The following is a 106,588-nucleotide window of genomic DNA, read 5'->3' as shown; positions in this document are numbered from 1 at the left end:
AGAGCCCACAACCTCCTGAGGGAGTCTATTCCTCTCAAAACAGCTTACTGTCAGAAACACCCAGAATTTGCTTGCTCAGTTTATAGCTCCCTTTTATTATTGCTTAAAACTACTTTCCTTGTTTGCTGTAGCCCCAGCTATCTCCCCTGACTAGGCAAAGTAGCTGCTGCCAGAGCACACTTAATTGTAAAAGAGGACTGATGGCATGGGGGATTTCTCTTCTTTTAAAAAAGAAAAAAGAAACCTAAAGCTATACAATGTAAAAGGAGCATAGTGAGTTGATGTGAAGTAGCAACAGCAGCTCATTCTATCACTGAAGCTGGTGATGCAAAGCCTCTCCTACTACATTTGCAGTGCTGGTGGAATGGACCCCTGCCCCCCTGGACCAGGAGTAGTATAAAATGGGAGCTCTCCCCCAACCATGCTTATTAACTAAAAGTTTCTAAGTTATGTTTCCAGTCTATGGTAACAAATGAAAGCATACTGATACAAAGGGGTTTCATGTTAGAAATTGTTTTTACTCCCAACTTACAATGAAGGCCACTACACAACACACTCGAGCCAGAGGCAAAGCACCTGTTAATCTTCCCCGAGATGAAGGGAGGCATTCTCTAGCCTCCGCCACTGGCCTCGGGGCCCTGGGAGGCTGTCCATGGCAGCTGTGCAGTTCTTTGCAGCACAGCTGTAGGATACAGCCATACAACAGCTGCATCTAGAATGAATGCACTCTTCAGCAATTCCGTATCATTTGGTATCCTGCAAGTGGAGCAGATCCAGGTATTGTAACTTAAAACATACATTTTCAATGTTCTTTAAACATTAGATTCTGGAACTGCTGCTAAATTCACATTGATTGCACCTGATAATGCAGTGAGGTACCCCAGGCAGAATGCTGTATTGTAGCTGGGCAATCAGACCTGTTCTAAAGCAGAGTGAGGCAAGAAGACAATAGTACCTAACTAGTTAAGGCAGTGGGATCAAATAACATTCTGCCATTTTGAATCATGAATTTTCCAATAATAAAACCAAAACTATTTGTCGCAAGTCTGTTAAGCCTGTTAAATTTGGATGAGAACAAGGGCAGAAAGATGGTGGAAAGTGAAGACTTAAATGAACAGAATAGTTGGCGAGGTAAGACATTTACTGCTTACATGGTATGGAACTTAAGTGCTATAGATGCCCACATACTTAAGTGAAACATCAGTACAAGATGCTACACAGGACAGATTGGATAGGTTTTGAGGATATAGAGTGCCCATATCAAGCCTTGAATGAGGCAGTGAGACTTCAAAGTGACAATAGGAGTTCTAGATACTCATCAATGCTGGTCAAAAATTTCCTTCCTGAAGCAGAGACTTATCCTTCCTGCTCCAGGTCCGACATCTGAAAAAGCTTTGCCACACTATTTATAGACAGCTGTTCTTGCAAACATCTATATTCCTGTCCCTCACCACTTGTGCTGTTGCATTATGGGACCAGCTATAGTTCTGGTACCAACCACACTAGTTACCAATGCCTAAGGGGCAGCCTTTCAACTGAATGCCATCCTATCAGTCCCAGCCAGCCCATGTGAGCTGGCTGGAGTTGAGAGTTCTAGTCCAAAACATCTGGATGAGACAGGCTGAGTGAGACCTATAGACAATATACACAATGTCTGCTAGGTAGTAAAGCTTGAGTTAGGAATCCAGATACATTTCCATTCAGAAAATGTGTCCACATAGCATGTGTTTCATACCCTACACTCGGTAGTATTAAGACTGTGAGCCAGGCATGGCCAAACTTTGGCCCTCCAGATGTTTTGGGACTACAATTCCCGTCATCCCTGACCACTGGTCCTGTTAGCTAGGGATGATGGGAGTTGTAGTCCCAAAACATCTGGAGGGCCAAGTTTGGCCATGCCTGCTGTAAGCATAGAGGATGCTAGGGACTGAGGCTGGCTTGGCCTAGGTACCAAGTCTAAGGGCTAGCTCAACAAAGAAAATTGATTTTGGAATGGTGTAGGTGAGGTTTCCAACGACGTCTGCAAATGATCCCACATCAGTTCTACACCCACATCAGAGCAGGAGCTACGGGACTTTTGGTTTCATGTGGCATTGTGAATACATACTCCTTGCCTATTACTTCATACTTGGTAAGTTAACACTGAAAGAGGCACCTGAATGAAAATCACTGGTATCAAAGTTACACTATGATAGCAGGCTGGAACCCACATGCTTGTGAGAAATTCAAGCAAGTACTTAATCCTTAATGACACAGGGAGGGGAGAAATCAGTTGTGTGTCAAGCAGAGGGAACTTCACAAATGCAGCAATGTTTTAAGGCACAAGAGCCTCATTTTTGTAAATAAGTAAAAGAATGAGGGATCAAAAGTGAGATAATATAAGTCTTTATGAAGGGATTCTGCCCCCCCAATCTAGACCGTGTTCTCTATCATGCTGTCTTGGCAGTAGTGGGAAAAGAGCTGGAGAGAACTCTGTTCCTGCCCTGGAGGCATCTAGGAGCAAGGGATGGTGCCTGCTTTTGCAAGGCCAGGATTCAACAGTTCCTTGCAAGGGGCCTGCCTCTGTCCAATAAGACTTTGGATTTTATTTCCCTACCACCACACACACAAGACCCTCATATACCAACCGCGATCCAGCTGCATCTAGAGTGAATGTGCCATCTTTTCAGTAATTCCACAATCATGCCTTATCCTCAAAGTGGGACAGACCTAGGGGTATTTCAGCTCGTATCTATTTGTGTCAATGTTGTAATTTGGGGGCTAGCAAGGAAAGCTCCACTGAAATTAACTTGCAGCTTGATGGTGCTCATTATCTTCAGCAGAAACCTTATTTTAACAAGATATAACCTACTATTAAAGGTATATCTTTAATAAAGCAAATAAGGTTATTTTTACTTACAGGAGCTTTAAAATTAAAATACAAAATGTACAATTCCAGTTCCAAAGCATTAGCTATTCACAGAAGTACTGCAATAAGGGTAAGTTAACTAAGCACCAAACCCCATGCACTTGGCAGTGTGAAACATCACATGGCAACATTTGGTTGCCAAGTGCAAAAAACTTGGGAAAATTACCAGTGTTCAGCATAATTGGAAGCAGAGGATGATGTAGCACCTACTAGACAGAAACTGACACACCTGTATTTCCACAATTCACTCCAATTTTAGAAACTGCCAGTGCTTGTATTTACCACTCATTTGCAACTGCAGTTTAGATGCTCTGTAGGGAACGTCAACGCAACAAACATCTGTACTTTGACCTGAAATCATTGTGGCATACAACTGCAATAGATTGTAGGGTCCAATGTAAGTTTTCAATGGTGTACTTCAGGAAACTAAAAAAAAAAAAAAAAAAAAAACCCCACTTGTTAAATTCACCAACATTTTTAGCAGAAGGTACAAAACATTAACAATTTACAGACAGAAGCCACACTGATTGTGCAAAGCACATGACTAAAGTTATGCACAGCAAACAACTCTGTAAACATGGTAAGGGTGGGTTTTGAGGAAACATGGTGACAATATCATAAATACAGGCAACATTGGCATCTTCAACCAGCACAAATAGTAACATTCTGGGCCTGCCAAGATGGCCCATCACCACACAAGCAGAAGGCGGGGGAGGGGTTCCTCAACTCTGCCCACCCCAACGTTTAGTGTTGTGTATTTTATTTATATATATTTATATATAATTTGGTATCTTTAATATACACATGTACTTCGTTTGTAGAAAATGGGAACTTAAATGTGCTTTTATCTTCATCAAAAAACTATATGCATTTATAACTAATAACCCATTTTACTTGTCAATGTATTAGAATGATATGACTTAAGAAAATATAAAAATAATATTAATACTGTCAAAAACCTTTATACCAGAAAATATTGTGGTTTATAATTACTCTTTCAAAGATGAAATATGAAAATTTAAATAGGTTTTTATAAAGACTTCTCTCACCTCAATTAATATACAATGGGATAACTATACATATTTACCTTTTTTTTCAATTTAAGCACCAGTCATTCCCCCAGATCCACTTTGGTTGGAAGGTTATTTCCTAATTCCACAGGTTCATTTATTTAATGGCACATATTGACTGAAAGTAGTTACTTTAATCGTTAGCACTACAAAAAAATAGTGTTTTTAAGTTCTCTCTCTTCTGAGCCAGCTCATGTTTTTACACACTAAGTCTAGCATTGAAATAAGACTTTAAATATTTGCAAGTAGTCTTAACTATTCTTTCATACATTTAAGGAGCACTGTATGGATAATGCCTTTGGCCAAATGTAAAAGTATCAAATTGTGTATTCTAATGTAGTGTCAGCCACAGATGAACAGAATCCACCCCAAACTACTTTATGGATCTTGAGCTCAGGTTACAGGTGGATTATGCCCATTAAGTTATGTCACAAGTTACCTGGGCTGGAGTGGTTCCAGCTATTTTTGCATGAAGCAAATAACTGGAAAAAGCTTTTTGCGGTTGTCTGTGCACCACTATTGTGACCAGGAGCTTGTGTGGCACGTTAACAACTGATGCATTAAAAAAGCTACAGCAGCCGATGTCACCGGAGTGAAGACTTTTTACCTTGTCAATTAGAAATCTAAAGAAAAGGAGTGTTGAGCAAAACTGCTAGATTTGCTTAAAAATGTACTCAAATTTGTTTTAGCAAGAAATGGTAACTATAAATCTATATGAAAAAATAGCTATAAAATACAGTGTTTTCTGTGGTAATAATGTAGCAGTTTGTTAGCAGGGTAGTCCATATACGCTTTGAAAGCATCACAGTTTAGGGCTGTTGTGTGTACATGTAACACCTTGGCACCATTTGCTCAGCACTCTACAGAGAGAGAGAGAATCACCACTAGAAGCTGTCACTCCACAGAACCACCAGAAGAGACAGCCACCACCGCACAACTGTAAAACAAAGCAAATGTTTGTCACATCAAAGACTTTGGTCCTCTGCGGCATTTCTTGCTAGAAAAAGCCGTCAGTACTGATGCATGTAAGATGGCCTGCGTTCGTGCTTGACTGGAAAAGGTTTAAAGCCCTTATTCATCGGTTTGTGCTGAGATGGCGGCGGCGGCGATTGCTGCTGCTGCTGCGCATAGGCAAAAGTGGAGGAAATCCCTGTTGATGGTGTGCAATCGTTGGCTGTGGACCAAACGGGTGACTGCAGGATCTGCATGGTGTCATTCCACTGGCTGGCAGGGCTACTCATCTGGTACAAAGACATGTTTTGACTGGGCAGTGTGTGCTGCCAAGGAGCTTTCGGAGGCCAGGTTTTGGTTTTGTTGTCCTGCAAGAGACCAATGACAACATCTGAGCTTCCTTCCTGCACATCCAGTGCCAGGAACCATTTCTGGCCCTGCTGCAAATGTTCCTTAGTATACCACTTTCTTCCAAACGAGTGAATGACAGTCACACAGAAACATTATCAGAGTGCAAGGTAACCTGTCCCACTGATGACTTGAACTCCTGGGGCATCTACAGAAATCTTGCCCACTGGAGCAGTTTAACTCTGTCCCATGTAAACCACTACGTCCTGGAGCAACAGCACACATAAGGGGCCCACTTGTAGCCCCACCTCCAGTGCCTTCCCTCGAGAGCACTAAAGCGACAGAATCCAGGAACAGGAAGAGCCAATATTCTTGTCTCTTACAGATGGGAGGGGAGCAATGAAGAAGAAACTCTCCCACAGTTCTTTCTCCGACGCTGGTTAGAACTTGGACTATTATTGCAGTTAGTGCCACCTCTTTGCCATTTCTGCAACACTCCAAAAGCACTCCCTTGGGAAGGAGGAAGAGCCACCCAGCCATGTTGCTTGGCAGCCTGTTGGAGTCAAAGCCCTCCTAGATCAATCACCACACAGAGCAATACCGTTCACCTGGGAAGTTCTCCCAGCAGCCCAATATATTATCTGGCTTTCAGAGAAGGGGAAGGGGAAGGGGAAGAAGAAGAAGAAGAAGAAGAAGAAGAAGAAGAAGAAGAAGAAGAAGAAGAAGAAGAAGAAGAAGAAGAAGAGTTTGGATTTGATATCCCGCCTTTCACTCCCTTTAAGGAGTCTCAAAGCGGCTAACATTCTCCTTTCCCTTCCTCCCCCACAACAAACACTCTGTGAGGTGAGTGGGGCTGAAATGCATCTCCAATGGATCTATACCCCCTAAGATCAAAGTAAAAGTGAAACATTTTGGAGTCTCCAATAAATTCCATGGAGCATATTCAGTTGTCTATAATAAAAAATGAAGCAGTGCAGTTTTGTTGGCCTGAAAATCTGGAAGTATAGTGAAATTGACTATTTAAAACTGGGCTGAATTCAGGGAGCATTTTTACTGAGGGATTTTTTAAAAAAGAAAAGCCACCTAGAATCCCATCAAAGAGGCCCCCTCCACCATTAGCCACCCAAAAAGAGGCACTATTCAGCCCGATACTTGCCTGACTATGATCATCCACTGTAGAAAGGAGTGGTGGGGAAGGAAGTGTGCTCGGGTCTTGCTCCCCACTGCTGTGTTTCCTGTGGAAATATTTATCCAATGAGAGAAAATGATCTGTTAGTGTCATGGCAGGGTCTTAAATGAGAAAATATTTTTCAGTTCTGATAACACTTTATGCTGTATTTCCGTGGTCAAAATAGAGGGCAACTGGAGTCTTATAACTGAAGTACACTTGTACTAAGGGCCTTTGCATCTAACCCGCTACTTTCATGGCAATTAAAGGTTTATGGATTAAAGTAAACTTTCAGACACCTAGCCAACAAGGCAGATAGAAGTCTGTGGCACAGCAGCAGCTAGGCCATACTGCAGCCAATAAAAACTGTGGACCAGTGCTTCTGATATTGCACCAAAGCAGGGTTTTGTACTTTTGCAATACTTAATATTTAATTGTCCAGTCCTGCTCAAATAGCTGTAGGATGGTCACAATCACTATTCATTAGGGACCACAGGGTTCTTGTCCCTAAGAATAGCTTGGTTTATGCCTTGGGGAAGCCTTCAAGCAGGACACCAAGGCTACAGACCTCCCTTGGCAGTAGCAGTTCTGCCTCAGCAGCATCTGGTTTTCAGAGGAATAGTATTTATGAACATGGACTCAGCACCAGGCATGCTGTTGTCAAAACTGTGTGACATTGGCCTTGTTGAGAGAAGTCTGCCTTCTCTATTCAACATCAGCTTTCTTGTTCTTCAATCAGCAGGACTGATTAACTGGACTTTCAATTGTGGATCCTCTTTTCTGTCACTGGGCACTTTTATTAGCTTCATGGTTATTTCACAGCCACAAATCTGGTGCTTGCTGCTGGGTGTGCTCAAGAGGGAGCCACAGCCAATCCACATTTGCATTTTCAAACACCTGTTTGCCACATGTCTATTATTATTCCTTTTAATAATAATAATAATAATAATAATAATAATAACAGAGCACGCCTGTCACTATAGCAGAGAATTAACACATGCAGTACGTCCATGTGGCTTTCCTAGCTTCCACCAATGCAGGCACGTACTAATGAGAAAGAATAAATCCCACAAGACAAATTAAGGGAAAAGTAGTCAGAACCACAACCAGAAATGGAAGATTATAGCATATTCCCCAAACCCTCTGGGCGCTGGTTTCCTTTTTTGCTTCTTTCAAAGGGCTGAGACAACTGCAAGCTCAGGCAACATTAAAGGAGAAACAAAACGTAGGTGGCAAGACAGCCAAGAGTAGTTCAGATTTCTTTCTTATTTCCAGACCTAACTTGGCCTTGTGACTCACACTTGGCACAGGAAAGTTTTGGAACAGCCTGACCCTTGCAAGTTAAGGTGGCAAAATCTTTATCCACTAACAAAACCAAAGATTCAGCCTACTGCTTTGACAAGAATTCAACTCACCTTCTTTGCTTGACTGCAGCAACAATATCTGGCCCTGAGAACATGGAAAACAGACTGTCTCCATTGGCAGAGGAAGTCTCATCACTGGAGCTGGCAGAGTCGCCCTGAGTACCTGACCAGCTGCTTGCCATCTCCCTGAGATGAGAGCAGGGAAGTAATCAAGAGAAAGAGACAAACAGTAGAGATATGAGTGGTGGCAGGGAGGCTCACCACCCTTGTTGCTCTTAAACATTACTGAACCTTCACAGGGCAAGAAGAAAAATCTCCATGAACGCTAACACTAAAATAAGACTAAACTGACAAATTCAGCATCATCTTACAGCATTTATCCCATGGCTTGTTCAGGCACTGCATATGGAATCCTTATCCCCTCTAAAGACCCAGTATATATTCACTTAACAACCCTTTAAAACTGGCATTACTGCAGCAGCAGCCAAAGTGGTGTCCTGCAGATGTTGTGGACTCCAGCTCCCATCAGCTCCAGCCTGCACAGTTAATGGCTAGGAATGATGGGACCTGGAGTCCAACCACATCAGAAAGGTGCTACCTTACATTACGGCCTCAGAACCAAAGCAGAAAATATCCACATGCTCCACAGAAATGCAATCCTGAACTTGGAAGAGCTGCAGTATAAATATTATAAACAGGCAACTCCCTGTTTGCACAGGGGTTCCGTTCTGGGTCACTGTGCGTATCAGAAGTCACACGTAAGCTCATTCTGCCCCCGCAACAACCCCTTCCGGGAACGAAAGCAGCACACGTGTTGGCAGCTGCATGTCAACTGGACTCACGCAAAGTGGTCATGCATACACACACTAAAATTTATACGCTACTTGATTGTAAAAAAAACCCCTCAAAGTGGTTTACAAAAAGTTAAAACAATAAAATTGAGAAAAAATCACAACTATACTTTAAAACATAGAAAAGTTTGAATACTAAAACAGATTAAAATTACCTCAACTTTCTAAGCATATGGGTAAACAAGATATATAACTGATGCAGCAAAAATCCCTAATTTTACAGCTGCTTGCAAAGCTGGATGCACACAAGGGTGCCACAGGTAGCTCCTTACCCTTCTGTGAAATACTCTGGGAAAGGCCAGGTTCTGTGCGGGTCGTCAGGATGAGGCCAGTTGCTACGTGTGTTGCTGGGGCGACGGAAGTGCTGTGCTTGCCTTTTTTGTTGCATGGCCTGACTGACCCCAGCCACATAACGAGCAAACTCTGGATCAGAACCAACTGGGAGTAAAAAAAAGAAACCTGACAGTCAACTATTGACACACTTGGCTATTTCCATTACAATGATCCGCCATCTACCCCTCAGACAGACAAACAGAATATGAGAATGTGTACACATGCATACAAACACAATGGAAGCTAGTCAGTGGTTGGGAATGCCTGTTGAAGTGCTGAAAATTAAGAACTTCACCAGGGAGCGATTTATGTGGGGGCAGGCAAAATATGCTACATAAATCCCCAACATTGTAGCCACCAGCAGATTTGAGAGGTGGTGGTGACATCATGCGCAGTGGAAGCCCAAGAAATGCTTTGTCTGTGTGCATGGCTATCTATCTATCTATCTATCTATCTATCTATAAGCTTTGATCCTATTTTAGAATGCACATCAATAGGAAGACAGATCAATACTACTGAAATCCATTCAGTACGCTTAAATCAAGAGGAGGATCAAACAAATGAAGAATACAAGTAAGGGAGACAACCCAAAGGAAGAGTCAGGCCCTACCTCTGCTACCCTGTCGGGTCAGTCATTGCCTCCAACAACATTGTCTCCAACAACATGGAGCCAAAAAGCTGCCCATGTATATTCACATGTAAGTCCATCATCTCCACATATCATACTGCTATGGAACTTGGCAGCCCATCAGACCTTTGGGGAAACTAATTTCAGAAAGCCATTGCTATTGCAATGCTTAGCATTGCTATTGCTAAGAGAGACTGATCTGCATCATAAAGATGGAACAGACTAAAGAATGTCTGAAGGAAGCAGATCCAAGAAATTAAGAGGCACAAAAATCCTGCTGTTAAGATGACTTTGTCCAAAGGAATGTTCCCCCTCTACCCAACATACTCTGAAAAACCTCAGCAAGGCAAATCTGTTCAACCCTATTAAGTTGAACAAAACTTGACTAGCAGGATGGCTAAATTGTGCTACCTTGGGAACAGGAATTGGTTGCCACAGACTTAAGTGAGCTAGAAAGCAGCAAGTGGCAGTGAGAGGAGGTGTAGGGAGCACACTTTCCCTTTTTACCCACCCCACAGAACACATCTGGGAGGTCAGGGTAGGATGCAGTAGGGAAATTCCTAGTGACTCGTCAACTGTTTGAAGATGTGGACATGGGTCCCACCCACTAAATTAAGATATTTGTGTATTTCATAAAATTTATACACCACTTGATTGTAGAAAACTTTCAAAAATAATAAAACAGTAAGATTATCAGTAAGATGACATTTTCAAAAATTACCGCCCTCAAAAACTACTTTCCTCACCCAATATTTGGCAGACTTTTTTTAAAGGTAACCCCTGCTGTTGTTTTTGCTCTTGTAATCCTATAATCTTTCCCATCACCTGCAGAAGACACAAATGGTTTGTGTCTACAGATGGGCAACATTCAATACGTTCAAACACATTACTCAATGAACATGTGGTAGTAGAAGGTTACTTAACATGCACACACCTGCAGGATCAAAAGGTAGAAATTCTCCCAACATCCCAAAGATTCCATCACTTTGGTCACGGTTTGGCCACGTGTTGTTTCTAGGTCCTTGCTGCTTCTGCCCCAGCATCTCCGACATCACATTGTCCATGTAACTGTTCACAAGACCCAAACTATACAGGTCAGAGCTCAGGTCAGGAAAGGCATGACTGCTCCACTGAGGCATATGAGACAACCCCGGACCAACAGTCTGGGCTGACGGCTGGCTGGAATTGGTTGGCCACTTGCCAGGTGGACGCTGCTGCTGCTGCTGGGACCCAATGGGCTGCAGCAGGTGCTGATAGTAATGCATTTGTTGCTGCTGCTGCTGCTGCTGCTGCTGCTGCGGCTTTTGTGGCTGCTGCTGTTGCTGTGGCAACCCTTGCTGGAGATGGTGCAAAGGTGTGTGAGACGAAGACTGGGACTGCTGTGGCACGGTGGCTGGCTTCTGCTCTGCTGCTGCCGAAGACGATGCAACCGAGTTTCTTCTTTTCACCAGCGGAGAGGTCTGCTGGGACTTGCCCATGTTGAAACCAGAGAGGAAATCTATGACCTCCTGCATTTCTTGGTCAGTTGGTAAATTCATGCCTTTGGCATCCTTGCTGTCATCTGCTTTGCTGCCATTACGCCTGTCAAGGAGGAACCCATTAACAACCTGATGGCTTCCACTCTGTGCCGTTGCCTGGGCCGACTCAACAGCCCTGGGGAAGTTACCAATGTTCAGAATACTTTGCAATCGGGCATCCATATTGTTGGGCATTTTTGCTTTATCCTCTGAGTTGTTAGCTATGAAAAGGTTTTTGGAAGGTGTACTAGGAATGGAGTAACTTCCACTGCTGCTTGAACTGGAACAGGATGTTTTCTTTGTAAATCGTGAAGTCAGCTTCGAGAAAGTCCTTTGCAATCCACCCGTTGATTTGCTTCCATTTCCAGATGGTAAGTCAATGTGACCCCCGAAGTCACAGATCTCACGTTGAAGCTGGATCTGAATACACGGCAAAGCCTGCTCTCTGTTTAACAAAAAGAACCCTCTATTTCAGGCAAAAAAAGCAACATTCACCAACTTCAAAACAACTTTACAGTAATTAGGACTAAGGCGTGCAATCTGGAGGGATTGAAAAGTATGATAATGTATAAAACAGGGGTGCCTAACTATTTTTGAGTTGGGAGTTGCACTGATCCACGGTTAACACTCCGAGGTCTGTTTATCAAAGTGGGAGTGAACAAAGGAGTCATTCTGTTTTTTGAAAAAGGTCACAAAACTTTTGATATTACAAAAACACAGCAGGGCTTACAAGAGTGGCCAGTAAGATGATTTTTAATATGACAAATTTTAGCAGGGGGACCCAACAAAACACCTTTTGACATCACAGTGGGGTACCTATGGAAGCAGTCATTAAACATTTTTTTTTAAAAAAAGCAGCAACAACATCATCATCAATAACTTTTTTTTTAAAAAAAATTGGCATAGAGGTAGTGGGGGTCTGTGAGTGCATCATTGGCTGGCATTCAAGTAAGTTGTACTCAGCTTAGACGTACTGAAAATAATGGACCTCATTAATTTCCATGGGTCTACTGTGAGTAAAACTTAGTTGAATACCACCCATTAAATCAAAGCAGGGGACCTATGGAAGTGGTAATGTAGGAAAAAATGTTTATTTTTTGAAATGGAAAAATTTGGGATCTTAGAAGATGCCACAACAAAGTTCTGGCATCATGGCATTACAGTAGGGGGACCCATAGCAGCAGTCATTTAAAAAAAAAAAAGACAAATCTGAGGGTAGGCTCAAAAAACTTTGTGAGCCAGATGTGGCAACCTCCAGTATAAAAGGTTAACCAAGCTAAGAAAAAATCAAAGCATTCACAAAACTGTGGATTAGACAGTCCAATATTTATTTCTTATTGATATGTGTGAGCTGCCCATAACTTAGTTTTTTCACAATTAAATGTAAGAGTGTTAAGTATTTATTGATCTTAATTATGTTTTTACTAACCTTACTGTACTCTTGTATCTTGTATCCTGCCTTGTTATACAAGTGTGGATTATAAATACTTGAATAAATAAATAAATGTTGCCTCAAGAAATGAACCACTATAAATCTGTCCGGGTAATATTAAGCTTCTGAATAGGGCTGGGCGATGTTGGGTTCTCAAAATCGCAGTATATCGCCAGCCAAACATCAAGGTTTGGTGATAAACCGTGATGTTGTAAAAAGCTGCGTTGGCCCCAGCCTGCGTGGTATTGGATGAAACTGCTGCAGCTCTCACCATGGGAGCTGAGATGCTTTCACCTTAGCGCCTTGCAGGCTGTGGCCAATACAGCTGGCCCCAGTCTGCTGCTGAGCCGGGGGGTGGGGTGGAAAGGCTCCTGCCCCCAGCTGAGCGAGCCCTGAGTCCCCACCGCTCACACATGACCACCAGGAAGCCCGGGGTTCCTTGGCCAGGCTCTGCTGGGGGTGGGAGGGCACCCGCCCCCAGCGGGGCCAGCCCCGGTGTCCCTGCCACTCCTGCTAGAGCAGCAAGGACCTTGGGGCTCCTTGGCCAGACTGTTTGGTGGCATGGGGCCAGGTGACCTACCTTGAATAGGGCACAAAGCCACCCTATTCATGCCCTGTGGAAAGGGGCTGCTGGAAAGCGCTGGGCCTGTCAGCAGCATCAAAGAGCCACTATGCCACCTGGCTGCCTTCTACCAGAAGGGCGGGCTTTGTTTTTCTGGGAGGAAAGGCACAGCACACCCTCCCAGACAAGGCAGTCAGACGGTAGCAGGAGCAGGGTCAAGGCTCTCTCAGCTAGAAAGGGCAGGCTTCCCAGCTGAGCAGCCCTAATCCCGCTTCTACTCACCAGTGCAGCTTGTTTCTCCCTCTGCCAGGGTAGAGTGCAATGGAAGTTTCACCAGTGGTATATCGCTGGTGAAACTGCCGCCTCTTGAGTCCCTCTGCCTCCAGCTCCCGGCTAGTTTGCTTCTTCCTCAGTGCACTGGGTGCTGCAGGCAGAGGGATGCAAAAACAGTGACTTTCACCAGCAATATACCGCTGAGTGAAGATGTCATTGCAATCTCCCCCCCCCCCCGCAATCTCTCCTCCCCCAATACCCGTCCTGGGCGATATATTGAACATGGACCTACCAATGAAAACAACACAACACAGCCAAGTAAACTGAGAAAATGTTTTGTTTAAACAATGCAGCATGCTCAGTGCTCAACTTCCATCCATGCCAGGAGGACACATCAGCCACCCAGCCTGCTGGGTCTATAGTCACGTGAGGTAAAGGAGGTGAGGCAACAGCAGGGAATACAGGCAGCTCCCCTATGCATAGGGGTGAGATTATTATGGTTTTGATTAGTTCCCAGCAAAGGTTGTTGCTTGGAGAGGGGAGTTCCCTCAGTTTTCTATTGGGAGAGGGTGTTGCTTGCTTGGATTCAACATTATGAGAGGTGATGGGCGATCAAGAATGGGGTGGCAAAGAGAAGCAAATGTTTAGTCAAAGCTGGCTTTGTGGGCAAGATGATAGTGAAGGAATTTAACAGAAGCAGAAGGGAGCAAGACAAGCAGTGCTTGCCCCATTATCCTGCTCCACTGTTTTAGACAATTGTGTTTTTTAAAAAATGACAAAACGTTTGCTGTTGTTGCTGAAGTTTGTAAAGTCTGGTGGTAAATAAAATGCTGTTTCCTCTTACATGGCCACCAGACTTTCCTGTTTTACTGATAACTGTCTGGATAAGGTATTCTTGGACATTGGTATTGAGCTATGCCTCAGCCTAGGACTGAAGGCTAGAGAGGTGGTAATCTAAAAAGGTGTGTCTGGTGAGAATGTTGCTATATGGTGTTGGAGATCAGTGTATTCTGCTAGAGTACTAGCAATCAGGTTATCCTGAAAATAGCAATATCTCCCAATTTTTCATTTTTTGTGTAACCTTCAGTATTTTATGTAAGTAATTAATGGTGTTTAACATTGCCTCTTTCCAGTTTATGACTGGATGCTGCCTTTCAAGCAAGTTGTGTACCTAGTCTCACCAATTATTTTACAGGCCACATTTCTCAAATACATAAAGAGCTTGCATCAAAGTCCACTGAACTCACTACATGCTGATGGTCAAGTCTTAAGATCTGAGCTTAAATGCATCTAGGTATGGACTGACCTCATTTTCCTCCAGGTGCTTATAATTTATTTGGCAATCTGATGGAACCTATTTCCAGCCACTGATCTGCCTAAATTTTCCAATTCCCCTGATCTGCCTTCCTTCCTTTGAAAAAGAGAAGGTCGGGGAATTATACTTTAAAAAGGAAAGAGAACTGCACTATGCTTACTCATCTTTGCCCTACTCAGTCTAATAACAAGGCAAATTTCTCAGGTTTGCTCTGGCCTTCTGCTCACATTATAGCTGCTTTTTGTGAGCACATACTAACAAGAAGCAGCATTTCACCATTACAAAGTTTTGCAGCAGCTTTGCTCTGTACCCACAAGTAAGGTGGGGTGCCATCCAGTTCCTGGTGCCATCTGAATCTCACAAGGCCTCCCCTTTGCAGCCTTATCAGTGGTGGCAATCTGCTTCTCTCTTTTTTTTTTTTTTTTGCTCCCACAGTGCTCAACAATATGTCACGCTGGGGAATTGTGTGAATGTCAAAATGGCAGCTTCCTATCTACCCACTGGGGCTGTGAGCTGCCCCAGCTCAGTCCTCTTGAGGCAGTGGGGCTTCAGCAGATGCCCAGCCATGCCCAGGTACTACTACCAGTACATTCCCACTAGTAAAGGTAAAGGGACCCCTGACCATTAGGTCCAGTCGTGGCCGACTCTGGGGTTGCGGCGCTCATCTTGCTTTATTGGCTGAGGGAGCCGGCTTACAGCTTCCAGGTCATGTGGCCAGCATGACTAAGCCGCTTCTGGCGAACCAGAGCAGTGCACAGAAACGCCGTTTACCTTCCCGCCAGATTGGTACCTATTTATCTACTTGCACTTTGACATGCATTCGAACTGCTAGGTTGGCAGGAGTAGGGACCGAGCAACGGGAGCTCACCCCGTCACGGGGATTCGAACCGCTGACCTTCTGATCGGCAAGTCGTAGGCTCTGTGGTTTAACCCACAGCGCCACCCGCGTCCCTTGTACATTCCCACTACTTAGCCTTCAACATTAAGACCTGGTAGCCTTGGCTGAAACTTGTTATTGCCATCTTCTCTTGTCACATGTGACCGAGTGTTCCTGAATGAGGCATCATCTGTGCATAACCCTTATGTGGTAAGAGTGCAGAACAAATCATACCTACCTTCCCTCCTTCCAACGATTTAAGTCAAACACTGCAGTATAAAGCACATCCACTAGTCCCAAAGTCTTCTCTGGATCCAGGCTTCTCTGCAGCAGAGACATTGTTGCAGGATCTTCTTTCAGGCACCTAAGGAAACAATTTTTAATAACAAATCTCCTGTCAACAACACTCACTTTCATTCCAAAAATTAATGTCCCTATTTATTTGTTTATTTAAAGCTTGCCCGAGTTTTCTGAAGTAGTAAGTCATAATTACCATGTTGATGGGACTTGAACCACAATTCTGGAACCTTCTAAACTGATTTGTGGTGCATATGCTTCTTTGTTTTCAATCTGTGCTGTATCCACAACGACCTATTCAAGAAGAAAAAAGCAGTAAGCGATAGAGTAAGATGTCACTCCCTAAAACTAGCGAAAGCACCACCCCACTGCTACAGGGGCTGGACATCAGTCTACTGCATTCAACCACTAGGCAAGCAAGAGGGGCACGTGTAGGGAATTTTAATTGGGGTGCGTGGGTGTAGAAGAATCGTTTCACATTTACTCTGATAAATCCTACAGTGTAACATCTGAAAAGGCCACTGTTAACCAAAAAGAGGAAGGCTTATCTAAAGATTTTTCAGCTGCACATGATCTGGGCCTTTCCTTTTGTCCTCCTTTTGGGAGGCTGCAACTACTTGATATCTAGCAAACCATTTTATAGTTCTACCCTCTCAATTTACTACCTATGATTATAAAACAAGTTTTCACAATAAGATTATCCTGCATTCTATCTGGACAGTTAAGGTGCTGCAAAATTTGGAATGTTATAAAAAGGAACAGCTTCCTTGCTATCAGCATAGGACAGGGAGACTGAGGTCTCATAAAGAACAATAGAGAAATGCCCAGTTCAGAAGTCCTATTCTATGATCTAGTGGAAACACTGCCTGCACAATGCCCATACATTTAAAGGCTCTCCTCCATACCCAATGAAGCCTTGAGATCTTAAAGTTCAATTGTGGGAGTGTATGTATCAGTGGTATTTATTTTCCATATTTTCAGGTAGTTATATACCACTCAATATTCAGGATTTCTAAGTGGCGTTGTGGTATATGCCAACAGCATTTCAACGGATGAGGAAGCACGTTACCAACTCCTTGTGTTTCATTTATCTAAACAAGCTAATCTCACAGTACAGCCATTTCTCACGCCCAGCCTGGGAAATGACTCCCGACTTCCATTGTTCTGGCTTTACAGATGTTTCCTCCATAATACCCACCTAGAGGACAATCTAAACAACGGAAGATAATGTCTCATCGGTACACCAAATTAGAAGCAATGCAAGTAGAACATAAACATGCAGATATCACTGCTTCTATCCAGCAAAAAAAGAGGAGTCTGTGGCAGTTTCTGTCCATCTAATTGAAGTCCCTGCTCTAGTCACATTATCACATGACTTGGGCCAACATCACATATTAAAAATGTGAATGAGAAGACTGATGGCAAGAGCAGATTTCTTAAGAGTCTGCACAGGCAGTGTTTTCAAAATGGGAAATTCCAGTTTAAAAGAAATCATAATTGTTGCACAGTACAAGACCACAAAATAGAAGCAGCAGCACTATTTGGGGGGCCAATTCCTCGACTTCCCATCAACATGGATTTCTTCTCAGAAAGACAGCAAAAGAACACACTGCAATGATTTCTGCAGGTGAAGCAGCTAACTTTCTTGGCTTGGTACCCCTGGAGGCAAACCACCCCTTACCCCCGCTACTACAACTAAGGCCCTATTGCACTTATTCCTTCTTTTCAACCAAGCACTGGTACTTCTCATTTTCTTCTACACAAAGGCAACAATTTCAAATCTCAAACACTTGTTTTATTGCTTATGTTATACCTTCCTCCAAGGAGCTCTGAGTGGCATTTCCCCCCTGAATCTAAACCTAACACTCCAGTTGCTACAACAACTCAGCTCTTGGTTACAGTGACCAGAGTTACTTTGAGACTGAGCAGACAAAGAAAAACTACCCAAAACTTGCAATGCCTCTTATTCATTGGAGTCAAGGATCTTGTGCAATAAGGTAGATGGAGATAGCGATTCGTGTGATTCCACACAGGCAAATATGCAAACAATGAACTTCAGGTTGGGAATATTTTACTCTGTGGAATATAAGTTCCCCAAAACAAAAGGGATAACGGAGAAGCTGGTCAATTAATAGCATCATCTTATATACAAATATTGAGTGTGGATCTGTATGGAGCCAAATCTGCACCATCCATGCACAAGAGGAAGGAATCAGCAGGCTGGGGCAAACCCCAAGGTTTGTAGAGGTACAAAAGCCTATTGGGGATGGGGATGAAAAACGCCCAACATGAGTTGGTTGTGCTCAGTGGCCATGGGATACTGACTGTTAGGAGGAAGAAAACAGATGGGGAAGGAGGAGGTATGGAATGGGGTATCCTGGAAAAGGACACAGGTGACTGACTGGCATACAAAACAAAGCACTCTACACTGCAACCATCAGCTACAGGTTCCAACATACAGATGATGACCCATACATTTTTCAGAACTAAATTATATTTGCCGCATGTCAGCTGTCCCCTTTTTACTCTTCTCACATAGCTGTTCAGCCTGACTCCCTTGCCTCAGAAGACCTTCTGCCTGGAAACTGCTAGCAAAGGAAGATGGTTTCCATCCATGAGCTGAGTATGCTCCAACTGCTCAGTACCATTACCTGGCTCTAGAGGTCCTCAATTGGAGCTGCCACCTTGCAACTACCTGCTGCCAGCAAAGGAGACATGCCCCCTCACCATAATGGGCTGAGTGAGCTCCAGGTGCTTGACCCGACTGCCTTGCCTCAGAGCACCAAAGCAGACTCACTACCTGGCAGCACCAGAGAAGACCAAGAATGAGGGCAGGAAAGGCTACCTGAACAATCTTGGCACCAAATCGATAAACACACTATTTTATTTCTTAAATTATGCTTGAAGGAGATTATATTGGGCAAATATTTTGGAAGCTGCCCTGAGATATCCTTGGAGCTGTAAAGAACGATTTAAGTATTCTAAAATCAACACTTGTGCACTCATGGCTACTTACCAGCCCAGCTTGGCCAAACAACAACTGTACAGCCGTCTTACATGCGCCCCGCCATGTAGAAGGGCAAACTTGGTTCAGCACTTCAGTCACAGGAGAGTCATCCCTTGGGGTCACTCCATTATGGCAGCCAGCTTCTTTAATTAGTTGTATCATCGTGTGCTGCAAAAACAAGAACACAAAACAAGATTGCTATGCAGGAAGCAAGCAAGTCATGATACCCTTTCCCCACTCCCCCACCATGCATGCAGGCACTTTGGTAATTAAGCCATATATAAACACCTTACATAAATACTGACGACTGCAGTTATTACTTAAATCAATGTTCAAATTATGATGGTTCTAGCCCAACACTTCCCCCCGTGCCTGCTGTTTCCAGTGGTCACCAGCACCCTCATTCCAATGGTGATATCTCTGTTTCATACTATATCTGTGTAGATTCCCTGAATTCAGGAGGAAACACACAGCAACCAGGGCTGGGTTCCAATGGCTTATTAGAAGTAGCATGAGATTATGTGGAATGATAATAAAGGGAAGGCTGCTGAAGATCTATTATTACAAAGAGTGCTGTGGCACTCTAAAACATTTTTTTTAAATTATAGAATAGGTTTTCATGGATTATTGTCCACTTCACTGGATGCATGGATTTTCTAAGATGCATGGTACGTGCCACATATTGGAGAATGGAGGCTTAGATGTTCACAGTGTTAAAATATGTATGTGTATTTTTAAAACTTCATATTAGAACCAAATAAAGTCTTAACCCAACTACCAGCTTGCTCAAGAATTTCAGATTTGAAGGCAACACACTCTGGCCACTGCCATTGGCCTAGGCCCTTGGGAGGTTGCTTCTCCGCAACTCCCAGAAAGGACATCATTATAAGGGGGAGTGTAGCCTGGTCTCATCCAGTGCGGAGAAAAAGTTTGTGTCTTCCTCCCTGCCAGACAGAATATTTGGGTCCCGCTGCCAATTGTCCTGGGACTGCAGAAGCAAATGGAAAGGACACTCTGGTCCCAACCATCGACCAAAGGAACAAGAGTCACCAACTGCTATTCAAGAGAAGAAGAACAAGGGAAGGTCATCCTGGCCCCAACTGGATTATAAATAGCTCACCCACTTCCTTCTGGCCTTAAAAGAACTGGCCTCCCTCCTACTCTATCTCTCCACTTCCCTTCCATTGAGTGTGCCTTTGTAAGCCCAATAAGACATCCCAGCTGTTTTTAAAACCAATATAAGTCATTTTGGAAGACAACTGTCTGAAAAGAGGGATAAAATGATAGTAAAAAAAAAATATTAAAAAAATTATCCAGACGTGATGCAAAAGATACAAAATTAGGACAATCCTATTTGAAGCTAACTTTTTATGAAACAATTCACCATGCTGAAGGTTCAAAACATATCTTTGCAGAAAACCTCTTGCACCAAATAGTGGCCCAAATCCTCTATCATGAATCATAGTTCCCTTTTTTCAAGCCACTGAGCTGTGGCCGATTTCTTTCCATACTAAACCAGGCCAATCCATTCCATACACTGCAAAAAATGTGGCTGACAAAGAACTAGATGCTCTGGAACAGGTAACTCCAGTGCAGCAAGACTGTGCCAACATCATCATCATAGTTACAGCAGCTTAGAACTTTGCAGGGAGAGACTTTGCTCTTGGTTGTGGCCATATGTGAGGATCTGTCTTCTGTCTCTCTTCACCTCTTCAGACAGAAGTGAGGAGGCACTTCATGTCAAGCAGAGTCAACATGTATACAGTCATACCTCATGTTATGTCCGCTTCAGGTTACGTTCTTTCAGGTTACATCCAGCAGCGACCCGGAAGTACCGGAAAGGGCTACTTCTGGGTTTCGCCGCTCATGCATGTGCAGAAGTGCAAAATGACATCCCACGCATGCACAGAAGCACTGCGGGTTGCACTCTTTTCATGTTGCGAACGGGCCTCCGGAATGGATCCCGTTCGCAACCAGAGGTACCACTGTACACAAAACAAGTCAGCACGTGGAGTGGAAGGAGGAGCATTTAAGAAAACCGCCTCTAACTTTTGGAGAATGCTACCAGTAAGCTTTAAGGAAACAAGACACAAAGCAGAAAAGATGCATCACCGGGCCTGTTAGTCCCTTCAACCAGAAGGGCTACAATTGGCCAGATGTGACCATTAGCTTTGGAACACAGTTTCGCTTACAATCCAGTATCTTTTAAATACCAAAACACTAAATATTTCCTGAATAAACTTGCTAAAGTGGGACAAGGTTTAAAATGCTTGCTTTGCATGTAATCTATCCACACGGAGCTTGCTACCAACAAAGAAAATATTATTGGGTTTGATACAGATTTGGGGTACTTACCGTTTTGAGCTTCAGGTTATCTGCCGCCGACTCATTAAAGGATATTCCTTTTAGGAAGTGGGCACCTATCTGAACAGGAACTGTGGGGAGCTCACACTGAATGGGTTGAGAAGGGGTCTGTCTCCGGCCAGTCTGCTGGGCTTCAGCATCACTGCAACACCCCTTTAGAGACAGAACACCAAAGCAATGTGTCAGGGAGAAATCCATACGCAAGCAATTCAGCTTTATCTACAGTAAACATATTTGCCAGGAAAAGATGGGGGGGGGGGTGTTTACCTGCAAACTGGCTTCAATAGATTTTGGGTTCAAGTGGAAGCCAGCCTTCATCGCATATTCACAGTGACCCAAACTTTCCAATGCAGCTTTATACGCCTGGTATTAAATAGATATATGTTTAATGCATCACATACCTGAATTTAAAACCACCACCACCCAATATCATCACAAAACCTTGCTAACCTAAAAGAGAAAATAACATATTCCCCATGGTCAATCACACCCTCCCTTAACTGAGGGGGCAGCTAAAGCTTCCAGAATGTCAGCAGTCTCTGCTGTTGGCACGGAAGCTCTCATTAAAAAGGACTTGCTCAGCAGCAACCCTGCTTAAGCCCTACATATTTTATTCCATACCCAAATGGTGATATAAAGATATAACTAACCTGCAAAGCGCTGTCTATTTTCAAGTTCAATTCTTTTAGCTGGTGCTCAGGAATTGCCACACTCTGGGAGCAGAAGAGTTGCTGGACCTCGATTCCAGCCAAACAGCCATCACAACCCCTTTCTCGTAGCCGTGATGTGGCCTTCAAAGAGAACACAAAAAATGGATAAGACTAAATAGCTGTGGCTCAAAAGTGGCAAAATAAACTTTTGAGCCCCACAGTTACTATGGTGAAAGCAAACAGGAAGGGAAGTGGATTATTTAATCTAGCTTCAGAATTTAGTTAAAGTTCTCAATTTAATCATCAGATTTATATGACTGATTTTTTATTGCGGGGGGAGACAGAGCAGGGGGACTGCAATCTTTTAAACAAACTCATTAACAAACCCTCATTATGGGATCCATTATGGGAGGGAGAACTGTCTGTGTGTGTGTGTGTGTGTGTGTGTGTGTGTGGATTACTTTAATTAACAAATAATTACAAATACTAACACATTAAAAATACATATAAATGTTAAGATGAGTGTAAGCTGGGAATTATGCATGAAGGTAAGAGAATGTACAAAATTCAACCAATATATGCACATTCCCTAATGCAGCTAGAAATACCACTTGACTTTACGGAGTACACTATACTCCCAACCTCATGGTGGCTTGCTGGAACCTATAGCTTATCATTCTGTGGCCAAAGGCCTAATTTTCTGTAGAATTCTTCAGTCTTTTAGTAGTTTTAGAAACCAAAAGATTACCAACGCACAAGATGCAAGTTACCACCACTATGAAAAGTAAAACCACTCTGCCAGAACTAAATGTATGTTACCACTTTCAAGCCCTTGAGGTTTTTTTAAAGCTGCTTTGATGTTTTTTCTTACAATCAAGCAGTATACATTTTTTATGAAATACAAATAAATAGGCTATGCTTGGGAGCTACCTAGCAGCACCTGGGTGGAGACAAAACACTGAATTTTGGACTGTTGATCAGATCCAGCAACACAACAATTACATCTTTACCTCAGCCGCTCCTCTCCATGACCGCACAGCTTCTTCTAGCTCAATTGTGGGACTTGCACTGGATGTCTCAGCCATATTAGAATTCTTTCTTTCCTGAGCTACAGCTTCCGTAAAACATGAATGAGCCACTGGTTGGACCTTCTGCAATGCTTGGGATAAAAACTGAAAATGAACCTGCATCACTGTCAAGAAACATCGTCCAAGTACCTATGAAAATGAAAAAACAAAAACAAAAGGATATTCTTCCATTCAGTTATTTGTAAGTGTATTCTGGTGTTTGAACTAAATTTTCCCACGTGAAAATATCTGATTGACATTCATACAAATACATTATTACCCTACATCTAATCTAAAAATTAATAAAAGCACAAAATGAAGCACTGGTTACTTACACTGAAGGCTCCATCCTGTGTGGCATATTGAGGGATCTAACTGAGTTGCCACTCCTCCCACACAATGACCTAAGTTAGTCATGTCCATTAATTTCAATGGGTCTACTCTGAGTAGAACTTAGTTGGCTACAACCCAGTATTTTGAGGATTCTGTGGTTAAATGCACTAGACACAATAACTGCAGTAAAGTACATTTGCTTGCCTCATTTTTGGAGTATGTAGCATGCACAAGCAGCCGTTCAGTCAGGCTATAAGAGAGGGAGACATGGGCCTCCACGGCCCCTTCCATCTAAAAGACCAGTAAATTACAGTTCTCTGTAACTAAGAGCTTGTTTCCCCACCCCTACCAATTCCTTTTCCTTTTGTGCCTTTTAGATTGTATAACCAAGGACAGAGACTGTATTATCACTGATAACTGTAACTTGCTCTGCAGCCTGTTTCAGCTGAAGAGGGGGATAAAAATGCTTTAAATAAATTTAAATAAGTATTTCAATAAGGCAAATAGATATACGACTTCTTTTTAGAATACGTTTCCCCTTTTAATAAATTCATTTATTGGCAGAGTTTGTCAAAATGCTAACAGCTAATTCTACTTAAGCAGAACTGCTGGTGGTAGTGGCTCCCCCTCCCTGCCCATTCCATCTAGTCTCCCTTCAACATTCCTTTATGATTCGATCATTTCCCCTCTTTGTACAAAGTTTAAACTGAACAGTTTAGGTATGCCGACTGGCCTCTCCAGTGCAGTTTCCTTATTTTAAGAAGTATTCAGCTAGCATACACACACACATACGTAAAAAAAATAAATTGCAATGGTTAAGCCTGTCAATACGATTCTTATGGAAAGAATGACACTCTGATTCTGGGTTCTTACAGAATTCAGTTTATTTAGGCCAAGGGCTACTTGTCTCAAATTATTAGTAAAGCTTATTTTAAAAGTTGAAACTGATGAGACTCCAGAGCACACTCCAACAGAAAAGCTCCTTTCTTCTGGGGGCCACTGGTTAAGGCAAACAGCAAGAACACATTTTGCAGTACTGCAGACTATTTTGCAAGATTGCAGAAAGTACAACTCTAAAAAGTGATACAAATACAAATCTACTGTGTTGGTTCCCTTTCTAAAACATTATAATTAAAGGGGGGTGGCAGCGGCGGTGTAGACTGGTATGGCTTAAGAGCCAGCCTCTGTGCTCACCATCCACACCTAACACAGGTGAAGGGAGTTGTTCTCACATTTGCACAAAAGCCTGGATAACATAATCAACAAATGGAAGAAATTGCTGCTGCTTCTCACCTCCACCAAACTGCAGCACAAGCAAGAACTCAGGGGCAGGGATGTAGGGCTAGGAGTCTCCCCTGTCTAAAATGTTGGGAAGCTGCTCTCAGTAGTAGAATACCGAGCTAAATGCAATGGTCTGACTCAGTACCAGGCAGATTTCTGTGTTCCTGTGCTGCTGAACAAAGCAGATTTGTGGACACCAGCTAAAGTGTCCATTGAGTGTTTTATAATGTAACAATATAGAACTAGGATGAAATTCTCTCTGCTTCTTTTCCATCTCAGGGCCAATTTTATTATCTGTTACACAATCTGAATTGTGACACATGTGTGTTCACATACATTTTTGGCTCCATATGTAAGCAATGGATGTATCCTGGGGCCTGGATTCCTGCAGCATACTGGTATAGTGCTTGCCTCAAACTTTGTGCTGTGCATTCTGGGAACAGGCAGTACTGATACTGTGTACCTGAAAATTTTATAACATGTCATGCAGCCCCAATTTAAAAAGACAACCCTGTAAGGGCTTTTGAATGTCATCATCTTGCTTACAACATGCTACCAAGAGAAAATAATAGGGAAGTAGGTGAACACTCTTGGGGGCAGCTTTAGACATCATGCAGGTCAGAAGTATGAATGACTTGCACTCGTGACTGTCATTCAAAGCTGCAAGATGCACGTCTCCCCGTATTTTGCAACACAACTTTCCCCCTCCAGGGGGTGGAGACAGACAGGGACGGAAAGAAAAACATACACATCTCCAGGCTTTGGACAAGTCATGGAAATGTTGTGATACAAGCGAGTACAAATGAGATACTTCTGCCTCATGCCACATTGAAATACACCCTAAGAAACAACAGAGGCGTACCAGGACAAAAACTGCTTTTAACAGTGTTTATCACTTCTCTCTAGTTGAGAAATGAGTGTGCCAATGTGGTGACTGGAGTGCTGAAGACCCATATTCAAAACCCCACTCAGACATGAAGCTGTTAGTGAACTCTACAATGTTCTCTAACAGCAAAAGCCCACCATCAGGTTGAAAAACTTGTATGTATATTTAGTTGAGCCAAAAGAATGTCCTGCATCTGACTACTTATGCATGTCCTGTACAGATGGCAAAGTAGCACATGTGACACAAGCAACTGCAGCTATGCAACCAAAATAAAGTGACACCTGTCTTTTTTACTTACTGCAGAAATACTTAAAGGCAAGACGATGTGACAGGAACACACACACAAAACCCCTCAAGATGTAGCTAACAATGGCAATCCTACTGGATAATTCAGCTAAGCTCACTTTCTTAAAAACACAAAATCCTTTTTCAAAACACATCAGCCAGAGCACAAGTCGGCTGATATGGGAGAAAGTGCTCTGAGATATCTAGGTTCAAACTGTTTGGGGCTTTAAAACGAAACACTAGCGCCCTAAATTTGGCTCAGAGGTGGACATGTAGCAAGTGATCCCCTTCTAAAACTTTGCAGATATGATTGGAATGATCTTCCCCAATTAAATTCCTAGCAGCTGTATTCTGAGCTGACTTTTGCTTCTAGGCAGTTTTCAAAGGCTGCCTCCAAAGGCATCCTGGCACCCTACTCTTCTAGAGGATTATGACTCTATCAGTAACAGGTTGAATCCACACACACCCCGCCCTGAACAAAAAAACCCCACATACCCAAAACATCTCTATCTTGTTGGGACTGAGCTGCAGCTTATTAACACTCAATTGCAAATTCTAGACAACAGCTCAGCACTTCCACTACCTCACCTGACTAGGAGAAACACAGCATACTGAAAGCACTCTATTCCAAATTCCCAGATGGCTTTCCCCAATGGCTTCATATAGATATCAAACAGCGTAGGAGACAAGATGGAATCCTGCAGGACAAAGCCAGCCATGCTAACTAGAAACTTCCCAAGGGCATTCAGGAATACATTGGATTGCGTAAGCCTCCAAAAGTGTGTCATGTTCCTGAATCTCCATCCTGAATCTCCATGTTCCTGAATCTCCATGCTTGTATTTTTAAACTCATTGCTCCTTTGAATGCCTAAGCTATCCATTAAGTGAATGGACTCTGCAGTACCATAGTTACATTTAGCTATACTCACCATGGTGCTTCAAAGATTAGATATTGGTTAAATGGGTTTTTACACCACTCTTCAATAAAGGCTTTCCAATCAGAACACAATAATCAATAGTGGTTTTTGAACGGTACCTGTGCTTATTTTATATACATTTAAGCTGCAATGTAATTCTCAAATACTTTATTTCCCTCTGAACTTACTGTTTACATTTTTCTTTACACCTATGTGTGTGTATACCTTGCCAACAAAAGATCACACTCCAGTCATCTGATGAAGTGGACTCTAGTCCACAGTTGTGTTTAAGATTCCACAAAACACTGTACATTTAAACGGCTGCTTCTCTTGTGTATATGAGGATTTTTTTCTCAGATTATTAGATAAGATATTACAATATGCCATATCAATTCAATTTTTTGTTTTAAAAATATACGGCTGTCACTGTCATTTTAAGACACCAGGCAGACAATATGTCAGGTGCAGATGTATAATTAATACTTTTTCTATCTTCACTAAAACAGCACAAAAATGGAATGGGCTCCTCCGGTTGGACATCTATAATACAGTTGAACCTCTGTTTACCTAACCCTCTGGTTACATAAACTTCGGGATGCATGCATGGCAAACCTGGAAGTATTTTACCGGGTTTCGCCACGTGTGCATGTGCAGAAGCAGTCCTCGGGTTGCAGAAACCTTGGGATCCGACCGGACTTCCGGAACGAATCCTATCCGCAACCAGAGGTACCACTGTACTTGTCCACTGGCTGTGCTCACTGAAGCTGACAGGAAGTGGAGTCCAACAGCATCTGGGAGGACCACATGTTCCCTATCCCTGGCTTAAACCTTCTCTGCAGGTCTTGCAGATACCAGGCAATTTAAGGAGATGGATAGAAAATCTGTGATATCAGTGTTAACTCACCTCAATGTCCTGTAGGCTGAATTCCTTTTGATCTTTAAAGTTCGCTGCTCCAGCACTCAATTCCATGAGCATTTTTGCTATTTCTGGTTTTATTGCTGCTGTGAGTCGACTTGCTGCTTCCATGACATGTTCCTGCACGTCTTTCAGTTGCATAGCTGCCTTAGAATAGTGCGAGTTCCGAAATACACTGCTGAAAAGATCTGTAAGGAACGCGCTTGCACGGCAAAATACATTGAGTGCATCCAGATATTTGGAGATTCCCTGCTGGATGTCTGCAATTGGAGTCGCATGGTTGCAGCCGCCAGCAGCAGCCGGAGAAATCAGAGGGGATGTTGTGGCTGGAGATGCTAAAGGTGCACTCAGAGTCTTGCCTAGTTCTGGCACTTGATACTGCTGGTGTTGCTGCACCTTTTGCTTGGACCCGCCAAGCAAAAAGCGCCGCTTGTAGTCCATTTTACTTTCTTGTGCACTGCAGCAATACATAAGGAAGTACTTGACCAAAGGTTCCTTGAATTAACAATCCCTCCTCTTGAATTGCTCCCTTAGAAATAGATCTATGTGTAGCAGTAGTAGAGTATGCACATAATTTTCATAGGAGGCATTTCAAAAACAAAAAAGATAGGTAATTTGTGTCAGCAGTGAGAAAGGCAGCAGGTTTACTGTCTTTGTATTATTCAGTGTTCAAATGCAGCACTGCTGCTATTACAAACTATAATTGTAAAAGCTAGCTATGATAGTTTTTTAAAAATACTTTATTTTCCACTTAGCATTCTATTGTGTGCACTCAAGATACAATTTCAAAGCAGGGGGCAAAACAAAACAAAAAAACCAAAACAATCTGTTGCAGCTTTCCTGCCAACACATATTTGACACCTGACGTTAACATTAATTTACACTGAAGGAACTTAATTTTTTCCAAAGTAATATAATAGTTAGAAACTGCTTCAAATAGTATTAGGAGGGGATGAGCAAAATCACTGTTCAACAGTGATTGTTAACAGAGACGTCTTTCTTTGAAGAACCACTGAGCCTTCACATCAGCAGATCTAACAGCTTCTTCGTTTGACAGAGCCCGTCAGTCAAATCCGTTTGAGTTTCCCATCTTAATACTGAAAAAAAATATGGAAATTTGTTTCCTGGAGACTTTGCAAGTACACATTATTCAGAAAAACTGTTTTGTTTTTATTGCAAGTCTTTCCACCTTTCCTTCCGTGTGCTGAGGTAGTTTCCTTTTAACATTAATGAGTAGTGCTTTCAGGGAGCTTCTCTCGATTGTAGAGCCCAAAGGATGCAGAAATGTATTTAAGGCCTCTAGGTCATTCCTAAGCAGGGGGAAAAACAGGAAAAGATTATAGGTAAGTGAGCTGTTTTATTTAAGTGCTAAGTCCCAACTCTCTGGGAATAATTCTTTGGAAGTAAACTATTAGGAACACATCTGAACATGTTTATTTTCTCTGTGCTTTCATGCAGTCCCTTTCACTTACAAACCAATCCATAGCTTATTTATTAAACCATTCATCTACTTGTAATATATTTAGTATATTTAAATGGGATGCTATAATAATGGATGTTAAAACAAAATACTGTACAGTTGTCTATTGTACTGTTAAGTACACAACCACTGCATAGTTTCAGTCCTTCTTGGATGGTCGCTCCCAGAGGGTAATACTTGGGGAGTGCTTTTCAACTCTGTGAAGCCTTCAGTGTGGAGTTTCTCAGGGCTCAATTTTATCCCCGATGCTATTTAACATTTACATGAAAATGCTGAGTGAGGTCATCCAGACCCCAGTGGGCTGTCAGCAATATGTTGATGACACACAATTCTATTACTCCTTACATCTGTGGGTAAAGCAGCGGATGTGCTGAACTGATGTCTTGCCTTGGTAAGGGACTGGATGAGAGCCAACAATTGAAGCTTAACCCAGATAAGATTGAAGTACTGTTGGTGGGTGGTTCCTCAGACCAGACGGCAGGGAGGTTGCCTGCTCTAGATGGGGTTACATTCCCTCTGAAGGAGCAGGTATATAGCTTGGGGGTACTCCTGGATCCTCTGCTGTCTCTTGAGGAACAGGTGGGCTCAGTGGTTCAGAGAGCCTTCCATCAGCTTCGGCTGGTGGCCCAGCTGCATCCCTATCTGGACCTGGATAGCCTAACTTCTGTTATCTATGCTCTGGTAACCTCTAGGTTGGATTACTGCAACACATTATAAGTAGGGCTGCCTCTGAAGATGGTTCAAAAGTTTCAGCTAGTTCACAATGCAGCAGCCAGGTTGCTCACAGTGACAAGACAATCTGAGCATATTGCACCGACTGCATTGGCTGCCAATTAGTTTCTGGGCCCGATTGAAAGTGCTGGTTTTGACCTATAAATCCTTAAATGGTTCAGGACCGCAATACCTTAAGTACCGTCTCTCCCCATAGAAACCGGTCCCAGACACGGCGTTCATCATTGGAGGCCCTTCTTTGTGCGCCTCCTCCATTTGAGGTCTGGAGGGGGGCAACACGAGAACAGGCCTTTTTTTGCAGTGGCTTCCCTTTGTGGAATGTTCTCCCCAGGGAGGTTCGCCTGGCACCTTCATTATATATTTTTAGGTGCCCAGTAAAAACAACCCTCTTCAAAAAGGCCTTTGGCTTATTAATATTCTACAGCATTTAAAATGTGTCTATGGGAGGGAAGTATTGTGTTGCTGTTTTGTTTTATTTATTTTCATGTTTTTATCCTGTATTTTATTCTGTGAACCGCCCTGGGATCTTATAAAAAAGGGTGGTATATCAATCAATCAATCAAACAAACAAACAAACAAACAAAACTAACTAACTAAATGAGTAGAATTAGATTAAGGATACAAGGAAGGGTGGAGGTGCTGGTGCAGGCCAATATTTGGCCACTCTGTGATCCAGCAGAATGCTTTATTTATTTACTGAATTTATATCTTGCCCTTCCTCCCAAAGGAGCCCAAGTTGACAAACAGATCCACAATTTAAAAACAAAAACAAAGCAAATACTGGTGGGTTTTTGTTGTTTTTTAAAATTACCCCTGCAGTTCAATTAAAGAAAGAGGAGGTGAAAGAAGGCTAAATTACTTCCAATAATGCAAAATATGTATTTCTCCCTCTTCAGCTGGGGTTTTGGTTTTAAAGAAGGGAACTCCAATAATGAATTTTATAGACAGCTAAATATTTGTGATAAAAAGCTGCTTCTTTTGCTGGCTTGCCATGCTCACAACAAATAGTCAAAGGCTTCTCTTTTATGAAGATTTTTCAACAGCACTACTGACATTAGTCTTTCGAAACCACTTTAACGGAAAGGTATGAACTCTTCCCTTTCCCATCTATAATATACACCACCCCAGCTTGAATTTAATTTAATGAATTTATACTCAGCTTTTTGAGAAAATTCTCAATAAAGTGGCTTACAATATTTTAAAATACAAATCCATTTCATGCAACCTTTTAACACAGTCAGTACAGTGGATGCTTGGGTTGCGAATGTGATCCATGCAGGATGCACGTTCACAACCCGCAGCGGGGCGTCTGCGCAGGTTGCGATTCGGTGCTTCTGCGCATGCGCGACCGCCAAAACCCAGAAGTAACCTGTTCTGGTACTTCTGGGTTTTGGCAGGTCCGTAACCTGAAAAAACGCAACCTGAAGCGTCTGTAACCCGAGGTATGACTGTAATAAATATTAAAATTATCAAAATCAGGATAAAATAAATTAGGCATACCCACCCTAATCAAAAGCTTTTGAAAAAATATAGGCTTTTAAAGCCTTCTTAAATACTGAGAGAAATGGTGCCTTCAGGCTCTTTGTATTTGTTCTCCATAACTTCAGAACCACCATCAGAAGGTCCAATCAACCCTCATCAGTCTAATTGCCTTTACTGGCAGGCACTAAAGCAAGGAAGCCCTTCTAGATCTTAAGGTATGGGTCAAACAATACAAGATGATGATGTCTCTCTGCAATACACACAGTGGAATATACACATAACTTGGAAACAAATTATTTAAGTAGTGTGCTTCCCAAAGTAATCACTATAAGAGAACCCCTATTGCAAACTGACAACATTTTGGAATAGCATCGCTTCATAACATCTTTCAACAAATAGCATGTTACTAAGCATCTCATTACATCACATCATCACAGCTGATCAGTCTAGGGGTTTCTACTATTGTTGATGCATTATCTTAAAAATGAACCAGTTATTTTTATTTCTTCATTTTCATGCAATTCTTCAGCCCACATATATTTCTGTTTCACATTTACAATTGTTAGCCTTTTATACCAAGCCAACTTCCTTTGATTGTGTTGATGCAAATGGGTTTTTCTAACACTTAGCTACTGTAATAAAATATATGTAACTTGGAATAATTTAGAAAAATCAAACAAAAACACAAATCACAAAAATCTAGAATGCATCACACAACTTTTGTAGTATTTTCTGCATGTACTTGCAAGGTTAGGAATGAAATAGCAGTAAGTAAATAAATAAAGTATGAATACGAGCATAGCAATGCTTAGTAGGTCTTATCTGCAACGACCACAAACAAAATGCTTAGAAACAACCATACAAAACAAATAGACAAAAAGTTGGGACAGGACTTATATGCATGTGGCTGTAATAGATAAACTTCATGACAAATATTAAAAGGTAGCTGCCAACATCAATCACATCATTACAAGTCAAAAAGGAAGGCATCGACATCAAGGTTTCCCAAATGTGATGAAGAATGCCCATCTATTTGTAAATCATCCTGGGATTTTGTTCAGACAGGATAGCAATCTCTACACAAGATCGCAATTGATCTTGCCTTCTAAATTATATAGCAGATTTGTCAGAGTATTCATTTCAGCTACATTGAAATCCCTCAATTGTTCTTACATATAAAGTGAACCTTTAGATTTTGCTGTTCAGCAATATTTTTTTTTGCTGCTAATAATAAATTATAAATAAGTGCTTTATGCTTCACCAAGATGGTTCATTTAGACTTCTACTAAGAACCATTTCCAGGTTTTACTAAATTCAGGCATGCCCTATCCACCATCCCTATTCCCTGTTTCTGGATATTATTATCCACCCAGACTGGCTGGGGCAACCCAGTCAGATTGTTGTTGTTACTGCTGCTGCTGCTGCAGCAGCAGCAGACTGCTCTTTCGTTATTACCGTATGTACAAGACTCCTCAATATGGAAGGTTATGCCTCAGGATATGGACTCTAAACATCTCAGGTCCAAGCCATGATTCAATTCCACAATGTGTTTGCTTGGTGAAAACTCGGTTTCTGTATAAGAAGTTCCAGTTTAAGAAATACACGTTACACACAACCTTAACTATTTCTTCTCTGCTAGGACAACAAAGGGTTCTCAAACACTACGACAAAGCAAAATCAACACTTGCTTATCCTCAGCCCTGAAGACAGCAGACACACATGCCTAGGGTAGGCTTTAAAATTGCCAAAGAAAAGTCTTCTGTGAAGCGAAGAGCCTAAAAAGTCAAGGTTGCTGGGCGCCAGCACTGCGTTCTATAACAAGTAGTCAACACAAGGCAAATAAAACCACTGCTTTAGATTTTAATCACAAAGATTTAAAACCAAACTTCTAATTTTCTAATTCATAGTTTTACTGATAAACTATGCATGGTAATTGGGTGCTGTAACAACAAAAACAGATACAATTTCAATCTGACTTTTATAACTGAAAGAATATTTGTGGGCAGGAGAATCTGCTTTGATTTAATGCCATGGACAGATCACTATATGCTTAGGTTGGGACTCGCAAAGTCAGAAACCTCTGCAGAAAACTCTCAAACCTCTGCAGAAGAGGGGGAACAATCAACATATTTTATCCCCAAAAGCTTATGGATCCTGGTGTATTCCAGATGTCTTATAGAGGATTTTCCATTGACATGTCCAGCAGTCCAGAACAGTAAAAAAGAAAAAAAAACATGCAGAAGAATATGCTCTACCAATTTCAAATCCTTCATAAGATTACGAATGATGAAGAATGCAAGGGAATACTGGCTGCATCTATTCTAAGAATCCAAGCTGCACCATTTTTTTTATAATGGGGAAAGGAGGAAACGAAAAAAAGAGGTGGAAAAGCACAATTTCCAAACCCACCCAGCCAAGTGTACTATGGTAAAAATGATTTTCTCTGTGTGTGAACCATTTGGAGCTGCTGAGACCTCCCCTGGGCACTGGTATCACCTGAACATGCCTAGGGAAGATGGGTGTAGGAGATGCTCTCAGGATGAACAGCTTCCCACACACGTGTTATGAAAAGCCACCTGCCAGTGCAGTTTGAACCCCTCCTTGATCAAGCTATACAAAGACATCCCTGCCTTGGGTCTGCAGACATGACAGAAAACAGCATGCAGAATGAATGCTCTGCAAACAAGACAAAGAGCCATTTTCTTTTCCTGTACATTCGCCAAAATAAATGGGAGCTGTACAAGCGTTGTGTTATGCACTCATAAAGTTCCTATGAGGCATTGGCTTGGGCTGGATCCCAACTTGTTTGAGCAGAACCCCCCACCTCCAGCCAACATTATCTGAGCCACATGAACTGGGTCTAAAATAAGATCTCGAAGTCAAAACACTTTGGATCCTACATCACCTGAACCAGGCACTTTATGGATTGGTTTCTCCAGTAACAGCTGGGCAGAGCAAGTCTCAACTCCTGCCATCCAATGTTCTGTGCTGCTAGCACAGGGTGGTCCGATGTGTGGCCCTCAAGGCTTTTTTGTGGCCCTCAGCAACATTTGATATACCCCCACTCCAAAGCAGGGTTGAGGACTCTGACAGGGTCCTAGGGTCTTCCATCCTCCTTACCAAAGCATAGTTAGTGCTTTCCCAGCTTTGGGAAGGAGGTCGGAGGGATCTAGGATCCTGCAAGAGCCTCATGCCTCCTTCCCCAAACTCAGCACCTCACTTAGCTGGCTTGGGAAGCCAGTGGGAAGACATGGGGGAGCACCAAATTTTGGCCTCGTTCTCTGCCCCCACACGACAAAGCAGTGTGTCAAAGTACTCTTGCAGCCCACTTGGTATGAAAAGTTGGACTGCCCTGTGCTAGCACAAAGGCTGAGGCAGTTAGGAAAGATGTAATTGCCCATTTAAGAGTTATTCTAGCCTGATATTCTGATCCATTTAGGTCTGGTAAGAAGCAGAGAATGAAATTACGTATTTGCATATATTTTTCTTTATTGAAAGTCGCTTGGAGACAGTTGGGTGACAAGTGACTAATAAGTTTAATAAACTAATTAATATAAAAATCAGTAGTTCCATGCAGGCTACCAAGTAAAAAAGCAAGTCATTGCTGGCATAAACTATTGCCAAAAGTCCAGTCCTCCAACCGCTCTGTCTTGATTTTCCAAGCAGCCACATCCCATTCCTATCTCCAAACAGACCACAACAGAAGATCCTACTCTGGTGCTGCTATAATATACTGCCCAGAAAAAAATGCTTTTAATTCTGTCTGAGGACTCATGACTCCAGCAGCCTCAATGCCTGGGCCTTATGAAAAACCCCAGAACTATCAGGATCAAGATCATTAGATGCAGCAACAACTATAGTCAATATCCCGCACACAAGCTTTCTGATACCCACTTCGTTAAGGGTACTAAAATACTCTTTTATGAATAATTAATGCTTGAATTAGCTCCCTCCTTGTACCCTCCCCAGCCATTGACTTTTGTATTGTGTCTGTTAGACTATAAACCCACTAGGACTTAAAAAAAAAAACAACTTTGTAGAGCATCTATAAAATTTTCGAACACATTCAAAACTCCAAATTTCTCCCTTTAGCAGAAGGCTCTCACAATACCCCATGTAGTGCTAACATCCTACCCTCATGTTATGGACAGCAAGAGCTTTGCTTTCAGGGTGGAGTAATATTCATGCTCTCTTGTTAACAAGCTGCACAGCACCCCTGGAGAAACAGAATACTCACTTTTGCTGCAGGAAAAAAGGGCAGCTTTATTGTTTGGAACTCTGAAAAATGCATAGCATGTATGAGCACTCTGGTAATTGAAAAGTGCAATGCAATGGCACTCAGCCTCTATACAGAGATTTTTTAAAAATCTGAACATAAAGATGCAAATAAAAATGGATGTCGACTCTGCACCATTAAGTTTCTTCTGAGTTCTTTCAACCATATTTTGTATATAAAACCATATACAGGGGACACAATGTTCAATTTTTCTGGAACTTCACAAAAAATTGAATGAGGAGAGAAAGGCTAGTAATAGACAAGCTTCCTTGTCTGACACCATGAATATATGTGTAAAAAATGACAAATTTCATTTGCAAAAAATGAAATTTTTGAGCAGCTTAGGTGAGGTGAACACATTAGCTTACTAGGACTTGCATTCCACTCATTTAGAAGGCTGAGTAACATTCTGAACAGAGCACAAGGCTCTCTCAAAGCACTCCATTATACTCTCAGTCGTGGGGAATGCCAGTCATAACTCATTTGGAGAAAATTTCAAGAGCCTGGCAACACAAGTTGAAGTTGGAAAATGTCTTGGAAGGCCTTGGTTTTTCATACTATTCTGACCTGTTTCTCCACCTAATAAAAGAATCCACACTCAAAACACACATCGGAAGAAAGCTTCCCATAAGAATCAGCATGGCTTAAAAAAGGGAACGTGAGAAAAGCTTCATATGCAAGGTCTAAAAATCACCAGCTTACTAAACTATAGCCAAAGAGTGACTTAGCTGATGTCCAAAAAATTCTTTAAGATTTCAGTAATATTCCAAATCTAGAAGAGAGCAAGCTTTTCTGCCAGTTTCAACAGTGTGGCATTATGAATGAGATTTAAAGGCAGGGAGAAAGAGTGGGAAGGCAAAATAATGCTACTTGTGCCTGTGTCCCTCAACAGATTGCAATCATAGTTGAATCAAACTTCAAGTAGTCAGCAGCCAGGACTCAAGAACATTCTGAACTCGTATCAAGAACACACATTCATCAAGCGCCACTTGACAGCCATCAGGCTTCCCCATTTATAGTCCCTGGTCCTAATCCCCCTAATCATACACCTTAACTGGTTTCTTCTGTGTGAACTGGAAACACAAGCAGAGGGCTTATGCACTGAAGCTGCTCATAACTAATCATGTTATATTAACTGTTTGACTGTAGTAGTGCAGAGCAGGAACTAAATATTGAACAAAAACTCCCTGCACACTCTTAACTAGCATGTGAGGGAAAAGGCAAGGGGACTAAATACTTCTGCCTGACATGTTAGTTTTGTATGTGTACTAGCTTTGAGGGGGCTTGTTTCATAGAATTGTAGAGTTGGAAGGGACCACAAGGTCATCTAGTCAACTCTCTGCAAAGCAGGATTTTTTTTGCCCAGCATGGGCTTTGAACCCATGACCCTATGAGCCTCATTTTTGTGCGTGTAATTTATTTATTTTTTAAATGTGGGGAAGCATTCAGTCCTGACCCTACAATCTGACATTGTATATAGCCCAGAAACTGATACATCACAAGGGGTTGCTGATCATGTGCTTTGCCACTCAAAGCAAAGCAGCTGAAGTGCATAAGAATGGAGGGTGGGGGGCAGCTCTGCCAAAAACTCTTCACTAGGCAGGGCATGGGAAAGAGATACCTGCCCATGTTTCAACAGTTGTATGCAGAATAAGGAGAAAACTCTGCCCAAGTCACACTCAGAGAGGGGGAAAAGGGTGTAGCATCCTTTGCCTGCATCTCTGACTGTGCAGCAAGTGTTAGTGTACAGAGACAATGTTGTCAACCCTTCAGCTGTTGTCCAATTCAAAAATACAGCTCCTTTCTAAAATTAGTTGCCAACCAAGTAAGACACTGAGCTTTGGGGTTTCAATTACACTGATGCACTTTAAACAAGGCTGCATCTATTCTGCATTTCCCCACTTTTCCAAATTCTGCACCAAAACAATCCAAATTTTACAATCATATTCAAATTAGTGTGCTCACATGATACAGACATTTATAATTTTTCCAACAACAAAAAAAATAATGGTACAGGCTAAGAGAAGGGTTAACGAAAAAGGTTTGATTAGGAGGGATAAGAGGGTCTCAAATTAGCAGCCATTACTGGACAAAGGAATGAAGTCCCATCCACTTTATGGCTATGAAACTCAGTTCATTCTGGCTTCTGGTTTTTCTTTTGCATCAGACTCTGCCAGGCCTCCTTAAGTCTCTCTGCAACCATAAAGGCTAGTCACCTGCTTTGTAAGTAGCAGATACCAAGATTTCACACTTGCTCAGCACTTCAAATTGTGGAAACCACAAGACACCATAACTCGTGACTTGAGTGAAAGGAAACAAGGAAAATTAGGAGCCATTGCTTGGATTATATACTTTGTACAGGCAGTGGACATTTTGTGCACATCCAATTGACATGCGACCACCAACATGTGTGGTGCTTTTGGCCCCGGAACAGGGCAGGGGCAGAACGGGCTTAAGCACAACCACTGACACACACAATGGCCCTGCATATGTTGCTGAACTGTAACTTTCATTGTCCATGGCCACTGATCATGCTTGCTAGAGTTGATGGGAGTTGTAGTTCAGCAACATCTGGAAAACCAATGATTCCCCAGCCCTGCTATTCCTGTGACTCAAGGGCAAACTTGATGATATGGAACAGCAAAATGTCTAACCCCCAAGTTGCCTTGTTTCCAATATGATCAAAGTTGCTCTCTAACTTTTGTGCAAGCAACTCTGCACAGGCTGTGAAACCCAAAACTGCTCAGGCAGTTAAACCATAACTAGTCAAGTTAGATTATTTTTTTTTGCAAATCTGATTTGTTGCCTTCCCCAAATAAATATACATATGCTTTGACATTTTATTTCATTGGTTAAAAAAATTGTCCAGAATCTCTCACTAAAATTGTTTGCTAGACAGCATGTCTGAGCTTTTTAAACTGATTGTGGAGGAGAAAAGCTATTCGCAGGGTACTACTACTACTACTACTACTAATCCGCTGCCACAAGAGGCACTGGTGGCCATCCAACTTGGAAGGCTTTAAAAGACAAATTCATAGAGGACAAGGCTATCAGCAGCTACTAGTAGGTTTCCCCACAGGAATCTGGTTTGTTGCTCTGAGAATAGGATGCTGGGCTAGATGGGCCATTGGCCTGATCCAGCAGCTCTTCTTTTGATTAAGACACTTGCTAAAATGCACTAGGGAATTCAAATGTATCAAATTCGCGTTTGACACTGGCTTGAAAGCATAATGACAAAGGATGTGGGAGATCCATTAATGGTTCTCCTATTGTGCTCCCACTCTGCAAGAATGAGAGCCCTTTCCTGGCCTGCTTTATATTCGAGCACCAGCATCAGGGTGTGTTCCTCCACCCCCATGTGTTTTCCCTTATCCCCCACCACAGTTTCTGTTTGCTCTACAGGAAGGAAAATATAGGTGACAGCTACTGTATTTCTCCTCACTATGATCAAACAAGAGTTTCAGAGTCGTTAGAATTAAATGCCCCCTTTCTCCAGTATCACTGCTCTAATCAAAATCAGAGATTAATTTGGCCCCTAGGACTCAACCTTTCTTGGTTTTTGCCCCCCTCCCCTCCTATTTTATTTACACACAACTGAAAAAATAGGCCAAAGTAGTCCTAATTAACAATAGTTACTTCTAAGTAGCTATACTTAGGGTCAGGTGGTTAATCTTTTAGGCATATCCCTAGAACACAATGTACTTTTAAAAGTACCTGTTGGTATTAAAATTCTGTATTTCAATTTGGCTTTGATATGTTATTGCACAACTGGCTTATTATTTTTTATCCTCTTTAAACTACAATATGCACATTGTTCCACAGTTCTACAGCTACGGTTGGAGTCTCAGTCTTGTTTACATGCTCCATTATCCTCAAATAGCCACCCCTTAATTTTTTATTGGGTTGGTCAATCAAATGTTGGAGACAGACACTAGTTTTTTGAGAAAGCTGAAAGAAATTCCAAAGAAGGATCACTGCATCTATGTCCCGCTTTCACCTTGGGTTAACAGACACTGTACTTTTCAATTGTTTCCAAAACTTGCCTAATAACATCTGAGTAGAGGCAGTGGTGGGATAAAATAAATGTGTACACACATCATGGGAATCAATGACCACATGTGCACAAGCCCTGGCTTAATAAACCATAGTGTGCATGTTAGTGCACACAGACTGATCACTCTCACTTTGCTCCACCCCTAGCATGAATGAGTTAACAAACCATGAAACAAATGAGTTAACAAACCATCACGTTGCATTTGAACCCTGGATTGTGGTTCACTCTGCCCCAACAAACCAGGAGTGGTAAGCCAACAGCAAATCATATGTTAAGGTGATCCGTAATCTCAGTTCAGATCCAACATTGAGCTATATCAATTCTGGTTTGTTTAGCCATTCACACAGGGAAGCAGCATTCAGGATGTGTGCATCAGCAGAGTTCATGCCTTACTGTTACATGCAAATGCAGCTAGAGTTCTCTCTCAAGCCACTTTCAGCTCTTTAAAGACTTTTATGTCTCATGTCAAGAGACAGGAGTTGAAAGAGAACACATGGGAAAACCAGAGATTCTAGACTCAATCTCTCCTATCTCTCCATGGGATCAACAGAAATGGGTTTACCTCTGTTCTAGAGAGAACAGTGAAGTATATCCTCCAACATGCAGTGACCTCTGAAAGACAGGCAACGGTAAGGGTTTAGCTGAAATACACTAGATACCCACCCCTGGTCTACGCTGCAGGTTTCAAAGTGGAATCTGAAAATGAAACCGCAAAGAACTAACAAGCTGTTTTCTACCTATGCATTCTTCTGGCACTAACTTGGTGAGAGGATGTCACTTCAATAGCCTACTTGTGGCACACAATGTTCTTTTACTTACTGAGGACAGGGGTCAGAGTCACACTAACCCCAAGCCTTCCTTGGCAAGACCAAAAGTATCCAGAGCAACAAGAAAACTCCAAAACAAGGTACTCATTGACTACAGTATATAGGGAGAAAATATGAGGTTAGGAAAAGGAAAATGTTTCCTTTGATGAGTGGGTATCTTTAAATCTACAGACTGCCCTATCTCAAGAACTTATTACAGTAACATCACTTCAACTGTCTAAGCTTTAATGAGTTCATGAATTGATCACTGGGATTCCTTTCTGGCAGAAAGCCCAGTACAAAAAAGACCATACAATAAAATGCATCACAGGACTATGCCATGTTCCAGCTTCTTTTTTAACCCAAAGGACTTTGCATTGCATTCTGAAATGAACTTGCATCTGTGCTCATGTGTGCTGGTTTATCTGCTATTCCTAATGCCTCACAAATGTTGGGTGCCTGGTAATAAACTTTGCACTATACATTTTATTATATATTTAGCTTCTTGAACAAGTCTGTTAAGTAAATCCAATCAAGTGAGTTATTCTTGCTCAACATTTGTGTACTACACAATTACATGAGTTTACCTCCCCTCACTTTACTTGCTTCCTTTCAGTTTGCCAAGAAACCTCTGCAGCACGTGCAAGCACAGGTACTTTTATCTTGTACTTCCTCCTATACTATTTGCCCAGTATGGTCTGTTCCAATCAATATTCCTTAACTGGGACTCATTTAAAGGTACACTACTTGATCACTCATATACTTTTGGATGATTATCAGTTAAATTTGCATATAAAATAAATATTTATGAAGTAAAAAAACATTGTTTTGAAGTCATAATTAGTGAACATAGTTATTAATCAACAGTCAAAGGTTATGGTACATTCTGCCTCTTCTATTTCACTTTGATTAATTTATTTAAAAATAAATGCAAGTTTGTATTTTAAAACATATATAGGGAAAAATAAAGCCACACTTTGTTTAGAGAATGTATGTGTACATTGTAGAAGGTTCTTAGAACAAACATTCACTAAGAGGAGGGAGAAAAGGGGAGTGCCTCTTAAGAGTATACAGTCGTACCTGGGAAGTCAAACGGAATCTGTTCCGGAAGTCCGTTTGACTTCCAAAACGTTGGGAAACCAAGGCATGGCTTCCGATTGGCTGCAGGAACCTCCTGCAGCCAATTGGATGCCGCCTAAGCCGTGTTGGATGTTCGGGTTCCAAAGAACGTTCGCAAACCAGAACACTCACTTCCACGTTTGCGGCATTCGGGAGTCAAAATGTTAGAGTCGCAAGGCATTCGTCAACCAAGGTACGGCTGTACTTACAACCTATATGTTTACAAGTGCCGGTATGGGGAGGCGGGGAGAGAGAAGAGGTTTGCAGTCTAATTAACTGGGTATACCTTTTTAATCTGTCTTTAACTGATTAGATCAATCAAATAAACATCAGAGCACTAATACAGAATGATTTATTTTTCTTTCTTTAATGAGATTATTTTCAAATTCATGCGGTTCTTGTCCTATTGCTTGAGCATCAAACATATAAGAGTTGAGGAACTGCCAAAGAGCAGGGCACACCAAGGCAATACCTGCAGACAAGGTTTATTTAACTGAACACATTTATTTCTAATATTCAGCACAAAGAAACAGAAGAAGCATTGAAGAGTATAAATTAAGATTTTCATTTATTTATTTGTAAAAAGAAAACCAGGAAATACAGCACCATCAACAAGTATAGTGCTATAGTGAAAAATGAATTACAACCCTACAATATAACTGCATCTGTTCCAGCTCAGAGACGAGCAACTTAAGGATTTATTTCAGGTATTTTAGTCTACAACACTTCACCAAATGACCTTAAATACAGACTAGTATCCAGGAATAACCGAAGGAGACACAGAACATGACTAGACACCAAAGCACCCAGCTAAAAATCTTTCCAGCACGTCAATGAGCTACACCATATCCTGGACAATGACACTTTCCATTCACAGGCCTTGAGTGTTAGGCCTGTCCATCCCCTAACCTTAGGTGGGTGGGTGTTGTCTGTCTGCTGTGTGTGTATACACAAGAAAGTGGCATGCAGTCCTCTAAGGGTTTTGACAACACTGAATGTGGTGCTGAGGCTGCAAAATGTTAACCACTCCTACAACGAAGTAGGGGTGTATGGGGTGCTAAGGGAGGGGTAGAAGCTTTGGTGGGGGGCACGTCGTGCTTCTTCTGGGGTAGTTTGTCCACCTTTGGTCCCTACCCTGCACTCAGCTCTTACCTGTGGCTCCTAGAAGCTGTCAGCATGTGACAATGGTCACACCCCAGAAACGACTTCAGCTGGCCAGTTAAACCAGGTGAGGGTAGCTGATGGGTCTAAAACCCTCAGTGAGTTAGGGACTTCCCCTGCATACGAAGACAGGCTACAGCAGATTGAGCGAATAAGATCAATAGTGGGTCCAACTGTCAAGAAGGTAGTTCCTTGCATGTGCTGAAGAGGGAAGTGAAAACTCTGGTCCTAAGCCTCCACTGCCTTGCAGGATATTTTTGGGAGAAGGGCTACACAAATCCAGAGTTTATTTGGCCTTACGATGATTGGATGGTGCCTTGTATGCTTACTTTCGGCAACTTCTACAGCCAAGCTAGTGCCAAATGTATTGCTCTGCTTTTCTTTGGACCACATCAGTGAGGCTAAGAGAGGGTTTTGTCATCTCTGCAGCCCAAGACCTCAATACACACTGCCAGGCTCGCTACCTGGGGAAGTCACTTCAAAGCTGCTAACAAAGCAGTTTGGCTTCACTCCATATTGTCCTCCTATCCTCTTAAATGTTTCCTATAATAAAGGAATTGTACCACTACCAATATAACATTAAGGAAATTCTGATTGTTCATTCCAAGATGATAGCACAGGATGATCAGCATTGGACCCTGAGCCTGAAGAGGAGTTATCACTTCTAGAATTATTGCCATCATCTGTAGACCATGGAATATGCGCAGAATAAACAAAAGAAACAAAAAAAAGCTGGTATTGTGTCATCATGGACTGATGCAGACTGGTGCAACCAGAGGTGATATCTTTAACAACACAGAAAAGAGAGACAAGGGCAATTAAAAGTCTACTGAATGTGATTGCAGAGGCAGAGAATCCATGTTGACTATAAAATTGCCTTGGTGGAAAACCAGCAGCACCAGCAAACAGCACAGATTCCCTTGGGAGGTTGTGGACTCTCCTTCACTGGAGGTTTGTAAGCAGAGGTTGGGTGGTCATCTGTCAGGGATGCTTCAGCTGAGATTCCTGCATTGCAGGGCGTTGGACTAGATGACCTTCCAACTCTATAATTCTATGATTCTTCTCCAAGAGTGATAGAGCAGTTGACACTGGTGGAAGAGTGGTGAGCAGTGTCAAAACTAGATCAACCAAAGCTGACTTTTGTGGCAAGATTAAAGGTGGACAAGACAATACCAAGTATCTGATAACAAAGCTAAAAAGCATGATGCAACTACAGGAATTGAATTGTTTTCTTACTCTAAGGGAAATTTTACTGCTGAGGCAGTAGACTATGGTAGCTACTCCTGGATTAGAACCTAGCGGATTCAAGGAAGGAGATGTCTTCTAGTCATGAAGTAGACTGCTATGTTATGAACTTTGAGACAAAGAAAATCCTCTGTGTTACAACACGAAACAATCTGATCAACAAAAGGCTGACTCTAGATTTAATCCTTCGAATGCCACTAGGTTCACAAGTGAGTAGAGCATTTCATCACAATCAGATGTCAATGAACGACATTCAACTTTACACCCCCTTCCCCATAGACAGAGTGCCATGCATGATATACAGGATTTTCGAATGGACAGACGTCCCCGTCAAAGGAAGAAATATTAATAGTAAACAATTACATGCTTTTGTTTATGAATTAAGAAAGAATTGATAATGTTTCATAAATATTGCCAATACATTATTAGCCCATGTGTTGCCTTATGTTATGAACTTTGACAGACCCATCAACATGGAAAATTTCTATAGATGTAAAGATTGCCCTCCATAACCTTGAGTGAAGTGTATTCTTCCAAAGCAGATATAGTCAATGAAGAAGGCATTTGAAACAATTATGAGAAGAAAAATGGGATTTTCTACACCTTTACTTTGAGGATCAGATAATGTGTTCCTCGGAGGCTCTATCAATATTGGGGGGAAGCAAAGATGTGGGGAATTTCTAGTGCTGCATAGTATCAATTCAGAAGTGGAGCTACTGGAGTTATCAAAAGTAGTAGTCGACCAATATGGGTCAGAATAGAAACTTACGTTGCTGGTGGAACAGAAGTCTTGACAATCATGTAGCATTTTGACTCAGATACTGTTAACTTGTATTGTCAGTGGTGTAGAGTAAGTGGTCTCATTTTCCATTCAATCTGGTGTACATTGATGTCTGGACCCCTTAAAGTCCAATATCTTCTAAGAAGTGTTGCATCCAGACAGCTTCAAGTCCCTCCAGGAGAAGATGTCAATGATTCTCTCCAGGTTTGGCAAAACAAATATAGTAGTGTGAGCTTTCCAGCAATGCCTGTGAAGTTCTACTAGTGTCTGGGCTGACCTGAGATGACCTCAAAGCAAGAAGCTTGAAACCATATGTCTCCATTGTGCCCTTATTGCTTAGTAAAGCACAAAATATGCTGACAGGATTAAACTTTTTGAACTTCCAAGCAAAACAAGGCTGTTTAAGCCCATGACACTGGCACCTTTAAAAACAACAGCCTATGAGCCATATGCAGATGACAAAAATTGAGGGGGGAAGTTTTTGGCAAGACAGACCTGCCAGTAACAATACCCAATAGTATCTCTTAGAGTGCTGAATGGCACTATTTAGTGGGAAGAAATCCCAATGAAAATCCTTGTCATTATATATTTTACATGGCTATTTGTACATATTTAAATTTTTTATATATGGATGTTTTATGATGGCCTATACAGTGGTACCTCTGGTTGCGGACGGGATCCGTTCTGGAGCTCTGGTCAGATCCCGAGGTTTCCGCAACCAGAGGGACCGCTTTTGTGCATGCGTGCGCAATGACAGACCACTTCTGTGCATGCGCTGAAGCGGTAGAGAGCTTCTGCGCAAGCAGCGAAACACTTCCGGGTTTGCCGCTTTCGGAACCAGAAGTAGCCGAGGCGCTACTGTACTTGTAATACCTAATAAAGGTTTGGCGAAGTAAAAAAAGAAGAGTAATATACAAGATTTCAACCTTGTACCGCTCAACTTCTTAACCAATCAGAAGAGCAGAAACTTCTGCAACGTTTCAGGTTTCCTAGTAACTACAATTCTTCTCCCTTTAAGTTTCAGTTTCCTAGGCTGATCATTTGAACCACTTTGCCAAGAACAGACTCTGCACAGAATACAACCATATTATAAATTATAAAATAAACACAAGACAGCTGGACTGGTCTATTCAATCACACAAAGTTATTTTAAAACTAGAACAGTTTGTGCTTAAAAAAAAATCACAGATAAATAATAGTTACAAACCCTTCATAACATGTTGCTGAAAGTATGCATTTCAAAGCCACCAGTTCAGTAACTTGGCTTTGATAGCTTGGGTAGTTTCCCCAATGCAATTCCCAGTTAAACTTAGCCTTACAAAAAAGTCACAAAAACAGACAAAAGCTGTGAACTTTCCCTTAATAACAGTGTTGCTACAGTGCTTATCTTGCTTACAAGGAATTCATCATGCATCATTTACTGTGGAGTGGTTTTTTAAAACTGTTTTAATGCACACAGCTTTGAGTATCATGGAGAGGAATATAAATATTTTAATTTAAGTTTGTATGCTTGGGTAGTTGCCAATTATTATGTTGGTGCAATACAGTGATTGAAACAATGACTTACAGCAATAGTAGGATAAGTATACATTAAAAAAATGAACATGAAGCAAAATGAAGTGACTTGCCCAACATATCAATTACAGTGGTACCTCTAGATGCGAACGGGATCTGTTCTGGAGCCCCGTTCGCATCTAGAAGCAAACGTAACCAGCGACGGCACGTCTGCGCACGCACGCATCACTTTTCGCCACTTCTGTGCATGACGTCATTTTGAGCGTCTGCGCATGTGCAAGCGGCGAAACCCGGAAGTAACGCGCTCCGTTACTTCCGGGTTGCCATGGAGCGCAACTCAAACGCACTCATCCCGAAGCACATTCAACCCGAGGTAAGACTGTACCTTTATTGGGGTTCTTATGCCTGGCTCTTCATAAGTCCCCCCCCAAGTGTTCATCTTTGTAAAGAAAATTGACACCATGGGGAGAGCATTGCACAGATTAGGGGGGTGCATTACGGAAAAGGCCCGTTCTCCTGTTGCTATCTTAGCAGCTGCTACAAACATTTCATTTCTCAGTGGCTGCCACCTTAGAATTCCATGCACTCACCTGCGTACATTTCTTTGTCACCTATGACTACCAGACAACTACTTGAATATAGGGTGAATTTAAACTTAACTCAGGGGTCCTTGCCCTTTTTGGTCCCAAAAGCACTTTTGGAAATCTAAGGAACTATAATGGGCACAACATAATATCCATCTCATGGAAGAAAAACTGGTATGATCACAATACATGCAAACATGCAAAATACTTAACACAGCTACCAAAACAAAAACACAGTCAAAAAAAGCAGGCAGCACCTCCCAATAAACAGGCAACATACTAAAAAACCCCTAAGACCTCAGTTTTGAGAGACTGGGAAGGACAGGGAGCTTTGGCAGGGGCCAAAGGGAATGTCTCTAAGAGTACAATATTAGGCACCCAAGGCTTAACAAAACAGCCTTATAATGTGCAATTTCAGTCAAACTCTAAAAATGGGAAAGAATCTTCAAAATGAGCAAACATAAATTAGGTACTGTACATCAAATTAGGGTTGCCATTTCAAAGCTTATAATGAATGAACTGCAGCGAAAATATTATGTTCATTTTTCACATGGTCTAGTCTTTCCCCTGCCCCCCCCCCCCATATTCGTAAGAGGGTCTCTTATCCAGTCTTCAGAGAGTAGCTGGAATTGGGGAGGCAGAAAAGGGTCCTCCTTTTCTTCTACTCTGCAGGTTTAATCTGAAATCTTAGGCGCAGCACTGCACCCAGAGCTCAGAAAATGCTTGCGCTAATGAAATTCCCTGTTGCAAAATGTGCCTAGAACAATGGAAGTTTTGAACACCACCTCACAGTGATGTTGAGGATATTAAATTAAATAACCACTGCATGGCACTCCCAAGTTCCTTAAGAGCAAAGGTTGTATATGAAACGAAATTCATCAGATGGAACTTTCCCCATAGCAGTGATGTAACGTCAGAGAACACTTCATCTGATGGATTTCTGCCTAGTGTGCAAATGTTAAATGCATGGGAACAAAGGTGGCAACACTACATAATCTGTTCAACAGGTACTATTCTGGTGTTAATGCACACAAGATGTTGGACATAACATAATGATGGCTGACTGGGAACAGTTATGGACCACAGGTATGAAGTTTACGGCATGTAATGCCTTAAGAGAGAATATTATGAAAATGATATACAGGTGGTACATGACACCAGTCAAGCTTGCAAAAATCTATCATTTGCCCGATAATAAATGTTGGAAATGTAAAGAAACTGAAGGCACATTCTTTCACCTTTGGTGGATGTGCCCAAGGATTAAGGGTTTCTGGGAGATGATCTATAATGAAATGAAAAAGGTATTTAAATATACCTTCCTGAAGAAACCAGAGGCCTTTCTCCTGGGCATGGTTGGCCAATTGGTGCCAAAGAAGGATAGAACTTTTTTTATGTATGCTACAACAGCAGCAATAATACTTATTGCAAAGTATTGGAAGACACAAGATCTACCCACCCTGGAAGAATGGCAGATGAAGGTGATGGACTATATGGAACTGGCGGAAATGACTGGCAGAATCCGAGACCAGGGAGAAGAGTTGGTGGAAGAAGATTGGAAGAAATTTAAAGACTATTTACAGAAATACTGTAAAATTAATGAATGTTAGAATGATGTCAGAATGAAGTTACGTGGTTTTAGCAGCAATATTACAAAGGAGTATGTAAAAATGGATTGTTAACAGGTGAGAATCTAAAGTTACAATATATTAAGTTAAAGGATTAGGATAAAAACAAAGAGGGAAAGGATTTGCTGAATTAGCTAACTGGATTGGAATACAAAAAAGGGAGGTGTGAGGAGGTCAGGGAAACAAGTAAATGAAAGACAAGACATGGAAAGATTGATTTGTTTTTAAGTGCTTTTACTTTTCTGTATTTTGTATTTTTTCTTTTTCCTATTTTTGTAACCTTTTTTTTGAAACTTCAATAAATATCATTTTCAAAAAATAAAATAAAAAATATTCTGGAGTTAATGCATGCAAGAATACAAATGACCTGCATACCTTTGCTCCGAGCACGATGCAATTACTTCTCCAGATGACAGAATGCCAAGTATTTTATTTTGTTTCAGCATTAAAACATGCCTATTGTGCCACCTCCCACTGTGATCAAGCAGATGAGTCACTTAATGCAGCCTCCATGTTGTCCTGATGAAGTTCCCCAGGCATGGCTTGGAAAGACCCATCTGGAGAGATGCTGCCAGTCAGTGGAGAGACACTACTAAGATTGGCATAAGATAGCTTCCTAAGTACATATGCTAACAAATGCAGCCAGACATGGCCTCCTCTTTCTCAGCAATGTTGCCTATGCTCAAGTACCAGCCAGGGTCTTTTTGCTCTACAGGCAGTGGGGAAACGTCAACAAAGCACTATGACTAATAGCATGATCCTGTGCACACCTTTCTTGGCAATGAGCCTCACTGAACTTAGTGGGACTGTCTTCCAAATCAGTATGCATATAAGTCTGAAAAAAATGTTTATTAAACCAAGCACCTCCCAGTCTAGATTGATAGGGATGTGCTGGCAGGGTCAACACCCACTCAACCCCACAGCCTCCTCTGTTCAAAGTAACTGTGAAGGGCAAGTTCCTGCAGCTATTCTCTTGCGAGCTCTACAGATTTGAGTTGAGCCAAAAGAATGTGAAATGTTACGTTTCCAATTTGCTGAAACATTAGAACTGTGGCGGGATGCCTATGCAGGGACTTTAAAATGGCACTGCCATACCCTCTCTCTCCCACATCTTTTTCTGATTCATGAACCTCTGGCCAGCATAGACAATAGGTCAAAATAGTAGCAAATGAAAGCCCCTAAGAGCTTGGTCTGTTTGAAATATCAATTACTAACAGCATGGAAATCACAGGTGTAGAAAGAACACTGACTGCATGGCTTGTGCCAGTGTCGAAACTGAAACCACACATAGCTATATACATACATGTGCTCAAAGGGAAGTTAACACAATACTTAAGAAATTGAGATAACTGAAAAGCAGTCATTTTCCTGGTATGGGTTGAGAAAACTGGATTTGGCTTGACAAAATATAATCCAACCTACAACACCCTCTTTCATCTCTCTGGACTCTGTTGTAAATATGGACACTTTATTAAAGTCTACATTCCCATGTCTACATTTTGAATAATCTAGCCGTCATTTTCTGGCAAGTATCCATTCTCCAGTTCCAACAAAATGAAAGTACCGGTATGTAGCTAATGCTTACAATACACAACTACTGGAAATGAGTAAAAGTTGTGTGCTTTCTTCTTACAAAGCAGGAGGAGAATCCGGTAAAACCATCACTATTTGCATCACATAATATTCTAAGCAATTTATTGTGCAACTCTGAAATGTGCTGGCACAGGATCAAACACATACAGCCCTGTGGGAATGTTAATAAGCAAAATAAAAATAATCCATTGCTCAGAAGAGACCACCCCACTTTCTCCTGTTCACCCCACAGGATTCCACTGCGCAAAGAACTGGGAACAACTCATGTGAACCATGCTTTCCTATTTTAGGTCAAAATGGAAGCATGCTACCATTTTAGCACAAATGTGCCCCATTTTAAGTAATTGGCTAGGGATGCAAAACTGCACATGCATGCACACGCACACACTTCCTGTTCAATCTATGGCACAGCTTGATAGTTTGAAACACAGAACATAGCAAGATGTCTTATACAAAGTCAGACCACTGTTCATCTTGCAGAAGACAATCTACTCCAGTGGTCGGCAAGGTTTACCTCACCTGAGCTAGTTCACTCCAGCGGAGTTCCCTCCGTGCGCCGGATCACGCGCGCCCCCGTGATTTCCGGCGTCTGCACAGATGCAATTTCCAGCGCAGGGGAAGCAAGTTCCCACGCTGGTTTAGCGCAGCACGCAGGGACTCACCAAGAGGGTGGCTCGGTTTGGGGGCGGCTCGTGGGCCAGTTAAACGACCCCTGTGGGCTGCTTGTGGTTGCCTACCCCCTGATCTACTCTGACTGCTGGGAGATCTCCAGGTTTTAAGACAGAGGACATTCCCACTCCTGTCTGGAGAAGTTGAGTTGAACCTGGGACCTTCTGTATGCAAAACAGGTGCTCATCAATCTACGTCTGGAGAGACAAGAGTTCTCCATCCTTAACATAGCGTGTATGTACTACCAGTGTCTCATTCTTATGCAGGGAGAGGGGACGGATGTTGGTGGAGTCCAGTTCCAAAAGGCTGCCGCTATCATGACTGGCAGCCAATGATGAGAAGTAGGTCTGGGGTGTTTGGGGTATTTTGTTAGCAGGGGGAGGGTTGTTTCTGTTAGGTTTTTGTATCTTTATTTTGGTTCTTGTTTGCGGTTACAAGATCTCAAGCAGTGTCCAAATGCACAGCAAAAAGTCAAAAACTTTTCAAAAATATGTAATGTGAAATCACCGAATGGCATCAAAAATCTAAAACAAGACTTGCTGCATCCTTCCTAGGCAATGCTAATAGTGCAACTCTATGCATGTATACTGAAAAGCAAGCACCAGTGAGTTCCAAGGGACTTACTTTCAGGTAAGGGTGTACAGGAATACAGCCACAAACAATATGAAAAGTGAAACTAGACAAAAACAATGGCATAACTTTATAAACCTCTGTCATGACTCCCCTTGAAGCGAAACAACCAAAGAGAGGAGAGACCAAGCGGCCCGTAAAATCTGGACTAGCCTTGTATTTTCAAGCAAAAGGCACATCATTTCCAGAACTAAACTGGAAAGTATTTTTCTTTGCTCAGTCTTCAAAGAAGAAACACTGTGCATCCCTCCCAAACTGCCAATGTGCTGACTACAGATTTACTCCATCATACCAATCCTTCACCACAAGAATGCAACATTCTTTTAACAGCAAAAAAATTAATAATTAGTGGCTAGACTAGATTTCATATACAGCAACATCTGCAAATCACAGTGTTTCACTTAGCAGATCAAAACCTTTTTAAAACCACAAAACCAAGCACCGGTTTTATTTCAAAACAGCAGAGGTCAAGTATGTTACCTTCCCACACAGATAAGGATTTGTGACTCATCATGTTTGCCTTATCACCATACCCAACAGTGCAGTTTGACTCAGGTTTACTAAGTAAGAGAGAAACCGGAGTTTTATTTTCTTATCCTGATGTTTCCATTCTAGTTAGGGACAGGAAAAATGCCTGAACTACTGGGAAGGCCTGAATTTGAGTATCAAGCTGCAAGAATGACCTTCCTTTCTTATTTACAAATTAACAAATTACCAGGTCTGCATTGTATTGTATCCACTCAATTGTTGTTAATAAACATAAATAAGAAATTACTGTACTAGTCTTCTAAAAACAAAACAAAACAAAACAAAACGCAAAACTTAACTTTTTACTACAACCAGCGTATGTACCAGGAGACTAGAAACAGGTAACGTAAAACCATTTTAAAAAAATGATTTGGGGGTTGGGGCGATGTTCCAGGCCAGTTAATTTCAACTTAGTTCTGGGGAAATTGGTGGACAGCATGATTATCAAGCATACAAAATAATGTGAAGGATTAACACAGGTTCAGCAGAGGTAAATTCTGTCTCACTAACCCTGTATAAAGGTAAAGGGACCCCTGACCATTAGGTCCAGTCGTGGACGACTCTGGTGTTGAGGTGCTCATCTTGCTTTATTGGCCAAGGGAGCCGGTGTACAGCTTCCGGGTCATGTGGCCAGCATGACCAAGCCACTTCTGACGAACCAGAGCAGCGCACGGAAACGCTGTTTACCTTCCCGCTGGAGTGGTACCTATTTATCTATTTGCACTTTGACGTTCTTTCAAACTGCTAGGTTGGCAGGAGCAGGGACCGAGCAACAGGAGCTCACCCTGTCACAGGGATTTGAACCACCAACCTTCTGATCGGCAAGCCCTAGGCTCTGTGGTTTAGAGTGTATAGAGTTCTACAAAAGCACATAGATTGGGGTGATCCAACACTGTATACTTGAACTTCCAAAAAACTTTTAAGAAAGTCCATCATGAAAGCCTCCTGAGTAAACTTACAAGTTATGGATATGGCTTGGTACCTGGTTAAAGAACATGAAGCAAAGCATAGAAATAAATAAACACAAAGTTCTCACAATAAAGTGGTGTAAATGGAGCTTTCCCAAGGACCTACCCTAGAACTAGTGATTTTTAACTAGGTTGTAAATGGTCCAGGAATGGCAGTGATATAGCCAAATTTACAGATACTGTACAAAATTATTCAGGGTAGTATAAAGTATAACAGGTTGCAAAGAACTCCAAGAGTACCTCCCAAAACTGCGCATGGGCAACAAATGGCATATGAGGTTCAATGCAAACAAGTGTAAAGTGATGTACATTGAAGATAACAATCTTAGCTTTTCCTAAGATGGGGTATGAATGATTGCTTGGGAACGAGATTTTTGGTCACGGTAGATAACTCAATGTAAATGTCAAACCAGTATGCAGAAACTGTGAAAAAAGGCAAATTCTAGATCACTACAAAAGGCATCAAAAATAAAACTGCCAAAAACATAATGCCTTTATATACACCTGTGGTGTAAGCAAACCTGGAATACTGTGACTGTCCACATACTTGCAGAGCTACTCCATGCAAGAAACTGTCTAACACCCAATAATCATAGCTTGCAGCACAAGTCAGTCAGCAGAGGCAGTGAGTTTGCATCCCCCTGGCAGAAGTGGTTTCTGTAGATCCCCTCTGACACCTGTGATTCTATGACCTTCTGGGTTGTATTCAATATTAGTTCTACTCAGAGTAGACTCATTGAAATTAATGGACATACAACTCAAATACATCAATTTCAGTGGATCTATTATGAGAAAAATTTATCTGAATATAAAATCAACTGCTTCCATAAAGGCACAAAAGAGACTGGGTTCGATGAGAAGTCATAGTTTTGCTGCAGTAACCTGATACCCTACAGATGGGACTGGCCAGTTCTGGATAAAACATTTTCATTAGTACTGATTGTATATACTGGAGTAAGCAATAAATGCAAACAAGGTAAAATCAGTACCGCTTGGAATATTAGGCTATTTTCTGTTATAGTATACAATCTTTCTAACAAAACTTACTTGTTTAAATAACATTCTTAGTAGTGTATCAAACTTGAAAAAAGAATTTTTAAACTTGAGCTGCAAGGAAAAATAAATAAAGCAAAGTTGAAGTCAGACTGGAAGAATGATCACTACTTGTGGTATGTGCACACATCACATTTCAGGTTTTTAGACTTCTTTACCATTTCAAAAACTTGCAAATCCTGTTAGACAGTTACAATGAGACAAGAGAGTGTACAACATGCCATGGAATCTAAATTTCTCTTTTAAATCTTAAAATAATTGTTTGTCTCCATCTGTGTCTTGGAAGCAAACAAAATTCAATTACAACTAGACTTGCGAGGTGGAGCTCCTTGAGAATGTCTGTACATTTAATCTCAGTTACTGCTTTTAAAAAGCCCAGAAAGGTTAATTAACCATCCTTAAATTTCCCACCTTCTCAATCTTGATTTAAAGATAAAGCATCACAGTTTGATATATCAAACCAATTTGACCATCACATCAGAAATTTGTTGTCTAACAAGAATAAGCATTCCCCAGTACCAGAGAAAGTATACAAGGTGACCACACCACACTCTCATGCACACACATTGCACTCACCATATACATGCAGACTATAGATATACATGCATTTCACCCTCACATCTACACAGCCACACACAACTTGCCTCTGCCCAACTGCATCTCTCCCTCATCCAAACACATTGCATAAAAATCTATCCTATGTAACTGAAACCACACATATACACCTTCCCCTCCACCCTCTCACACACAAAAAGACCACACATACATGCAGTGAAGGATATGCCTGCCACCAGCCCCATGGCTGGCAGCAACAACAAACAGACCTGTTCACTCATCCCTTTCCCTTCCTGTGCAACTTTTTTTAAAGCCCCTCAGAAAGAAAGGAAGTGCCCACTCCTAGCTCAAAATGGTTGCAGCAACTTCAAGCAAATTGAAGAAATGTGGTTCTTCCCCCACCTGGCATTTGTTTTAAAGAAGTCCCTCCAACAGGGAAAGGAAGTGCCAGCCACCAGTGAAATGAGGCTGGCCAGCAACAGCACACTAACTTGAGTGAACAGGACTATTCCTGATGTACCCTCCTTCCCCCCCCCACACAATTTTTGTTTAGTTAGGTTTTTTTGCCTCCGCATGGAACAAAAGAAGGGCCCACCACCATGTGGCTGAAAGGCAAGGTCACTCACTCTTCCCCCACCACATTTTTTTAAACAGGCCTTCCATGTAAGGAAGCATCCACTGTCAGCTCCATGTGGTTGGTGGGTGGCAACAGCTCAGTGAATGTCTGGATCAATGCTTCACATTGCCTCATGGACTGCAAGGGCGGCCTTCTTGGCACTATGGTACCCACAAGTGCTGAGCTGAAAGCCCCTGAAATACAGTTATTTAATAAAGGGATTGCAAACCAATGGGAAACATTTCCTGCCTAAGCTGCATCAGATCTAACAGCAGTTCTGGGGCATCTGCACTTGCTTTAAACTAGACTTGCCTAGGTACCATTCCTCATATGAACAAAACAGGCAGAACTGAGAACCAATAAAAGAAAAATCCTGCATCTGTAAGAACTTGAATATGTTGGTATTACACAATACGTAAACCACATATATCCAGCCAGTCACATAAAGACAAAATGCAGATGCAAATATTGAGAATGTCAAAGCAGTTTCTTTTTCAGGACACGGATCAACAAATCAGGAGTTGTTTATCGTAAGTGGTAAGCCAGGAATAAACCATTGGCTACCACTTGTAGCCCACCCATTGGAATTAATGAAGTAAAATGCTTAGGGGAATGACTATATGAACAGCTCCCACAGGGATTTTTATATATAGTTAATAGAGGAATAACTGATTCATGTTGCAGCTGTATGTACACTGAAGGAGACGAAAGTATGAATCATGCTAATGAGGTATACAATGGAAAGAAAAGGTCACAATGGTTCCTACTATATGCATCTGTATTCACACTATGAGGGCAGGGGGAGAATTATGTCATCTGGACAATTTCTGACATTTAACATTTGGAGCTCAGAGAAACTGTCGATGCAGTGCCCAGGTATCAGCTCTATATTAAGTCCATGTACAATTCGTCCCAAATGAACTCTGAGCACACAGATGCAAAAGGAAGTGAAGGAGTTCGATCTTATGAAGACATGGGTACCTGGTTTCACTACACACACACAGTCACACGTGTCACACACAGCTCTCAATCACAACAGCCAACCATTCTGCCCAGATGATGCATTCTCACTCAGCAGGCTGAAATGGATTCTTGTAACAATCTCTAAAGAGGAAAAGCTTCAATCTGAAATCATGCCAGAGGCAATATAGACCCATGAATTGTTTCCTAGTATACCTGTGTGTGGGATTAATGAAAACCTAAATTACGATCACTGTCTATAGCTGTGAACCCAGACACCTCCATCACATACATACTCCTCTCTGTAAGCTACAGCACACACTTTTGACGGGATGCACACCTCACAGGGGCAGGGGAGCACACCTAACAAATCCCCTAACTGAGGAGGAGGAGCAGATAGGGCACAAGAACAGATAGGGCACAGCAGTCAAAGGGTGAACTCACCTGTACCTAGTGCTGCCTCCTAAATCTACTAGAATTTGAACCATGATCTCCTTGATACAACTATCTTGAATGCTAATCTATCTTTACATCAAGTTGGGATTACTTCCTTTGGCCCCACTCTTGCCATTTTCTAGCAGCGAGTTTGCCTAACTAGATCAACTGCATTAAGAACTAACCCCAGCGTACTTTTAGAAGTGAACCACAATGTCATGCAACATGCAATAAAGGCTTATGGTAAACTTTGTGGCAGCTTTTGTAATTAGAATCTAGAATCAGGATCCAACTATCATAAAATTACCCCATTACAGAAGACAGGGGTTTCTCTCATTACAAGCATATGGTACAACTTTAAATTTTTACCAACTGTACAAAGATTTTCTTGGACTAGATGCCCAATTATTACCACATATAAAAGTACTTGAGATCCTTCAGTACAAAAACTTCCTCCAATGTTCAATGCTCATTACCTTCAAATAACTGCATGGAAGAAGAAGAAAAGAAAAGAAAAGCAATGCCATTGGTCTGTTTTGCTTCCCTTTCCCCTCTCAGTTGTGAGGGGGAAGAGCAAGGAAAAATAGTCCCATGTGAAACCTATCCCTATGCTCATTTACTCAAAAGTATGCCTCAAGACTTATGAGACTTGCTTCCAAGTGCCTAGTCTGCAACTATAAACATACAATGCCTCATTTAGAAGCTAATGTAAGAACCAGATCCCATTATAGACAAAAAAACTAATTCCTTAGAGCTAAACTCAACAGCCACTTGCTCTACTGCCATTATAATCTGTTGAACTGCTACCATTCATTTCTTAAAACTGTTCCAAGAGCATACCTTATCTGCCAAACAAGTATATATTTACAATCTGTTTCCACACTTCTTTAAATTAGCATTATGCATTTGCATAACACTTTGGTTATTGTAAGATACAGTGTGGCGACTATCCATCTGGAAAAGCAGAATACTTAGTATGTTATCAGAAACCAATGACTTTAGAAGCACTACAAAAATGATATGGGGAAGCAAATTCACAACCATAACTCTATAAAATTTTGTATTATAGACAATTTTTAAAATTGAAAATGCATTAACACAAAGAAATTAAAGCCCCTCACAAGTGAGGGAGGGGGAGTACTCAGTAATGTGTTAGGTTTGCAAGCTGCAGAATCTGATGTCATGTGCATTTCAGTACTTTTATTCAATAAAGAACAAAGTGAGATTACATATTTTACAACTATGGAGTATACCATTCAGAACTCTACAGTGATAGCCTTCCAGTTTAATGGCAAGAATTACTATGTTAAGGGGTTTCTTAATGTTCAACAACACAAATTTTGCTAAAAGTAGTCTGAACTACATCTCGCTTATTGGTATACTTGAAGGAAATTAATGAAACTTCAACCACATTCTAAAAAGCTGTTATTACTAATATGGTTCTCTCTCTAAAGAGAACTTTAAAAAACTTTAATGTCAACAAAGCAGCTTTATTGGTTCATATTTTTGTGATTAGGTAAAAGAAGCTTTTACCATTCTAACAAAACATATATTTCACCCTTGTACCTCAAACAACAAATCATTCACCAAGGGTATTGTGTTAGTGAGGAAATCGCAGCTGAAGACAGTTTACCAGGCATTGATAAGATGCTACAACAAACAAAACCTTCAGGGATGTCCCCAGCTTTAGAATAAGCCAAACCAACCAGCAGTATTACAATCAGCATCATCCCCACACCAACCAATTAAAGGGATATCTCTACATCATACCTAAATAAGATCACCCTAGAATTGCTAAAACCCACAGATTCAGAAGTAGTTCCAAATCTACCAACGTAGGTTCAGTCTTCCCACCCTTTTAAGATCCCACCCCCCACCCCCTTTAGGCTAAACATGCATTGGGGCGTTTGTTTATTTTACCATCTGTAATGTGGCAATGCCACAAGGGTCAGGCTGCAACCAGCCAACCAGCTCTGAAGACCAAGGGATTAGACTTCGACAATGCATGTCAACTTTAAAAGCGCGGGGGGCGGGGGTGAGGAGGCTTTTGCCAGCGTTGGACAAAAAGGGGTTTGCGGGCTAACATTTCCAGTTCCCAGCTTTCCAAAAATGATCACAAGCGTCAGGGAGAAATAGAGGGAGAGCGCTTGTAAGGCAGAGAAGAGGGTGTCCTCACCCAAGCCAGGAATCCCGGGGCCCTTTTCTTGGCCTGTGTGACGGTGTCATGTTTTGCTCTGGGAGGCTGGCTCCAGGGAGCGAGAGAGAGATTAGAGCAGGCCTCCCCCCCTCCCTCTCTCTCCGAGGGCCTGGCACACTAGTATCCAGCCTGCCGGCCTGCCCTCACACGCACTGGCTTTTCTCCCTCCTAAAGAGAGCTGCTGCCCGGAGAGGAGCCTTCTTCGCAGGGCTGGGTCACTTATTCTGCACAGGAAGATGCATTGGAATTCGCGCAGGCGCAGTCCCGTTCGGAATTAGCCCACCTTAAAATAAATAAATAAGAGAAAAAGGGCCGGGAGACCGCGGGGGTGGGAGGGTCGCTCCAGAAACTCCTCGACATCCCCTTGCCCCCCCCGCACGGATTGCAGAGCTTTCCCCTCTCTCTGAAACCCCCCAAAGCGAGGGGGGAGGAGGATAGGTGTGGGGGGGGGTCTAGGCTCCCACAGCGCCCCCTCCCAGGGACTGCCTAAAGGTTTCCCCCACCTCCCCATTCGCTTCCTCCTCCTTCTGCTGCAGCCCCCTCTCCTCAGCCGCTGCCCCCCCGAAGAGGGAAACACCCGCCCCCCCCCGACAAACACGGGGCCTTTTTGCCGCGCGCCTCCCCTTCTTCCCCCCTCACAGGGGACAGCGTGGTTCGTGCGCCTCTCCCCCCCCCCCCACCGCACCCCGGCCTCCCCTCATTCCCTCACGACGACGGCGCCCTCTCGCCCGGCCGCCCTCCCGCCCGGCCTCCGTGAGGCAGCTCCAGGCCCGGAGAAGGAGGAAGGCGGAGGCTCCCCGCTCGGTCCGCTCACCTGCCCGCCGCGGCTGACAAGCCTCCCCCAGGCCGAGCGACGAGAGCCGGCCGCGAGCAGCAGCCCTTTCCCCCGCCCCGGCCGGGCTACGCTTCGCTCGGGGAGCGTCGTCGACGGCGGTGGCGGCAGCAGCAGGCGGTTGGAGGCGGCGGCAGTCCGGAAACGCCAACAGCAGGAGCGGCGGTGGCGGCGGCTCCTCAGCCGGGCGCCGAGGGGGAGAGGCTTGGGCGGGGAATGACAGGCTCGGGGGCGGGACCGAGAGGAGGAATGCGGGGGGAGGGGCCGAGCAGCGCTGCATTATTTATTAGTCCTAATACGTAGTCTTGTTTATTAGTAGTATTAGTGCTGCATTATTCATTAGTAACAAGTATTTTTTATTTTATTTTAATTAGGTATTCGTCTTCCGGAGGTGTGGCCGTGCTTATCTCATGAGGCAAAGAACAGCGAGTCTTCTGTCAAGTTAAAAGCGCAGTCCTAAGCATACCTACTCAGGGGTAAGTCTTACTGCATTTCAGCGGGGCTTACTCCCAGGTTAATGGGGTAGGATGCCTAACACATTTATTCAGGCATAAGGATATTGTTATTATTCCCTTCCAGAGGCGTGGCCGCGTTACGTTCTTGCAGCTGAAAACAACAAGTGGTGTGACATTTTAAAGGTGCCGGCCTAACTATGTCTGCTAAGAAGGGTAAGTCCTATTGCATTTAATAGGGCTTACTCTCAGATAAGGCTGCACAACACATTTACTCAGGCATAAGGTTATTATTATTGCCAACCACCGTTTTATTGTGTTTACATTAGTAACCCTGTTCCACAGTAGTTATTCATTAAAAACATGTAATATAAACATTAAAACAGATTAAATGTGACAACTCCCACACCCAGATGATTATGATTTATTGATTCGGCTTGCATCCCACTCTTCCATTTGAGAGCTCAGAACATCTTCAGTGAATATTATCATTACTCATCTTCCAGAGGTGTAGCCATGATAAGTGATTGCAGCCCAAAATGGGTCTTGTGGCAACTAAAAAGTGTTGTCTTAACCATGCCTACTCAGAAGTTAGTCTTATTGCTTTCAGTGGGACTTATTCCCAGTTAAGTGGTTAGGATGCCTATTGCATTTATTACGGCATAAGCTCTGCCTCATTTATATGTATGATGTGGGCGTTGTTAACAGGAAGAACAGAAGTATCTGAAATGCTGACAATCACGTTATTGACAGTGGCCATTCACACATGCAAAGCAACAGTTCCTCTTGATAACACAGACATCTTTTTGGCATTGGTGTCAATGAACAGCTAGTACAATTAAAAAGCAAAACATTGTGTTGATTCAGTCCGCAAGTGATGGCACTGAATCTGCAGCGGTTTCAAGGTGCAGTCTCTTTTTGAAGTTCAAGGGTTTCTGCCTTAAGTTCAGTTGCTTTACACAGCATCCTGGGAGGTTGAAATATTTTTGCGCTGGGGAAACAAGGCCTAGGGAATTAACTGGTCCCACAGGTTCTTTGGGTAGCAGGGCTTCTGGGACCAGCCCACCTTCCCGTCCCCTCCTGCATATGCCCTTTCCCTTATAATTCAGGGTCCTTGGCTCATCACCTGTGTAATGTTTCTGGGTCAACAACAGATATAAAGAGGAGATATAAAGATATAATTAGGAGTAATTTTTATAAACAAGCTTTATTCAGAGTAGTCTCCAAGACCCTCTGCTGGAACTGAAACTCAAGGCCTAAGGAACGGCCCGGTGTCCTGTGACTCCAGAGTAAGTCATCAGATTGCCAAGCCTTTAACCTTGAATAAGTTATAAAATGTGAACAAAAAATGAAATGATTTTTTAAAGAACCCATAAGATTATTACTATAGACATATATGTTGTTTCTGCTGCATGAACTGCATAGACACAGATGTATCTACTATGGAACTCCAGTCGCTTTCACTAGTCTTTCTTGCTTTTGCTACATCAACATACAACTCATCTGAAATATCTTTAACAGTGTGCACCTGATTTTTCTTTCTCTCTGGCTTGGTAACACATTGCAAAATTATTCCCACAGTTAAAACAGCTCCCCCCCCCCCATGCTCAACGGTTTAGGACCATGCGGCATTCCACATTTTTTTGCATGGTTCTTTCTTTTGTATTCTTATTATATTTTAATTTATACCCTGCCTTTTTCCCTGACAGAATTTTAGGTGGCCTCTTCTCACAGTGAGAGAAGCTATTTCCACTTTTGAAACTAGCTTCCTTATACTCTGCTCCTTAATATGCAGAGTATGGACAATATTTCTGGCCTGTGCTTTTACAGTTCCTGAGGACCTGCAAATCTGAATAGTTTTGTCCAGGGGCAGATCCCTCTCATGCAACAGCTGCTCTCAGAGGACATTGTCTTTGATGCCACAGATTTATTTATGTTTATTACATTTATATGCCACCTTTATATTCTAAGCATATCAACATGGTGCACATGGTTCTCCTCCTCCCATCCTCACAACAACCCTGTGAGGCAGGTGAGGCTAAGATGATAACTGGCCCAAGGTCACCCAGTGAGCTTCATGGCTGAGTGGGGATTTAAACCCTAGTTTCACAGGTCATAGTCCAGCACTTTAACCATTGCGTCAGTTCCCTTCATTGGTCATTTTGTACCTTACAGCTTTGGCCAAATCAATCACTGTTTTGGGAAATGTAAAGCTAGGCACTGTAACATCAACATAGCTTCCTTACATTGTCATAACTTGGAGTTATTCTGGCATATGGGGCTCAGCAGCAATCATATCCTGCCAATATAACTTGGGGATAGAATTGCCCCATACATAGGAGCCAACTCCTAGGGGCTGAGGTCCCTTCCCCCCATAAAATATTTGAGGGCCCCCACAAAGTTAATGGGCATTGTCATTCAAATAGTGTGTGTGTTGCATCATGTGATCGATTATGCAGGGCTTACCTGTCCCCACCCTCATGTTTTATCCAAGTTGGCACCCCTGGTTCCATATATTATTTAAACCATACTGGGTGCAAAACAGATTGCAGATTGCACCCAGGGCTGTTGGGACAAAAAACAAATTGTGTCTGTTCCCCCATTTAAAAATAAAAGCCAGAGTTGTTTGGGAAAGCAAGTCCCCTATGCAGCAGAGAGCAGAAGTAAAGAGATATGTGGTAGTCGTTATATTGGCAGAGATGAGGTATAAATTTAGCTGCTGCCCTAGTCAAGAGAAGCCAAATTGCCTAGCAAGTCTTAGTGTTTAACCCACCTAACCTGCAGAACCTGGATCCCATCTTTATATAACAAAAAATCATCTCCTACCTCACCCCCGTGGCACACACCTAACTCTGCATAGGACCAGAAAGCACACTGATTTCAATTAAAGACTTACATGTATGTTTCTGACTCCCATCTTCTCTGCACGCTTACCTGGGATGAGCCTCATTAAGCTCAAGTAAACATGCCTAAGCTTGGGCTATTCTTTCTCACACTGAAATCCATTGAGCACTAGAAGTGCTCTGCTTTGGCCTTTAAAGATGGAGAGAGGACTGGCCATGCCATTTCAGAAATAAAACATGCACATTCCTTCATTTCTTAACATGTGTTCGTGTGGAAAGGAGTGAGGCCCAGGTTGTGAATTTGTGAGGAGCCCCGCAAAATACTCATTGGGTCCTGCATAGGCCTGTAGCTGGGGGCAGGGGGGTGACCCCCTGAATAATTAAATTTGTTACAGAAAAATTAAAAACAAACAGGAAATCCTTTGTTTTAGTTCTCAAGGGCACAAATGCTAATATTTTGGGGTGGGTTGGCAATGGAATCTGCCTAGTATGAAAACATCACATGAGAAGGGCCAGGAGGCAGAGCTTAAAATGGAAGGAATTTTGACAAGTCTGGTCAATTTGTTTTTAAGTATCTAAATTCACTGTTGAGGGACTCAGAAGGTAGGCAGAATTTCCCTGCCTGACAAATGAAATGGCAAACAAACACCTGCTATATGACTATGATATCCATTCAAAAGCTATTATTCTTCAAGGAGGTGGGATTCTGGGAGTTTCTGCTTGCTGGGCTGAGGAACTATTGGCCATGGGGGTGTATTTTTTATGTCTTGTCAGGTGGGGGTGCAAAGGATATGAAGCTATATTTTCCCCTGGGGGGAGGAAATGCAGGCCCCCAATCCATCACCACCATTATTACCATTGTAACTTCAAAGCAAACATTCATCATAAGTTTGTTTGCTGGAAGTAAATCCAGAACAGCAACTCTTCTGTGGAAGGCAAGGTGTTGGCACCATCCTTCCCTGATGAAGATAACATTGGATCTAACCCTTTGTCTACTATCAGTGGACTGCTGTTTTGGAAGGAGAATGTACCACTGAGAAGTCAGCAAGAAATTCAACTAACTTGCACCAACAGAAGATAAAACCTATCCACTCTTAAGGAAATCAGCCCTGAGTGCTCACTGGAAGGACAGATCCTGAAGCTGAGACTCCAATACTCATGAGAATACGCCACCTCATGAGAAGAGAAGACTCCCTGGAAAAGACCCTGATGTTGGGAAAGATGGAGGGCACAAGGAGAAGGACAACAAAGGATGAGATGGTTGATAGTGTTCTCAAAGCTACCAGCATGAGTTTGACCAAACTGCGGGAGGCAGTGGAAGACAGGAGTGCCTGGTGTGCTCTGGTCCATGGGGTCACGAAGAGTCGGACACGACTAAACAACAACAACAACAGCAAACCTGCACAGCCTCAAATTTCATTATACCCAGGGGTCTACAATGTTTGGCCATACATGGAAGTTCCAGTGTTCCTGTCTTAAATCTTAGGAGTGGCTGGAGTACTTCTTCATTATAGAAAAAAATCCTGTTGCAAACTCTGACTCAGCATTTGTAAATGCAGGAGACTCTGAAGGGAAGCAGGCAAATGTTTTCCAGGCACACAAAGTAAATTGCCCATAAAAGTGCAATGGATAATTTTCAGGAGCAACAAAAGCGAGGATCAACAGGAGAAACTATTCAGAGGAAAAAATGTGTAGCCAAGTGGTGGAAAATAACAGATACTATGTGAAATGTATTGCTGGAGTAACTCAGTTTGCAGTGGTCAATCAGTTGTCTTTCAGGGGTGATTCAGGGTGTGAACAATTAGGAGTAGATGCAGGTGGTTAGCTGAATTTTCTATGAGAAAATATTTTTAAAATTGCAACAAATTGTGAAAACGATTCCTGCAAGTGCTAAATATACTAGCCCTGAAATCCAAAATGAAATCCACAGCATGACTCAAACAGTTGTAGATTTTTTTCTGGAGCAAATGGTTTAAAGTACTTGTGTTGTGTTGTTGGTTGATGAGACTAGGGACAAACAAGGCGTTGAAGATACAGGGTTATTCCTGATTTTTTAACAACCTTTTTTATGTTAATTGTTGGCAAGATAATTAAGAATTGTTGAAGTTGCTTAGTGAAAATGTTTGAATGTGCCTAAGTTGCAGGACAACTCCAAAAATAAGGGCTAATTTAAAAAATTTCACAGTTTTGTCTTTAAAAGGACCTGCCAGATTTTGATGTGTTTTTAATCTTTGTTGGAAGCCGCCCAGAGTGGCTGGGGAAACCCAGCCAGATGGGCAGGGTACAAATTATAAATTATTATTATTATTATTGTTATTATTATTATTATTATTATTAACTGTCCCCTTAAACTGCTCCATTACTTTTTGTCCATCCCTTCCCCCGCCCCCAAACTTTTAAACTGGCTTCAAGCCCGGTCCTGCACCAGGATGTTCCCAATAGACCGTGCCAAAAATGTACTTGGATATTCTGTTACGTTATATTGAAAAAGGAGAAACAGTCGTGTGTTAGTAACTAGATGATAAGATGCAATGTTGAGATAATACTTACAAAGGGGTGTGAAGCAGTGGTACATATTATACTTTTGTGGACTCATCCTTCCAACACAGTGTTCCCCAAACTTCCAGTAGCTAAGAGCAGGATCCATTATGGAGATGTGGCAGAATCACCTACCACCAGCAGATAGGTGCAAGCCCAGAGCAGCATAATCACTCGGGGAGGCAGCGGACAGCTTCCTCTGGGGGTGGATGCTTTGGGAGTGATTTCTTTCTTGCAGTTTGGGAGTTCTCGATCTCATGAATGGATGCCTAACTTGCTATCGCTGAACAATGCTGTTTGACAATGCTGCTGCACAAGCCAGCTGGTCTGTTAAAAGTAAATGTCAGAAATAATCTTTTCCAGCCATCAGGGCAGGAAGTGTGCCATTGTTCTGCTATCCTGGCCAGCTAAAGCCCTTTTTTTTCAGAGAAGTGGTTTAAAGTTATTTGTTGCTAGATGAAACTGCTGACCCACACTTGTGTCCCTAGGGGTATGAATAACAAACTATTCATCAAGTATTGTCCTGGTCAGCTTTACTGTAGGAAAATGTTTGAGGAGGCGGTGATGGCTGGCAGCCTAGAAACCCACATCACTCTCCAAACAGGGCTGCTAGCCATGGCCATAGGCAGGCCCCTCTCCATATATCTCTGGAATGGCAAGTAGGGGCTGGATTTGGCCCTGGGTGCTAGTTTATTAATATATGGCCTGAGGTTCCACTGAAAAATGATTGCCTCTTAATTCCTTTCCACCAAACAACAGAATAAACACCTGGTTGATAGAACTGGAAGGCATCCAACAGGACGTTTAGTTGATCCCATGCTCCGAGGCAAAACATCCTCTACTTAAAAGCATCCCTCGTAAATATTTGTCCAACCATACTGAAAACCTCTCAGTTTATTTCAGGGCTGAACCACTCCTAAAAGCAGGAAGCTTTAAGTGACATTTCATTTAAATCTGACCTCCTTCCGCTGATTTTCTTGCCTTATCCACTGGAGTTGACCTTTTTCCTTTTTCACCTATTATTTGCAAACTGTCAACATACATCCAACATTCATATTCTTTCTCTTGTCTGAACATGCCCAGTTACTCCATCCCTTCTCAGTGTAGTTTGCTGTTTTATCACCAAGCAGGTCTCCAGGACTTGACCTCTGCAGCATACGTCCCCCAGCCATCTTCTCCAGTGCCATCCCCTCTCACCTTTAGAGATGGACTGACACAAAGAAATGGAGCATGCACATGATCTAAGACAGGAGGGAGGGCCACATGTCTCTGCACAGAGGGACGCATACGGCACACCCCACCCAAACAGTCCAAACGCATGCCCACACTGCATATCAACAACTCACAAATTCACACACTTTGCATGGAAACACACCAAACTCTCACACTCCTGCCCTCTCAGGCACTCAAATGCAGGCACACACACATAGCTCTCTGTCGCACGTGCGCGCTCCCTCCACCTGTGAAGTGTGCAATTGGTTAAGAATAAAATACATATTTTCTCCCCACTCCCTGCCTCCAATCACAGTGCTGCAATGGGGAGGTATGCACCTGCTAAAGATAAAGGTAAAGGGACCCCTGACCATTAGGTCCAGTCGTGACTGACTCTGGGGTTGCGGCGCTCTTCTCGCTTTATTGGCCGAGGGAGCCAGCGTACAGCTTCCAGGTCATGTGGCCAGCATGACTAAGCTGCTTCTGGCGAAACCAGAGCAGCGCACGGAAACTCCATTTACCTTCCCGCTGCAGCGGTAACTGTTTATCTACTTGCACTTGACGTGCTTTCAAACTGCTAGGTTGGCAGGAGCAGGGACTGAGCAACGGGAGCTCACCCTGTCGCGGGGATTCAAACCGCCGACCTTCTGATCGGCAAGTCCTAGGCTCTGTGGTTTAACCCACAGCGATACTCGCCATCAAATTGTGGACTTAATTAGAGACCCAACAAGACATTCAGCATTGCAAAGGGGCCATAGCTCAGTGGCAGAGCATGTGCCTTGCATGCAAAAGGCCCCAGGTTCAATCCCAGGGGCAGCATCCCCTGGTGGGGTTGTGAATCTTCCCTGCCTGAAACTTGAAGAGCTTCTGCCAGTCAGTTTAGACAAGGGTGGGCTAGATGGACCAGTGGTCTGACTCAGTATACGGCAGCTTCCTGTGTTCCTAACACAATCACACACTGTTGCTGTACAATCTCTATGCCTGTTAGAAATATGGTGGTGGTAATTCAATGCATTATGTCTAGGGCGGTACTTTGATTGTGGTGGTCTGAATCCCAAGTGACCTTCCTTCCTTCCCATGTTAGCCAGATCAGGGAGCAGACAGGGGATGTATTTGTACTAAAGAAGAACAATGTCCTGAACACATGTATTGTTCTCATTTTGTAAGACACAGTGATTCAGATGTCTCGAGTCTTGGTTATTTTGCTGGTTTCCATCATGAAACCATTAGCAAAAAGGAAGTCTTTTGCAAAACCACAAAAATGCAGTTTCCAACCTGATGTGTCTGGGAAAGTAATTTGCATGACTTTTGAACTTCAGAAGGAGCCAAGTGCATTCTGTTTGGCTGACTGAGATATGGTTACATTTTATTAAATGCCAGCAGTGGTCTTGATGCTGTTTGGGATGTGACAGGAACATGGAAAACTGGTGGCCCCAAATATGCCACTTGAGAGAGACAGTGCTTCCTGGACCCAATAAAAGAGCATCGTTGCCCCACCTCACACTCCCTTGCTGCATCAAAATGATGTTCCCAGTAAGCCTCTACTTATCACACACCTGCTCCTCCTAAGTGCAGGAAGCCCTTTCTCCATTCCCCTCAGTCAGAGAGAGAGGAGAGAGGCTTTGTTGGTGGCATGGGAGTCCTGGAAATGTTAGGCCCATGGGCATAGCCAAATGGGGCAGGGAGAGGTAGCTGTCCCCCCAAACAATAAAAAAAAATCAATAAAAATGCATAGCTAACTGAGGTTCTGCCCCCCCACTTGCTACACCCATGGTTAGGCCCCAAGAGTGCATGCTGTTTGTCTGGCCTCTCTATGGCACTTCTTAATTGCCACTTTGGCAGAGGACTGTAGCTCAGTGGTAGAGCCCGTTTTGCATGCAGAATGTCCAGGGTTCAATCCCTATCGTCTCCAGGTAGGGGCTGTCTGAAAACCATAGAAAACTACTGCCAGTATGGAGCTAGCTGAACCAAGGTCAGAAGCTAGATAAAGCAGCTTCTGATGTTCCTATGATGCTTTTAATGTACCGACTTAGAGAAGCCTTCCACTACCTGGTGCCTCCATCATCCCCAGCCAACATGGCCATTGTGTTGTTGCATATGTGTTTGCCGTTTGGGCCCTGACACCCAGTTAGTTTGCTGTTAGGAAACAGTACGAGTGTTGCTGCCAGTACCGCAGCCTCCTGGTGCTCATCTTGCAAATCGTTTGGGACCCGGTTATTAGGAGGACCCTCAGTAGAGCTGGCCTGTCCATGAGGCAGGATGAGACAGTCACCTCAGGAAACAGATTTGCCTGTTGACACACACCTCCTACTCCCTGGGCTGCTTTGGGCAGTGTGTGTGCAGGCAGGTGGCGGACGGTGGCCTTTTCAGTTTGGCCTAGGGTGGTGCAACGTTCTGGGCCCAGCCCTGACCCTCAGCCAGACCTAGAGGCCTCAAGGCCTTCCCCAACCCCATAATAACTCTTTGAGAGTTACAAAAGGCAAGAGGCAGATTCTGATCTATGCTGGGATGGGCTATGGCAGCTCCAAGCTCTTGCAGAGCATAATAATGTCAGTGGGCATATGCTAGACCTGGTTGCCTCAAAGCCATTAGGTACCCACATGCAGCCCATGACCCTCCATAGACTCCAGTAACACCTCCCAATCATTATTAGTATTATTAATTATTTTCTAATCAGACTTGAGTTACAACTACTGTATATTGTTTTAATTGTGGAAATTAAAAATCTTACCTGTGTGCTGAAACCTGTACAGAACCTAAAACTGAATATTTATTCAGAAGGCTTACACCATTAGACAGACTGCATTGTCTGCATTACACAGACAAGATTATGATATGCGGAGAACATGTACAAAACAGAATTTGCACGTTGGAGTTTTTTTGTATTGATACCAAGTCTGCACTGGCATCTGCTGGCCAGAACAGAATATTGCATGCAGCAAATTCTGCACCTGTAAAATCCTCGCACCAACCACGTCATGCAATGTTGCTACCCTGATGTCACTTAATAGTAAAAATGGTATACATAGAGAGGGAGGGAGGGGGGAAATACTACACATTATGTGTGCTGCTGTGGCATGCATTATGCTTATTTTTCCAATTTTTTATTGAAGTAAAGCAAATAAAACCCTGATGTCACTTACGTAATCACAGTAAAATTGCAGGGGGGGGGGCAGATCGGCGTCTCTGCACTGTGAGTCTCATGTTTGTAAAATAAATTGGTTTTTAAAATTTTTTTACTTCTTTTTAATGGCTTGACAAATTATTGTTTTTAAAATGCCCCCCGCCCTTGTTGGTGCTAAAGCCACTTTCTTCTTCCTCTTCCTTGGTATTTTCATAAAAGAATAGCTGTGATTCCACGTATCCCATACCTGGCAATGAAGGGTTGCATTCAATTGAAATTAATGGACCTAAGTTAGTCATGCTCATTCACTTATCTACTCATGAGTAGGACTAGCACTGGCTACAGCCCAATAGGTGGAATTCAGTGTCCTGCTAATACCATCATCCCATCATTTCTGCTTGCCAAATGGATCAATCTCTCCCCATGCAACAAACTGTTCTGGGAGTTTTCAATACACCGCACCTCTGCCACTGTGCAGCCATTGGAGGGTGCAGGGGAAGAAGGCAGAAAGCCCCATTGTGCTAGCATGACTTGTTGCCCTGCTCCCACTAGCATAACTGTTTAGTTGAATCCTGCCCTCCAAGCAGTCTATATTCCAAACTGAAGTTACTGTTGTGAAATCATCTTATCAAATGCAAAGAGAGATATTGGGGAGGTAGCTACAATCGCTCTCTGCATGCTCACACCATTTACTTATGAGGCTTATAATTCTGAATCATGTCTCAATTTTAACTCCTTAGGGCACAATATTGCCAGCACCCTTACAAGAATAAAATAAATAAGCACCTCTGTTCTACCATAATTCAAAAGTATTTGACATCTATGACCATCTATGACAATAATATTTGAATTTTCATTCATGTTGGGCCTTTAAATAAAGTTCGTTTTTGGATCAAGGGGAGTGTTTTCTTTTTACTTCTCTCTGTATAGTTAACTAGAAACAAAAAGTGCTGTTTAATAATATTCTAGTAAAAAGGGGAAAAAAGAAAAGGCTTGTTAGTAATGAACTCATTCTTATGCATTTAGCTCGGTCATATTTTTTGACATAGTCACATTTATTTAGGAAAACAAATAGGGACCCCCAAAAGAGCTGTGCAGAGGGTGCCATGGGCCATAAATCTGTTGCTGTTTTAGTGGGAATCTAAAGATTACAAGCCTTTCTTTTGCTTCATTCTGAGTCAAGCCACCACCTAGCTAAACCTGGGACCTCATTGTGGATGCTCAGGTTACCCACACATGAGATGTAGCAAACAGCAGTATTTATTGGAATAAATAAACAAAAATAACAGCACACATATACCATGATGCTCAAAACTCCCCACTTCCTCCTAATGTCTAGATGTGTAAATGCAAGTCCACATCCTCGTCTTCCCTCACGGGTAACTCCAGGAGACAATATTTTACTTGGATAAGCACACTTTGCTTTACAGTGGTACCTCGGGTTAAGTACTTAATTCGTTCCGGAGGTCCGTTCTTAACCTGAAACTGTTCTTAACCTGAAGCACCACTTTAGCTAATGGGGCCTCCTGCTGCTGCCGCACTGCCGGAGCACAATTTCTGTTCTCATCCTGAAGCAAAGTTCTTAACCCGAGGTACTATTTCTGGGTTAGCGGAGTTTGTAACCTGAAGCGTCTGTAACCTGGAGTGTATGTAACCCGAGGTACCACTGGTACTTGGCAAGATACAAGAATTGAGGGTGTTGCAGTAAAGCAGATCCAGCAGGTGGCAGCAAACAGGTTTCCATGACACTTGATTTCCACAGCTTCAGTCATAAGAACTTGAGAAGAGTCCTGCTGAATGAGACCAAAGGGTCCTGTTTTCACAGTGGCCAACCAGATGCTTATGGGAAACCCACAAGCGGGACCTGAGAGCAACTCCACCAGGCCGTTGGGGTCCATGTGTGCATGTGTGTGTATTCAGCAATACAGTATCTCATTGATGCAATAATAGTGCATTAGTGATGGATTTATACCGGACTGTCCACACATCATTCTGTTTTATTAGTTGTCCTGCAATGCTTCCCTATGTTCCCATCTGGAGGGACACTCTTGCACCGCAGCACAAAAAAGTAAAAAATCTGGAACATTTGTGGTATTAACTTATTATTATTAATGTTATTTCTTTACCACTTGATATTTTTTAGGGAAAAAAATATCTCAAGGCAGTTCACAATCTACATTAAAACATCAAATAAAACAATCCAGAATAAAACATTACTGAAGAACATTATTCAAAGCAAGGTAATTAACAGGAAACTAAAATGCTATCTTAAAGATTTCAAATTAAAACATTACAAAGGAGATCAACGGCAAAGGGGGTCAACTACAAAATACACATCTAAGCTAGTAAAGTGAACAACAAACTTATCTTAAACATTTCCAGAGAAAATATTACTAAAGGAAGTCAAATATAAAATGCACATTTAAAACAGCATAATTAGGAAGAGAACAAAATATTATAATAAAAATAGAACATATATGCTGCTGTTGCTGCCAATCCTGCCAATGGTGGTTTATGGCGGCTGGCGGCTGTGGAAGCTCAGACTTGATGACCTGGGTCTGCACTAAGAGACAGCCAAGATGGTCTCTGACCTCTTCAGCAGCCTGTCAGGGCCCCACTCTACCAGGACAGGTGGAAAAGGGCCAGTAAGGCAGGGAGCATGTTTTTTGGGAGTCACAGCCTGGAAAATGCAGAATTTCAGCAGGAAATTTCAGGGCATGCACTGATTGGAAACGAAGGCGTGTGCCCACCCTAAAACCTTTGCCTAGTAGGAAGCGATCTCTAGTTACTCTTTACTTAATACCTAGGAACCTGTGTGTTTTGTTGAAGGCTGGAGCAGATTTGGCTAGGGGTGGGTGCGTAGCTGTAGAATGTGACTGTGTGTATTTTTGGAGCAACTCCTGCAGAGATGCTACCAGGCTGGTGGTCAAGCTTCCCCCTGCCCACCTGATCCAACTACCCTGAGAATCACTGTTATTTTATTTAGTATTTATATATATAGATAAAATTATATGCTGCTCTTCAGACAAAACATCAGAGTGGTTTACAACACTTGTACCTAAAAACCATACGTTAAAAAGTTAAAATCACAAATCAGCCACTGTGGAAGGATGTCTTCTGGACTGCCTGGACTCGCCCCTTCCCCCGGAGGAAGGCAGGCAGGCAGGCAGGCAGGAGGAGCTGCCCGGGTGGGCACTCCATCAGAGACGCGCCCGGCAGCCTCCTCTCCCCGCGAGGGCGGGGCCTCCTCGGCCGGCTCGCCACGGGGCGGAGCCTGCTGGGCAGAGGGCCGGTCCGCCCGCCCTCCGCGCCTCCTGCTCAAAAGCGCCTGCTCCGCCCGCCTCGCCTCCTCCTGCTCCGCCTCCGCTTCCCTCTCGGCGCCCGCATCTCCCGCTCGCTAAGCCCGCCACCGCCGCGACGCGCTCCGCCACTCGGCATCATGGCTCTCTCCGCCGACGCCGCCTTCCAGAAACTGGCCGCCTGGCACAAGGCCCACGGCGCCCAGCTCGTCCTCCGACAGCTCTTCCAGGCCGACCCGGAGCGCTTCAGCAAGTTCAGGTCGGTCCGGCGCGCCCGGCGAACGCGCACGCGGCGGGGCCCGACGGGCGGGCTGCTGCTCGTCTCTGGCCGCGCCGGGACTTGTCTCTCGACAGGGGCACCTGCGATGGCCGGGCAGCTCCGCCCGCGAAGCGGCGGCTTGCAAGCGGGCCCCGAGTCGCAGGACGCGCTGCAAAAGCAGCTCCGGGCTCGCCTGATCTTCTGTAGCCCCGAGGCAGGACGGGCGCGCCGTCGGGGCCGCTCCGGTGGCCGCCCGCCTGCTTGCCCTTGACTCCTCCTTGCAACGCGCTACGTGCGGACAGGCACAGCCGCGGCTGCCGGCAGAGCGAGAGGGGCATTGTGGGCCGTTCGCGCGGGAGGCTTCTCTTGCTGAGTCACGGCGAGCCGCCTCGCCTCTTCCTCCAACAACCCAGGGGAGGCCGGGCCTAGGGGGGCACTGCCCCACCGACCTCGGCTAGCCCCCCACCCACCTGCTTTCCCGGCTGCCTTTTTGCTTACTTAACAACCAGCCGTAGGGACGGCTTTGCCTGCCCCATTCCTTCTCCTCCTCAGAGGTGCCCGAATGGAGCTGAGCAAAGAGCAGGTTGGGGACAGAGTCTAGAATCGTTAAGTATTGGCACTTGCTGCTGGTCTCCCTAACTCCTGCCCCACTGCGCCAACCCCCCTTAGAAGGGGAAGTGGGGAACGGGCGTGCCATTCATTGCCCGTCGTCTGTGCTTGCCCGTTGACTCGTGCAACAGATTCATTCAGCATCTCAAACTGCTGTGCACGTGGACCTTTCGGGTCTTTCTCACCTGCTCCAGGTTGTCGCTCAGAATTGGGCTCCTCCACTTTTTCCATACTGAGGAGCCAGGAGCTGGAGTGATGATGGCACGTTTCCCTGACATTGAAGGGGAAGGGGGCTGGGGAAGCGATGAGCATTGCCATTTAAAAAAATAAAAATAGTTCCAGGTTACAGCTATTATTTTGTCCAGCTCTCAATAATAAAAGACAGCTAAGAAATTTGGTTCTAAACAAATTGTGACAAATCACCTTAAGATTTTTTGGAGTGGCTCTGAAAGAATCCATTTTGTGATTTAGTAATTACTTGAAACTTAAGATCCTGCAGTGCCAGATTTTGCAAGTTGGTATGGAAAGAATAGAAACTGATTGGTGAACTACTTGGCTTCATTTCAAATTGTTATGTGTTTGACTTGTGGGCAGAGTAAGCCCCCCCCCCCCCTTGAGCAATCAAGTCTTAGCCAGAAAAAGGCCTTCAGCCAGATAACTTCCTCTAGATCTTTTGGACTGCAACTCCCATCGGCCCCAGCAAGGAAACCTATTTAATACCAGTTCTGATGTGGGTTGTAGTCCAAAACAGTTGGAAAGGGCGCCAGGTTGGGGAAGGCTGGCATACTTGCTATCTGACAATTTACTGAAAAGGGTTGGACTTGGGACCTTTTGCATAGGAAGCATGGGCTCTCCATTGCTGAGCTGTGGCTGGTGTAACAGAAGACGCCTGCAGCACACAACCAAGATTGCTTCACAATTTGTCCACAAATGAAGCCCAAATTAGGAGACTGATTCTGTCATGTGCAAAATAAATGCAAAGGGAAACTTAGCAATTGGGGTTTTTTGGGAGTTGCGGAGTGGGTTGAAAACCAGAGTCAGTTGCATTGCCATCGTTTCCAAGCAACTAGAATTATTTCTAGTTTCCATTTCCTCTTTAAAAACAGGGAGCAAATTCTTGTCCATTGACACCTTGTTTCAGCTTCTACTCCTTTATATATAGCACAATCCTATCTAAGCAAGCCCCATTACCAGGAAAAGTTTCAGGAATGTGGCATTAATAATGCTACCTGTGTATAAGTGGCAGACCATTAGATGACATTTTGCACATTGTGGAATCTGCCCTAAGTTTAGTCATATGGCTTAGGACAGTAAAATGATCTGTAAATGTTTCCTCTTGAGGTTGAATTTCTGCCTTTATATCTTGAGGACTAGGCGATGATTGTGCTTTAAAATGGAAATTAAGTGGTGTGACTCCTGGTTTCCATCTGATTCTGTCTATTCCTGACATAGAGCATATATGAGTGCCTCATCTTTCTCTAATGTGGAAATTTTGCCTCCTTATTTGAGGGCACTTCCACTATTCAGGTGGGATTCAGTCGCATCCTGGCAAATATCAGGTTGTGGAAATAAAGCTGATTTGGAGCTTCTGCACAACAAATAAGGGACTTCTTGCTATAAGAAAAATGCGGAATGACACTTGTATTAACATCGTTGTCCAGCCTCCTTCAGACAAATCCACAGATGACCTGCATTGTCTAATGCCCCTGCAAATATGGAAGGCAGCTCAATAAACAGGTCATCTGTGACCCCAGCAGCATCCAGAGTTCATGTTCCTTATTTTATAGCATATGGGAGGGGAGCCTGGTGCTCTTTCCCGCTTTCCCTTTCAGCTCTATGTGCTTGCATGTGCTTCTGAAGGATCAGCCAAATTTTACTGGATCTGACATTTACCCAGACTGTGTGTGTGTGTGTGTGTGTGCGCGCGCACACACACTATGTTTGTTTGTTTAATAATTTTTATTGGAGTTTTCAATGCAAACAACACAATAAAAGCTATAAAGAATGAAATACAAATGCAGATTCAAAAGGCAAATAAAATCTGCACATAGAGGTTCCATATTTCATAGCAATTGATTGAAGTAGATGACTTCTCCACTCCATAAACAAAGAGGAACAAGGCTCAAACATCATAGTACTAATGTACATTGAAGTATAATAGGCAAATAAGCTTTATCTCTGTCTACCTCTTGATTTATCAGTGACACTCATAGTCACAAGTACTATATTAGTAACACCAATATTGATGGCCCTCCGTATGTGCACATGCTATTTGTCTCTCTGTGGGGAGGCTGATCCAGGTGAGGAGGGTGAAAAATGACGGGAGGGTGTGGGGTCAGTGGCACTTGCTCAAAAAGCCAAATGTGCCCACAGGCCTAAGAAGGTAGGAGATCCCGGATCTAGATGAAGAGGCCTGGTTAAATGAGCCTTTTGCCTCTGAATGGCTAGCCCTATGATCACCTAAGGATGCTTCACACATGATTGCTTGCTTTTATCCACATGTGGATGCACTGAAATACATGTGTCTGCACTGGTGTCACAGATGTACATATCATGCATGTGATAACTGGTATCGTATGCACCTCCTGCGATTGGCCTTTACCTCCCAGCCTTCATAATATAAGGTTTTTGTAACTTAAAGCATCATCACTTCGTCTCTCACACATGAAGCAGCTTTCATTTTAAACTTTTGTAAAATCTTAACAGTAAAATGACATGCAAAGCAATATCTTGGTTACCCTGAGTGTGTTCATAATAAGTTTCATAAGGCTGGCATTTGTTGCAAGAGTTACCTAACAGCTTAAAAAGAAAGACCTTTGGGTAGGTTTTACAGTTGCACCAAGACGTTTACCTCCTACTGGTCATTAGACAAAGGTAATTTTCTGATCTACACTGTTCTGTGAAACATAATTTATTACATTCGTTTCCCTCTTCTTCTTCTTCTAGGAAGCTTAAGGTGTACAATATAGTTCTCCCCTCCATTTGATCCTCTCAGCAACTCTGTGGAGTAGATTAGGGACTAAGAGTCAGTGACAGACCCAAGGTCACTCAGTGAGGTCCAGGACTCAGCAGAGCTTTGAACTCTAGCCTCCCAGGTAGTCCAGTGCTCATAACCACAATCTGGGAATGTGCAATCCCAGTCAAGGAAAATTTTGGGAACCACTGAACTGGCACAGTTTCCTTAAAAATAATGGAAGGAAATAATTTCTTTCTAATGGCTGGTTGATTTTTCCCATGCTCACCTATCCAGGGTACCTTTTATTTTAGCGGCCTGACTCGATTCCATTTCATTCAGAGCACTTGAAGAGCAGATAGTGGGCAGACTGGCCATTATTCCTCCTATTGTAGAGTTCCCTGCAAAGTGAACACGTCTGAGCATCAGATCAATTTTTGATCTCTCATGTGACTGTTCTAAAGAAACAGCCCACCCACCCAGTGCCCCACATTGTTTCCTAATGCCTGCTTAATGGTAGCTAGAAGGTTTGATTTCAGATGAGTTTCTTCATTTGTAAAATGGAAATATGGGTGATTTTATGTGCCTCAGTTTTGCTGAGAGTAAGGAACTGTGATTGGGGTGGAGTCTTGTGGAAATTTTTTGAATCATCATGAATTTTTTTGCTGCAATAAATTGGTAGCAATCTAATGTAACATATTATTCAGCTGACTTTTTATGTATGCCATATAACTTCTCTAGGTGCCAAAAGTAGTTAACAAAAATGCTTGATCAGGGACAAAACTCAATAAAGTGGACTTGGTGTTGCCTAAATGTTACACGTCAACAAAATCAATTATTTTTAGGGGTGGGTTACTGTATATATTTTAAGGCAGGGCAAGTCAAAAGTGTAATTTACCTTTATTTAGATCTAAAAAGGAAAAAAATACTGTAGGAAACTAGTAGCCCGTGATTCTGTGCCTTAAGAACACAAGAAGAGCCCTGGCAAGATCAGGCCAATGGTCCATCTTGTCCAGCATCCCGTTCTCACAGTGGCCACTGAGATGTTGGTGGGAAACTCTCAAGCACAAGAGCATTCTCCCCTCCTGAAGTTTCCAGCAAGCGGTGTTCAGAAGCATTACTGCCTCTGATTGTGTAGGCAGAGCATGTCCATCAGGTTTACTAGCCATTGGTAGCCTTGTAGTTGCCACTAGCTTGTTTTCTGCACGGGGTGAAGAGACTATAGCTATTTCCTGCAGACAAGCAGATGGGTGGTGAGTTGCAATGGATTTAATCAGGTAACTGTTTGGTACCTGTTGGAAGCTTGAGTGTCAATGTGTATCTGTCCATGTTGTGTGAATGCTTCATTCTGAGACACCTGTGGAGGCATTTCTCTCTTGCAAATTCTGGGGCCTTGTGTGCAATAATCTTGTTCATTGAAAGGTAGCAGGTGGGTCATGTTCTGCTTCCTGCCCATCCCGGTATTAAGATCACCTAGTTGCCTGGCTGGTTGCCCAGATTCTTGCAAAGGCTAGATGGAGCTTTGTCTGGTCTAGAAGGGATCTGTGCTCTTGGGCGAGGTGGGCATTCATGGGATCTCTTAATGCAGATTTGTTATGTTAAAGAGGCTTTGAGTATGCATTCTTCCTTTTCAACTGTCACAATGCATCGGTGCACCATGGGGATGATAGTAAAAATAGACTCTGCAAGGCTGAAATGAGCCCATCCCTGGAATTATTCTCAACTGCCTCCAGGGTGTGTGGTGTTTTTGGGGAACCAATAAAATGCTGCTGAATGTCATGCAAGAAGCTGGGCTGCTAGAGTGATATTAGTGGCTAGCTGAGCTAGAAACTTGCCTAGAAGCTGAAAAAGCTTTATAGGATGCCCTGCCTTCAAGCCACCTTCTGCGCCATTTGAGGCTTATATAGAGCAGTTGATACATTCTGGAATAATTGATAAATAAACCAAAACAGTTTAATCTTCAAACCACACTGAACTGCTATCCCTTCCGCTGACCCATTAGTGCCAGTATAGGGCTTTTGTTTTAAGTCAGCTGCCTTCCCTAACCTGGTGGCCACCAAATGTTCCACATCCCAGCCATGATGGGAATTGTAATCCAAAACATCTGGAGGCCACTAGGTTAGGGAAGGATAGTTTGAGTGATGTGCACCCTGCCTCTCAACCTGCTGGTATTTCACATAATTTGTTATATCACGTAAAGAAACCTCCAAAGCTGTTTGCAACAAGAATAAAACAATAAAATAAGTAAAAATGTAAAAACAGTTACTGTTGAAAAATAATTTAAATCCATGACAAGCTAAAAGTAGATTCAAGCACATGTTAACATTCTAAATATCTGAGTAGGCTTGTCTAAACAAAGAGTGGAGCCTGCCACTAAAAGATTGATTTCCTCTTATATTTCACCTATAGTTTACTTTTCTTAGCTGTGTGGGCATGCAGAATACACACACACCCTAGGCGTCTCGGAGGCCGTGTTTGATATTCTAGCCTTTCACTGCTTGCTTAAACTCATTGAAAAGCTAAGTCCCCATGGCCTGCCTTCAGGAAACAGCAACTGCTGAAATGACCTTACTCTTAATGGATGCTAGTCTACAGAGAAGGCTTTTGGAGCAGGGACTTCCCTGAGCAACCTTTGTGCAGAGAGTGTGTTATGTTCCCCTGTCCCCAAACCCCATTTGCTCAAAATCAAAAATTTGTTGTTTGTTGGGGCTTGTTTCTTTCCTATTTTGGACTTGCATTCAATGGTTCACCAGAGGTAGGCCAGCAAGATGGTGCTCTAGTTTTAGACAGAGACCATTTTCAATGTGCCTCTTCTATTTTTCAGCATAGCAAGGATGTCCTAACAAAACGAAATTAATTGCACTTCCCTTTTCCTACCATCTATCGCAGCCATTCTAGATGGCTGTCATGAACTTTTAGCTGCTGACAGATGTGGCCAGCTAAGCCGCCCTTGGGATTAGATACCACTGATTGTGGCTTCTTACATGGCATGCTTTTCTCTACTTTTTAACCCTCGTTCATCATCTGTGTTGCACTCCTCAGAACAGTTGCAACACTGAAAACGTCACTATTCCACTAGGCATATGTGGGCAATTCAGAATTCATCTTTCCACAGAGTTGATTGATGTCTGATTTTAATTACTATTGTTTTTATTGTTTCGTTTTATATATTATTGTAAACTGCTTGTTAAGATACAATTTTTATTGTAAATCACTTTGATATTTTTCTGTGAAATAGCAATATATTAATTTTTGACTATCACTTTAGACTGCAGGTGGAAATCACTTTTTTTTAAAAAATGCTCTGTGATATGTAAACATTTTAATGTAAAAGCTAGAAAAATATTACAGGTTCCTAAGCATCTGGCTCGAGCGTAAATTATTGCACTGGGTCAGACTTATGGTCAGTCAATCCTAGTCCTGTCAACTGATTAGCAGTAGCAGGCATGGCATTCTACCTTTTTAGATAGGGGTGGGCAGTAGGTAGATCTCTGGGTGTTTTGCTATAGGCTTTCTGACTCCCAATTGTTTAGCAGTAGCAACCACAAACCAATATTCCCCCACCTAAATCAGGCTGTTGACATAAATACGCCTAACCAGGATTAGACTGCTGTGTGGAGCAGCTGAACAAGTTCAGAAAAGGAATTCCTAAGTTCAGAGCGTGCTTATTTAATTCTAACAGTGTGCCCTTTTGCATGTGACTCTGGTTGATAGAACTTGGGCGTTTTAATAAACTAGTAGATCCAACTAGCCTGGCATCTGGCTGTGTGTGTGTGTGTGTGTGTGTATGTGTGTGTGTCCAAATGTCCAACATACAGCCTTATTCTAGCAACCTCTGCCACTGCTGCACACAACTCTGAAATAAGTTGTGAAGCTCCATTCATTTCAGTGCAAGCTCTGCAGAACTGAGATGGAGCTAAATAGTGGATTTTGAGCCCCATTAAAAGTGGCATGTGGGAGAAGGGACATGATCCACTGGGAAGCTGAAATAGGGCTTGTGAAAGAGGATGAACAGAAAGTTCTGTTCAGAGTGTGTGTCTAGGGGTGTGTGCCATTTGGAGTTTTTTAGCTTGGTGTGGCAGAATCTTTCACTTCTCCTAGGGTCGGTCTGTCTCTCTGTCTGTCTGTCTCTCTCTCTCTCTCTCTCTCTCTCTCTCTCTCTCTGTGTGTGTGTGTGTGTGTGTAGGAAATTCCTGCAGTGGGTTGTGGCCTGTATCCGAATGCACCGTAAAGGTGTTTCTTACTTTCCCTCAAACTGTGGCAACAAGGGTTCTGGTCAGATCAGGGGAGGCAAAATATACACAAGAACTTGGCCCAACTCTATGCTTCTGTGGACTCATGGCTGCTGCCTGCGTGACTCATCTCTTTCCACCTGAGTAGCTGCTCTGTATATTCTTGGATGCTGCATTGCAGGATGGGCGCTCAAGCAGAAGGTGCTCTGTCAAGGGAGGCTTCAGAAAACGTCCTGGAGGTTCTGCAAAGCCAGCTGTGGAAATAAAACTGGGGCACCCTCTCCCTACCTGTGTTCCTGAATGGCCAGTGTCTTGTTTCCAGCCTGCCCCACTGAGAGTCAACTTTGCATTTTCTTAATTAGCAATTCCTTCCCACCTCTGTATTGCAGCAATCCAAGGCTAGTGTTAGAATGTGGGTTGTAGCCATTGCCATTGGTGTTTTCCTGAGCTCTGGCTAGCTTTGAACACTGTAAATCTGCAAATGTGTGTACACACTGTGGGAAGGGATAGCTCTCTCATATTACTCTGAACTCTCTCCAGCCTTAGCCTATGATGCTGAACGGGCATGTTTGGGCTGGCTGGCTAGCTAAGCCCACATATTTTGGAGACAGTTGAGGATTAGATTATACAATTCCCAAATAGGATTAGTATGTAAATAAGCAGAAGGGATGAACTCTTCTTTCTCCATGAATTACCTTTGCCTTCAAAATAAAAACCCTACTATTCCACATGCTTCCTTCACAAATCATTATTTACTTTACTTTATTAATTTATATCGGCCCTTTTTCCCAGTGCAGGGCGCAAGGTAGCTCACAGCATAAATAATAAAAGATGCAGCTAAATAAATATTAAAAAATATTACACAAATATTTTACAATATTACACAAAACACAAAATAAATATTAAAAAGCCATTAAAACCATCGCCCTATTAAAAATATTCATGTGTGTTTCTCTGCTGCGATTAGCATTAGATGTGACTCTTCACCTGGGTGGGTGCATTGATAAAAATAATCTTTTGGGAGGGGCACACACTACAGTTGCAGCTCCAAAGTCCAGAGTTGGACAACACTTTTATTAGGAACAACCAAAGTGTCACGAAATAGTGGCAAGCTTTTGAGTTTTTCTGAACTCTTCTTTGGGGAAGATGTTACAGAAGCAGAAAGTGGAAAGAGTAGGAGAAATGAAAAGGTGCAAAAATTATGCTGGAACAAGCAGACTCTGTTGCAAAGTAGAGACTGCAGGCTGATGCCACACTTGATCTTACCCAGAAGCCCAAGAAGTGAGCTGAGGAAGTCTCTTGGTGCTCTTTGCCTTGAATGTTTATCATTCTCTTGTGAGGTGGGGTGTGTGAATACAAACAAGCAATGTTGGCTAATATCCAGTAAATCTTGTTTTTTAAAGTCACCCATGTGGTGGTGCAGTGTTTCTGAAAATGTTCACATAACATGATGGCTTGCTTTTAATTCTTTTGGCAGCTTGACCTTGAAGACTGACCATGGGGATATCTTGGTGGACTATTCAAAGAACTTGGTTACAGAGGAAGTGATGAAGATGCTGATAGAACTGGTAATTCACCTTGAACACGAATCCTATTTATTTAGAGCTTCTGGTTACAGAAATTCCAAAGCTGTTTACAGCAGTGAAGCTGATATAGTAATATAATGTATTGAGAAAAACAAAATCTCGTTATTGCCGTAACCGAGAACATTAAAACTGGGCACGCAAATAAATATGTTTTTAATAAACAGGAAAAGCATAGTGCAGCTGGTAGTCTGCCACTTTCAATGTATATGAAGCTTTACAGCACACCTGAAGCAAACCAAGCTCCAGCTTAATACAGAACAAAGTGGATTCTTGCCCACAAATGTTGGTCAGAAAAGTTTGGGGTTGGGAGCAAAGGGGTATTTCCAGTTTCATATAATGGCCTTGGTTTCATAAAGCCCAGGATCTCCCTGCATGCTTACGCAGAGCCCAGCTGCCCTGACAACAAATGCAGGGGGCAGCCGTCTTGTCCCTGCGCTTGAAAACTGCAGTCCAGTTGGACGGGGGGCTTCACCAAATGTTATACCAAAGCTAGTGCCCTCCAAATGCTTAGAATATCTGCTCCCATTAGCCCAGGCTTAACCAGTACTGATGGAAGGTGTAGTTCAAAAACATTTGGAGGGTTCCAGGTTGAAGGTGATTTGAAGCAACATGGGCAAGCTTCCAGGGGCCATGTGCTAGGGGTGGGCCGGGCCAGGGGTGGGGAGGAATGGCGGAGCAGCGAGTGATTTTACACTTGTATAGACTACTTTGTACACACATTCACACACCCCTTTCTAGCTTCCATTCAAGTAAGCCAGGAGGGCATCCACAGAGTTGGAAGGACACATTCCAGACTTGAACTGGGGGGTGGGAGGAGCTGGGCCAGTAAGTGGTGTGGCTGCCATAGAATTCAGGGGGCCTGGAGGGCCACATTTAGTCCTGGGGCTGAGGCTCCCCATTCCTGATTTAGAGGATCTTTTAGGAACAGGCAGAGAAAAATGACATTGTGTGTGTGTGTAAAAGGAAGCTACTGGCATACTGGAGGGGGTTAGTGAGGGAGGGGTCATCTCTTATGTGACTGGTGGATTTGGAAAGCTGATAGTCATATTTACTAAAAGGTCAACTTTTACTTTCAGGCAAAATCAAGGGGCATTGAGAAAGCAAGGGAGCAAATGTTCACTGGAGAAAAGATCAACTTCACTGAGGTATACCTACTTTTTATTTTTGTCTGTGGGTTCCTGCTCAGTAACAGGGAGGAGGTGTTTCCAGCACACAAAGCAGGGCTTCAAGCAGCTGTATAGGGTTTCTGGAAAATAGTGTGTGTGTGTGTGTGTGTGTGTGTGTGTGTGAGAGAGAGAGAGAGAGAGAGAGAGAGAGAGAGAGTGTGTATCAGAGTCAGAGAGTGTGTGCTGGGGTTTTTGTGGTGGTGGGGGTATAAAGGCAATGATCTGGCCACCATCCTCTAGATATTTTGCTATGTAGTCCAATGATTAAATATTAGACTGGTTTTCAGTTGCCAGATTCATGAATAAATTGTATAGTTTTTCCAATATATCTAGTTTGTTTTTGTGTTAAAGGTTTTTTTTTAACTTCACATGAAGCTAAATGTGTGAATAGTCTCATTCTGTCAAAAAGTGTATTGCATTTCTATGGGGACATGCCTCTTCTATGATCTTGAACTGGCTTCATATCTTCTCTCCCCCTTTCTGGACTAATAGTAGCCTTATAGTTGTTACAGATCAAGCTGACCTGATGTGAACAGGATGTGAAATGAACCAGGAAGTCCCCTATGGACCTCTGTCTTTGCTGTTTGACCTTGGAGAAACCTCCTTTCTGACAGTCCCACCATCACCTCCATGTGGATCTAAAATCCACAATATAATGCAGAGCTTGATAGAGGGATTGCTATCAGCAATTCCTGAATCAGCTCTGTATTGTATTAGTTATAATATAATAACCCATAACATGAAGCATGTTGCATACTGGACACTATTATTCTCAACACACATTCTGTGCCACTGCAAAGCAGAAATGCCCCCAAGTTTTATGTTGGAATTTTATGATTGCTTCACATTAAATGTTAAGGAACTTCTCTGAGATGTGTCAAGTGTGAAAAAGCCACTTCCTCTTCATGGCAACTGAAGCTCCCCTTCTGTGGTTTTGGTGTTCATTATTTTGGTGCGCAGAGCTATCTGAAGGATGGCCTCTGCTGTGTACCAAGACTACCAGATGCCCCTTCGCATGTCCATTTGCCTTGTGACACGCAGAATGCAAAAATTAAGGGGCATGCTGCCATTTTCCTCAGTGGCACCCAAGTAGTGCGTGTCATCGGGTGGAAAGAAAGGAGTGTTTTGTTTGTTGCTTTTTGCAACACTGCTGGCTGTTTCTGCTTTTGTTGCTCTTCTGGAGCTGTTGCTGCAACAGAAAATTCCTGTGTTGGTAAATTGTGGCGATGTGTATGTGGTTAATAGATTTCTTTTTCATGTATTTGTAAGCTGCTGCAGGGACTTCTGTGGTTGGGGATGCTGTATGCACATAACAAGTAAATCCTGCACCATCCACACACAGGGAACAGTGCAGGGGGGCTACCCACAGGACTTGAGTGTAACTTGGTCCTCTGTGCCACTACTCTGCCAGAGTGCTTTCCAGCATCACTCTTCCTGTCTTGCCTGCCCCCAGGTGGCAGAATAAATTCCTTCCCTAGGCTGGCCCTTAAGAGCATCAGAAGAGCCTGCAGCTGGATCAGGCCAGTGGTTCATCTAGCCCAGCATCCTGTGGCTGGACCATCTAGCCAAATAACCTTGATTTCTTGTGTGTCCCTTTCTGTGGGTAGAGGGCTGCCATCACTTCCTCCCTCTCTGTCTGCTGTTGTTGAACATCAGATTGTTATAAATAAGTCTGTCATTACTGTTTAGTAATAATCCCCAGCTGTACGGCCTACCTGTGTTAGGGCAAGTTACCCATCTCATCTCACTAATTGAACATACATTCAAAGAAGCGGGTCTTGTATTCTAAAACACATACTTCCCAGACTCTCTAGATTCTTTGAAAAACAATACAAATAAAGAATTGTAGGAAGTAAACATGAAAGTCTCTCTGTCATAATTTTTGACCTTAACAATAATTTCTACAGCCTGTTTCTTGCTCCCGTCATTCGCCAAATTGGTTCTTGGCTGTTTAAAAATGTCTGTTTCCCTCACCCCCACTTCTGCCTAGTGAAGCCTTTTTGGAAACCCCAAACTACACTCTAGTCTGTGGCATCTGACCCAGTTTTGGTTGTTACTGTTTATTTTAGTTTTTATACACGTGCACGCGCGCGCACACACACACAATATTTTAAAAAGATCATTTATATCACCTGTATATTATTTGCATGTTTTACAGTACTTGATTTTTCATTATTTTACAATTTTCAACTCCTTACTGTGAAACCGCTTTGAGAGATATAAAACAAGTGAATGCACAAGATGTTTGAGTGGCTGAGTGAAGGACAGGAGGGTCTTCTTGGTTCCAAAGGCAATCAGCAACTAGTGGTCCCATTTCCTTCTCCTTCCTGGCTGCTGCAATCTAAATTCCTCTGGTCCTCTTGGCCCAAGCACCTTTTGGTTTAGAAAAGAGACTCAGTGCCCAATATCCTTTGCCTGGGCAGCTTATAAGTGCCACTGAACAGTACTTGTGAAGTTTCTATAAATTGCAGGAGGGGAGAGTGTTCTTGTGCTTGGCTCTTGTTTGTGGGTTTCCCATAATGAGCATCTGGTTGGCCACTCTGAGAACAGGATGCTGGACTAGATGGGCCACTGGCCTGATCCAGTAGCCAGACTCTTATGGTCATTGCAGAGTTCCCATTCACTGTGGTCTACTGGAAGAAGCGGTTCCTAGTGGATTGTCTCCCAAACTACAGAAGAAAACCAGCAGAAAGAGAACAGAAAATAGTTTGTTTTGCTCCTTCAGATCAGTACCAATCAGTTCTGCTGAGATTCTCGGTTTTGGTAAGTAATTGTTGCTTGTCACTATCCATAACTGTCTTGTCCTCTCTTCTCATTTTAGAACCGAGCTGTGCTCCATATTGCTTTGCGGAATCGCTCAAATACTCCAATATTAGTTGACGGCAAAGATGTGGTCCCAGAAGTGAACAAAGTTTTGGAGAAAATGAAGAATTTCTGTCAGGTATCAAAGTATTTGTTGGTTGTGCTCTGTGGATAAGGCAGGTATAATGTCGGCTGTCATGTGGACTAGTAGTCCCTCAGCTGTTTACATATTTTTGTTGGAACAAATCAATGTTTTTTGTATAGTAAAAATACTGTCTTCTATATAACGTATATATAGTTATATATACTATATAACAGTGCTCTTCACTCTTGGTTCCCCAGCTGTTTTTGGATCCTGACTCCCATGATCCCTGATCATTGGATGGCCTGTGGGAATGGTGGGAGCTGTAGTAATGTCCTAAATAGCCCAGTTCTCTCTCTCTGCAAAATATTCCTTGCTGTAGACTTTTTGGCATGCTCTGTAGGGTTGAGAGAACAACTTTTTAAATATAGATTCTAGTAATGTAGCAACCCTTCGTCATATATACACAAAACTCCATAGACTTAAATAATAAAGGTTGTATGAGATCACAGTCCATATAACTGGGCTTCGTATTCAGGAATGTGATCAGCGTTCCTGATCATCTGTTCCCCTCCAGATGTTTTGGACTGCAACTCCCATGAACCCCAGCCAACACTGCTTTGTAGTCCAAAACATCTGAAGGGGACCAAGGTTGGAAAATGCCACTTTAACTAGAATTGGATGCTCTGCTATTTTTTATTTATTACAGTTACTTATATGCTGCCTTCTAGGGTACAATTCCTTCCAAGGCAGAAAACAAGTAGTATTAAATTTATTTTTTTAACTTTAAACAAATAATATTAACTTATTAAAAAGTCACCCAGCTCCTTCCCACAGGGCAGTTGGTAGATGGCCTGGTAACTGGGAGAGGAATAACCCAGCTGACGCAGGTCGCAAGAGGGTCTTCACCTGTTCCCCTCTTTCCTGGAATCCTCCCCACTAAACTAAGCAAGTGGTCCACCAAGCAATTGAAATCTAACACCCAGTTCTTCACCATGTGTCCACACAGTAACCCTGTGTGGTAGGTTAGGCTGAGAGGCAACGATTGTCCCATCTTCATGGCTGAGCGGGGATTTAGTCTCCCAGGTCCTAGTCCTACATTCTAACCACTGGAATTACTGGAAAGCACTGTATAAAGGCCATCTTTGTACTTGCAGAAAGTTCGCAGCGGTGACTGGAAAGGCTACACAGGAAAAGCCATCACTGATGTGGTCAACGTTGGCATTGGCGGATCAGATTTGGTGAGCTGTTCTGCTTTGTGACTTCTCCTTGCAAAGGAAGCATTTGGTCTAAATGTTTAGCTGCTCTGACAGCCTTTTCTCTTTAGGGCCCCCTCATGGTAACAGAAGCCCTCAAGCCATATTCCAAGGGCGGTCCTCGTGTTTGGTTTGTCTCCAACATCGACGGTACCCACATGGCCAAAACCTTGGCTGAGCTGAACCCCGAGACTACACTCTTCATCATTGCATCCAAGGTACGTCCCAAGTCCTTTAATCCATCAGCAGCTCATGCTAAGTGGAGGATTAAATATGCAAAGGTGACCTCTCTAGACCAGGCTTAGCCCAGGCTGCCCTAGCATCATATGGCCTGGGGTTGATGTTAATTATTGTTAAATTGTGGGCACCAGGTTGGGAAGGCTGCTGCACATTGCCTTTGCTCATGCCAGTTTTGGTGACTAGGCAGGGAAGCAGGTGGCCCTTGGTTTATTGAAGTATTTGTTAGCCAGTAGCTTTAGTTAAGCCTGCTGGCTTTGGGCTTAGCTGAACTAGGAGAAAAATACGATAGATGATGCACTGACTTTTCAGACGCTTGGCTTTTTATGCAAGCTGTACTTTGCTAGGGTGCCTCAGTATTTTGTCTGAGAAACCATAGAGTTGGAAGGGACCCAAAGGGTCATCCAGTCCAACCCCCTGCAATGCAAGAAAAGGCAGGCAAGAGTTTAGGAAGCTTAAGTGGGAAGAGAACTTCAACCTATAGGCTTTGTTTTGTGAATTGGAACTCCCCAGTTCCTCTGAATTTTGTTGTATGTTTATGCAATGGTTTATGTTTAATTTTTTTTTTTTGATGCATTTAATATTGTATTGTGGGTTTTAAGTATTTATGCACACTACCCTGAAATTGGCTTTTGGGTAAAAGTGTGGTATAAGAATTATTGAAAAAGAAAGAAATCCAGGTTTCCTGCCTGAATGCTGTTGAGAAGACTAGCATCTCATGGCTCTCATTTGCCTGGATGCCTTTAGACAATTGGTTAGGTTTGGAAAGGGATGAATAGCATTTTTTAAAAAAGCTTGCTTTATAAACTAGTCTTTTGTTATATAATGAAAGAATTTTTTGGAGATGGATGGGAGAGGAGGAGGACGTGATGTTGGTCCTTAAAGCTACATTTTAATGGTTGAATAAACTCCAATAGAGCAGGGTGATATTGACGGAACTGCATGACTGGCCATGTCAACGTGTTTCATAAAGAGGGAAATATTTTTTTTGCTGATGAGCAAATTGGGACTGTCTGGAAAATCAAGGGGAACAAAGGGCCCCATGTTTAGATCCACAGCAGATCAGTCAGAGCAATTATTGGCTTGAGTGATTTCAAATCTTCCTGCAAGTTTAAAATTAGCAATCATAAGAAGGGCCCCATCAATCTGAATGTTCTCCAGTGCATGCCCTCATTGTAATGAATGGGGCTTGCACAGGTCGTTGTCCTGATGGCTATTACTCAAAGTGTGTGAGAGTTCTAAATGACTTTTAAATTCTCAAAAGGTAGTCGTTAGGATTGTGTGTGCTGTGATTTTGAGGGGAAAGTGCAGATCTGATGGAATTCAGCTTCTTGAGAACAATAAGTAAAAAAGGCAAAAAAGTGCACAAGATGGTTTGTGTTGGTACTAGCAAGCTATGTAGCTGGCATTGCTTGGGAATTTGAAGAAACCAAAAAATGGGTGGAGTTTTTAAAGGTTCTGTCTGCCATCTTGTTTCAAAATGGCACCCAATTGGATCCAAACGTAAGATGAAAACCCACTTCTCAATCACAGGAATCGTCATGCTAGATTTGATCTTTATCTGAATGTGGATGGGCGGACAAAAAAGTTTTCAAAATACAGATCTAGAAATAATAATAATACTGTAGGTAAAGATAATACAAATAATTATATTTTATAAAGCAGTATGTAAGAACTAGAAACTGCTAAAATGTGTGAGCCAAGGCAGCTCTAGTTGTGCTGATGGGAGCACCTTGGAATTTGCCTGTAGTTTCCTCATTGTGCTTTCTGTTCCTTAAAAGTTGCCTAAGTGGCTTGTCTAAGTCTTTAACTGTTTTCCCCCTCTTCTCTTGGTGCACAGACTTTTACCACCCAAGAAACTATTACCAATGCCGAAACAGCCAAAGAGTGGTTCCTAAATGCTGCTAAAGATGTAAGTGAAAGTTCCTTGGTTATGTGCTCAGTTGTGTAAATAAATTAATCTGTAAAGTGGCAAATGACTAATGTAGATATAAAGGTAGCCCAGAAAGAGACGGGAGTCAGCTTCAGTAAACATTTCCTGCCTTGTCCCATGGAAGCAAATTTCTACTTAGGGTTAGCAAGCCTTCTCCATCTCTAAAACATTTTTGGTGCAAGAGCGTTGGATGCCGTTTCTGCTGTCTTAATTCCTGCTAGGAACTGCTACATGCTTTCGCCCAGGTGGTCACAGAACTGTAGCTGGAATCCTCTACAAAAGTTCCAGCTGAAACTGCAAACTGGGAGCCAGTCTTCAGAATGTGTTTGTCCACCCTCGTTGGCATTTAGCTATGGTCCTCTGCACCTATACTAACCACAGTTACCTCCACAGCCATGGTTTGCAAATGCATCTCAAACCATTGCCTCGTAGTCTGGTTTATGAGGGAGCCAGGTGACTGTTGGTGGACATGACTGAATGTGGGGAAGGAATGGAGGGCAGGCAGTTTCCTGTGTCATGAGAAGGGAGCACATGCCCCTCAGGCAGACTCCAGGCCTGCAAATGTTGTTGCAGGGAGAGCCTGCGTTCCATCTGCGCAGGCCTGAGGTGTCTTGGCAGACTCCTCCCTAGGAACGTTTTGGAGCCAGTTGGGCTGCAAAGAAACATGAGAGTAAAGGCAAGCTAGCGAGTGCCCCTTTGATATTTGGCAACTCCTTTGCAGCCTGAAACCAGGTTGTACTTGAGACAGGACTTGGCCTTTTCAAAGGCAGATGCCTGAACTATGAATAGGTTCCCTGAAGTGGAGCCCTGCGTTCTCCAGCAACTTCTAAAAAGATGTGCTTCTTCTTCGCTATAACTATCTTTATCCTGATGGAGGGGCAGAGTTGCCTGTTTAATGGAGTCTAAAAAAGACACACTGCAGACACTGAACTGCAGATGAAGCTGGGGTTGAGAGGTTGTTAATTGCTGCATGGTATGGGGCAGTTAAACAGCCTTTTCATACTGGCACATGTTGCTCTTGCAAAATGCCTCCCCACCACCTTACAATTCTAAAAATGATGAAATTGCTAGGAAGAAACCAGGACCCCCCCCCCCAAAAGCAGCTCCAATAGGGTGGAATCTGGAGGGCCGTAATCTGGGTTGGAATCATCATCATGGCAAGTAAGGCAGAAAGTTCAGGTCTGGATCCAGCACTTCTGGGGGACTAAAGGCAAGGCAAGCTCAGTGTGCAAGCAGTGGGTACACTACAGTAGGTACACTATAATAATAATTTTATTTATACACCTCCCAGTATAAGCTTACAAAACACACCAAACCATTTTGTGCTTTTAAAACAAGTGTAACTATCTTCAACCCCTAAACTTGCTTTCTAGAATGTTAGAATATTAATATACCACTGTTTAATTGGTACGCTGTTTAATGCCCAGGAGGGGATCCTTGGCATTGCTTGATGCTCTGCCACTGTGCCCAACAAGTCTGGTGGTGTTGCTGTTAAATGCCAGGTTGGTTTGATCCAATGCTGTGCTTTTGTAACCAGTGTATGAGCTGCAGCTGGTAAAAAGTACTCCTTGTGCTTATGCCATCACTGCATGGCTGTGAGCTGTAATGTCTTGAGGAGGAAGTTGGTTGTGCTCATTCCACAGACAAATTCATTTCTGCAGCAAGAACAGTTTCCTCCAGGTTTGCTGGAGTACAACTCACCCCCTCCAGCCCCCAGAGGTCAGGAGTGATGGGAGTTGTTGTCCAGAGACTTGGGGAGGGGGTACCATGTTGGGTACCCCTGCTACGTATAAACTGGAGCTCAATTCTACTCAGTTGGTCAGCTAATAATAATATTTAAAGCAAGCTTAGCTACTCTGGAGAACAGTCAGCAAATGCTGTCCCAAGGGAATACATACCTGAGTTGATGTTTTATCGCAGGATGTTTATCTTAATTGAATATTTCTTAATTGAGGGAGTGGCTTTCATGTTGTGTTCTCAGGAACATTGACTTTCCTCAGCGTATTGATGTTCCTTGATAAGAAGCTCAGTAATGACTGACATGCTCTCCCTCCCAAAAGGCAGTTTGCCCACCTCCTGCCTTATTTCCCCCCTGGCTGCACCTTTGGTGTTGGGAATGCTCTGAAGTGCAAACTCAGTTCATTATTCCGGCTCTTGGTAACACTTGGCAGCCTGTCTGGCATCCCTTTGGACAAGGCCTGTCGCGTAAAGCATAGCGGGAATCCTTTTGTAGGGTACAGGACATCACTGATTCCTGTGACAATCTGTAAAATCAAACAAACAGGCATAAAACCAATTTTTGTGGTAGCAACAGTTTTTAGTATGTTAGGTTTTAACATCTTCTTTCACCTGGTGGTTTCAGTAACGTTTATTGTGGTAGTGATTTTAGGAATGAAGGACTTCTTTTTTTTTTTTGAGACTGCTGGCTTTATGATGAGTTAAATTTTGCTGGAGTTTTTAAAACGATGTATGCTTTTGCTGAATAAAAGTTCCATGAAGGTAAAAAACCCAAACCTGATAGGATATTTAGCCTTGGGGAGGTGGAGCAGCAGTGGTGGTCTCTGAACTTTAGTTATGATTTCCAGGGCTGTCGTGGCAGTTCAGAATATCTCGATTGTTTCCTTACCCAACAATCTTCCTTCCTTCCTTTTCTTTCAAGCCTGCGGCTGTGGCCAAGCACTTTGCTGCCTTGTCTACCAACGGGGTGAGTATTTCAGTTTATAAGTTTCTGTAGTTTTTTGCCCTTCTAGAACAATTTAATAGCAGTGTTGGGATCAAAGTAATGTGATGCAGGAGATCAGTGATGCTAAGTCTCCTGTTGCTTTACAAAACAGCTGTTGCCTTGAAGATGTGGGAATATTTTGATGACTTTAGGTCTTCCCCTACCGAGTTTGTAGCATATTTTAGGAAATTGCATGGCTGGAAGGTTAACCCCCTCCCCTCCATTGCCATTCCTAAATCTCCCATGACACTTCTTGTTTGGCCCGCAGCTGAAAATATATGATGGAAATAGAAAGCAATACTATTGGAGTCTCTTGAAATATTCTACATACTTACAGTGAATTGATCCTACATGTGCTGGTTCTTAACTTGCCAAAATGGCACTCCTTGCTAAAGCGGGTGGGGTCTCCTAACAACTCTCAGCAGCACCCTTAGCAAACCACAGCTCCCAGAATTCTTTGGGGGATGTCATTGGCTGTTTAAAGTGGTATAATGCTTTTAGTGTATAGTGTGAATGTGGCCTTATTCTTCCTTCTTTCTTTAAAAAATACAGCCACAATAATATATTGGTTGCTCTGTCCCTATAGATGTAAATAGTGTTGCTCAGGCTTTCCCAAGAAAGCTCTACTTTGATAAACATTCCTACTGCGGCTTCTCGGCCACTGAATGTGTTTTGAATATGTATTTTCCCAACCCTAACTGGAGATGCTATTGAGAGTTGAACCTGGGGCTTTCTGTATGCAAAGCAGCTGCTCCACCATTGAGCCACAGCCCTAGTAATTTTTGCAGGCTTCTCTGCCTAGCACCAATCTGATCTCTAACTGTTGCTCTCTCTCTCTCTCCCCCCCCTCTTTCCCCCTTTTTTAGCCTAAAGTTAAAGACTTTGGAATTGACACTCAGAACATGTTCGAGTTTTGGGACGTAAGTAAAACATGCTATGCAAGTCCATCATTGGACAATAGGACAGTGCTTCTCATTCTTCTAGAATTCAGGCTCCCCACATACACATTTTTCTCTGGATACACAGGGAATCATTGTATGCAGCCTACTTCTTCACCCAGGAACCTGTTGTGAGGCAGCAATGCTTCTGAATACCAGTTGCTGGAAGCAACACGGGGTGGGGGGAGAGGTCTTGTGCTTGGCTCCTGTTTGTGGGCTTCCCAGAAGAGGCGTCCAGTTGACCACTGTGAGAATAGGAAGCTGGACTAAATGGGTTATCAGCCTGATCCAGACAGCTCTTCTTACATTTTTAGTTTTTTGTTTACTAAAACAACAAATCGTTAATGCTCAAACATACGTTAGCATGTACACAGACAGATACACACCAACAGATCAGAGTCTTCTCCTAAACAACCAGTGCCAGTGTGGTGTAGTGGTTAAGAGCGGTAGACTCATAATCTGGGAAACCGGGTTCGCGTCTCTGCTCCTCCACATGCAGCTGCTGGGTGACCTTGGGCCAGTCACACTTCTTTGAAGTCTCTCAGCCCCACTCACCTCACAGAGTGTTTGTTGTGGGGGAGGAAGGGAAAGGAGAATGTTAGCCACTTTGAGACTCCTTCGGGTAGTGATAAAGCGGGATATCAAATCCAAACTCTTCTTCTTGTGTTAACCAAGTGGGGGAAGGAAAGCTTCCATGATTTTGCCCAATCTTTAAAGCCATACAGGTTGGTAGGCATCAATGCCTCAGGACCTGATAATTCCTACGAACTGTATATGCCTTCCAGGTGTGACCCCCCTCCTCAATTTGGGATAGAATAAAAGTCTGTTCAGCAGCAGCGATGTGCTGACTGCCCCCCTTTTGCTAATATTTGCAGTGTGGTGGAGCTTTGATGAAGGGCAGATTTTAGGGGTCACCACCATGAATACACTGCAGAAAGTCTGGCCTCTTTGGCTCTTTTGCTAAGGAACTTGTCAAAGGTCAGGCTAGGAGGCCTCTGAACACATTTCAGTCTAGACAGCTGCTGGGTAATAGGAGATAGTTTGCTGCTCCCAGCTTCTGGACTTCATGAGTTATTATAAGCTGTGACATTTTGCCTGATGGGAGCCTACTGTATATAATCTAGGTCAGTAAAAAGGTCAAATGTCAGCCTTGCTTGAGATCTTGAAAGTGGTGCAGGGGCTGAACTTCGATCTTTGAGCTTATCATAAACTGCCTGGCAGTGAAGAATCCAAAGTTCATGACCGTCCAAGGATTTGGCTGCACCTTTTCCTTACCTCATCCTCCTGCCATAGAAAGGTGTCCCTTTCCCACTTCCCATGTGCCAGATTCCTCCTTAAGGTGACCAAGCTCAGGTGGCAAAGCTCTGCCCCAAATGCATATCCTGAAAGACCTGGCGCTGGGAATGCCCACTCGCTGCCTTTCGTCTGGCACCTCATTTTCCCCTAGTTTGGTGGGTCAAACTTCCCCTTATCCCTCTTTTCTAAGTCCTAAGAATCCAAAAGTTCCAGGGTTATAGCTAGTGCTCATTCTACTCATAGTAGACCTATTGAAATTTGTTTGCATGACTAATGTGGGTGCATTAATTTCAGTGATCTGCTCTGAGTAGCTACAACCCACAGTATTTTGCTTTAAACATCTGTTTTGTGATTTCTGTTGTAATGGCCACTGGTGACAAACAATAAAAGGCACTTTGGAACTCCTTGCCTCTGGATTTGAGGCAGGTGCCATCACTACAGTTTTCGGTGCCTGTTAAAACATCTTTGTTGAGGCAAACCTATGCAGACATTCAGAACTTGCATGTTTTATTTTTATTTTGCTACTTTTTGCATCTTTTGAATATTTTTGATATCTGTTTTCTACCAATAACTTTAATGTTTTATTTTATAAAACATTAATATATTACATCAAGCAGTATATATTTTTTAAAAAACACTTGACTGACTTTTCCTGTAAACTCCCCATCCCCAAGTGATATAGAGATGTTGTTACAATGCCTGCTTTTGCCATGGACTCAATCTACAGCCACCTTTGCTCTCCAGACATTTTGGGCTAGAAACTCCCCCATCAGCGACGCTGGCTGTGGGGCTAAAGGAGAGTTGTAGTTCAAAATATCTGGAGAGCACCCAGTTGAAGTGAATTGGGGGTTCTGTGCTGGAGTGCTTTGCAGAGGAGTCCCTGGTGGTTTGCGCCTAGAATACCTTGGTCTTCTCCAATGACTTTCCTCTCACCCTACCCTCTTTTCTGTTTGCAGTGGGTTGGTGGCCGTTATTCATTGTGGTCTGCCATTGGCCTCTCCATTGCTCTACATATTGGTAAGTACCCAGAGTTCTTGGCATGATATCTTCTTCTGCTACTATGCTGGGCTGATACCTTTGGTTTTGGGGGCCTAAAAAAAAAAAAGATCAAGTATATTTTAGAAAGCTAACTACTTTTTTTTATTAAAAAAATTGAGTGACTCATAACTTTGCAGATAGCTGTTTCTGGTTCTCAAAACTAGAATAGAAATCTAATGAAAATGGGGGCAGGGACCAGCCTTCTTCGCTTCTTTCCAAATTGAATGCTGTGTTGACTCAGTAGGGTAAAATTGTACAGGCACGTTGGGTTCGGATCACAAACTGCTTTTGAGTTTGACAAACCCAGCAAGCAAACGAAACAATGAGGAATAGAATTTTGCAGTTGTGTGGTTTGCAAACAGGCGTTTCCACTTAATAATAGTGGTGTTTGCTTTTTTAAAAAAAATCTATTTAGGTTATGATAACTTCGAGAAGCTGCTTGCTGGAGCCCATTGGATGGTGAGTATTTGGTTATTCTTCACAGATGATTGTGTCTGTGTCTCCACCTATTTGGTGACTTTAAACTGGGATTGGACAAAGTCATGGAGGAGAGGGCTATCAGTAGCTACTAGCCAATACTGATATGCTTTGCACCAGAAGCTATAATGCTTCTGAACACCAGTCACTGGGAACCTGAACCTCAGGAGGGGAAGAGTGCTGCTCTTGAACTCAGGTCCTTCAAGAGAGCTTTCCTGAAAAACATCTTCATGTACGCGACAACGGCCGTAAGAGTTCTGGTAGCACAAGGATGGAAGACTGAAGAAACCCCAACTAAAGAATCATGGCAAGAAAAATTGATGGACCATGCAGAACTGGCAAAATTGACATATAAGTTACGGGACAAGGATAACTGTGACTTTAAGGATGAATGGGAACCTTTCACAAAGTATCTGAAGACGCAACAAAGAACTGGACTCCTTGCCAGGTTTTAAATAAACATTCACAATTTTTTTACTGATAATAATCAGCTAAACAATTTGAAGATCTATACAACTCTGTAACATGCAGAAAATAGCGTTATTGGAGAAACCAAAGACTGGAACTGAGGGAAGTCGGGGGGTGGGGGGATGGGTTCTGGGGGGGGAGAGGGGGAGGAAATAAGGATATGTTTTTGGAAAATATGTTTTGTTATAACTTTGAATAAATAATAAAAAAAGAGAGAGCTTTCTATTAGGGCCTCAGAATGGCCACTATGAGAATGCTGGACTAGATGGGTCATCGGCCTGATCAGAAGGGCTCTTTGTATGATTTTAACCCGGTTGTTAGCTGGGGTTATGTAGGGCAAGCAAGAAACATCTCCCCCCCCTCAAAAAAAAAGGTCTTAATCAGTCTTCTCTGGCTTGGTAGATCACAAGCATTGGTCATACACAGTGAAAATCCATGCAACTCCCATTCACAGTTATAGGAACTGGTAGAAGCACCACTGGCTGAATGGGTTCTTATTTTCCAGTATGTTCAGAGGTTCTAGTATTATCCCCCCCTCTGCCCAGTGCACTGTTGGCTTTCACAAAGTAAAAACTTCTGCTTTCTACTGCTAGAAGCCAGCTCTGCATGGCTCTAAAGCTGGAGTTTCATGGGTGTGTTTGGCATTGGGTCCAGGATGGCCCAAGTGTGCTGTAGGTTTGGTTTTTATAACATGGGTGTGTTTTACATCCATTTGCCTAACAGGACAATCACTTCCGCACCACTCCGCTGGAGAAGAACGTGCCCGTGTTGCTGGCAATGCTGGGAGTCTGGTATATCAACTGCTTTGGGACTGAGACCCATGCGCTTCTGCCCTACGACCAGTACATGCACCGCTTTGCAGCATACTTCCAGCAGGTAAGGAGTGTCGTCCTTGGAGTCATTCCCTTGTGCTCCTTATTGGTTGGTCTGCTCTCTGAATCCAGGCTTGCAATCTTAAGAGTGGAATGAGGATCCTTGAATGTACATTGGGTGCAGGGAAGCATCCACGTTAATTACAGTCTGTGGGTCGTTCCACCAAATAAGAGTTGTGGCTTGCTGGGTCACAGGCTGCCAATGCTGCACAGAGTATAGGCCTCTGTCCAACCCTCCTGGTGGTGCACAATTAGCTGTGTGTGTCTCCTCTGTTCTGGCTGATTCTAGTACTATATATTCCTATATATGGTTCCATTGCTGCTGTTTTACTGTACAGTGGTACCTCGGGTTACATACGCTTCAGGTTACATATGCTTCAGACTCCGCTAACCCAGAAATAGTGCTTCAGGTTAAGAACTTTGCTTCAGGATGAGAACAGAAATCGTGCAGCGGCAGCGCAGCGGCAGCAGGAGGCCCCATTAGCCAAAGTGGTGCTTCACGTTAAGAACAGTTTCAGGTTAAGAACAGACCTCCGGAACGAATTAAGTACTTAACCCGAGGTACCACTGTATGTCTTTTATTGAAATGAGTTTTATTTCCTGATTATTATTTTTGTTATACTTTTGCAAGTAGCTTGGAGACTTCTAAAGTGACTAATAAATTGAATTGGTGATGATTCATGTATTAAGTCTGAACTTCTGCTGTCACTTAGGGAGACATGGAATCTAATGGGAAATACATCACCAAGAAGGGCACTCGTGTGGATTACAATACTGGGCCAATTGTGTGGGGTGAGCCTGGAACCAATGGGCAGCACGCTTTCTATCAGCTGATCCATCAAGGTATGTTGAAAAGTGGATCCCATATTCTGAGCATTTTAGTAGAGCCAGTTATCCCAGAGTTGGAAGGGGCCTTGGAGGCGGTGTCTCATCCAGGAAGGACAGTATAGGATGGCCAGGCAGGAGCCTGACCAGGCTGCACCTAATAACTTTCACCAAAGGAGGGCAACCCACATATCCAGACAGCCTATGCCACTGTCAAATAACTTCAGTGTTGTTGATTTCTATGCCTGCTTTCCATAGTTAAATCCAGCTCAGGGTGGCTTACAACATCAAAAGATGTATATATATACACACACACACACACACAGAGAGAGAGAGAGAGAGCGAGAGAGAGAGTGTGTGTAGATTATGTAGTCATGATCAGTAAATGAAAACATCTCAGCAAGTATACAATTAAACAATCCCCACATGAGTCGTAATAAGGTCTAACAATAAAAATACACAAGTATGAAACATCTCCAAAATTAAATCTTGACCCCCAACAAAAATCTGAGCACCAGCTTCTGTAGTAGGAGCCAGTCAGCCACCCACCCACCCTGTGGCCAGGTGGTAATAAACCAGTTAAAGCAGGGAGCAGGTCATGTAGGACTCCCAGCAAAGATCGTCTTCTTGTGTTCACCTGAAATCTGCAAATTACACATATTTAAAATTCATCTGGTTTTTATTGCTTATATCCCACATTTCCTTCAAGAAGCTCAAGGCATCATGCACAGTTCTTCCCCCCTTCCTGGTATTACCTTCACAACAACCTTGTGAGGTAGGTTAGCCTGAGAGGGGGTTGACTGGCCCAAGGTGATGCCGTGAGCTTCACAGCTGATTTGGGGATCGGAACCCTGGTCTCCCAGGTCCTGACCAGACTTTGTAACCTCCATCAGCATACCACATTGGTTCACGTTCTGTCCTTTGGCGTAGCAGAGAGCAAGTTGATGTATCTCAGGCACTTCTTAATCTGACCACTGTAATAGTGCTCCAGTTTGATGTGAAGTAAGCATCTGCATAAGCCACTGTCAGTGTGTTACAGCAGCGGAGATGTCAGGTCACTTAAAAATAAATCAGCAAATTAGAACTAGTTTCCTACAGTTAGCCTTGTCGAACAAGTTTTCTTAATGAAACTTAACTGCATCAAAGTGAGACGCTCATAAAATCTCTCTCTCTCTCTCTTTTTTTTTTTGGTAGGAACTCGTATGATCCCGTGTGACTTCCTCATCCCAGTCCAGACGCAGAATCCTATCAGGAAAGGGCTGCATCACAAGGTGAATGGTCAACAACCAATAGCTTGTTTTCAAAGCAGTTTCTTGCATGTGGGAAAACTTGAATACCACAGAGAAAGCAGATCCTTGCAAGAGATTCTTATTTGGAGACGCTTTCATACAAACTCAAGTCACTCCCTTATACAGTGGAACCTCTACTCATGTACGGAATCTGTTCCAGAGGTCCGTTTGTGAGTCGATCTGGGTCGTTGGGAGAAGCACCGTTCTGCGCGTGCGCATTTGGCGGCCAGCGTCGTTCTGCGATCTGCAGACAGCCGCTTCTGCACATATGCAGACGGCGGCAGCTGCTTCTGCGCGTGCACGAATCACGGCAAACCCAGTATTTACTTCTGGATTTGCCGCGGTTGCGAGTTAGATTGTTCGCGAATAGGGCCGGTGGTAAGTCGAGGTTCTATTGTACTGAATCAGTTTGCATGTCTATTGAGCCCAGCCTGGACTCCAGCTCCTGCCAGCACAGGGTTTTGAAGCGTAGCTGTGTATAAAACAAGTACATTGAACAAAATTGCTATTTGGCATAATTATATAATATGTATACATACATACATATTGTGTAGCATAGCTGGCTTGGCTCAGCTTCTTGCTTTAGTGAGCATTGTAAGAAATGAAGCCCAGTCCCTGGGTTCTGAGATTTCAGCATGTGCTATCAGAAGTGAATAGGTTCTATCTTCCTTGTGTTAAAGGGAGGCAGTGGCTAGCAAATGGACTTGGCAACAGGCCTCCAGCAAGAGATAGATGTTTTTAGCGCACTAGATGTGTCAACCAGCTGTGTGCTATCAATTACTGGTTTGGGGGAAGTGGGGGGTGGGGTGGAGTTGGGTGAATAATCAGGGTTAAAAAGGCAGTTATCCTCATTGTTGCTTTTGGGATTTCACTTCCTTCAATCATAGTATTTGCAATCCTGCCCTAACCATTTATATTTTAATAGTAACTGAAATTGGCACCTTCCAAAATCTGGCAATTGCCAACATGGGCACTACCAGTACATACCCAATTAATAGTTTAAAATGAGCATTTAAGTTGAAAAAAATTCAACAGGGCTAGCTCACTTGCCTTTTTTTAGGTGTTGGCCAATAATTTTGTGGATCTCTGTAAAGCTGGAATACCAAAATGTGGCAACTTCATTGCAAGTCCTACCACATGTGCGAGAAGTGCCCCTTAATTTTGCACCCCTCCAACACCACGGGGTATGAATTGGATTGATATTTGCCAAGCACAGAAGAGTAAGATGCCATTTCTGGAATGCTTTCAGTGCAATTTCCTTAAATGAAGCTGGAATTGCTTTGTAGGGAAATTTTGTCCACGTGGTATTCCAGTCCTTGGCAATAGAAATAAAAATATTAATATGAACAGTTGTGATATGCAAATCTATTTTATTATGTGTTTTTTAACAAAAACTTTTTTTAAAAAAGGATGGAGAAAATCAGCAGCATGGTATCTAAAATACGAAAGGGCAAACCACCTCTCTGTCTTAATGCTGGTCACCACAGAAAATGACACAGGCCTCTCTCTCTCCTTTCCTGCTAGATCCTTCTGGCCAATTTCCTTGCCCAGACTGAGGCCTTAATGAAAGGGAAGACCGCAGACGAAGCTCGTAAAGAGCTGCAGGCTTCTGGGCTGAGCGGGGATGCCCTGGAGAAGATTCTTCCACACAAGGTACCTCAGTTGCAGCACCGTTTCAAGCATTTGGGTGGGTCACAGGCATTGCACCATGGTTTGCAACTGGATGGATAAACTGAAGGCCAACCAGGGTGACTCCCCTATGAGGAAAGGTTGCTGTGTTAGGGTCTTCTTAGAGGAAAGGTGAGCAAGAGGTGGCATGATAGAAGTTGATGAAATTATGACTACCGTGGAGAAAATGGGTAGAGAAAAGTCCTGTCCCCCAATAACCCCAGAACTCAAGGCCATCCGATGAAGCAGAATGTTGGAAGTTTCAGGACAGTAAAGAAATAATAATTATTTATTATTTATACTCTGCCCATCTGGCTGGGTTTCCCCAGCCACTCTGGGCAGCTCCCAACAGAATATTAAAAACATGATAAAACATCAAATATTAAAAACTTCCCTAAAGAAAGGACTTCTTCACACAGCTCAGAGTTAAACTGTGGAACTTGTTCCCACAGAAGGCAGTGGTGGCCAGCAGCTTTAGATGGCTTTAAAAAACAGTTTTGAACAAATTAATAGAAAAGGCAGTCGGTGGCTATTAGCTGTCAGAGGCAGTAATGTTTCTGAATACCAGTTGCTGGAAACACTCTTCTTGCTTGCTGGTTTTCGACAGACATCTGGTTGGCCACTCTGAGAACAGGATGCTGGACTAAGTGGGACATTGGTCTGATCCTGCTGGCTGTTCTAATGTTCTTACGATACTGAGCCACCTACAGGCAAAGACTCATTTGACCCTGCCTGTATAAATTAAATGAAACTTTCATATAAATGAAAGCTTTCACTAAAAAAGAAAGAAAGAAACACACACTGTGGCCTGAACAGTCATCTGTTTTGAAGTGGTATCAAAGTATTTATTGCCTTTAGAGTCTTACAGGGGAAGGCAGGTCCCTGCTCCTAGGACACTACAAATCTAAGCCTGTAGGTGACAGCCAGGCACGAAACAAGGGATGAGTATGGGTGCTTGAGCTTTTGCTTTTATGAGCCGGAAGGACCCAAATGTTCAGACACAAGCTTGTTCAAGGGAGGATTTGAAGAAGTGGCACACCCTGTAGCTGTTACGGTTTTTCACTGACGATTTAGCTGCGAAACAATAAGATGCATTATTGACAGGTGTCTGAAGAGTAGAGTGTAGTAATAAATGTTTATCTCTTGTGTTTCCTTTATAGGTCTTTGAAGGAAACCGCCCAACCAATTCCATTGTGTTTACTAAGCTTAACCCATTCATTCTTGGAGCCTTAATTGGTAAACGTCTTACTCTTGAGTATTTGTATTCATAGACTGCTTTGTCATCTATAAGACTCACTATTCATCCTGCCTGTCTTCCTCTCTTTTCTTTAATCTGTTACAGCGATGTATGAACATAAGATCTTTGTTCAAGGAGTTGTATGGGATATCAACAGCTATGACCAGTGGGGGTAAGTCACTTTCATGTATATGGAGGGAGGGGCTTTCCTTGCAAAATGAGTCTCTGCTTTCCTAGGGGTTGGACTCCCACTTAACTTGAAAGGAGCCAAGATCAGTCTAGGCCAAACCTGTTTCATAGTGGAAGAATAAGCTATTTGCACCTTGGCCTATTGCTGTAGCAACTTTGCTAAAGGATCAGCAGGTATGTTCTTGACAGGTTGGACTGATCTTCACTGCCATCAATTGTGTGAGAAGTTTCCCCTGCAGACAACCAAGCTGCACTTAGTTACTGAAAAGCCTCCTGCTTTTTTTTTTTTGGTTATGCTTTTATAAATAGAAGCACCCAAAAAAGCAAAAGTTAAACATACATAGTTGGAAACATATACTGAAGAGAACATATTATTCCCCTTTATTAAGGGGAATAATCTCGCCTTTATTAAGAAGAGCCTTGCTGGATCAGGCCAAAGGGGGTTCATCCAGTCTAACATCCTGTTCTCACAGTGGCCACCCAGGCACCTGTGGGAAATGTGCAAGCAGAAATTGAGCCCAAGAAACCCTCTTCCCCTCCTGTGGTTTCCAGCAACTGGTATTCAGGAACATTACTGCCTCCAAATTGAAGGCAGAGAAATATCCATCAAGATTAGTAACCATGAAAATACGCATTCTGGATTGCTGCTTCTCAGCCAGTAAAACTGTTCCTGCCAGTGTGGCTCAACAGCTAGCTAGCATGTATTTGGACTGGGAAGACCTCGGATCAATCCTTTGCTCAGCCACAAAGCCTGCCTTGTGCACCTCAGGTTGTCCCGCTTACCACCAGTTGTGTGGTTGCAGGCCTTGCTGATTTGCACCCATGCTGCCCTAAGCTTCTTGGAGGAAAGCCAGGTTTTAACCAGTGTCTAAGCCAGGCCTTTGGTCTCTAGCCTAAATCCATCCTTTTCCTTCCCTTTGTATGTAAAAACCAGCGTTGAGCTTGGAAAGCAGCTGGCCAAGAAAATTGAGCCAGAACTGGAATCTGATGCGCCGGTGACATCTCACAATTCCTCCACCAACGGGCTGATCAACTTCATCAAGAAACACCGGGCCTGATCCGAGGGCAGGAGGGCTGCGTGCCGACGACAATCCAACCACCAAACACCCAGATCGATGTTGTAGTCTGTGTTTCGTTAACCACTCTTAACTGGAATAGCACTTTTTTTCACCAGTTCTGTTAGCTGTTAACGGTTAGCCTTGTTGCTTTTTTGAGCGTTGTTGCAAACAAAACCTTTTTTAATCTTGTGACACCTGGAAAATGCTGTTTAGTTGCTGTTCATAGCAGCTGAATTGTAACTGTTGGGTACTGTTCCCCCACCCACTCACTTCCCGCTCCAGCTCCACTCTGTATTGCCTAGATGGAAGCTGCACAACAGGCGGCAGCAAAAAAACCCTTTGCCTGCACTGTATCTTGTGAAGCTGGTGCCATTGTGAGACACCCCACCCCAACTTGTACAAGATTATACCACAGTTAACTAAACATGGCTGCTTTGTGTTTTTCTCCTTTTATTTTAAGGTGTGAATGTGGTTATCTAAACACTTAATAGTTTTGTTGGCTCTTTCCCATGATATAGTTAACCTTTTGGTTTCATCCTGAGCTGAATATATACATGATACATATATGAAGGTTCTCATACACACAGCCATCAGGAGTCTTTAACCTTCGTGAAATTGTCTAATCCTCTTTTTAAAGCCAAGCAGATTTGTGGGAGCACACTATGCGCTGTTCTGAATCTTCCAGCATTTGGCTTCCTTGGAGGCCTGTGAGTTCTCCTGTCATGAGAGGGGGAGAAAACTTAACTATCCACTTTTCCCTTGCCTTGCATACCTGCCATACCTCTTTTCTCTTAATTAAACGCCACGTGTCATGATTGTTCCTCATTGGGCAGTTGCTCCAGTCCCCTGGTTGTTTGGGTTCCCATTTTCTGAAGCTCTTCCTGCTCCACACTACCCTCTGCCAATTGTAACTTGAAGAGGGGGTCTCCTAACAACTCTCAGCACCCTTAACAAACTAGAACTGTTTAAAGGTGCATGGTCTTGCTTGATGGGCCCTCATTCTGCAGCGGGGCTTGGGGCAGAATCCCTCAGGCCCATTCTGGCATTTTATCAAAGTGGTGCCATTAAGAACATGAGAAGAGTCCTGCAGCAGCTGGATCAGGCCAAAGGAGGCCCATCTTGTCCAGCAACCTGTTCTCACAGGGGCCTGCACCTCATGGGGAGCCAGCCATTTACATCTGCCTATTTTTGTGTGTATTGACTCACATGGTCTTGTAATTCCTCTCTGAAGGCAACAGAAGTGCTGAGGAGGCAAAAGCAGGTAAGATAGTCTTCTCTGCAACCTGGTGGCCTCCAGATGTGTTGGACTAAATCTCCCATCAGCCCCAGGTAGCATGACTAACAGCTATGAATGATGGGAGCTGTAGTTCAAATCATCTCAAGGGTACCAGGTTGGAGAAAGCTGGCTTCTGGGCCCCTACTTCCTTTTTGTAGCCTCTCAAAATGACTTGAGCCACATCTAAGTTGCTTTTCTTCCAGAATAGCTGCTCGAAAAGCTCTTTCTCTGTTTGACACGCTCCATTCTCCTATCATGAATTAATTGCAGAGAAGAGAGCTGGAGATTAAGGGGTGCGTTATACAAACACCGCAGCTCAAGGATGGTGAGGCAGTTTTAGTGCTCAATACAAACAGATGTACAAAGCTCATTTAAACACTTAGTTCAGTCAGACAAGTGGTTTTGCAGGCATTCAGTGTGGTCAAGCTTGAACAAAGATCCACCTGGAGGCTGTTAAATTGAGAGTCCTTCCAACCTATACAACGATAGGTTTAAAATTTCAAATACTCTTTGTGGCATATACTTTTGTGGACTAGAGCCCAATTCAGATACATGAAAGAAAAACGTAGAGGTTTTTGGTTCAAAGCCCATGGAGCCAGCACAAAACATTAACACCAAAACCTCAATGCAGGACCATTTAAAACAGCAATTAAAGTTATCGACAAAAATTGATTGGTGACATCAACTTTGTAGGGAAAAGAGCACCTAGCCCTCCATATGTTGCTGAACTAAAACTCCCAACATCTGACCATTCATGCTTGCTGGAGCTGTAGTGCTGTTCAGAAGCAAGGTCCATTGTGTTCAGTGCAACTTACTCCCAGGTAAAGGTGTATTGGGTTGTACCCCAAATCAGGACTAGAATGGTAAGCAAATAAAAGGATATTGCTTGAAGTGACTGCTAAGGAACAAAGGGCAAAACTGAACCAGCCCTTCCACTCAAAATCACATTTTCTCCTTCCTAAGCAATATTGATGTTCCCTTTCTATGAAGGATGATTTATGCCCATGACCTAATACCTTAACAGGACTTTAAAGTGGTCAGTTTAAGTTTAACAGCCTTGGTGGTCCTCAAGGCCATCCCCAAATGAAATTAAAACATTCATCTTTGGCACCTTTCAGTCACATAACGTGTGCACAATAAAAGGTAAGAAAAATCT

General features: G+C 42.9%; 2 protein-coding genes and 1 long non-coding RNA gene across 3 annotated transcripts; 2 read left to right on the top strand and 1 right to left on the bottom strand.

Annotated features, from left to right (window-relative positions):
- Positions 1-2,848: 2,848 nt before the first annotated feature.
- GARRE1 (granule associated Rac and RHOG effector 1) lies at positions 2,849-59,671 on the bottom strand. The gene is made up of 14 exons (XM_081016979.1): positions 59,479-59,671; positions 27,589-28,910; positions 22,926-23,132; positions 21,916-22,056; positions 21,533-21,628; positions 21,257-21,418; positions 18,911-19,069; positions 16,091-16,188; positions 15,836-15,961; positions 10,556-11,583; positions 8,933-9,098; positions 7,861-7,995; positions 6,434-6,512; positions 2,849-5,297 (listed from the first exon to the last, which is right to left on the bottom strand). The coding sequence occupies exons 2-14, from the start codon at positions 28,069-28,071 to the stop codon at positions 4,989-4,991; spliced, it is 3,189 nt and encodes a 1,062-aa protein (XP_080873105.1). The 5' UTR covers positions 28,072-28,910; positions 59,479-59,671; the 3' UTR covers positions 2,849-4,988.
- A 69-nt stretch (positions 59,672-59,740) lies between these two features.
- LOC308483344 lies at positions 59,741-66,886 on the top strand. Its single transcript, XR_013989636.1, has 3 exons — positions 59,741-59,972; positions 60,076-60,164; positions 63,566-66,886. It is a non-coding gene; the product is annotated as an uncharacterized lncRNA (long non-coding RNA).
- Positions 66,887-72,990: 6,104 nt separating this feature from the next.
- On the top strand, positions 72,991-104,580 carry GPI (glucose-6-phosphate isomerase). The gene is made up of 18 exons (XM_081017029.1): positions 72,991-73,223; positions 82,495-82,585; positions 83,680-83,748; positions 86,591-86,710; positions 87,811-87,894; positions 87,981-88,127; positions 89,987-90,058; positions 92,739-92,783; positions 93,668-93,721; positions 95,992-96,052; positions 96,489-96,532; positions 97,742-97,894; positions 98,604-98,733; positions 99,910-99,986; positions 101,529-101,657; positions 102,833-102,908; positions 103,015-103,081; positions 104,033-104,580. The coding sequence occupies exons 1-18, from the start codon at positions 73,105-73,107 to the stop codon at positions 104,154-104,156; spliced, it is 1,662 nt and encodes a 553-aa protein (XP_080873155.1). The 5' UTR covers positions 72,991-73,104; the 3' UTR covers positions 104,157-104,580.
- Positions 104,581-106,588: the final 2,008 nt, after the last annotated feature.

Source organism: Podarcis pityusensis (assembly GCF_964106645.2).
Source record: "Podarcis pityusensis genome assembly, chromosome: 8".
NCBI classification, from domain to species: domain Eukaryota; kingdom Metazoa; phylum Chordata; class Lepidosauria; order Squamata; family Lacertidae; genus Podarcis; species Podarcis pityusensis.
Note: the sequence above shows the minus strand (reverse complement) of the source record. Positions and strands in the feature narration are given on the sequence as shown.

What these genes read in the sequence shown, in the direction of transcription:
- GARRE1 (XM_081016979.1), bottom strand. Translation starts at nt 28,071, where the DNA reads ATGTATTGCTGCAGTGCACAAGAAAGTAAAATGGACTACAAGCGGCGC. An exon ending in AAATAGACAGCGCTTTGCAG is followed by an intron (nt 21,629 to 21,915) that starts GTTAGTTATATC and finishes ATTTAATACCAG; the next exon opens with GCGTATAAAGCTGCATTGGA. An exon ending in CAGTGGATGATCATAGTCAG is followed by an intron (nt 5,298 to 6,433) that starts GCAAGTATCGGG and finishes GGTCTCTTGCAG; the next exon opens with GACAACAAAACCAAAACCTG.
- GPI (XM_081017029.1), top strand. Translation starts at nt 73,105, where the DNA reads ATGGCTCTCTCCGCCGACGCCGCCTTCCAGAAACTGGCCGCCTGGCAC. An exon ending in AAAAGATCAACTTCACTGAG is followed by an intron (nt 83,749 to 86,590) that starts GTATACCTACTT and finishes TTCTCATTTTAG; the next exon opens with AACCGAGCTGTGCTCCATAT. An exon ending in CTGCCTTGTCTACCAACGGG is followed by an intron (nt 92,784 to 93,667) that starts GTGAGTATTTCA and finishes CCCCTTTTTTAG; the next exon opens with CCTAAAGTTAAAGACTTTGG.